Genomic DNA, 144,179 nt, shown 5'->3' on the forward strand with positions numbered 1-144,179 from the left:
CACACATATGTAAACGAGCATGTCAAAATGGAATAGAGATACTTAGTTTTGGTTTGTTTTAATGTGGTTATTTTTCTTTGAGCCTTCTTCGTATATTTTGTATTGTGAACTTGAGCTTGCATGCTCATTTTGGGCATTCTCAATACTATTCAAGCTTAGCCCACCTAGATCTCCTAGATTTCTACCAAGAGGCATCTATGCAAGGGGTGAGCACTTCAATTGGTTCTCCCTTTGTGTGTATCATCAAAGGAACGAGTGCCTTTAAAGGTTCTCACTTAGTGCATGCATGTTCTCAAGGAGTTTAGATTTTTCATTGGGGGAAAGAGTTACCTTTCCTTGCAAGCCTAGTTGCATAAACAACTGGTGTAAAAAAGACCATGATGTAAACCCAAATATTCAACTAGCTATATAAAGAGCAAGAAGATTGGATTATCACACATTGAACAAGCCTACTCTTCCAAATCTTTTTTCTCTACCTTACCTACCCATGAGAATGGATGATGTGGTAGAGCATGAGATATGGTCATATCCTACATGGATTCAATGGATATATCCAAGTTTGGATGGTTCCAATATGTCAACCCCAAACAACATATAGGGGAGTTTGCCTTTATACAACAATGCAATTTGGTTCCTTCTTTGTTTGAATATGACATCTAAGAAACCTTTGCCTATATTTGACTAACTTCATGTGAGTATTGCTTGATGATTTTATCATTTTTGGAACTTTTTCTTATATTTGCAACACCTTACTTTGTGTTTACTATAAGTATCCCAAAGCGTAGCTTGGTCTCAACCCAAATGAAGAATGTGTTTGGAGTGTGGGGTGGCATAGACAATCATGCAAACCCATATCTCTGAGTCCTTGAAGATTCAGGGCAAGTGCAATGGCATAGTTCCTATTTGAGATTCCTAGCTTATATCTCAATTCCACTAAATAAGGCATCTCATTTGGTGATGTATTCGATATGGCCATCGGGAATGTATTAATGCAAGAGGCAACAACTAGTTGCTAGTGGCCCATTTTTTGTGCCAAATAGCAATCTGTATTTCATTGAAATAAATGATTCAAATGAAAAGAGAATGCCTTGGCACGATCTATTCAACTAAGCAAATTTTCCACCATTTATTGGGGAAGGACTTGTTTTCCATATGGATCATTCAACTCGCTTGTGCCTAGTTAAACAAAATAATATTGTCTAAATGTTGATAACATGGACCTTATTGCTCCAAGAGCATGACCCATCCACCAAGTGCTTCACATATTGCAATCAATTTTTGTCCAAATTAGATGCTTGAGGCTTACTTGTGAAGCCTCGAGAAATCTTAGTGGGAATCATGGATGACCTTCTAGATGCACCTTTTGCTATTGAGTCATTGGCCTCAAATGATGAGTTGATACTTGACATACTATGGACTTGGTATGAGGAAACAGTGGAATTCCTAAAGGTAGGAAGAATGCTAGCCCACTTGAAATTGAGCAACAAATTTGTATGGCTCATCAAAGACAACAATTTGAAGTTATCATCAAATCATTGTACTGTTCAAGTCTTCAAGCAATAAGTACTCCTGCCAATGGAACCAGAGGTAGCATTCCCTAAACTGTACATTGGTTGTGTTGGTGGTCATGTTTCTAGCTCAACTAGAACTAAGAAGATTCTTTAGGTGAGATGGTGATGGCTTAACTTGTAGGTAAGTGGTAACAAATATGTGAGAAATTGAAATGCGTGCTAATGGTCAGGCTATGACATAGCAGTAGCAAATGCACGCCATGGAATCGGTTTTATCCTCAAAGCACTTCCATAAATGGGACTTGAACAAATAAAGATAGCAACCTCTTGGAATGGGAATATCTGTATATTGACGACTATGAATTACTATAATAAATGGGTGGTATCTTGGTATCTCTTGGATAACATTGCTTGTACATAGGTACATCATTATTTGATATGGGTTCCCAATGGTGATTGTTAGTGACCAAGGCGATCCTTTTGTGAATGAGTTCATTTGTAGTACTAATTTTTAGTTTATCATGCATGAGAAGTTTTCATCTTATTACCCCAATGGATTCGCAAAATGAACCAACAAGACCTTTTGTAAGATTCTTACTAAACTAGTGGTTTTTCATCAAAAGTATTGGGTTACCAAATTGCCTTTGGACTTTTAGACCTATCAAATAACTTTAAAGGTAGCTACATGTCTCACTCCCTTTAAGTTAGCACTTAGTTTGGAAGCAAGTACTCCTTTAGAACTTATGGTGCCTAGTTTGCAAATTGGGCTTGCATTGTCACCTTCACATGATGGTATGGTCTTATTCAATACAAGCTATGGAAGCATTGGACGAGTCTCAACACTTTTTTAGCATGTTATTCATTGGTAGAAGAAGCAAGTGAGGAGTTCCCAAAATACAATATCTTAAAACATGGTCTTTTGACTCTAAGATTGAACACACCAAGCAAGTTAAAGTTCTTATGGAGTTGGTTTTTTAGGCTCTTCCACTAGTGGATCTCTAATGCTTCTATTTCATCGATGTGTATGGCTAGCTACACTTATGTGTTGTCGTGGCATTTCAACTTTGAACATACAAAAGGACTAGCTCCAATATTTCTCTCTACTTAGCAATGGTACATGATCGTGTCAAAGGATTGGCCCTTACTATGTAGGTGTCCATGTGTCAATTTCACATCCTATGCAAAGTGACAAAATTCTAAGCCCACATTAACTCTTTTCAGGAAGGCTTGCCACATTTGGTAGTAAGGTCTTTCAACATCACTCTCATGCGTGGAGATGGGGAGGGGGTTAAAGTTCTTGCATGCATATATATTCACAACGATGGTTGTTCCTCTCCTTTATATGCCTTTATTCAAGTGCTTTGGGATATCTTATCCTCTTGCATATGGCTAGTCTCATCACTCTCTATCATGATAGTCTTTCAACATATTCCCTTGAAGCCTTCACAAACTAGTCATGCTTATTACCTTTAGACCACTCACCTAACAAAGCTCTCAACACTATTGTGCGAGTGATGCTAGTGCATCCTAGGTGTGACCACTTTGTACATCAATCGGTGAAGGGCCCTCATGTTTGTCTTAATGGCATCAAGTTGAAGCTCTTAGTGGCTCTTGCATAGTTGAATGGACATGGTTCCCAAATGATATTCTCTTTTACTATCATGCATGTTGTGGTTCGGCAAAAGAAATGAGCTATCTTTTAGGCCAAGGCAGGAGGAGAATACCACCTTAGCGGTGTCCAAGACAATGAGCAATTAGAGTGATATACATATGGTTCACAAAAGAGCAATTGAATCCACACCAAGGTATACAAATTTTTTAGTGTAAGTGAAGTTGTTAAGAGAAGCTACATTTGCCATGAGGCTTGGGCTAAGGTTATATAGCGGTATATTATAGATGAATCCATCCCTTTATCAATGGTGATAAGACCACTTACCTAACATGGTTCTCAACACTAGTGTGGGGATGATGTTAGTGCATCCCAAGTGTAACCACTTAGTACATCAATTAAATGGCACAAATAATGCAACCACAAAAGCTTGTACATACAAAGCAAGAGATATAATTTTTTAAACATGCTTGTTATGCATTTAGAGACAACCGCATACACAGGGGATATGTGTGTGTGTGCACATGTGTGTATGTGATGGTTTGCTAAATCAATCAATGAATAGGATGTCACACATGACATTGATAAATCAACATCACTTATTCACAAAGCCAGCATATGCTAGTGACCATAGATCTAATGAAAGGGAGCGACGAATCGAAGGTTGGACTCGAGAGCTATGGCGGGAGAGCAAGAGCAAGAAAGGGAGAGACTAGAAATGGGAACTCCAACAGTCACAATGTGTGACCAAGCCTTCCTTTATTCAAATTGTCACTAAAGAATAAAGAATAAAGTGACGGTGACGGGCGCCCGCCACCTGCAGTGTGCAGTGGTGGTGATTGTTAGTGTAGTAATACACGGGCGGCTAGGCGGAGGCGCCTTTACCTCCAACAACCTCCCACTTAAAGGCGAATCTGCCCTAATGAGGAGTGAGAAGAAAAAGAAAAAAGACAGTACAACATGTACACATGTACAACAAGATGAGGAAAGACATCATCTCATCCCACGCCCATCAACCTCCCGAGGAAGGCAAAGTGCTCTGTAGAGAGGCTTTTCGTGAGTAGATCTGCAGGATTCTGCTTAGTCGAGATCTTGACAATATCAACAGACTTGTCCTCAATGACCCCACGTATGACGTGATATATGAAGTGATACCTCACTTCAATGTGTTTCGTCTTCGCATGGAAGACCGGATTCTTGGCTAACTGAATAGCACTCATAGAATCCAAATTGAATGTAGAGATAGCATCAATACCAAGGTCAGCAAACCAAACAACCCAATCAAATGGCCTCCTTGCAAGCCTCAGTGGTGGCTGCAATATACTTGGCCTCTGTAGTAGAAAGGGTCGTGCATTTCTGCACCCTGGACATCCAAGAAACAGCACCTCCAACATAGGTGAATACATAGCCGGAAGTGGACTTCCTACTATCTGCATGTCCTGCATAATCAGAGTCAGTGTACCCCACGATCCTGTATCCTGGCTGCCATAGCATATGCACATATCTGACATGCCCTTCACGTACCTCATGATACCCTTCACGGCATCCCAATGCTTCTTGCCAGGTGTAGCCATATAGCGTGCCACAATACCAACTGCAAAGGCAATATCTGAACGAGTGGCTATCATGGCATACATAAGATTGCCCACTGCGGATGCATAGGGAATCTTGGCCATCTCGGCCCTCTGCTCATCTGTTTGCGAACAATCAGCTTGTGATACCTTCACATAAGAAGGCAATGGATAACCAATAGGCTTTACGTCCTGAATGCGGAAGCGCTCAAGGACTTTATGAATGTACTCCCTTTGTGATAAGTAGAGGAGTCCCTGATGCCTATAATGTCTAATGCACATACCAAGTATGTGAGCGGCCTATCCAAGATCTTTCATCTCAAAGCTCTTCTTGAGCTGAGCCTTAAGAGCATCTAGCTCATCATGAGTTTTCCCAGCTATCAGCATATCATCCACATAGAGTACCAAAATCAATAAAGAACCATCACGTGCTTTCTTCGTGTAAACATACGGATCCATAGCAATCTAGCTGTAGCCCTGTGACTGCATAAAGGCATCAAACTTATGATACCACTCCCTAGGTGCCTGTTTCAAGCCATATAGACTTTTCTTCAATTTGCACACTAGGTGTTGCCTGCCAGATTCTACAAAGCCCTTAGGTTGCTCCATATAAATCTCATCATGCAAGTCCCCATGTAAAAAAGCCGTCTTGACATCCATCTTTGGTATAAATCCAAGTCAAGCTGAGCAACCAAAGCCAAGACTAAGCGTAGGGTGGTCATCTTAACCACAGGCAAAAAGACCTCGTCAAAGTCCACACCATGCTCCTGCTTAAAACCCTTTGCTACCAATCTAGCCTTGTATGCCTGCTTGGGGTGTCCAGGGGTACTTTTTAGCTTGTACACCCACTTGCATAGCAAAGCCTTCTTGCCCGTAGGCAAGGAAACCAAATCCCAAGTGTCATTCATATGCAGGGAGTCTATCTCAGAGTGCATAGCCCTCTCCCAGGAGTAATTGTCACCCTTGCGCATAGCCTCATCATAGGTGAAAGGCTCTCCTACATCTGTAACCAAGACATAATGCATCGAGGGCTGAAATTTATCAGGTGGATGTCTGTCTCTAGTAGACCCCCCTCACGGTAGGTTCTACTGCATGCCCAACTGCTTGTCCAACACCCTGACCATGAGCATTTGCTGTAGCTGTAGGCTGTCCAACTGGTTGTGTGGGAGCTCTCAGCTCCTCCTAAAATATGACCTTGCGAATCTCAACAACTCTCTCAAGCTGCCTATGCATTTTGTCTTCATGGAAGACTACATCATGATGGCGGATGACTTTCTACGCCTACGGATCCCAGAGACGATAACCCATCTCGCCTGCATCCCCATAACCAAGAAAAATGCATTTGACACTCTTGGGATCCAGCTTACTTCTCTTGTCCCTGGGCACATGGCAAAATGCCTCACATCCAAAGACACGGAGATGCGCATAAGAGGGAGGTTTTCTAGTCCATACCTCCTCTGCAACCTGGAAATCCAAACCACTAGAGGGTGATCTGTTTATGACATGCACAGTTGTACTGACTACCTCAACCCAAAAGCTCTGTGGCAGGTATGCATGGCTAAGCATACTGCGTACACGCTCCTGGATGGTTCTATTCATCCGCTCAGCCAAACCATTCTAGGGGGACATAACTACTCAAAAGCACGTGAGACATACTCACCCCCATTATCTGTCCTTAGGCATTTTAGCCTATACCCAGACTGGTTCTCAACCAACACAAGCAATTTGTGAAACACAGCCAAGACATCGGATTTCAACTTAATTGGATAAGCCCAAATTTTTCGTGAAAAATCATCTATGAATGTAAAAAAATACTTTGCACCACCCATAGACTGACAAGGCATGGGCCCACATACATCCGAATGTACCAATGCCAAGGGCTCACTCATGCGTGGCCTACCAGACTTCTTATGCGTAGACCTAGTCTGCCTGCCATAAAGACAATGCTCACATGAATCAAAACATGCATAATCAAGGGGCGGCAAGTACTGCAAACCAGAAAGCATTTTCATTCCCATATGGCCCAAATGGGCATGCCAAAGAGATACATGTGGGATAGAACCCACATACAAAACATGATCAAGGGAAGAAGCTGATACAATCAAGGGGTAGAGACTGCCAGCCTTGGCACCTCTCACAATCACAAGTCTGCCACGAGTGATCTTCCATGCAGAGTCTCAAAAGCATACATGATATCCTGCATCATCAAGCTGTCCAACTGACATGAGACTGCGTGTCAAAGCAGGTACATGAGACTGCATGTCAAAGCAGCTTAACATCACTAATGCCCATAATATCAAGAGAGCTGTCATCACCCGAGCACATAAAACCCGAAACAGTACGGCATGAATGAAACCACTCTCGGCAAGGTGTCACATGACAGGACGCACTTGAGTCCAAGAGCCAACACTGTGCATACATAGAGTGTATCTTTGTCATCTGTGAAGCACTGAAGAAGTTGCTAGGATATAATCATCATCATCAACTTTCTCAGGCTGCATAACATTGATCTCTTCAATTTTAACACTGGACTTTGCAGGTAATATGCTGTGATCAGAAGACTTATCCTGCACTTTGTCTTGCCCCTTATCTTTGCGCCTTTCATTGCGCAATTCATGGCATTGTGGCCTAATATGGCCCTTTTTTCCACAATGGTGACAAGTAACATCTACATTCCTGCTATGGGATTTGCTACGTGACTTCCCACGAGACTTGGACCGAGATTTTTGAGAATCCCATCCACAGCCATTACCACTGCCATGCTTTCCATATCCATCATTCTTGCCTCTAACTATCATAGCATGCGACACACGAGAGGCATCCGAATTCTTACGGTTAACCTCTTCTTGCAAAGAGCACTCTCAACATTATATAATTTCAAGGTAGTAGCAGAGGCACTGTTGAGAATATCAAATGATGTATGCCCATAGAGGCTGAATGTGTGCCCAATAGAGGCTTTCCCATAAGTGGCTTTGTATGAGAGATATGACAAAGATGTATGCTCTAGAAGCTCTAACAAGAGATGTCCAAAATCCCATATGCACAGTGAGGTACAGTGGTACTATCCAAAAAGCTATAAAGGCATGTACTTGACACTCATTTCAATGTAACGGCACTATCAATTTGATTCACTCAAGATTGTGTTTATGAGTCCAAGCTAATCTATCCTGGAACCTAATTCACTTGAGTTACAATCTCTCATTTTGATAATGTATCGTGTGTTTGATTTGCGTCCACCATAGCTAACTAGCTCTAGATCCGTGTTTCTTAACAGGCACATAATGCAGTGCAGAATACATCCCATGACTCATTAAGAGTACCAAGCAAGAAAAGAGGAGTGATACCCTCTGCAAAAGTGATGTCCTGCGAAGTCAAGTTCTTGAGTATAGCATGGAACTGGCTCAAGTGAGCAGACATAGTCACATTCTCCTTCATGCGGAGATCCATAAGTTGCTTTAGCCAATACATCTGACTCGCTGGACTTTTTCTTGTCATAAAGATTTTTTATCTTTTCCCACAACTGTCATGCACTTTGTTCTTCCTCAAAGACATTATAGTGAACCTATACTATGAGAGACAATACAATACTGGACTTGCATAACTCATCAAGCTCAAGCCATTCCTCATCTGGCATAGTTGCAGGCGGATGCTCACTTAACCTCAAAGGTTTGATCTGTGATTTTTGCACCAACACCTGCCAAATCTGGCTCTTCCAATAAGAGTAATTCGTACCATCAAGCTTAGTGATGTTGAAAATAGCATGATCAATGGACGAACTCACCATAATGCAGGCTGGAAGACTATAGACAGTTCAAAACTGCTTGTTGTTTACTGCAGAAAATGACAAAAAAAATCACCAAAATCGAGGAAAAATGGCGAAGAAAGTGGAACCAAAGTTGCTACCCACCAAGTACTAGTGAAAGTACATCATTTCAGAGTGTTTCAGCATGAAAAATCTATGTCAGTCCATACATATATGCTTGCTGTAATAAATTTCAGATTTCAGTAAAAGAGAGCTAACATTGCCAAAATCGGATCCCAAGGTAATCAGATACTGCCAAGACCAAAGTCGGCATCATGCGGGCAGAGCATAAGCATATGACGGTCGATAAGCATGAATCCAATACCCAAGTATGTCATACAAATATTTGCTAGTGAGTAGGCACACCCCCTAGGCAACAGGGCAAAGTGTTCCTGCCACTACCAAAACTTGACACAAGTAGGTGTCAATTCACAAAGATACGGATCCAAAACTGAGACTTAGCTCATAAGCATACAGTGAACCAAGACATATGATGTATCATCCCAAAAGGTAAGAAGTCCCAAAGTCTCAAGTGTCTATAACTGCTTAATAGCATGTAACGGCTCAATGCATAAAAGTACCACCTGCTCAATGTCTGATAAGCATTCAAGAATGCTCCCATTGGCACAAAAGCCGTATGTACGAGCTCAAGGGCTCAAGCCAAAGCAAGACACAGTGCCAATGACATAAGTCCAAGACAATACATCAATAGTACATCCCGAACATGTAGGCGGTAGAGCATCCGTATGGAGCATCCATAAGCATGTAAGATATCAAATACATCCCAAGATACAACTCTGGCAAGCCAATAAATAGCTCAAGTAAGCTTCGAGAATCCAAGGTCAAGCCAAGACCGAGCTCCAGTAGCAATAGGCTCCAAACAATGTAACTAGCATGTAGTAATGACATAGGCTAAGCATGTCAAGATTGGTCAGACATAAGCAACATACATGCCACAAGTACATCCAAGACGGAGCATCCAAATGCTTTACAAAGCGAGCTCAAGCTCAACCAATGATCCCGAATCAAAACCAAGCTCTATGTCGAGCCCCAAGTGTCAATACATCACCATATATGTCCGAAACATAGCCCGAAAAGCATAGGCATAAGTATACATGAGTAAAATGACTTCAGCCCAACTCTGTACAGTAGTGATTTACTGTTCAAAATTGAGAATTTCAGCACCAAAATCAGCTCCAAATGGTTGCCAAACAATAGGCATACATTCCCCTAACATCCGGGCATCAAACGGGACCAACCGGGCATCAAATGACAATGCCAAACAAGCTGTAGCATCAAATGTCAGTGTAACACTGTCAAAACTGCCTGTGGACTATTATGACAATCCCAAAACAGTGTTAAATTAGTCCAAATGCTATGCCAACACATCAACCATCAAAACCAAGCATAAAAGCATGTTCATATGCCTGAAATGAAGCCTTTCCAAGTGCCAATGGAGGGGGAGAGCTGTTGTTGTGACTGTCAATGTTGAAGACGCATATGGGAGGACTGGTGATTTCACCAACTGTAAATGCTGGTCCTTGGCCTGCAAAAAATGGTGGCCAAGCTTCGGAGGGGTCCGATTAAAGCCAAGTAAGGCTTCAAACAAGCTCTAGCAAGTCTTGTTCAAAGGCAAGTGAGATATGAAGCAAGGGAGCTTCAATGGTGGCTGCCCCAATCTTGTTTACAACTTGCTGAAAGGTGAGAAGGATCGAAGCTTGCACGCGAGCTATGGTGGGAGAGCAAGAGCAAGAAAGAGAGAGACAAAAAATGGGAACTCCAATGGTCACAATGTGTGACCGGGCCTTCCTTTATTTACTAGTCACTAAAATGAATGTAAAGAATAAAGTGATGTGATGGGCACCCGCCACCTGCAGTGTGCAGTGGCGGGTACTATCAGTGTAGTAATACACGGGGCGGCACGACGGAGGCGCCTTTACCCCCAACAACCTCCCACTTAAAGGCGAATCTGCCCTAGTGAGAGAGAAAAGAAAAAAGAAAAGACAGTACAAATGTACATAGGTACAAGGGATGAGGAAAGGCAACATCTCATCTAATGCCCATCAATCTCCTGAGGAAGGCAAAGCGCTCAGTAGTGAGGCTTTTCGTGAACAGATCTGCAGGATTCTCGTCAGTGGAGATCTTGACAAGGTCAATAGACTTGTCCTCCACAACACCACGTATGAAGTGATACCTCACCTCAATGTGTTTTGTCTTCGCATGGAAGACCGGATTCTTAGCCAACTGAATGGCACTCATAGAATCCGAATGCAGTGTAAGTATAGCATCAATTCCAAGGTCAGAAACTAGACGGCCTAGCCACATGGCCTCCTTGCAAGCCTCAATTGGATGCAACATACTCGGCCTCAGTGGTAGACAAAGTCGTACACTTCTGAACCCTGGACATCCAAGAGACAGCCCCTCCAGCATAGGTGAATACATAGCCAGAAGTGGACTTCCTACTATCTGCATGTCCTGCATAATTGGAGTCAGTGTACCCCACGATCCCTGTATCCTGGCTGCCATAGCAAATACACATATCTACTATGCCCTTCAGGTACCTCATGATACCCTTCACGACATCCCAATGTTTGCTGCCAGGTGTAGCCATATAGCGTGCCACAACACCAACTGCATGTGCAATATCTGGACGAGTGGCTATCATGGCATACATCAAACTGCCCACGGCTGAAGCATAAGGGATCTTGGCCATCTCGGCCCTCTGCTCATCTGTCTACGGACAATCGGCCTATGATACCTTCACATAAGAATGTAATGGACAGCCAATAGGCTTTACGTCCTGCATGCGGAAGCGCTCAAGGACTTTATGAATGTACTCCCGCTGTGAGAGATACAAAAGCCCCTGATGCCTATCGCGCTTAATGCGCATCCCAAGTATATGTGAGGCCTGTCCCAAATCCTTCATCTCAAAGCTCTTCTTCAACTGAGATTTAAGAGCATCTAGCTCATCATGAGCTTTCCCTGCTATCATCATATCATCAACATAGAGTACCAAGATAAGCAAACTGCCATCACGGGATTTCTTCGTGTAAAGACACGGATCCATAGCACTCCTGTTGTAGCCCTGTGACTGCATAAAGGCATCAAACTTATGATACCATTCCCTAGGTGCCGTCTTGACATCCATCTGATATAGATCTAAGTCAAGCTGTGCAACCAAAGCCAAGACTAAGTGTAGGGTGGTCATCTTAATCATAGTAGAGAATATCTCATCAAAGTCCACACCATGTTCCTACTTAAAACCCTTTGCTACCAATCTAGCCTTGTATGCCGACTTGGGGTGTCCAAGGGTACTTTTCAGCTTGTACACCCACTTGCATGGCAAAGCCTTCTTGCCCTTAGGCAAGGCAACCAAATCCCAAGTCTCATTCTTATGCAGGGAGTCTATCTCGGATTGCATAGCCCACTCCCAGGAGTGACTGTCACCCCTGCGCATAGCCTCATCGTAAGTGAAAGGCTCTCCTGCATCTGTAACCATAACATAATGCATAGAGGGCTGAAATCTGTCAGGTGGACGTCTGTCTCTAACAGACCGTCTCACCACAGGCTCTATTGCCTGTCTAACTGCCTGTCCAACACCCTGGCCCTGTGGAGGAACTGCTGCAGGCTGTACTATTGGCTGTGCTGGAGCTCTAGGCTCCTCCTGAAAGATCACTATGCGGATCTCAACCATCTTCTCAGGCTGCCTGTGCATCTTGTCTTCATGGAAGACGACATCATGGCTGTATACTATTTTCCGTGCCTGCGGATCCCATAGGCGATAGCCCATCTCTCCTGACTCACCATAGCCAAGGAATATGCATTTAATGCTCTTTGGATCCAATTTACTCCTCTTGTCCTTGGGCACATGGCAGAATGCCTCACATCCAAAGACACGGAGATGCGCATAAGAGGGTGGCTTACCAGCCCAAACTTCCTTTGCAACCTGGAAATCCAATCCACTAGAAGGCGATCGATTTATGACATGCACTGCCATACTAACTGCCTCAGCCCAAAAACTCTGGGGTAGACCTACATGGCTAAGCATAAAGCGCACACGCTCCTGAATAGTCCTGTTCATGCACTCAGCCAAACCATTCTGGGGTGGGGTGTAAGGGGCAGTCAACTGACGCTTAATACCCCTGTCATTACAAAACTGCTCAAAAGCATGCGAGACATATTCTCCCCCATTATCTGTCCTAAGGCATTTCAGCCTATACCCAGTCTGGTTCTCAACAAGAGCAAGCCATCTCTGAAAAACTGCCAAGACATCGGACTTCTGCTTTATGGGATAAGCCCACACTTTCCTAGAAAAATCATTAATGAAGGTAACAAAATACTTGGCACCACCCATAGACATGCAAGGCATAGGCCCACAAACATCGGAATGCACCAATGCCAAGGGCTCACTTATGCGTGACCTACCCGATTTCTTATGCGTAGACCTATTCTACTTACCATAAAGACAATGATCACACGAGTCAAAACATGCATAATCCAAAGGCGGAAGATACTGCAAACCAGATAACATTTTCATTCCCTTCAAAGACATGTGCCCTAAACGAGCATGCCAAAGTGATACATGTGGGATAGAACCCACTGCCAAAACACGGTCAACTGAGGACCCAGATACAACAAGAGGATAGAGGCTGCCAGCCTTGGCGCCTCTAGCAAGCACAAGTCTGCCACGAGTAATCTTCCAGGCAGAATCCCCAAAACATACATGAAATCATGCATCATCCAGCTATCCTGCAGACATAAAATTGCGTGTAAGCGCATGTACATGATGTACATCCCTAAGAAAAAATGAACTGCCAGTGGAAAACTACAACTGAATATCACCACAGCCCACAATATCAAGAGACCTGTCATCTCCAAGTCTGACTGATCCAGATAGAGTATGGTAAGAGTGAAACCACTCACGGTAAGGCGTGACATGGAAGGACGCACCTGAATCCAATAACCAACACTGTGCATACATACTAGGCATCTCAGTCAAGTGTGAAGCATAAGAAGAACTAACTGCAAGTATAAACTCATCCCCACCATCGGACTCCTCAGTCTGCGTGGCATTAATTTCCTCAATCTTGACGCTGGACTTCGCAGGTACTATGCTGCGATCAGAGGACTTCTCCTGCACTTTATCTTTCCCCTTATCCTTGCGCTTCTCATTGCGCAACTCATGACACTGTGGAATATGGCCCTTTTTCCCACAATGATGGCAAGTGACATTTGCATTGCGCCCACGCGACTTACTATGCGACTTGCCACGAGATTTAGACCGACCCTTCTGCGAGTCACGGCCTCGGCCATTACCATGGTCATACCTATCATTCCTGCCTCTAACTGTCAAAGCATGACTACCACGAGAGGCATCCAAGTTTTTGCGATTCACCTCTTCCTGAAGAAGAGCACTCTCAACATCTACCAATTTTAGAGTAGCACTAGAGGCACAAAGAGCAGTGTAGAATACATCCCATGACTCATTCAGAGTCCCAAGCAAGAAAAGAGGAGTTACTTCCTCTCCAAAGGTGATATCCTGCGAAGTCAGGTTCTTCAGTATAGCATGGAACTGGCTCAAGTGAGCAGACATAGTCGCATTATCCTTCATGCGCAGATCCATAAGTTGCTTCGACCAGTACATCTGACTCGCCAGACTTTTCTTATCATAAAGATTCTTGATCTTATTCCATAGATCCCATGCACTCTGTGCTTCCTCAAATACATTATAATGTACCTATTCAGTGAGAGACAATACAATCGTAGACTTGCATAGCTTATCAAGTTCAAGCCAGTCGTCATTGTCTATAGTTTCAGGCTGCTCCCCACTCAACCGAAGTGGCTTAATCTGAGATTTCTGCACCAAGACCTGCCAAATTTGACTCTTCCAATAAGAGTAGTTGGTATCATCCAACTTTGTGATGTTAAATATGGCATTATCAGTCGAAGAGGACGCCATAATGCAAGTTGGAAATGCACAGACGATGTAAAACTGCTGGCTGTTTTACTGCAGAAAATGCCCAAAAAATGACCAAAACGGGGTCCAAAGGGCGAGCAAAGTGTGCCAAAAGTTGCTGCCCACTTAGTACTAGGTGCGGTACACCAAATTAGGATATTTCAGCATGAAAAGTACACCTCAGTCCACCAATAACTGCTTGTTGTAATAAATTGCAGGTATGCAGTCTAGAGAGCAAACTGTCCCAAAATAGGATCCAATGTCAAGCAAACAATGCTAGGTCCAAAGCCAGCATGAAACAGACATAAGCAAAGCCAATGACAGTGAAAAGAACATGAGCTCAACACCGAAGCATGTCAAAATAACATCTGCCAGTGAAAGGCACACCCCCAGACACTCTAGGCAAAGTGTTCCTGTAACTGCCAAAACCTGACACAAATAGGTGTCTGCTCAAAGAGAGATCCAAATATGAGACTCAGCTCATAAGCATCCTGTGAACCAAGAGTACATCAATGCATATCCATAAAGATCGGAGTATGATCCCAAAGTCTCAATGCGTATGTAGCTGCTCAAGACATAAACTGCTCCAAATACATGTAAGTACTCCAATAGCATGCAACTGTCAAAGGTCAAGCAAGCATGTAAAATGCTCCCACTGGCACAAAAGGCATACAAAGCGAGCTCAGAAGCTCAAACAACCCAAGAGAAAGCACCAGTGATAAGTGACCCTGTCAATGCATCAAGCGCATCCAAGAGAGCATGACATACATGAAGCACCGGTCGTATTAACCATGAAGCAATACATAAGCCCAAATAAGCTCTCGGTCAACTCAATGACATCCAAATAGCAACCAAGATCAGTGATCAAGTAAGCCGGGAATGCTCAAATACATCCAAATCCAAGCTTCAAATGTCGGTATGGCATACATGAACCAAATAGCATATGTCACGAACCAAAGCATGTAATGCAAAAGCCTAACTGTCAAGCAGAGACATGAGGCATAGGCGGTCCACGAGCATACCAAGTCGGTCCAAATGCCAGTGAAGACGGAGCTAATGCGAAGCTCAAAAGCATCCCATAATCTTATACATATGCTCCAAGTCATCCCCAAATGTCAGAGACAACATGCCAAAGCTCAAAGCATACATCCGGTATCGGTAGGTAAGTGCCAAAGCATGTAAAGTACCTTCAGCCCACTGTTATTCCAGCATATATTTACTGTTCTAAACAATAGATTTCAGCCCCGAATTCAAGCCAAAATCATGGTCAAACCAAATGCATACATCCCCAATACATCCGGGTAGAAAGTAGACCGCATACGGGCATCAAATAGCTCCAATGGAATGAGACATAAGCAACAAATGTCAGTGTCAGGGGTGCTGCCCTGTTTCCAGCACTGTTATGCAGTGAATGACAGTTTCAAATCTGAGAATGATCAGCTCCCAACCTCAATGTCAAGCCAAAGCATCAAAATGACATCCAAAAAGGCTCAAATGCCCTCCAAATAGGCCAATGATGAGTGCTCCATGAGCAACAAAGCATTCAGCTGTAAAACGTGGAGGTCAAAGTCTGAAAATGGGCGCCATATTCAGCGTGTTGAGGCCTGGAGTGCTGCTGCCAATCACGTGGAGTTAGGATGGTTGGGGGGGGGCTCAATGATGGCCCAAGGTAGGCACATACCAAGCCATGAAGGCCCAATGCAAAGGGGAGGGAAGATATGAGCTATGGAGCTCAAGAAGAGTGGCTGCCCTTTGTTCCTGCCTTGTTTCAAACTGAGAATACACTCAAATGCCTGCAAATGCTGAAGCAATACCTCAAGGGCAAGGGCCTGATGAAGCTCAAGAAGGCCGGGATGGAGCTCGGGAAGCCGGGGAGAGTTGGGAGCTCAAGAGGTCGGCTATGGCTGCCGGGATGGAGACCCAATGCGTGAAGCGAGTCGATGCGAAGGTCGGGAAGCACCAAGTCGAGCTCGAGCAAGAGAATGCCAAGCTCTGATACCAGTTGAAAGGTGAGAAGGATCGAAGCTTGCATGCGAGCTATGGCGGGAGAGCAAGAGCAAGAAAGAGAGAGACAAGAAATGGGAACTCCAACGGTCACAATGTGTGACCGGGCCTTCCTTTATTTACTAGTCACTAAAATGAATGTAAAGAATAAAGTGACGTGACGGGCGCCCGCCACCTGCAGTGTGCAGTGGCGGGTACTATCAGTGTAGTAATACACGGGGTGGCACGGCGGAGGCGCCTTTACCCCCAACACCTGCGAGACCTAAACTGAAGTAAACCCTGAAGAAATGATCAAATATCTCTGATGTAATGCCTTGAAGGTTCCCAACAATGCCGGAAGGTGCTCGGGAAGCCGGGCATTGACGGGAGCTCGAAGGAGTCGAATATGGTTGCCGGGAAGGAGACCCAATGCAAGTAGGGAGTCGATGGGATGCTGAGAATGCCACGAACCAAGCTCAAGAGTCGGAAAGCAAAGCTCTGATACCAGTTGAAAGGGAGCGACGGATCGAATGTTGGACTCGAGAGCTATGGCGAGAGAGCAAGAGCAAGAAAGGGAGAGACTAGAAATGGGAACTCCAACAGTCACAATGTGTGATCGGGCATTTCTTTATTAAAATTGTCACTAAAAGAATAAAGAATAAAGTGATGGTGACGGACACTCGCCACCTGCAGTGTGCAGTGGCGGTGACTGTCAGTGTAGTAATACACGGGCGGCTAGGCGGAGGCGCCTTTACCCCCAACATCTAACTCACTTAAAAAGGCACCTATTTTCATACTATGGTTCTAATAGATATGTCATCTTGACTGACATACCATATTATTAGCCTTTGGTAATTGGGTGGGGAATATTCCCGCTATCCTTGGGTTGGGGACCTTACCTTGAATCCTTGCTAGTGGCCCCTATGGCATCCTTGAACTAGTAGCCACCTCTACTATGGTGCCATTCTTGTTACCCACCAAAGTAAGGGCTCTTGATAACTCCCACAACTCCACAACTCCATGTAGCATGCCTTGAGTCCTTACCAACTTAATTGATACGACCAACCCTTAGGCCGGATCCACATAGGTCACCTTTTTACCATTCAGTAACTCGTAGGCTGGAACCACATAGGTTAACTTTTTACCATTCCGTCACATAGACCTATTGCTTTTGTTCATTATGGAGGGCTTATAACTTCGAGCATCATGGAATATTGGTGGCACCTTACTAGGGTGGCGCATTGAGCATCTCCAACCAAAATTCCAAAGTTGTATTGGCCTAGTGGTAGCAGTGGGGCCTTGCCTTCATAAGATGTGTAGCTCAAGTAGCTTTGTTGACAAATAAGACAAATATTTTTTTTTTGAAATGGGCACTATGTTACAAGTTGGGGGTGGTGGAAAATGAAGCTAAGCACACACTTTTCTAGCATGTATAACTACCCTAAGACTTATTGATAATGAAAATGCGTGGTTTATCTATACTACTATAGTATTTTCGATGTAGGTTCACGAACCCCTAAACCTCTGGAGGGCTTGCCAAACCTACCCCTTCTCGCTTTCTCTTCTCTTTCCCTTCCTCCTTTTCAATCACAAGTGTAATCTCTCCCTCTCTTCCCCCTCTCCTTTTTAGTTAAACCCCCCTCTTTCTCACATATAATCTCTATTTGTCTCTTCTATCTCCCTTTTCTAATTAAATCAAAAAAAATTTAAACATCTATTTCTCCCCCTTTTTAAATCAAAAGTTTCTCCCTCTCTCTTCTCCCCCTATTTTAATTAGAAGAAAATAAAAAAGAGGAGAGAGAAAAGAAGAGAGAGAGAGAGAGTGTGTAAAATAGAGAGAGGAAAAAGAAAAAAAGAGAAGGGGAAAGAAGGAAAAAAGAGGAGAGAGAAAGGTAGCGATGAAAGAGAGAAGAGAAAAGAGGAGAGGGAAACCAAAAGGGGAGAGAGAGAGAGAGAGAGAGAGAGAGGAGGAAAAGAGAAGATTAAAAACAATAGGAGAGAAAAAAAAGTAAAGAGCAAGAGAGAAAATAAAAGAAAAAAGAGGAGAGAGAAGGAAAAAGGGGGGAGAGAGGAGAAGAGGAAATAGAAGATGAGAGAGAGAGTGAGAAGGAATAAAATGGAGAGAGGAAAAATAAAAAAAGGAGGGGGAGAAAAAGAAAAGAGGAAAGAAGAAAAAAGAGGAGAGAGAGAGAGAGAGAGAGAGAGAGAGAGAGAGAGAGAGAGAGAGAGAGAAAAGAAGTAGGCAGAGAGGGGGGAGAGAAGAAGACAGAGAGAGAACAAAAAAGAGGAGAGAGAAGCAAAGAGAGGGAGAGAGAAAGGCAATGATGAAAGGGGAGAGAAGAAAAGAGAGGAGAGAGACAAGCAAAGAGAGAGGAAAAAGAGGAGAGAGAGAGAGAGAGAAGCACACGACAACTTTGCTTCCCTCATATCCACTCCATCACTCCATAGTAGCAAAGTTGTTGCGAAAGAGAATAGCATTCTTTGTGTGCAAAGGTAACGCTAGTTGGTAACAAAAATGTGTGATTGATACTGACACTAAAACCTCTCAAGGACTGGGCAAAGCCAACCAATTCACAACTAGAAAACTGGCCGGTGTGTATTTCTTTTACTCTAATCTAAATTTGTAAGATGTATGCGTCAATAGGTTGGCGATTAGGTATAAATAATAAATCATTACTCGAATGGTGCCAACTGATTTGATTTGGGTTAAAGCCAAGGATTGTTGGTGAGATTGTTGTGTGACGGGGGAGCTTTTATAGGAGCCCACTGCTTCTCCATACGCAGCCACTTTTTTAATCTTATTCTGGCCGGTTTGACGAGGCAGCGGAAGGGATCTAGGTTACTACCGTGGTCGCAGATCTCCAGCCATGATATCATAAACAGTTGCGCGTGCAGATTTCAGATGATGGACGTACTGTGAAGAATGACAGCGATGAGGAAGGAGCACCAGGTCCGTGCTGCTGTGCTGATTCTGTGCCTCCTGCAACAAGCCAGCGCGTCCCGCACGCTCGACCCCGGGTCCGAGCACGATGCCGCCGCGGACCTGGATGCCAACACTTTCAATTCAACCCTGAGATCTGCGCCGGCGCGCTGGGCCATCGTTGAGTTTTATGCTCACTGGTAAGGCGGCTTATTTTACTTGCCATTTTAACTGATGGCTTTGCTTTTGGCGTCCATGCCAGAAATGTGAGAGTAGTATTGTTCACTGAAGTTATATCACAAGCTCCTCGACAGCTTTTCATTCTGGTGTCCTGTGCTACTCGTTTTGCTTGCCTTTGAACCGAGGGCCTGATTTTGGCATCCATGTTGCAATTACGAGAGTATCATCAAACCGACACAATTTTGTATTTGAAGACTAATTACTAAGCTACTCGAGAGCTTTTCACTCAGGAATGCGGGAAAATGTGCTCTCTTTTTTTTTATAGATGGGGGCTGTCAACTTGTGCTATTTTACTATCAGATCAAATTATGGCACAGGTGCCTTTCTGGGTTAAGTTATTGTAAGAAGCTATAATAACTTATTGCATGTAGAGAAACTTTGTACCTCTACTGAGTTTACTACATTGTAATATTTAAGACCTAGATGTAGAAGACTTGGATCTGCCTTGTTTCACTTGACAAGGTCAACAAGTCTCTAGCCATTCCAAAATAATTATTGAGTGCATATCATGTTTCAAGCACCTCAAGGCATCTCAAAGCGGCACACACTGTTCCATGCAATAATTCAGCCTGATGAAGTGTTTGATGCTCACAATCTTTTCCTTACACTTGTGTTTACCTTTCAAGATATTTACACATCCATTGCTTTACAAGGGACAAAGCATAAGGGAAGAAATGTTTTTAGTGAATTAGATGTGACCCCTCTACTAAAAACTAGATTTTGAGAGAGACGATGGTAACACTTGGGTTGATGTAGGGTGCTTCAAGGCATATGAAAATTTTAGCCTTCATTTAGAGGTTGGATTTATTCAACATCATGAACCAAGTGAGGGTTAGGTGTGCTATCTTGACTTGGGATATATAGTGCAATGCTTTGTAAATTGGCCATAATGAACTTCTTCAATGTACTTGCTACTCCTTTGTTGACAAGGTCAAGGAGATCCTAGCTTACCACAATGTGATGAAGAAACTAGGAATCCCTTTGTCGGAGGCAAAACTAACTTATGCATAGTATTCACAACACTTGGCCCTTCAATCCTTGTACAATGGATGGTCAATTATATAAATACCTTTACATGGCATCAAAATGGGTGCAACCATAGTACACATCCATCTGCTAGCATGAATTGCACCTTGCAAGAATTCTTTGTAGATAGTCTATCCCAAATTCCAATAGTTAATACATTCAATAACTTAGCTCTCAATTGTGAATTTGTTGGTTTAACTTCTCAATATGCTTCCACATGAATTTCAACAGTATACCAATGCACTTATTGGCTAGGTTGGCACCTCTTTTGAACAAATAAAGAGAAAATTCACACAAGTTCAGTCAAAGTAAAATGATGTGCCACAATCTAGTCTCAAAAGGAGGGAATATAATTTTGAGTAGGAGTTGTTCGAAGCAAAGGAATTGTTAGAAGTGTGGTGGGCTATGGAGAGGTTGGGAGAGAAAGAGAGTGTTTACGCTTAGAAATTGCAAGACCATATACTTAGCTAGTGACAAGGTAGGGCAAAACATTAAAAAAAGTAATGAGGACAATGGGAAAGCAAGGCGAAGATTGTGAGCTATCCAAAGTGTACCCCCAAGTGTAAAGAAATGCTTGTCTATGGAGTACAAAACACAATTGTATGAAATTCACAGATTGATATAGAAACACAATTAGTGTCACAAGACTGTGACAACTATTACCTTTTTTGTTGATTTTTTTATTACATATTTTATTTGGTTTTTCTTTTTGGAAGGATCCCTCTTGAAATCTTAACGCCGGAGTTACATGGCCAATATGTGAAACCGATAGGAATGTCTAGTGAGTCAAGACTAGACAGTTAAGGTCCGGTACAAGTCTGGAAGAGACTGATGGCACTGTAGATTGACAAGCCTAGAAGAGACTTGTGAAAGTGTTTATGGACAAGTGTGTTGAAGAACTAGCCTGGAAGAGACTAGTTCAAAGTGAAGATGGACAAGTCTTCAAGAGATTAGTCCATGTGGGGTCATCAGTGGAAATTCACTTTCAGTTGAGCTACATTACAAATTTGGGTGTAGCTATAGTTTGCAAAGATGGTCAGAAGACTAGTGGGGATGCAATGGAAGCAACTCCTAAAATTTAGGGAGTTACTATTTTTGGACCCCAGAATCTGTTCGCGTCATTATCTTCGTTTTTGTACGAGGATTAATCCAGTGGTCTGTGCCGAGGATAAATTCTGCACCGAGGATGGAGAATTTTAGACCGAAAGGTTTAAACAGGGAAATTGCTACATGTATGCCATGTTTCACAATTTGGGGAAAAATTTCCAAAAGAGAGAGAGAGAGCAGCACAAAAACGAGTTTCAATGCATGAGGGGCATAAAGGGGGCTCATTTGAGATGGACAGCTGCAGATGGAGAGCTCTTGAGAGCTGGTCTACCTTGTCTATGATGCATAGAGGGCTAAGCTTGCTTCCTACTCTCTCTTTCTCTTCCTGAAAGTATGGTTATGCTGCAGAATCAAGGGCCTTTCTTTTGATTCAGGTGCAACTGTGTGGAATATGCTGTTTTTGTATGATGCAAGAGCCTCCTTTCTCCAGGAACAGGAGCAGTTGTATGCTGTCCCAGCAGGGACAGGTGAGGGTGGCAATCTCACCAAGTAAGTGTCTGAAACAGCACTGAATCAGTACTGTTTTTGGACTCTTCAGAGGCTATTTCAGAGCCCAATTGATGCCAGAATCAAGGGGCATTTGGCCCAGATGATGCAGGATAGTGCAGGGAGCAGTATGAACTGAAAACAGGTTTCAGAACAGGTCTGAATCAGTAATTACAGTGGGCTGAACAGTACAGGGAACAGTATGAGTTGTAAACAGGTGTCAGAATAGGTCTGAACCAGTAAATACAGCAGGCTGAAATGGTCAATTCTGCACTCCAACCAGAAGATTCAGACTTGGGCAGAGTTTCCCCTCTTGGTCAACTTGATTTGGGTCAGTAATTGTATTGTTATGCTGTCAAATTTCACCCAGAATAGGTGAAAGACAGCCCATTGTACTTTCTCTCTTTAAAAATAAAGAAATACCACAAGGGGCGCCTAACTTAGGGGCCAACAAGGTGTCTGTGTGGCAACAGGAGCATTCTAGCTTCTTGTATTTCTTCTTGTTTCTGTGTCTTTAAGTTCAGGTAAAGTGGGCGACTGTTAAATTGGGTGAAAGCATTTATTTATTTTGGTTGTACACTACCGCCCTTCCTAGTTGTTAACCCTTAAATGAACGAAGGTGGAAAATCCGGAAAAGCTAAAGCAGAAGACAAAGACAAAGGCCAAGGCAAAGAGAAATGGAAGACAAAGACGCACAAGGAGAAGAGCCCTAAATAAGGGAGAAAGGTGCACAAGGAAAAGCGCAAGTCAAAACTTTTGTAAAAGAGCGCAAGCGCATCATGGTTTAATTCAAGGAGCGTCGGGCTCTCACCTGTGCAATTTGTAAATGTAAACGGGCGGTGGAAAGGAAGCTAGGAAGATAGAAGAACAATGGGAAAAAGGGCCTAGGCTACGGCCGGCCATATAAAAAAGGGAAAAGGGGATGACCACCCAAAAGGGATTTAGGATTTTGTATATAAAGTTGAAAAGTGAATGAGAAGCTCGTTCTTGTGTGTGGCCAAAAGTAGCTCTCCTCCTCTTCTTCTTTTTCTTGTTCTTGCTTGCTTGAGCTTGTTCTTGAGAGAGGGAGTGTGAGAGTGTGAGGGAGTGAGTGTGTGAGGGGTGAGGGACCGTGGGGTAGAGAAGCTCTCCATCTTCTCCTCTCTTCTTCTCTTCTCTTCTATTCTCTTGTCTTGCTCGCGGCAATGGAGCTTGGAGCTTGGAGTGGGAGGATCGAGCTTGCTTGAAGCTTGCACTTGGATCGTGGAGCTATCGGAGTGCGCGGGAGAGGAGGTAACTCGAACGGCACGGGGGTAAGCTCACTACATCCGTAGATATGGATGGCGCGTCGGTTATGTGAGAGGTAGCCATTAGTGCTCGGCTTGGAACGCTTGAAACAATAAGCGGTCCGTGGATCTTGGTGGTTGAGTGAAAGCTCCCACATTTTGGTTCCATTGTCGGGACCAATGGATTCAAGCCTTGAGTGCTTGCGTGCTTCGAATCGAGTATCAAAGTAAGGGTTTCCCCGAACTGGTGCTTGAGATAAGTAGGAAGGGAGGGGGTTGAAGATGGTATTCGATCTCCTTGGCAAGTAGATTTTTTGCTTTTTTGAGATTTATGTTATGAGATGGAGTAGTGTAGGTATTTACTTTGTGATTTGTATGCATTTAGGATAGGAAAAAACAAAGAAAAAGAAGCAAACAATAGGGTTTTCTGTTGCTGTATAATAGGCTAAAACAGGAAAATAGGGGCATAGATCCTTGGAGTGCCGTTTGATTCGAGCACCATAGTGATTCCAGGCATGTCTGGCATTCCCTTGTAGTGTCTTGCACCTATCTGAAAGGCGCTAGACAATTCGGTGTAGCAGACGTTAGCCTAGAGGCATCGCGTGCAACTTGTGGGCCGTCCGCCGCATAGTTGGACCAGCTCGTCCGAGTCCCAGAATCGGACCCTTCCATAATCGGACCAGTCCATAATCGGATGCTCGGACAACCGTCCGATTGGACCATCCTGTCCGATCAGACCACTCGGACCAACCCGCCCGATTTTGGAAATCGGACCACTCTGACACTCGGACTCGGGCTAGCTAGAATCGGACTAGTCGAGAATTGGACCATCCTGTTCGATCCGATTCCCAGAATTGGACGTGACCAAAATCGGATCAGGCCGTCCGAGTCCCAGAATTAGACCAGTCAGAATCGGACCTCGGACTAGTCCAAAATCGGACCTCGGATCAGTCCAGAATCGGACCAGCTAAAATCGGACCAGTCCAGAATCGGACCAACCTAGAATCGGGCCACTCTGCCCGATCCGATTCCCAGAATCGGACGTGACCAAAATCGGACCACTGGGTCGATCGGACCAATCCAAAATCGGATGTCCGATTCTGATAATCAGACTCTTGAAAATCGGACGTTTGAGAATCGGACAGGTATCTAGAACACAAATTTTGACACATCTAAACCCCGAAATTGACCCCAAAGGCTACGTAGAGCCAAAGGCACATCACAGGTCCATCACTGGGCTGAAACTTAGAGCAAGTAGTACAAAATTTGGCTATAAACGGTCCTCCAAATCTTGCATGGTGTTTACCGTAATGGCCTTGCGGGCCGGAGGGGACCCCCCCCCCCCCCCCCCCCACCCAACCACCACCACCTGGGATCCTCGTAGAGGTTTGCCCCCTCCGCACCTCCCCCAAGTAGGTTGGAGAGAAAACACGCGCCGTGACAGGTCCTCCAAATTGAACCCTAGTGTAGTAATGGCTCTACACGAGCATGGATCCTCACTTGCAAAAGAGCAACCAAAAGCCCATACCCGAACAGAGAGAAATAGAGACCGTAGAACATCAATGGGCCAAACCAGCCATCAAGGGCAAAAAGGCCACACCATGAGAACACAAAGACATTGTGTTCAGACCGTGTCTAGTCAGAGCAAAATGCAACTTCAGCAAGCTATAAATGAGAAGATGACTAGATATGACACTCTCGATGAGAGATGTACCTTGAATAGCACTGCACTGACGATCCAAGACATCAGTGGAGAATCCACATCTGGTCGTGCAGTTGAGGACTCAAGGGCATCTATCAGAAGGCTTAAATTTACAAGCCGAGACCCGGAAGATGAAGACATAGTACCACCTGCTTATCTTAGGGTCAAACTCACCGCGAAAAGAGAGCATACTATCGATGCTCTGATTGATGGAGGAGTAGATTGTCAGAGTGTAGCGGTGCGGAAGCGTAGGACTGAGAGAGAGAGAACGCAGAGAGAGAAGGGAGAGAAAGAGACAGTGTACACTGAAGATCTGCTGTATAAAGAATGCTGAATACAAAGATATACACGGGCGCAGTGCGCTGGACTGCGTGTCTCCACCTCGACGATGCGACTTGCTGTCCACCTCGAAGTCTGCTGCAGTCTGCACTGTCTGCTGTCTGAAATCTGCGAACAGAGACAGAGATCTGCACGACACCGGTCTGTAATCTGCGACAGAGAATGATCGCCAAACTGCTGAAAACGTCAGCAATAAATAGGCGAAAATCTGCCTGGAATGGGGCGCCAAAATAGGGCGCAGCCTGATAAAAATCAGCTGCAGGCAGTCGGACTGCCACGTGGCAGTCCGACTGCACAGTCCGACTGTGCAGCTGGACTGTGCAGCTGCTGCCTGAAAACAGGCTATGATCTCTGACACCCCCTCTCAGAGCCTGGACAGGGCAGAAGCCTGAGGGATCTGGAATGTTGCCGAAGTAGAGCCTGAGGAAGCGCCTTCGTAAACAAATCCGCAAGATTATCCTCCGTCTTGCAATACTCCACAGTGATGGTCTCATCCAGAAGCTTTTCTCGGATGAAGTGGTACTGGATCTCAATGTGCTTCGTCCGGGCATGAAAAACAGGGTTCCTTGCCAAGGCAATGCAACTCTCATTGTCACATCGCAGCAATGTAGGACGAGTCTGGGGGCACCCAAGCTCCTCCAACAGTCTCCGAAGCCACACAATCTCGCATGTGGTGGAAGACGCGGCCCGATACTCCGCCTCAGTAGACGAAAGGGCTACCGTGGGCTGCTTCTTGCTACTCCAAGTAATAACACCTGCACCCAAAGTAAAGCAGTAACCTGTTGTAGACCGCCTGTGGTCCACGTCACCGGCCCAATCCGAGTCGCTCCAACCGGCAAGTACAAGATCTGACCCATCTGTCCCTGCGGGGTAATGAATCCCCAAATCAGACGTCCCCCTCAGATACCGAAGTATCCTCTGAGCAGCCTGCCAATGCACCGTCTTCGGTTCACTCATGAACCCTGCCAAGAGCCCAACAGCAAAACATAGATCAACCCTCGTGTTGAGAAGCCAAATCAAAGACCCGATCAACTGTCGATAGCGGGAAGCATCCGCCAAAGGAGAAGCTGAGTGGGAAGTGGCCTTCCAGTTCGGATCCATAGGAGTAGAGAGGGCCCGACAATCTTCCATCTCAAAAGACCCCAAGAGCTCCTGTACATATCTCTGTTGGGAGAGAAAGATCCCCCTCTGAGACTGAAAAATCTCATGTCCTAAAAAGAAATGGAGTAGCCCCAAATCCGTCATCTCGAACGTCCGATGTAAAGCTGACTTTGTCTCCTGGACCTGCTGTGCATCATCACCTGTGACAATCAAATCATCAACATATAATACAAACAGCACACAACCATCCTCGGAAGTGTGAACATACAGCTGCGGATCGGCCTTGGACCGCCGATATCCCAACTGAGATTGGAGGAACGAATCAATCTTCTCGTTCCAAGCTCGCGGGGCGTGCTTGAGACCATACAGGGCCTTCTTCAACCTGTAGACTTTCCCATCTGAAGAACCAAAGCCAGGAGGCTGCTCAACGTAGATCTCCTCCTTCAAATCACCATTCAGGAAGGCCGACTTCACATCCAGCTGATAAACAGGCCATCTCCTATGGCCAGCCAAAGCAAGAACAGCTCTAATGGTTGCCATACGAGCTGTAGGGGCAAAGGTGTCATGACAGTCAATCCCTGGGCGCTGGGCAAAACCCTTAGCAACAAGGCGAGCCTTGTGCTTATCCAAAGTACCATCACTGAGATATTTGGTCTTGAAGACCCACTTGACTCCAATCACCTTCTTCTTCGGGGGGCGTGGCACAAGTGACCAAGTGCCATTCCTCTCAATAGCCTCCAACTCAGCTTGCATAGCTTTCTTCCATGGGGCGGACTGTAAAGCCTCCTTCACGGAGGTGGGCTCTCGATCCTGCATAACTCGGGACATCAAACAATAATTGGAGCAAACAAGCTCCGAAGAATGCGCCTGGTGCCTCCGTGACCGCCGCGGACCATCCTGCGGTCCCCACTCCTCAGGAACCCCCTCGATCCCTGAATCACGGAGTGTGTCACGGGCCCAGCGAGGAGGAGGCCGAACCTCCCCTCGTCGTTCTCCATCAGTAGAAGACTCTGGAATGTCCACCAGTGGTAACTCCTCAGAAGGATCCGGTGGAACAGTAGACTCTGTGTCAGAAACAGAATCATAATCAAACGGCACAGGCTCCAGTGGAACTGTAGAAGGAGCCAAACTCTCCCCTGGATCTCCAAGAACGGGATGCTCCTCACCCGTTGAAGAAGCCGGAACCTCCACAAACCGCACATCACGGCTAGTATATACATCCCGCTTGACGGGATCATAGAGTCGGTAGCCTTGGGACTGGGAGCTGTAGCCAACAAATACCTGTTTGCGGGAAGCCGCTTCGAATTTGTCACGGTGAGCTTTGGGAATGTGAACATAGGCATCACACCCAAAGACCCGAAAGTAAGAAACATCTGGCTTCGACCCAAAATACGCCTCAAATGGAGTCATCCCTTCCACGGCCGAAGTAGGAGATCGATTAAGAATGTGGACTGCAGTAGCCACAGCCTCGGCCCACAGAACCTGGGGGGTCTGTCGGTGCTCCATCATGGTGCGCGCCATCTCGATCACACTGCGGTTCTTCCGTTCGAGAATACCATTTTCTTGTGGAGTATTCGTATTGGCAAACTCCTGGTGAATTCCTCTATCTGCACAAAACCGAGCAAATTCATTAGACACAAATTCACCTCCCTTGTCGGATCGCAAGGTCTTCAACTTCCGGCCTGATCGGTTCTCCTCAAAGAGAAGCCAATCCTTGAAGTGCGAGAAAGCTTCTAATTTTAGTGCCAAAAAATAGGCCCATGTCATCCTGCTATAGTCATCCACGATCAGCATGAAGTACGAGCTCCCATGCAGGGACTCATTCCTCATAGGGCCACATAGATCCGTAGATACTAACTCCATCGGTGAAGTAGACCGCCGCGAAGCGGTGTGGGGAATGGCATCCCTATGCTGCTTCCCCCTTATGCAGGAGACACATGGCTGCTGGCTCACCACTATATCCGGCAACCCTCGAACAAGCTGTCCCCGTGACGCCTTCCGAAGATAGTCATAGTTCAGGTGACCAAACCTAGCATGCCATAATTCAGACTGTGACTGTGAGATAAAAAGAAGAGAAGAGAGGGCAGTGGAAGACTTCAGTTTGTAAATGCCGTTCTCCTCATATCCAGATGATAGAACCTTTCTCGATGCACGATCAAGGACTCGCACTGTAGAACTGTCAAACTCCACCAGAAGACCAAGGGAACAAATCTTATGGACTGAAAGGAGATGGTACCCCAATCCTGGTACATGCAAAACCTCTGAAGTATGGGTGCCACCTCGTCCATCCGGAATAAGCTGCATCTTACCCCGACCTGCAATAGAAACTGAAGAGCTGTCTCCAATGAGAACCTGCCCACGCGAAGGGCGCAGCTGGGCAGCACCATCTGATGAAGGAGTCATGTGCCGTGAGGCACCACTATCAATAATCCACTCTCGAGATTGGGAAGCCGCCATCGCAACATCAGAAGCATTCGGTGAAGCGTCCTCAATGACAACTAGATGTAGAAATGCAGCTGATGAGGATGCAGCCACCGCTCCAGAATCCTTGGTTTCCTTCTTCTTGGTGTCCTTCGAGTCTTTGTCAGGGCAATCCTTCTTCCAATGGCCAGTCTTTCCACAAATATGGCATGTGGAGTCTTTGTCCTTGTCCTTCTCCTTGTCCTTCTTGGACTTGTTATCCCCCTTCTTCTTCTTTTGGTCCTTCCCCTTCTTCTGAGAGGCTTGACCTGTCAACGCCTCCGTCTTGGAAGCATTCTGTCCCTTTAACTGTTCCTCTTGGTCCAAGACCATAGGAACCAACTCCTCCCACCGAAGAGTAGACTCTCGCCCCGAAGCAATAAGGGCAGAGTAAAATGTACCGAATCGTGGCGGCAACTGGGACAAGAGTGTAATCGCCATGTCTTCGGAGGAGATCGGCTTCCCCGCATTTTGAACCTGCATCTGTAGCTGCCTTAGCTTGTTAATGTGTTCCCTTAGCGAAGAAGACTTATTGACGGACAAGGTCCGCATCTGTACCTCCAAAGAAACCCTCTTCATCAGGGTCATCCGATTGTACATTTGATCAAGCTCCAGCCATATCTCACGAGCCACCGTCAAGTGCTCGATGTGAGCGATCACGGCTGTAGTGCATGATAGAAAGAGAAAGGATCGAATCCTGGCATTCAGTTTGTCCCAATGAGACTGGGCCCTGGCCAACTCCGCACGAGCATCGGAAGAGAGTTTGGACTCATCTCTTACCGAAGGCCGGTCAATATCTTCCTGTACCAACTCCGCCAAATCATAGGACTCCAGAATGGCCAACATCATAACGCGCCAAATGCGGTAGTTGTCGCCGTCGAGCTTCTGATCTGTAGGAAGAGCCGGTAGGACAGGCACCTTCCGGTCCATAATCGCCTGGAACTCCAGGTCCATCTCTGTAGACATCTTCACCTGCAATGCCTTCTCAAACGCAAAAGCAGCCCCCTCTGACTGAGTAGACTCAGCCGGCTAAGGCTCTTCAGCGTCCCGAAGCTTCTTCACCCGCCGGAGGCGATGAAAAAGCAAAACCTGCACTTTTAGGTTGAAAACTCAAACTTTCTCCGCGTCAAACAGCAGTAAACAGCAGCAAATCCACCACCTGTACTCCTTTCCTGTGCGCCCACACTCGTTTCAGCCTTGTTCCAAGGCGCAGCCCTCCTGTCTGCCCTTAAAACGCAAAAAACGCAAATTTGTGTCGCGATGGAAACTCCTCTTCAGGTTGATTCTGCGCTCAGTCAGCCCTCAAACACTGCTCTGATACCATGTCAGAGTGCAGCGGTGCGGAAGCGTAGGACTGAGAGAGAGAGAACGCAGAGAGAGAAGGGAGAGAAAGAGACAGTGTACACTGAAGATTTGCTGTATAAAGAATGCTGAATACAAAGATATACACGGGCGTAGTGCGCTGGACTGCGTGTCTCCACCTCGACGATGCGACCTGCTGTCCACCTCGAAGTCTGCTGCAGTCTGCACTGTCTGCTGTCTGAAATCTGCGAACAGAGACAGAGATCTGCACGGCACCGGTCTGTAATCTGCGACAGAGAATGATCGCCAAACTGCTGAAAACGTCAGCAATAAATAGGCGAAAATCTGTCTGGAATGGGGCGCCAAAATAGGGCGCAGCCTGATAAAAATCAGCTGCAGGCAGTCGGACTGCCACGTGGCAGTCCGACTGCACAGTCCGACTATGCAGCTGGACTGTGCAGCTGCTGCCTGAAAACAGGCTATGATCTCTGACATAGATTTTAACATCTTGACCTATGAATCATGGACCTACTAGGCCAACCAGAGCTGGCACCGACTAATGCAACTCTTAGCCCTTAGGGGGGACCTTCACAAGCACTCATAGGGAAGTGCAATATCCTTGCAATAGTTGAAAGTGAAAGCTTACCTATCCTATTTCATGTTCCTCCAAAAAGTGCTAGTTGCGGGAAAGAAACCCTCCTAGGAAGACCCTTCAAAAGGGCGACCGAGTGTGAGGCTGACTATGTAGCACAAAGGATACACCTGACACTACCGGGTGTGAGGATTGTCACTACCTTTAGCAAGGGTGACCTCATCAAACCTCGAGGGAAAGGCAAGGAAGGTGATGACATAAGAGTCAAGCCTACAAACGAGGCCAAGGACTTGTTGGAAGAGTTTGTTGGGATGTAAAGGTCCTTTATTCACCTCTGTGTATTTTACACATGTATTGTTATGTTGTACATGTGAATGCACCCTTACGGGCCCTAAGTATAAATACATTTTATTCTTTGTGTACCAACACATTGTTGGTACACCCAAATCTGTTCATCACTCTTACTCTCACTCTCACTCACCTGTTCACCTCCTCTGCTGCAAATCTTTACGCTTCCGCTACCCGCATGCTCCAACAACTGGTATCAGAGCCAGGTTAAGGTGCTCGCGCTCCTTGAAGTCTGTGTGAGACAACACCAGCTCTTCGCTTGCGAGAAATCAGTAAGTCGTTACTCATACAGGTCAGGTCGTCACTGTTTCCAGGCACGTGTATGTGCTGGACAGTTAGGCGACAGTGTTGCAGGTCATGTTTTGTGCAAGCGACAGCCTGATAGACAGGCGACAGGTTTTAAAATTTTTTCTAAGGTTTATTGCAAGCAACCTCTTTGCCACTGACGGGAGTTCACGCGCGCAAGCACAGTTCTGAGATTTGGTCAAATTTAAACCTGGAAATTTGGGGCTTTTCCTAGATTTGATGCTGTTTATGCTTGAGAGTGACATCTATGTCAGAAATTGCAGACATTGTGCGCATTGACCTCAATTAATTTGGGGATTTTTCAAAATTTGTTGGAATTTTGCTCAGCTGAGTCAGTTTGGCTGACATTTGCGCACATTTGGACCTGAAATTTGGGATTTTGTGCAGAATTTGATAAATTTCTGCATTATTTGCCTGTGCAGTGGCTGGTTTATGTCAAAACAGCAGAGGATTATTGCTGGTTATGCAAGAACAGCAGTGTGTTTGCTGATTTAGCTTGTGCTCTTGCAGTTCAGTGCTTTTACACTTGTACTTGTGAAAAAAATGGTTGCAACCTCTTCCAGTTCTGACATTAAAAGTTTGATGGAAATCAAGCGATTTGATGGTCAGGGCTTTGATCTTTGGAAAGATTGTATGCAGGGCATATTGTTCTTAAAGGATTGTGAGGATGCTTTGCAAATGGATAAACCCGCACAAATGTCTGAGGCGGATTGGGCCAAAGTCAATAAAAGGGCTGTGGCTTATATGAAGATGGGTGTCACTGATGACATTTTGACAGACATTAAGGGTTTAGACACTGGTCATGTAATATGGGAGAAGTTGAAGACTACCTATGAGATCACCACACCTGTTAATCAGGTGCATTTAATGCGTAAGTTGGTGAATATGCGGCTAGATGAGTCCAAGCCTGCAGCTGAGCACTTGAGTGCATTTGCTGGCATTTTAAATTAGCTCAAGGATGCAAGTTTGGATTTTGATGATAAGTTGAGGGCGATCTTTTTGATCATGACATTGCCTGACTCTTGGGAGACTTTGGTTGTTTCTCTCGGCAATAACCCCAATCTCACATATGATGGTGTGAGGGGTTCGATCTTGAATGAAGAAATTAGACGTAAGTCTAGTGGAGAAGGCAACAACTCAGCTTATAATGTTAGAGGCAGGGCTGAAAAAAAAAATGCAAATGCTGGACAGAGAAGCAGGAGCAAGAGCAAAGGAAAAGAAAAGAGTGATGTTACATGCTATCAGTGTGGTCGGAAGGGCCACAAGAAGCCTGATTGTAGGTATTACAAGAAGGAGCAAGAAAGAAAGAAGAATGCAGGAGACAAAAAGAAGAAAGAGGAAAAGACAGATGCATTTGAGGCAGGTAAAGGCAAGGAAAAGGCCAATGTGGCCTCTAGTGTTGTCATAGAGGAGCTCTCAGATGCAGAGGCTGATGTATTATGTGCAGTGGATTATGATGCCCTTGTATGTCACATGCAGGATATGCAGATCACCAAGGCTGATGTGATTGATGCACTTTTGTCAGTTGATGATTGTGTCACTTAGACTTGGATTGTAGACTCTGGTGCCTCTTTCCATGTGACTCCATACTTGGAGTGTTTTGCTACTTTTGATGCAGGCTGTTATGGCAAGGTTTACCTTGGAAATAATCATGCTTGCAGCATTGATGGGATTGGCACCATACACTTGTCTTTGGATAATGGGCAAGAACTTGTGTTTAAAGATGTCAGATATGTGCCTGGCATCAAGAAGAGTTTACTATCTGTTGGACAGCTTGACTTGCATGGTTACACCACACTGTTTGGTGGTGGTTTATGGAAATTAAAAAGGGGTTCCATGCTGATTGCTAAAGGAACCAAGAAGGGCACTTTGTATTGTCTGCACTGTAAAGCTTTGAATGGCAAGTTTCTTGCAGTTGCTGAAATTGGCTGTCATTTGGAGTTATGGCATAAGAGATTAGGCCATATACGCCAGAAAGGACTTGATGTTCTTACCTCTTTGAAGAGGGTTGATGGAAAAGGCTCTAAACTTGATTTTTGTAATGACTGTCAGTTTGGAAAGCAAATGAAAAATTCCTTTTACTCTGGTGTCTCCCGCAAGTAAAATGTATTGGACTTAGTGCATTCTGATGTATGTAGCATGCCTTTGAAATCGTTCTGGGTGGTGCTGCATACTTTACCTCTTTTATTGATGACTGTTCCAGGAAGATTTGGGTTTATTTGTTGAAAAAGAAAAGTGAAGTGTTTGCTGTTTTTAAAACTTTTCATGCATTCGTGACCACTCAGACAGGTAGAAAGTTGAAATGCTTGAGAACTGATAATGGGGGTGAGTTCACGTCTAATGAATTTAAGTCCTTTTGTGACTTGCATGGGATCAAAAGGAAGCGTACAGCCCCTTACAGCCCTTCTTCAAATGGTGTGGCTGAAAGATACAATAGGACTCTATGTGAGAGAGTGTGGTGCATGCTGTCCACTGCTAATCTCCCTCATGAATTTTGGGGAGAGGCACTTAAAACCGCGGTTCACATTTGCAACCGCTCTCCAAACAGGTCCCTAAATAATGGCATTCTTGAGGAGGTTTGGTCTGGCAAACCGGCCTCATATGACCATTTACGAATATTTGGCTGTGATGCTTTTGTGCATGTTAGAAATGAGCTGAGGAATAAACTTGACCCGAAATCCACCAAAGGCATTTTCATGGGCTATGGTGATGAGGGTGAATTTGGCTATAGGGTGTGGCTACCTCAGTCCAAGAAAATTGCTCGCAGCCGTAATGTTGTGTTTAATGAGGCAAAGTTGTTGAAAAGTACTTTAGCCTCTGATGAAGACATGAAAAAGGTCAAATTTCAGAATTTGCAGCCACCTATTACTTCAAATGATGAGCCTCATGGTGCTGTACCACAGGCTGAAACTGATCATCAGCCGGTTATCTTTGAGCCAGATGATGATGGACAGCAAATAGAAGCACAGGGAGGTCATGGACAGCAAGATAGACTTGCTGATTATGAAAATGCAGGTGCTGGAAATGAAAATGAAGGTGCTGTACAGCATGAATAGCATGCTGAAAATGGCTTACAGCAGCCAATAAATGCTGAAAATAACATGCCTCCAGATGTAGATCCGATTCCTGAGAATGTAGATCATTGGGTACGCAGGTCTACACGCCTAAGAAGGCAGCCACATAGGTATGACCCCTCTTTGCATTATGTGATGCTTACTGATGAGGGTGAGCCTCTGACATATAAAGAGGCTAAGTCATGCAAATTCAGCAATAAGTGGGAGCTAGCTATGCAGGAAGAGATTAAATCTCTGTATGCTAATGATACTTGGGATCTTGTGTCGTTGCCCAAAGGAAGAAAGCCTCTTCCAAACGAATGGGTTTACAAAGTAAAGACAGTTGATGGGAAACCCAAGTACAAGGCAAGATTGGTTGCCAAAGGGTATGCACAAAAGGAAGGGATTGACTTCCAGGAGGTCTTTTCACCGGTTGTGAAGATGACCACACTACGTGTGCTTTTTGCTCTCACTGCTGTATTGGATTTAGAGCTGTACCAAATGGATGTGAAAACAACTTTTCTGCATGGTGACATTGATGAGGAGATTTACATGAAATAGCCCGAGGGTTTTGTAGTTCCTGGAAAAGAGCAGTTGGTGTGTAAACTAAAACGTAGCTTATATGGGCTGAAACAAGCACCACGGCAGTGGTACAAAAAGTTTGACACTTTTATGCTCTCTCATGGGTTTACGCACAGCCATGCAGATCATTGTTTGTATATGAAAAAGGATACGGATGGCAGCCCTATCGTACTTGTTTTGTATGTGGATGATATGTTGCTAGCTGGGAAGAGAAAGACTAGCTTGGATGCTCTCAAAGATAAGCTAAAATCAGCTTTTTCCATGAAAGATTTGGGGAATGCAGAGCATATATTGGGCATGAGGATTCGTAGGGATAGAACTTAGAAATTGTTGTTCTTATCTCAAGAAAAGTACATTGAAAAGGTACTGGACAGATTTAACATGGCTGAAGCTAAGCCTCTCGGAGTACCCATACCTCCATACCTTAAGCTTAGTAAAGCCAACAGCCCAAAAGATGACATGGAAGCCAATGCTATGAAGGGAGTCCCTTATGCATCAGCTTCTGGCTCTCTTATGTATGCTATGGTGGCTACTCGTCCAGACATTGCTCATGCAGTGGGAGTTGTTAGCAGGTTTATGTCAAATCCTGGCAAACCACATTGGGAGGTTGTCGAGTATTCTTAGATACTTGAAGGGTACACAAAGAAAGTGTATTTGCTATGGGCATGGTGCACTTAATTTGCAGGGTTATTGTGATGCAGACATAGCAGGTGACTTAGACACTCGCAGGTCCACTAGCGGGTATGTCTTTACAGTTGCTGGAGGGGCCGTCTCTTGGTGCTTCAGGTTGCAGAACATCGTAGCACTGAGTACTACTGAAGCTGAATACATATCAGCTACTGAAGCTTCTAAGGAAGCTATATGGTTGAGCAGACTCGCAGAGGATCTCGGCATGTCTATGAGTACTCCAGTGTTGTGATGTGATAGCTAGAGTGCTGTGTATCTGGCTAAAAATACCATGTATCATTCACGCACAAAGCATATTGATGTGCGATATCACTTTATCAGACAGATTTTGGAGGATAGTCTAATCACATTGACCAAGATTAAAACATAGGACAACCTTGTAGATGTTCTCACTAAAAGTCTAGGCAAGGCTCAGCATGAGCATTGCATACGACTAGTGGGAGTTGGTTAAAGGTTCACTCCGGACCTTTAAGTGGGAGGTTGTTGGGATGTAAAGGTTCTTTATTCACCTCCGTGTATTTTACACGTGTATTGTTATGTTGTACATGTGAATGTATCCTTACGGGCCCTAAGTATAAATACATTTTATTCTTTGTGTACCAACACATTGTTGGTACACCCAAATCTGTTCGTCACTCTTACTCTCACTCTCACTCACCTGTTCACTTCCTCTGTTGCAAATCTTCACGCTTCCGCTACCCGCGCACTCCAACAGAGTTGATACAAGCACAGGTCGAACAATGAGAACCAGTGAGTGAGGCCATGCCTGAAACAAGAAGGTCAAGAGACAATGCCAAGGACGGGCTTTGGACTTACAAATATCGTAGAAGACCCCAAAAGAAGCCCAAGCCTTATAGACGAAGGCATCGATGGAAGCTCAGCACAACGCCACGATGGGTGTCCAAAGTGTTGCTATGTGCTCAAGGGTATTATGCAGGTAACCAATGGATTTGGGTACCAAAACCCCTTGTTAAACCTTCTTTGTCGACTGAAGGCCAGATCATATCAAGAGCAAAGAAGTGTAGGAGGAGATCTAAACGAAAAACCAAGGCTCAAGTAAAAAAACAGTAGAGTGATCGAGCCCCTCATGGTCGAAATCAAGAAACCCAACGGGACCAATTGGAGGGTAGATCCTCAGCCTGGCGTGCTTGACAAGTAGTCATCAAGTGTAATCGTTGAGGATATGCAAAAGTCACTAGTGCCCAAGGAGCCTTTGATTCCCCAAGAGGATAGCAGGCATCATAGGCACAACATTGCTCATGGCAAGGGTAAATGCTCGACAGAGCAAATAGCAAAATCATCTAACAGCCACGAGCAAATCATTCAGCCAGTGCCAAGTCCACCCAAGAGTCCTAGATCTTCTACATCCTCTTTTTCCAAACGGACACAGGAAGCACAACAGCGGTTGTCAATGGCGGCTGCCCACTCCCAATCTCTATCTCCATTGAGGCTTTCAAATATCCAAGAGGGGGGACATGACACTAGCTGTAGCTCTCGGCCCAAGGATATGCCTGCGCAACCCAATGTGACTAGATCAACTCATGCGCGATCTATACAGATGAATGCTTAAAGGGCAACAAAAGGCATGACCACTTCTGATTTGCCTAGGGACTTAACACCGCAGTCTACCAATGGTGACCAGTCCACTGAACTAGCTGCTACTACTTTCAATCAGGGATCACAACAGTCACAGCCCTTGGCCGTGACAATGCCCCTTGTGGAACGTGTCCTTAGTAGTTTACCGGTGGAGGAGGTGTCGCAACCAAATCCCTCGACAACTCCATCACTTTCAAAGTGCCTAAAGCCTAGGCTGGAGGAGTTAAACGCAAGGGAGTTGGCTGAAGAGTTAGACTCCCCGAAAAGGGAGGCAGTTGTGCCCTCACAGCCTGGTAAGGCTATTCAGCAGGCCACAGCTATGTCCCATAGGGATACACTAGAGAGAGAGAATGCTGAGGCCCAACCAAGCACGTCAACGGTTGACCTAGTCCAGGGTCCTGAGTCGTTGAGAGAGGCACCTTCACTGACCAAGAAAAAGAGGAGAAAGCAGAGAAAACAATAGTTGCAGGTGGTTGTGGACCCCAAGAACATTGAGACGAAGGGCGTTGGAGAGCTGATGAATAAAGCATCGAGTCCATCCACCAATGAGCCTACTGATGCCTCTCCTAGTAGCGGTGAAACCTCAGACACATCCGTGTGCTCTGAAAAATCAAAGCAGTCGTTGCCATCAACGGCTTCTTTCAACACTCAATCCACCGACAATAAAACTCACATTGACCAATCAAGAGTGGATATAACATTGTCACAACAGGGTGACAAATCTATACCAGTCGCATATGAGAAGAACCATGATAAAATAGTAGCAAAACCTCAAGAAAAACGCACAATCCCTAAGAGCATAACCAATCCTAGCGTTGACCAATCTTGCTCATCTAGGCCTGACCCCTAGCTATGCTAAAGCCTAAGGAAACTTCTAGAACCTTGCATGAGATAGCAACCGAGCAAGCCCTCGTTGAACATAGAAGTATCGCAGAATGCCTAGCTGAGATGGATGCTAAGCTCAAGGTGTTTGCACGAGTCTACGTCCTTGCGGACGTGGGCACAATCCCAATGGAGCAGCTTGGAGATTACTTGCCCTTTCCTCTATCCTGGGAAGAGCAAGAACATCTTAACGAGCACTATGACAGGCTCTTGCATGAACGCATGCGACTCATCTCTGACGAGGAAGCCGACGAAATGCGCTTAACTCTCATGTTCAATGATGTGCTCTGCTAACCAAATCTCTTAGAGATAGAGCAACTAAAGCGACTAACAGAGGGCCGAAGTCAATTTGAACAGCATTGGTGTGAGAACCGCGTTGCAATGGCCAAACTAGGGGCTCAGATCATGACAGTCTCTGAGGAGCAATTGGCCAAATGGCGATCTCAAAGAGACCCAACCTATGTGGCACCAACTTCCCTTCGAGTGCTGACTGCCATTCGGGGCAAGGACTTGGCCGAACCAGGCCAAGAAAACCCTCTGTTTGATAAAGTTCTTGCTGAGGAGGAGTTACATGTTGCCAGTAAACTCGGACAAGGTTCCATACTGCTCGATGTGGCAAAATGTCTATTGGTACTGAGTAAGCTGCCACGAGTGCTGGATGTGTGTGCCACACTCTAGTACAATTCCGAGTTCTACAATTGGTTTCTATCCTCGTGAGGTGACATGGATTCGTTTAAAAAAAATAAAAAATAAAAAAAATATATATATACATACAATGATTTTTGTATGACCTTGTATAGACAATATCAACACACACAAGCAATGATAGTCAAGCGCAGGGAGAAGAGTTGGGTTTGACAAGCTAAGCTCCTCAAGTCCTCCTCTCATCATACATTTAAAAGCCGTATGACCATTCCCACCTCAAAGTGAAGGGCATGCAACCCTCATTACCGCCATAGGAAGCCTTGACCAACAACTCTGATGGTGTAGACGGAGTACCGTCCCTTTCTATACACCTTTCTCCCTTTTTGGTCTATCCTTCCGAGGATGTGCCTTGTTCCACTCCATGACAACCGGTCCACACAACTTAGCATAAGCCAATATCTGCTAATGGCTGGAGGCAAAACAAACATCATCATGGGGACCATCCCTCTACAACAAACACTACATGGCTCACCCCTCCCCTTCTTGTCATATGCGCTTGATAAACCACACTAAAATCCCTTCCATGCAAACAGTTGTATCCTGTATCAAGGCCTAACCCTTGGTTCGCACCTTGCAGGTCCCCTTACGAGGAAAACATGGAGAGCCGAGGGCAGCTGGCTTGTAAAGACGCTCTCCGTTGTCGAGGGGAACATGCAGCACACGCCTCTCCGTCGGTGCGCTTACGTGCCCACCCTCAAACGGTATGCGAAGAAATGAGGGCCTAAGCGACACCGTTTCGGACGTAGGCCGAAGAATCCCCGGGCCAGGGGAGTAGAAGCTCAAAGCAGCACGCAAGAAGTGGCAACATCAGTTGCGCAAACACCCAACGGACGCTCGGGCACCAGGTGCTCAAAGGCAGAAAGGGCAGCTCGAGACAGGGAAGAATTTAATGATTTGTTCAAAAGCATTTTGGAAACGGTGGCGGCCAGGGATTACACTATTCATGTCTCGGCCAACATGTTCCCTGCGCAACCCCACGGGAGCCCCGCACCAGCAGAGCCCCAATCGCCCGACCACCCAGACTCGCCCTGCCTTGTACAAATAGAGTAGCCCCATTTTGTATAAAGTCTTATTAAAAGCTACCTGGTCAGGACTCTTTGTCTTCAAATGGTTAAGTGTTGACATGTTCCCCAATTGTACGAACTTTTCATATCTGCGTTTAATATATTTCACGTCTTTAGCAAAAAAAAAAGCTAATCAAGCGCAGGTGATAAATATCTAAATCAACACCATAGAATTCAAATAAGTGATGTCTCCTTGCGTTGCATTGGTTTATTATAGTTGCGGCATATACTATGCATGTACTCTCATGAAGTGACAAGTGGATGCAGGATGATACAGGTCTGTGTGAAAGTGTTCAATGCTCGATCACCGCAAGACCATCGACCCCACAAAGAGCCGCGGCAAAGCCATGCTGCCGAAAGCAAAAATCACCCTTGCCGACCGCCCACATCGCATGGCCTAAAGCATATTCATGGGCTACGGTCTTTCTGGGTCAAGCTCTATAGTTGGCTCACGGCGGTCGTTACCTCAATTGTACCAACATCGCGTGTGTCGCAAGGAGGTTTGCAATATCTCAAGTGCATCTCCCTATCTCAACAACTGCTTCTCTAACAACGAGGCTAGGGCACAATCATCACTGTAATATCCATTTTCTGAGCCTTTGAAGCTTGATATTTTCCAACCCATTGAAAGGCTGATAGCCTCAACATATTGTAATGGTTGTACTCAGGCAAGTCCCAAAAAAAAAAAAAGAGAAAAAAGAGAAGAAAAAAGAAGAAAAAGAACATAACAAAAGAGAGAAAGAAAGAAAATAGCACAAGAAAAAGAAACAAAAAAAAAGGAAAGAAAGAAAGAAAGATAGAAAGAAAGAAAGAAAAAGAATGAAAAGATAAGAAGCACCCACGATCATAGCACAACACTTAGGGATCCTTAAATTAGGTACGTCTAGTGACCTTGGTCGACTGGCTCCGTCCCTAGTCCCCTAGCCCTTTAGCATCACCCACAATTGTTCAGGGCACATCAAGGGCAGGACATACCTAGGGAGCTTGTCTCGCCTATGGTTAGATCTGTTACCCTGACCCACTTGCATAATTCTCTCTTGCGCTCTGCCTTAGTACCATTGCAATCAGTGGTGGTAAGCAGCGCACGAGTGGCCATGAAAAGCACACCGTCCTCATCAAGCAAGTCCAATAGCTTCTAGCTACTGAAAGTGCGGTGTTCCTGTATTCAATTATGCTACGTTGTGCAGTTACAATGCAAAGGATGTATCATATACCTTCATGTGTACTTCTTCTTAATATGGACAACTTTGATTCATCCACACATTGTTACGAGAAACTAGCCCACGGTTTTCTAATTATGTAATATCTAGTTATGCACGAGCACTTACATAGTATCTGCACCGAAGTATATACAGAGTTTGGGTCCTCAAGTGCAGGACAATACTCTCAGCTTGCTTAGAGTTCGACCTGTCTTCCAAACTAATCAAAATGTCTTGTGCACGATAAGAAGACTAGTACTATCCTTTAGGGAGAGACCACACAAGAGGTTTTCAAATTGCAGGTATTGAACCCTCCAACGATATTTCAATCGTTCTTTAGTGACCCCCAACTCTGAATGCTTATCCCTTACCATCCGACAAGCCCGCAAAGAATCGTCACGTGCAGAATCCCCAACAGACCTACACTTGTGCTGGCCATCAATGCAATCCCCAACACAAAACAGCCCTACCACCAACTCCAACAACCCTTCCACCTGCCACCTTGGCCACCAACAGGTCCCTAGGACCTTCTTTCATACCACCACCAACACTCCTCCACGGAAACCATAGGCATCCTTGTCACCCACATCTTCGGTGCATGCTACAGCCTGCTACCTACGACGGTGAGTGCCATGGGACTGGCACTCGTCTAGGAGGGAGGTAATGTTAATCCTCAAACAAACGAAGGTGGAAAATCCGGAAAAGCTAAAGCAGAAGACAAAGACAACGGCCAAGGCAAAGAGAAATGGAAGACAAAGACGCACAAGAAGAAGAGCCCTAAATAAGGGAGAAAGGCGCACAAGGAAAAGCGCAAGTCAAAACTTTTGTAAAAGAGCGCAAGCGCATCATGGTTTAATTCAAGGAGCGCCGGGCTCTCACCCGTGCAATTTGTAAATGTAAACGGGCGGTGGAAAGGAAGCTAGGAAGATAGAATGACAATGGGAAAAAGGGCCTAGGCTACGGCCGGCCATGTAAAAAAGGGAAAAAGGGGACGACCGCCCAAAATGGATTTAGGGTTTTGTATATAAAGTTGAAAAGTGAATGAGAAGCTCATTCTTGTGTGTGGCCAAAAGTAGCTCTCCTCTTCTTCTTCTTCTTCTTGTTCTTACTTGCTTGAGCTTGTGCTTGAGAGAGGGAGTGTGAGTGTGAGGGAGTGAGTGTGTGAGGGTGAGGGACCGTGGGGTGGAGAAGCTCTCCATCTTCTCCCCTCTTCTTCTCTTCTCTTCTATTCTCTTGTCTTGCTCGCGGCAATGGAGCTCGGAGCTCGGAGCTCGGAGCTCGGAGCGGGAGGATCGAGCTTGCTTGAAGCTTGCACTTGGATCGTGGAGCTATCGGAGTGCGCAGGAGAGGAGGTAACTCGAACGGTACGGAGGTAAGCTCACTATAGCCATTAGTGCTCGACTTGCAACGCTTGAAACAATAAGCGGTCCGTGGGTCTTGGCGGTTGAGTGGAAGCTCCCACATTTTCTCCACCCCATGGTCCCTCACCCTCACACACTCACTCCCTCACACTCTCACACTCCCTCTCTCAAGCATAAGCTCAAGCAAGCAAGAAGAAGAAGAAGAAGAAGAAGAGGAGAGCTACTTTTGGCCACACACAAGAATGAGCTTCTCATTCACTTTTCAACTTTATATACAAGATCCTAAATCCCTTTTGGGTGGTCGTCCCCTTTTCCCCTTTAGCCTAGGCCATTTTTCCCATTATCCTTCTATCTTCCTAGCTTCCTTTCCACCGCCCGTTTACATTTACAAATTGCACGGGTGAGAGCCCGGCGCTCCTTGAATTAAACCATGATGCGCTTGCGCTCTTTACAAAAGTTTTGATTTGCGCTTTTCCTTGTGCGCCTTTCTCCCTTATTTAGGGCTCTTCTCCTTGTGCGTCCTTGTCTTCCATTTCTCTTTGCCTTGGCCGTTGTCTTTGTCTTCTGCTTTAGCTTTTCCGGATTTTCCACCTTCGTTCGTTTGAGGGTTAACACCAGTGAACAGGCCGGTTACAATTAGGGTTAGGGTTAACATAGAGACAATGAACACAAAAGATAATGAAACTGAATAATGAATAAATAGATACAATGCTCAATGCAAAAACACTATGCAAGGTGAAAACTGATCCCTGAACTCCCGTGTCTTGAGGACCGAGGCAGAGAATATGAGCAAGAGAGTGGATTGTATTTTTACAGATCGTGAAATGTAGCAGGCAGCATGCAAAGGTGTCTGGCAGTAGCAGTCAAGGCAGCAGCATTCAACAACAGTTTGGGGCTGCATCTTCAGCAATATGGCAGCAGACAGGTACAAATACAGCATAAATGCTGATGTCAGCACGGTGACAGCAGGGACAGCTATACGGCAGCTCTAGGGGGTGAGATGCTAGTAAACATAGGCTGGTACAGTAGTCGCCAACAGCAGTAGAAGGGTGGGCAGTAGGGGCCAGATGGTAGGCAGCAATGGTCGACGGCTCTGGTTGGGATATCCTCCGTGAATGGGGTGTGGACAGTAGTGAGAAGGTACCTGCAAGGTGTGAAAGCGAGATAGAGGCTGGATGGAGTGCACCAAACACTTTTCTTTTTAATAAAGAGATTTAATTCATTAATTAAGAATGTTTTGGGGCTGTTTTAAAGAAGCTAAGTATTTTCAACTCTACAAGTCCACACGCAACAAGCTGGAGATGACTCATGAGCGAAGCACCAAGCACCTTTCTATTGTCTATAAGTGATGAGAGAATAAATTGGGGTTTGGAGAAAGCTTGGACAACTTGGAGGCCAGCTTTTGGACGAAGAGGATGTGTATATAGGAGACCAAGTGTAACAGACAAGTGAATTGTGTTTGGAAACTCAGCAACTACAAGGGTTGGCAATAGCTCTCCAAAGAGGAGGACAGGACAGTGGCAACCAAAAAGGCGAGAGATGTTGTTAGAGATTTAGTCATCCCTTGGACTGGAGTAGGTAGAGTAGAGGCACTCTTGAGCAGATTTACGCATTTATGGATCAGGTTGGATAGATTCTTGCAGTCACCAGCTGATTGTAGCAGTTTTAGGGTAGTCTATCAACCAAGTAGGTGCCACGTGGCATACAAGCAGCAGTTGCAGTTTTTAATTGCTTTATTATTTATTTATTTATTTACAAGTAGACTGTTTTGGCTGCAGCCAGCCAGTTTTTACTGGCTGACGTGCATTATTTTGTTGTTTTTCCTTTAGCCTATTTATGGTCTGGCTACCCAAGGTCACACATCAGTTCATACTTGGTGTGTGTAGGTGAGACAAATTTAGTGCATACGTTTGACAGCCCATTATACAGTTCTGCTTCCTTTTTCAGCATTTCGTTGTAGATTTCTGCATTCTACTATCTCTTTCTCTCTCCCCTTTCTCTCTGTGCTCATTTTCTTTCAGTTTGGTCATACGCTTCTACATTTGCTACACTCTGACATGGTATCAAAGCATAGAAGAAGGGCTGATTGATCATAGACAGATCTGAAGAGGAGATTTTAGTGTGGCAAAAGGTTGTGTTTTTCAATATTTGAGGGCAAGCGAGAGGGCTATCATTGACACAAGGTTGAGACAAGTGGTGAAGTATGGGAAAGGAGCAAAGTTGTTGATTTTTTGCAAGTTTTCGTTGTTTGTGAAGGAGAAAAGGTAGTGTTTTCAGCCTTCTTGTCATAGTTTTTGCGTTTTCATTGCCTCTAGTGGTGGAAACAAGTTTGGGACGAGCGGAGAAAGCCCTAGTAGGTTGCGTTTTCGGAGTCAAAGGGGGTTGCCCTTGTTTCTGTGTAGGTCATTTAGGTGAGAATGTCTTCCGAGCTTGACATGGAGTTTCAGGCTATCATAAACAGCAAGATCTTTGTGTTACTAGCTCTTCCTCAAGATTAGAAGCTTGATGGGGAGAATCATCATATCTGGCGGGTAATGATTCTTGCCATTTTGGAGTCCTATGATTTGGCGGAGCTTGTGATTGATGTTGTAGACCTTCCCATGATTTATCCAAGTTATTTTTTGATGAGAAAGCTGAGTTGGCCAAGGTACAGGCATGTAGGGACAAATTGAATGTCTGCATGTGATTGTTCCTTTCTCTCTTGCACTTCAGCCATGATTAGGATTGGATCAGTTGCACAATTGGACGATTGTGATGAAGTGGGCATTTCTGGAGGTACAGATGTGGACGTTAAACTTGTCCAAGTTTGCTTCCATAAAAAAAAAAAAGCTTTGGCAATTGCAGATGTAGATCTAGAGTGCAGGGAAGGTGATTACCTCAGAGGACATGATGGTAACTCTTCTCTCGTAGTTATTACCCCAATTTAGTGTATTTTACTCCGCCTTGATTGCTTTAGGGTGGACATACATCCTTAAGTGGAAGGAGCTAGTTCCGATGGTCTTGGATATGTTAGAAGTGGATGCAGCAACAACATAAGCACTAACAAGTACTGAAATAAACAGCTGAAAACAAGATAAAAGAGAAAGAAAGAGAGAACATAGAAGAACACCACAAAAGAAGTGATATGCTCAAGAAATGGAATCCATATACCAAACACGAGATAGTTGCGTATAAGAGTGAGTCATTGGTTGTGTGGGCATTGGCACCGGCTCCTCTCTCCACCAAGGTATGCATTGGATTTGCAAAGTGATGAATGAGAGACTGTGGAGGAGGAGCTTGAATAAATAGGCCAAAAGAATCCCATAAATGGCTCTAGACTGGCCAACATTTAATTTTGGTTGGCTAGCAATAAGTGCCCAAATATGCATCATACGTGCCATAATAAAATGCTTAAGATAGCTAGTAATACTAGGCATGTCCTAGACTCACTCATGAGCTCACAATATTGCTAATATCCTCTCTTAGATCATGGGTGATTTGATACGATACAATGATATAATGACAATGACTCATCATAGTTTATACAACCTAAAACCTTGAGAATAGAACCATGGATACCCAAGCAATGGGTGATCAAGGTACCACCAAGGTGCCTTGGAGAGAACTTGATGTTGATGTCGATCGTACCAGCTCCTGAAAATAGAGAAGAACCATAGCATGTCTCTATGTTTGTCATCAATATCTCGTAATAGCATACAAGACGATCCTGTCAAAAATGCCTTTGAACGTGTGTGGCCATGGATTCCTTGCCTTTGGTCAGACCGCTAAAGTGTCCCCTCACGTGAGCTTAGACTAGGAGCCAATCCCGCTCTTTGTCAAATACTAACCCATCACGAATGTGGATGTTAATCCTAGCTCTAGGGTTTGAACCTACCAGACTTTGGTCGATACACCAAGGATGTCCCTTTGTGGAACTTGTGCACATGTATACCTGTATAGATGAGGCGCAGTTCCCCCATCTCACTACCTTCTCACACTCCCTCTTTGACACTAGAGTGTTGTGAGGGATGACCGCATTACTTGCGCCAGAAAGCAGTAGAGGAAGGAGTGACCAAGCCCTTCCCTTGATTTGAAGAAGTGGGTCTCTTCGAGGCCTTGAACTTCTCCTTGGTTGGAGGATCGGAGTTGGAGTTGGAGGAAGGGGATGACTCATTAGAGGAGTTTGTGTCCCGCTTATTCTTCTTCTCCTTCTTTTGTGAAGTTGCTAACTCCTTGCAGTCCTTCCGCAATTGTTCCTTCTTACCATAGTGTTAACATTAGGCCTTCAACTTTTTCTTCTTGTTGCCCCTCTTTGAAGCTACAAGAGCCTCATTAGAACCTCCATAATGACACAGAAGCCTCCCTTGTAGACGGTCCTTCTTACCATAGTGTTAACATTAGGCCTTCAACTTCTTCTTCTTGTCACCCCTCTTTGAAGTTGCAAGAGCCTCATTAGAACCTTCATAATGACACAGAAGCCTCCCCTGTAGATGCAAAGCTACCTCATGCTAAAGTAGCATCGAGGGGATATATGTGAAGCTCACAGGTGTAGATGATGTTTGCACCCTCAAAGCGTTCGCCACTCCATCTAACTCCGGGGGGAGCTTGTAGACTATCGTTCCATGAGATGTGCCTCTGGAAGGGTAGACTACATGTGTTGAAGTTGGTTTTGTACCTGTGTAACATGAAGCAAAAATGACTGAATGATGTCATTATGCTCAAACTTTGTTAGCTGAGGTTGTCCATAAAAGGTCATTGCAAGCATGGTGGGGGGTGCCTCGTACAACATCTGAAGCTTTGAACATACTTTTGGAGATGTCCTGCAAGAGCTAACCGTCGGTAGAACTTGTTTAGAAATACATTGAAGAAGGGTAGAATAGGCACGTGCATCATTCGTATCCCATGTAAGCACAACTTCCTCATGGTTGTCCTCATCAAAATCTTCAAGAATTAGAAAAGGGCACTAAGGATGTGGAATAGCTTCACACCATTCATTTGAGAGAGGATCTTGGATGAGACTATTGATGTGGTGTATTGCAAGATGGAGGATAACTTGGCAGACTTGTTCACAAAGGCTCTTCCTTAGGTCGTTCTTCAAAAGCACTCCGAATCCTTGAGCCTTATGTCTTGTCTAGGATCTAAGAGAGGGTGGTTAAAGATTTTGTCATCCCTTGGATGGGCATAGACCAAGTACAGTCACTCTCAAGGAAATTTGTGCATTTTTGGATCAGGTTGGAGCAGTTATGTGGCAGATTGGGCTGTCAGGTAGGTGCCATATGGTATGTAGGCAGCAATCAGGGTTCTTTATCGTTATTTTGTTTTTCATTTATTGCAGGTGGACTGTTCTGGTTGCAGTTAGTCAATTTTTATAGGCCGACTTGCATTATTTTATTGTTTTTTCTTTGGCCTATTTATAGGCTGGCTGCCCGAGGTCACACAATGGTTCATACTTGCTATGTGTAGGTGAGTGAGCTCCGGCAGATACATTCGAAAGCTTGCTGTAAGATCTGCTCCCTTTCTGAGCATTCATTCATTGCTTTTTTGTGTTCTATTGTCTCTCTCTCTCCCCTCCCTCTTCGTGTTCATTTTCTTTCAGTCTGTTCGTATGCTTCTGCATTTGTTACACTTTGACAGATGCAATAAAGCTGAGATAGGAGAGAGAATGTTGGCGATGAGTTTGCGGCAGCAATGAATGGTAGGATGACTAGTACTAAAGTGGTAGAATGAGGGATGAATGTGGTAATGATTCCTTTTATAGAGCTTTCTGAGCTAGTTATCCCACCATACTTGATACTTCTAGAGGATCGTTTTAGTCAAATTATTTCTTTTTTGGACCATTCTAAGTGCGAGAAAAATGTTAGATGTGAATTAAGTGGCAACTTGTGGGTTAGCTTAACACCTTCTCTCAACCCGAAATAAGATGATTTAAGAGAGAGGAGGAGGCCTAAGTCGTGTCATGTAGTATTGCCCAACTTCCAAGGACATACTTAGAGGTTGTGGGTATTTTCTTTCTCACCCAAGATGAAACCCTTGTGGAATCAAGATATAGGACCAAGGGTGCCAAGATGGGCTGCCCAGGGGCTTGTAATGATTGTAAAGGTGATGAACACTCCCATTGAGACTTAGATGTGTGTGTGTTTTTTCAATTGACTTGCACTTGCTAGCTCATATAAAAGAAAGTACAAATTCCAAAATGTAGAGTCATTTTCAATGTTTTTGATTTAGAAGTATGATGAGATAGATGATAGATGTTGCAAGAAATGTGATAGCTCTCAGATCACAAAGATGCATATTTTTAATGCTTAGCTTTGGTATTATTAAGTTGTGCATATGTGAGGTACAAATGTGAAATGCACGTCGGTCAAGTGACAGTGAGACCTTAATAACCCCTGGTGATCACTAGGTGACATTGGCAAAACTATTATAAGTTATGTTTGATAGGTACTAGGTGGTATTTGGTGTCAAAACTTGGCCTAGAACATTTAATTAGCCTTTAGTGTCAATGATGGCATTAGGGAATTGGCACCAATTAGTTAACTAATGCTAGTGTTGGGCTAATGAGTGCTGAAGATCACTTTGGTGATAAATTGGCCTAGCCAATGAAATTGTTGGCCAGCTAGATTATTTTTGAGCCATAGATAGATTTTAAATTAATTTTAAAAATTAATCTAATAAAGTTGGATAATGCTGAAAATTGTTTTGGAAGAGTACTACTTGGATAACGTGCCCATGCAAGTGGGAAAAACGTTTTTAACTCAGAGAGAGAGAGAGAGAGAGAGAGAGAGAGAGAGAGAGAGGGGCTGACCAAATGGGTGCAGCTTAGTTGGTTAAGTGGAATAGGGTGATGACCAGAAGGTCTTTTGTCCAACTCCTACATTTCACTAGTATAGATGTTACAAAAAAAGGAGAATTGAACTTGGGTAAGGGGTTAAATAAAACAAGTGTCTTACCACTAAGGTAGTGACTTGATTACAGAAAAAAAAAGAGAGAGCAAGAGGGTTTTCATTGCTGCTGCAACAGTTGGTAGGCTATTTCTATTGAGCAGGAGATCCTCTAGGAGTTGATGGCATATGTGAAAAAGACAACAACAATAGGTAATAGCAGTTTGAGGGTTGTTTTAGCCAAGCAATAACATATTCGGTGTGTTCCATTAGTGCAAACAACCTTCATGGTTGTCTAGATAGGATAATAGTTGATTTCTTCCATTTTCTCACAATGGAAATCTAAAGTTTTTATCTCCTCACATTCTCTCTCATCCTCTAGCCTATTCTCATCCTTTCTCAGTAATTTTCAGCAAAATCAGCCATTGGAGGTGGATATTTTGACTAATCTTTGTTGTAAACCCTAACTTATAACAAAAATTAGGGTTTTTAATAGCCACCTTGGGAAGTGTATTTAGAAATTGAAGGCCTAGAGACTTGAATTTCGGTCATTGAAATTGGTGCAATTTCAGGAGATTCAAGTGGCTATTCAGTCAACAAATATTTGGGGCTGAAATTGTTACCCGAGAAACATAATTGAAGGCGAGTCCTTGAGCAAATGAAGGGGCAAATTAGTTTGACGGCTTACTGATCATTTATGACAGCAAGAGTTGGAGAGTAAAAGAGATTTAGGGAATTTCATTGTACTCCATTGAGATTGCAATTCAAGATAAAGAAATAGTGCAGGGGGCATTAGTTTTGGGTCCAATAGGTTGTCCATTGTCCAAGAATAAGTGATAACATTTGCATTTTCAGTTTATGTGGAATTTATGCTTGTTGTAATTGTTGATTAACTAGGTCATTACCACCCTCTTCGAGAAGGAAGGCTGGTTGCTTGGCTTCATTGTTGGGATTTTCAAAAGTGGATACAGTGATGGAAGTGTGGAAAGCTGCTGAATACAAGAGACAAAGGAAAGAGAGAGAAACATTGCAAAAGAAAAGAATACTGCACAAGGAACTCATAAGCGAAAAAATACTTGTGAAATGAAATCCATATACCAAGATATGAGACAATATAGAACTAATGTGAGTCATTGGCTGCGCTCCTCTTTCTCCACTGGAAGGAGTCAGGTGATGAATGATGATAATAATGAATGTGGAGGAGAAGCCCATATAAATAGGCAAAAATAATGCCATAAATCATGTCAGGTTGGCCAGCAATAAATGATAAAATGACCATCATAAAATACCTAAATAATCAAGATAATATCTTGGTGTCCTAGCCCATTGAATCACATGTACAAACTCAGCCACATGAACTAATATATCTACTAACACTCTCTCTCAAATCATGGGTGATCTGATACAATACAATATACAATGATAATGTCCCATCATAGTACATACAACAAGGACTACTTGAGTAGAACCATGGATACTCAAGTAGTGGATGCGCAAGCCACCACCAAGATGCCTCGGAGAGAATCGAATGTCGATATTGATCGTACCAGCTCTTGAAAGTAAAAAAGAATCATAGTAACTCTCAATATCTGTCAATGATGTCTTGCAGTAGCATATAAGACTAGCTTGTCAAAAATGGCCTCGAAACATATGTGACCATGGATTTTCCACCTTTGGCCAAATTGCCAAAGTGTCCCCTCATGTGAGCTTAGACTAGGAGCCAATCCCGCTCTTTGTCAAATAACTAGCTCATCATGAACCTGGATGTCAATCCCAACTCCAGGATTTGAACTTGCTAGACTTCGTATGATGTATTAGGGAAACTCCTCTCTAGAATATGTGTACTTGTATAATGTGTATAAATGAGGTTCACCTACCCTAGCTCACCACCCTCTCACACTCCCTCTCTGGCATTGGAGAGTTGTGAAGGATGACCCATCACCTGTACTAGTAGCTTGGAAGGGAGGCCCTTGCAATTAGTGCAGGGGCCACATAGATGGGTCCTAAACCTGGACCTAGAGAAGAGGAAGACTTGCCGAGAAGGCAATCCCCCATTGTCACTGTCTGCGCTTGTTGGTGTTGTAAAGCTGCTAATGCTGGTTTGCTTTTGTTGAGAACCAATCTGGGTATAGGTTGAAATGTGTACGATCTGATAATAGGAGAGAGTATGTATCTAAATCCTTTGTGCAATTTTGTGATGAAAGAGGTATTAAGTGTTAGTTGATCGCCCCATACACTCACACTAGAATGATATGGTCGAGCACATGAATAGGGCGATTCAGGAGCGAGTTCGTAGTGTGTATAGCTAGATAGACTTACCACCTCACTTTTGGGTTGAGGTAGTTGGTACTGTGGTACATTTGATTAATCGTTCTCCATGTACTGCTCTTGACTATTAGGTTGTAGAGGTGGTATGGTTTGGAAAACCTTCATCATATGCTCATTTGTGTGTCTTTGGTTGTAAGGCTTTTTGCCATGTTCCACGAACAAGTGTAATAAGCTGAATCCTAAGTTTACGAGATGAGTTTTTCTTGGTGATGGGGATGTGGTGAGATGGGCTATCGCTTATGAGATCCATAGGCTCAGAAAATCATCTATAGCCATGATGCTGTTTTTCATGAGAAAAAAATGCATAAGCAGCTTGAATAGGTACTTGAGGTATACATAGCGATATTTTAGAAGCCTCTAGGAGCCTCTTGTCACTGTACAACTAGCTAGATAGCCTATAGCAGTTGATGTTCCTATAGCAGTTGATGTTCCAGTGGGCTAGGACCAAGATGTTAGACATGAGGTACAAGCCCCACAATCTATTTTGCATCGGTTTACTAGAGATATATATCAACCTGATCGGTTTGTGTTCTCTATGGATTATGTTATGGTGACAGATGGTGGTGAGTCTTTTATCTATAATGAGGCCATGTGCAAAGGTGATAGTCACTCTTGGGAGAGGGCCATGCATTCAAAGTATGTCTTAGTGCAGAAAAATCATACATGGAATTGTGTTCCTTTGACTAGTGGAAAACGTGCTTTGCCATGCAAGTGAGTGTATAAGTTGAAGAGTATCCTTGGATGGCCCAAGCCAGCATATGAGGCCAAATTAGATACTAAATTAAGCAGGAGCATGGTGTTGACTTTGATGAAGCCTTCTCTTTTGTCATTGAGATAACTACTCTACGCTTGGTTTTGGCTTTGGTTGCACAGCTCGATTTGGACCTCTATTAGATGGATGCGAAGATAGCTTTCTTGCATGGGGACTTACATGATGAGATTTATATGTAGCAATCTAAGGGCTTTGAGGAGAAAGGCAATGAATACCTAGTGTGTAAGTTGAGAAAGAGACTTTATGGCTTCAAGCAAACTCCTAAGAAATGGTACCACAAGTTTGATGCTTTCATGCATTCACAGGGATATACCCGTAGTGATATGGATCCGTGTTTATATAGGAAGAAAGCCCATGATGGTAGCCTTATGATTTTGGTGCTGTATGTGGATGATGTGTTGATTGCTGGGAGTGCTCATAATGAGTTGGATACCTTGAAAGGTCAGCTCAAGAAGAGCTTTGAGATAAATAACATGGGACAGATCTCACATATTTTTGGGATGTGCATCACGCACGATCGCTCTAAGGGGCTCCTTTACTTGTTGTAGAAGGAGTATATTTCAAAAGGTGTTAAGTGGTTTCATATGCAAGATGTTAAGCTTATTGGCTGTCCTTTATCTTCCCATGTGAAGGTTAGTCAGGCCAATTGTCTGTAGTTTGATGAGCAAAAGGCCGAGGTGGCCAAGATCCCTTGTTAAGCTTATTGGCTGTCCTTTATCTTCTCATGTGAAGGTTAGTTAGGCTGATTGATTATAGTTTGATGAGCAGAATGCCGAGGTGGCTAAGATCCCTTATGCATCTGCATTGGGTAGTTTGATGTATGCCATAATAGTCACTGGTCCTGACATAGCATTTGCAGTGGGAGTTATGGACCGCTATATGGCTATACTTGGTAGGGAGCGTTGGGATGTTGTGAATGGTATCTTGAGGTATCTTAAGGGCACTGTAGATATGTGTATATGTTATGGTGCCTAGGGTATAGGAGTCGTGGGGTACATTGACTGTGATTATGTGGGACATGAAAAGAGTAGAAAGTCCATCTCTGGCTGTATCTTCACATTTGTTGGAGGTGTTGTTTCTTGGATGTCTAGGGTGCAGAAATGCAGTGCCTCTATCTACTATAGAGGCAGAGTATGTTGCAACCAGTGAGGCTTGCAACGAGGCTCTCTAGTTAGGCCGACCTTGGGATTATTGATGTGGTCCTTGCACTTGCATTCAGTTTCTATGAGTGCTATTCAGTCGGCCAAGAATCCGGTCTTTCATGCGAAGATAGAGCATATTGAGGTGCGTTACAACTTTATCTGAGAGGTTGTCGAGGACAAGTCTATTGAGTTTGTCAAGATCTCAACTGACCAAAATCTTGTAGATTTGCTCACTAAAAGTCTCTCAGTGGAGTGTTTTGCCTTCCTTAGAAAGCTGATGGGTGTCAGATGAGATGAGGCTTTTTCTCATTCTATTGTACTTTATGGACAATTATTCATTGTCACTTTTTTCTTGTTCTCTCCTCACTAGGGGCACATTTACCTTTTAGTGGGAGGTTGCTGGGGATAAAGGTGTCTATGCCTAACCGCTTATGTATTTATTACATTGACAGTATCTGCATACTTGTATAGTGCAGGTAGCGGGCGTCCATCACTGTCATTTCATTCTTTATTCTTTTAGTGATATTTGAATAAGGGAAGGCTGGTCACACATTGTGATTGTTGGAGCTTCCACATATGGTGTCTCTCTCTCTTGCTCTCTTGTTCCATCTGCCATAGCTCTTGCTTCCGCTTGTGTGCTTCCACTTAGGCTCTATCTTGCATTGGGATGCCTTGCTGCGAGTAACTTCTTATCGTCTAGTTACTCTTTATGAGTAAGTGGAAAAGTATGTATGTGGGCTGCCTAAGGGAATCATGGATTTTTGTATTGAATCCACCTTGTTTATCATGTCTTAGCTTATAGAGACTACTGCTACAACTGATGCATTGTTGTATTAGAAAGATTTAGGTTTCCAAGAAACTGGGGAGAAGTTGAATTAGAACTTGTCAAAGGTTGAGAAAAGAGGCAGATTTGAAAATCAACTTTAAAAGAGGTCAAAATAGAAATAAAAGGAGTGAAAATTGGCTGCACAACGTAGGGAATTAAGGGCTGCAAATAAATACTTCATTTGTGAAGAATAGCGTCACATGGCTTAGAATTGTCTTAGTAGGAAGCAAGCTGGAAAATCAGAAAATCAAGGAGACCCCAAGGGTAAGAAGCCCAAAATATCAGTTGGATTAATATCGGATGTTGTTAGTGATCAACCCAATGATAATGCTATTGAGTTATGCAAAGCGTGGGGAAAAATTAGAGATCATGATGCTTTGATTTTCCTTGACAATGGAGCATGAGGCAATTTTATCTCTACAGACATGGCAGTCCGTCTTGGCATCAGAGAGGATGAGATAGAACCCATGGGAGAAGTGAGTATGGCATGCAGAGCCTGTCACACCACTCATTGGAAGGCTCCATGTCCACATTCTACGTGGATAACGAAGAGTTCTTTATTGCTTCACTTGAGGGTTGTGATGTCTTTCTTGGTATGCCTTGGTGCCAAAGTGTGTAGGCAGTATTGATTCACCCGCTAAAGTGATCACTTTTCAGTACAAGGGCAAGACCTATACTTTGGATGTAAAGTTAAAAGGGGAATCTATCCTTGTATCGGCTATTGCCATTCCCAAAGTAATGAAAGATCACAGGATACTTGGTTTTTACTAATAATAAGGTTGATAATGAAAATGCTGAGGACATGTTAAAGTTAGAGAAGAATTACATTTTATTTTTGAGAATGTATGTTGATTGCTTCTCTTAGTCACTTTTGAGGCAATTACTGCTTGAAAGGCTAGAAGATCATGATATAGATCTTATTCTTGGAAGTAGCTCGCATAATAAGTCACCCTATAGGGTAAGTGCAACCTAGTAGAAGGAGATAATGAGTCAGATGAATGAATTGTTGGAAAAAAGGGATAATTGATCCTAGTTTATCTTTTGTTTTTTAGTGCTTTGGGTGCAAAAAAAGAATGGTTCATTGTGTATGTGCATTGATTATTGTGCTTTGAATAAAATCACGATAAAGAATTGGTTTCCAATCCCTCAGATTGATGATGTTATGGATAGATTGTGGGGGAAAGCTATATTTAGTTGTACAGATTTGAAAAGTGGGTATCATGAAATTCACATTAGACTGGAGGATGTGTTTAAGACGGCTTTCAAAACATCTTTTGGATTGTATGAGTTTCTTGTCATACTTTTGGACTTAAGAATGCTCTAGCTACTTTTAATTGGATGATGGCTGTATCTTTAGGCCATACAAGAGATTTATGGGCACGTTTTTTGATGACACGATTGTCTACTCAAAGAATGAGGCAGAACATAGAAAGCATTTGGACATTGTCTTCAATGAGTTGTATAAGCTTATTCTAGTCATTAATGACAAGAAGAGGGAATTTTTCTTTCATGAGATCCACTTTTTGGGCTTATACTATCAGCTAATGATATTCGTATGGAAGGTTGAGGTAATACATTCACGGCTACCTTTGAGAAATGTATATGAGATTCATAGTTTTTTGGGCCTATGCTCCTATTATAGGAAGTATGTATGATATTTTATTGAAATTGCATATCCATTGCATGCTTTGCAAAAGAAAGGTGTACCTTTTAAGTGGACAACAATGGAAATTTCAGCGTTTGAAAAGTTAAAGGAAAAGATGACTTGAGATCGTGCGCTCATGTTGCTTGATCTAAGAAAGTCATTTGTCATTTAGTGTAATGTATGTGGAAACAGCGTAGGGGCTGTTTTAATACAAGATGATTGAGTTGTGGCATATGAGAGTCGTGTTCTCCATGGTGTAGAAAGGAATTTGTAGGTCTATGAGAAAGAATTGCTTGCTGTAATTCATGCACTTTCGACATGGAAACACTATCTTTGAGGGACTAATTTCGTAGTATAGACAGATCATTACGCATTGCGCTATTTCTTGACAAGTCTAAGTTGTTTGAGAAGCAAAAGAGATGGGCTAACTTCTTATCTATGTTTCACTTTCATATTATGCGCACAGATGGAAAAAAGAATGTGGTGGTTGATCGATTGTCATGTAAGTCTCAAATTTTGGTTGTTACTATAGTATATCTCATTGAGTTGGATACTGTGAAAGATCAATATGCTGCTAGTTTAGACTTTGCAAATGTATATGATTAGCTTTGCAATGGCTAGAGGCATGAGCACTATATACTCAGAGATGGGTTTCTGATGATGTATGGGCGATTGTGTGTCACAAAGCAATTGAGGTCTAAAGTGATCACTAAGAGTGTTAATACTGTCCCAAGGACATGAAATTTTATTGCTTTGCTTAGCGTTTGATTAAAAGTTACCAAAATGTGCAAAAATGACTTGTACATATGAGATGCACGTCCATTATTTCATAGTGCGGGAAGTAGGATCCCAAGATATCAATTGGTGCCAAAGGCAAAAGTTGTAATAAGGTATGCTTGAGTGGTACTAGATGGTATGGAGTATCAAAACTTGGTCTAGAACATTTAATTAGCCATTAGTGTCAGTGGTGACACTAGGGAATTGGTATTAATGATTAAGTAATGCCAATTTAGAGCTAATGACTACTCAAGATTACTTGGATGATAAATTGGCCTAGCCAATTTAATTGTTGGTTAGTTAGATTATTTTTTTGGGTATAGAAATTCATTTGGTGCGAAGGAGACGATTGCTGGCTAGGGCAAAGATTGCTTGGAATGTCATCATATAGCCTAGATCAAGGAGAGGGTTCGATATCATAGGGCTAGATAGCCAGAGCAAAGCCTTGATGGATAAGCTCATTGTTAGGGCCCAGGGATTTCCTTCCAAGTGAGGAGGCTTGGAAGAAACTTTTGATAGGGAGGCTAGAGGCTATGATACTTGCACTATGGAGAACCATGGCAACCCAACATTCATTGGATTTTTTTGGAGATTAAGGCTAGGGACTTAGGGAGGACTTTGAGGTTAGATTCACAATTGCTATTATCACAGCCTGGAGATTTGTACTACCAGGGCTTCACTAGATTTCCTTGACTTAAGTCGAAGAAAAGGAAGGCAGCCGCTCCTCTTTAATTACCTTTTGACATTAGACCTCGGCCATGCTCTTGGATAGAGAACATACTTATCATGGGGGACATTCTCTTTACAGGTGGTTTGGCGGGAGACTGGTTTGCATTCCACGAGCTTTTGAAAGAGGCTCAGAGACAGAGGCTAGAGGGGCTCAGGGCTCAGGGCTCAGGGGAGCTAGAGTTATGATTGAGGTTGTGACGGAGGAAGTTCCACCTGATTGGGGGATAGATACAAGCACCTCTCAGACTTGGATTTGTCTCTTCTCCAGAGGGGAGATGCTTCTAGCAATCTTTGCAAGTAGTAGAGAGACCACATTTATTTTCATGGTTGGGAATGATGGTAGTCTCCAGTAAGAGGACCTCGACCAGACAACATTCATCGGATGCTCTAGATAGAGGATTGGAGTAGTGGCTCACTTTGAGAGGAAGTGGCACATTGATCCAAACCCAACAGCTTGTTTGGTTGATGGATGAAAATATTGGGCTTACCAAAGGAGATTTCTATAGAGATTATAGTGGGATCGAGAAGAGTGGGTGTGGAGAGATCCGTTCACCGTGATAGACCTTGTGATGTGTCCTCTTTGTCAGATGTGGTGTAGCAATGGAAGCATAGACAAGTGCTGAAATAAATTGGTAAACACAAGATAGAAGAGAAAGAAAACAAAAGAACAAAAGAACATTGCAAAGTAAGAGAACTGAGAGATGTGCTCGGGAAACGGAATCCAAATGTCAAACATGAGAATGATGTGTACAATAGTGAGGCATTGGCTGCGCGGGTATCGGCACTGGCTCTTCTCTCCAACAGGAAGACCACTTGAAGAATGATGATGATTGAATGAGAGGAGGAGCCATTGAATAAATAGGCCCAAAATATTCCAAATATGGAAGCTGGTCAGCCAACAATAAATGCCTAGATAATCAGAAAAATGACCACTATAAAATGCCTGAATTACTGAGTAAGATCTAGCATATCGTAACTCACACACGAGCTGATTAGACTAGTAACACCCTCTCTCGGATCACGGGTGGATCCGATACAATACAATGATACAATGATAATCATATACGACAAAGTACCACTAGAGTAGAACCATGGATACCCATGTAGTGTGTAATCAAGCCACCACTAAGGTGCCTCGGAGAGAACCTGAGATCAAATGTTGATCGTACCAGTTCTTGAAAATAGAGAAGAGTCATAACAAATCTTCGTGTGTCAACAATGTCTCGGAGTAGCATATAAGACTATCCTGTTAAAACATGCCTCTGAACATATGTGACCATGGATTTTCCGCCTTTGGCCAAGACCCGCAAAGTGTCCCCTCATGCGAGCTCAAGACTAGGAGTCAAGCCCGCTCTTTGTCAAAGAAAACAACTCAGCAGGAACCTTGGATGTCAATCCCAGCTCTAGGATTTGAACTTGCTAGACTGCGGTTGACGCATTAGGAATGTTCCTCTCTGGAATCTGTGCACTTGTATACGTGTATAGATGAGGCTTGGCTGCTCCATCTCACCACCCTCTCAAACTCCCTCCTTGGCACCCCGAAGGGTTGTGAGGGCTGACCGCATCACTTGAACTAGAAAGTAGCGAAGGAAGGGGTAATCAAGCCCTATCCGCGGTCTTAAGAAGTGGATTCCTTCCACGCTGTGGATTTCGCTTGGGTCAGAGGATCGGAATCGGAGTCGGAGGAAAAGGACGACGCATCGAAGGAGTCTGCATCCCGCTTCTTCTTCTTCCGTGAGGCTACGAACTCCTTGCAGTCCTTCCGCAAGTGGCCCTTCTTACCATAGTGATAACAGTGGGTCTTCAACTTCTTCTTCTTGTCACTTGTCTTTGAAGTTATAAAGTTCTCATTGGAACCGCCATAATGAGATGAGAGCCTTGCCTCCCTTGTAAATGCAAAGATATCTAATGCTCAAGCAACATCGAGGACGTATGTGTAAAGCTAGATAGTGCTCTGGTATAGGGATTGCTCACTAGTCGAAATGGCTTTTTATATTGTAAGAGTGAAATTTATGAAGGGCAAACACAATAGGGAATGGATATCGATGCCGAAGACAAACAAGTTGAAATGTGAATATACAAAGTGGGTAACGCAACCCCTTCTTAAGCCATGGATTCCGATGCTGAAGGACAAAGGAGCTCAAGTTGATGCAAAAGATGTAAAAAAAGATGAAGAAGCGCTTTGATTGGAAGAGCTGTATTGGAGAAAGAAACTGCTATGGTAGCTTCAAGAAATGCTTGGAGCTTGCGGTAGGAGGGAAGCCTCCATGTTAGTTGAAGTATGGTTCAACCGTGGGAGAATATGGAGCCACCAAGGGAAGGCTGAAAAAAATTATCTAGCCTAATTAGGACCAGTTGATTCCTGCAATGTTAGACCTTAACAGAAGCAAGCCTAGCATGTAAATGTTAGCATTTTATATATCATGGATTTGTACATTTGTTCTACGGGCTTATGATAGTCAGCTTAGTGTGTAACTCACACATGGATTGACTAATCTGTCAACAAGTCATACCCTTAGTTGTGAAAGGTGCTGATTGAGGGGCTGTCCATAAACCACATTTCTTGGCGGTTGCCATTGGGTTGTGTGGGCAGCAAGGAGGGGAGGGATGGGAGAAGTTGTGGAGGTAGGACCCCTTCTCAGCTTTTTAGGGGTGTGAGATTGTCCCCCATGGGTGTGCGTGAGGTTTGATGAGAGTTTGGAGAAAATGTAGGAGTATTACATTGGGCCTTGGAATGGATGTTGGTGATGAGTGGAGTGTTTATTTTCTTTGGCAGCATCTTGCCGAGTTGTTAAGAAGTTTTGGTTTTTGTCCAATAAGAGTTACACTCTGTGATTGTTTCTTCAAAGAAGTGGAAATTAGAGTCCCTTTGAAAATAGTTGATATTCGAAATCATACAATATTGGCAAAGCGGGCAACAATATGATTTGGTTCATGAAATTGAAATACGATTGGGGGCAGCTTCTGAGAAATGAAAGCATGTGATCGTTGTGAGCCAAAAGTGGTGTACTAACAAGTAGACACCTATATTCAGCCATTTTACTTGACATTCATATCATCCCCTTTCTTAAATGGAGAACTTTCAAAGATCATGCTTGAGATTTGATATATTGGGTACAGTCTCTTGCTGCATAATTGTTGATGGGATGGCTCCGATGACCAAATTTGAGGGCAAAGTGCTGTAATTGAGGATGGAACTCAAGTAAGAGCCCTTGCTCAAATGCACGAGGGTTAGAACGGCATAGCATAGTGTTGGGCAGCCTTGGTAGCAGCTTGTCGGGTGAAGAGACGTGCCTATAAATAGGCAAAAGATGTGCCAATAATGATGATTAGTTGGCCAACTCTATATGCACCCAAAAATATGGGTTGGCTAGTAAAAAATGTGATGGGCATACAATGCTAGAGTGCATCTTAATTCACAAACTCTCACCCATGTGATGTACACTTTGCTAACACCCTCTCTTAAATCATGGGTGATTGGTACAATAAAATATATAATGATTAAGAATCATAGTATATACAACAATAACCATTTGATAGAACCATGGATACCCAAGTAGTGGGTGATTGAGCCACCACTGAGGTCTGTTGAAAAGACGTTGATGCCAATGTCAATTGTACCAATCCTTGTTGCACAAAGTAATTTGGGGCTTGATGTAACTGGTCATTGGAAACTTGCATGCAAGTGTTGTTGACCCAATTTGTGCCCCAATGCACATGATGTCAGGGGGGGAATCGAACTTGGTGGTTGCTAGCTATAGAGGATAGCTTATTATTCCAAATGTTATCGGAGAATTGTCTTGGTCAATTCTTAGTGGTGCAATAGGTATTTTGGAATTAATATTAAAAAAAATACCACAAGGGGCACCAACATTTTGGGGCCAACCGGGCATTGACATTCATTTGTTGTAAATATCTTTGCTCATGGCTCTTGTCGTAGTCTAGCTGTCAAGGGTAGCTTCCGCGCGCTACTTTGAATCTCCAAGTTGGTGTCTTCTTTCTTCAGTGGCAACTGAGAGCGGCTCGGCACCAAGACTCTGTAACTTTGTGAACACCTAAAAATGGTTGCACAATACATTATGTGCTTCCCTTCTCAATTAATTTGTTTGATTTTTGTGGCTCAAGTCAATTTTGCATCTTAACTTGAACTTTGTTCAATGTTATGTACCTATGAACCTTCAGCCTTATGAGCTAATAATGTGCAAAATTATACGTAAATATGAGTCAAGAACACAATTATTTTTCACCATAAGAATTTGCCCAGACTACAACGCAGAGTTGTTAACCATTTAGATGGCATAGTAACCATTTTGGGCCTTCACGACCTTTGCTAGGCAAGGTAAAAAGATTAGATTTATCAGAAATTATTATTCTGCTTGATGGATGAAAGGAAGAAGAGAAAGAAGAAGGGGAACAAGAGGAAGAAGCGGGGAAGCTTCTCCCAAGCTCTCACACTTAAGTTTTCTCTCTCACCCTTACTCTCAACCTCTCTCACACAAGCAACGGTAGGAGGAGAAGAGGATAGGAAGCTTGAGTCTCAAAAGTATGCACTCACAAAAATAGGCGATACATCATATATATAGGGTTTCCTTTTGGGTTGGCACCCTCAACTCTTTGGTCCCTCTCTTGTCCTTTTGCAATGCCCAGTCTTTAGCCTAGGCCTTCACAGCTTGTTTGCATGATATAAATATGTATGCACGGGATGCACCATTTAGCATGGGGGATTAAGCAATGCACACATTAAAATGTATGCATGGGATGCACTGTTTAGCATGTGGGATTAAGTAATGCACACATGATTTGTGGGACATTTAGTTTTTACTTGCGTCTTAAAACAATTTGCATGAGAGTGAGCGTAGCCTCAGATTTTACAGTAAACATTCTCCATGTGCTGCACATTTTACGAGGTTGATTATAAATTATAGTGTAAAAGTTACGGAAATAAAATTTCAAGAGATATATAATTTTAGGAGACTTTGGGGCCTTAAATATATTTTAAAGTTAGTTTGCTGATTTTCAAGCTCTGGCCTTGGTTTCTTTTGGAATTACTGGCTGTTGGCCTTCACTAGCTATTTTTGACACGCTGCTCCTATTTTTGGTAACTGCTATTTTTAGTGTCTGTTGTCTTTTTTTTCTCCGTTTGCTTCGCAGCTTTACTCTGCAGCTTCCATTTTAGCCTTGATGGCACTGTTTTCACATCTTTCACCATTTGGTGATTAGTCCTTTTAAATCTACCATTTGGTGATCAGCGTAGAAGAAGATGAGCCACATTTGGGACTTCCAATACACCTCTATTTGTAATCTGTTTTCTTGTCTTTTCCATCATCTACCAATGATAATGACTCTTCTTTAGTCAATATATTTTGAATGCTGCAACATTGAAAGATAGTATCCTCGCGAACAGAAAGTTAGAAATGATGACCATCAAGGTTTCTTCCACGTTTTAATAACCTAAAGATAGAGATACTTGTAGGTTTGTAAGTTACTTTACTTTATTTATCTTGAGGTATTGTAAGTTAGTTTTAACATCTTGATTGTTTTGTTTTGTGGAACAGGTGTCCAGCATGCAGAAATTACAAAGTAAACACTTCACTAATTTATGTGGATTTCTGGATTAGTGAATGCAATGATTTCTTTTAGAACTGCTTTCATACAGCCAGTTTATCTATTGGTTACTGTTCCTGGTGGCTTCTTTACAGCCACATTATGAGCGAGTAGCAAGGGTTTTCAATGGCCAAGATGCTGCACATCCTGGCATTATCTTCTTGGCAAAGGTTGATTGTGCTCTAAAGGTGATTTCCATTCCCCTTCTGCAACATTTACATTTGTCTCCTATCTTGTTGGCTAAAATTTTTGGAGGTGCTTTCTTTGATTTCAAGCTTCACTACTGGAGGTTCATTGTTGCCTCTTGTTATCTGAGCCTTGCTGTGTATGGTTCTCAACTTCTTGTGTTTACTTGTGGGCAGTGCAGTTAAATACTCCTCTTTGCGATCAGTTTGGGATTGGACATTATCCTACTCTATTGTGGGGTCCTGTTTCAAGTTTTACACAGGCTCAAGATGGCCATGCAAACTGGGAAGCTATTGAAAATGCTCGCAAGCCAGAATTATTACTACAATTTATCAACAACAAGATTGGCAAGTATGGTAGAATTTCGAGCTGAACATAGTTTTTGACTAGGATTGCTGTTTAACAATTTGGTGGATAATCAAAGTGGGGACCTTGAAAAATTGTCTTTTGCAGAGCATACTCTTTGGATGATGGACCTTCCCTTGAGACTCAACTAGTACATGGTGATGACCTTGACTATGGACAGGTGTGCCCCTTAAGCTGATGCCCTCTTCTACTGGTGTGATGCAATGAAGGGAAGCTCTAATGGAAGCTAGCATTTATTTCCATGGTTTTTCCTTTCAGCTCTTCACTTTTTAACTTGATTCTTGTTAGCGAAGGTTGCAATCTCCAACTATGACATTGAGGAAGCAACTGCAACAGCAATGGATATCATATTGACATCAAAGGTTGGTGTTCTTTAGGCACTGACAACAGTTCATGTATATATTCATTACAACAGTTTGCAGACTTCTTGCTGTTTTGTGTTGATCTGATATAAGAAATGTGTGGCAGATTTCGGACTAGGTAAAATTATTCCAGTTTTGGGTCTCAAATAAAGTGGATTTGACCAATCTGGACAATATTTGATCAGTGTTCATGAAAAGTAGTTTTTGTAACAGTTAAAGAATCTTCAACTTAAACTTTTTGACAGATTTTCTGCTTAAATCACATGTATTACCATTGTTTCAACTAAAATTGTTGTAAAACCTAAGGTTTCAAACATGCTCCTTGTCCTCCATCCAATCTTGAAGTTTTTCTAAAAAAAGTTGCAATTCATTTTACATAAAACGTTGGTATCTGGTGAATAGTGTTTTTGACTTGCCATGCATGTTGATAATGGTTTCTTGTCTGTTACTTCCTAAGGTTTTGGTCTGGCATATTATTCTCCCTCAATCCACTCTCAATTGTGGAAGTCCTTTCCAAATGACTTTCAATCCACTCTCAATGGCATATTATGCTCCCTCAATCCACTCTCAATTGTGGAAGTCCTTATAGGCACTCGGTCTGGTGTGAGCGTTGGTATTGCTCTCCCTAAATGGACTCTCAATCACTGTGATCCTTTTCTAACAAATTTCCTAGTTGGCACTTGATCTAGTGTGAGATTCAGGGGCAAATGCCTTGCAATCGACTGTCAGTTTGTGGATATTTGTTGTAATGACTGGGAGTTCCCTTAGCATCTCCTGGTTGAGGGATAATCCAAAGGATTGTCTTAACTGGTTATTAGTTGGGCATTCCTACAAGATGGACACTAAAGTTTTGGAGCATCTCCCAGGTTGAGTATAAACTCGAAGGATTGTCTTAACTGGTTATGAGTTTGGTATGCCTACACGATGGGCAGTAAAATTTTGTAGGAGAGGGATTATTTCTCATGATGATGATCCGAATTGAGTGTTAGTTGATGGGCATTGTTTGCACGCTAATATGTCTCATATGAGCATGTGAAGCCAAAAACTGTTTGGCTCTCACAGGATTTAATCATTCTTAAAACTTTCTTCCTCCTGGATACAGCAATTATAACGTTTTTAAACTGTAAGTTTAGATGTTATTTTTCCAAGGTTTTTTGTTTGAAGGTAATTGCATGATTCTGATATTTTAAACAGATTGAGGCCTATTCATTGTAAATTTCCAGGCCATAGATAGCTAGAGCTGGACTTGTCTGCAGAATGAAGCTTCTACTTCCTTTAATGTTTGGATTAACTTGCTAATTGCTTGTGTACAGCTTCTAAATCAGAAAACTCGTTCAGTATTTATTCAATTCTTGCAACTCTTGGTTGTGCACCACCCATCAAGAAAGTGAGTGTCGTATTACTGGTTGACAGATGTGTCTTCACAATGCAGATGTTTCCCACTTTCTAAAATTTTTTCATTTTCATTTTACGTGACAGTTGTCGAAAAGGTATTGCAGAACTGTTAATCAACATGGAAGAATTGTGGCCAGCACTTCCAAGGAAACCTGAAGCTCTGGAGACTGTCGACAGTGGTTCTGGTGTTGAAGAGCTGGATTATAGAATGTTGGAACAGTTTCACATTTGTGGAGATCATGTTCCACGTGGATACTGGGTCTGCCTCTCTGAAGTGGTTTCTTCCAGTTGTTTGTTCAACATAGTTGGCTAGTCTTAATCAGCTTTGAATATCTGTCCCCCACCCACCCACATTACCACACCCCTGGAAAAAAAAGGGATGGAGGAGTTTTTTTTTTGGGTGGTCTGGACCCTTAATAAATAAATCCAGGCTTTGAATATATAATCCCGCCCACCCAAAAAGAAAAAAAGAGGAAAGACAAAAAACATGTACATGCACATGTTACTTTTGGTGAAACCACTGTCCATTAGCTCAAGAATTGACAGCACACACCCGTCTTTTTCAAAACTCTATTGTAACAGTGGTAACTTAGTTGCTGGAAACCCACAACCCATTGTTGCAAGTCATAATGAAGATTAGTCTCAATGTGAAGAGAATCTTAAACTCAAGGGGATCAAGAGCAATGAAAAAACAGACCTAGTTTAGACCGATCTATTTGTCGAATCCTACAATATGTTAGCAGATTAGTCAGTTCATGTGTGAGTATGTGCATGTATTTGTAGGCTGGGCATTTTACTTTCCAGTTGTGATGTAGTCCCCTGATTTATTGGAGCTAGATTGTGGCTGACTATCATTTTTATGACTGGCTGACTTTATTTTTTGGGGGACTCCAGATCTGGCCAACTTTTTCATGATGTTGGGCTATTTACTGCCAGGGCTTCCTGCTCCTCAAACACATCTTCAGCATACTCCATTACTTGCAGGTCCTGTTGGAGAGAGGGAGCCAATGCTAGTGTCTACTCAGTTGACTAGCGACTCACTATTGTATTTGTATTGTCTCTTGTCTTGGTATATGGATTCCATTTCCTAAGCATTCTTCTTTTGAGTTTCTTTGTAGTGTTCATCTCTCTTTGCAGTGTCTCACTTCTCTCTTGTGCTGTGTAGTCTATTACAGCAATATTACAGCAAATTCTCATGCTTCCATCACTGCACCCACGTCTGATATGGTATCAAAAGTCAATCTTCAAGATCTTGGTGCTGTTTTCTGTTGCTGCAAGTTTGCCCTCACATTGTTCTCTTGATGATCAGTCTTTTCCTGTTTGCTGCAGCTTGGGTGACCATTCTCTGCTCAAAATTGGCCTGTTTCCAGCCTTTTGCCATCTGCATTTTGTGAACAGCAGCCTGTGTTTTGATTTTCTGATATATGCAGGACTGTACAGCTGCATTTAAAGCATTTCCTGCCTGCATTTTTATGGCAGTTGTCTGTGCTTTCTGCATTTAATGCTCCTTCAGGCTGGACAACAGTATTTTCAGATCTTTGTTGGTGTCTGTTGGCTGCAATCTCCGTGATAAATCCTTTTCGGCCGCAAGGCAGCAACAGTTTTTTAGGGTGTCTCATGATGAAACTCTGAAATTTCTTTCTCTATAGCATTCTCTCTCATTCCCCAACCATCTCTCAAGTTATCTCAACATTTTCGAGCAGTTTGAGCCATCAAAGAAAGAGATTTCGGTTAATCTCTGTTGTAAACCCTAATTTATAGTAAAAGTTAGGGTTTGACAGTGAGCCACCTTGGGATGTGTGCTCAAAATTGAGGGCTTAGGACTTGAATTCCAATAGCTGAAAATAGAGGAGTTTTAGATTGATTAAAGAGGTTAGCCACCAACCAATATGAGATTTGGGGCTGAATTTGTCTTTCAAGGAGCAGGGTGAAGGCCAATCCTCAAGCAAACCAAGGGGCAATTTGGTTTGGAGGCTTGCTGGTTAGTGTTGATAGCACGAGGCACTTGGATTAGCAGAGGAGATGAGAGGATCTTAGTTATACTTCTTCCATGTGCAATATAAAATAAAGAAATACCGTAAGGGGTGCTTGTCTTGGGGCCAACAGACTGTCCAATGTTTAAGATCAAAGTGGTGAACTATGCATTTTCAGTTTACATGAATTTCATGCTTGCTGTAATTAAGTGCTTAATTAGGTTATTTGAGGAGAAAGGTTGGTCTCACTGGCTGCCCAAGAAATGTAGAAGGATTGAAACGAGTGTGCACATTTGCCAAACTCCCTAAACAAGAAATGGATACAGTAAATATGGGCTGAAACAGTTGGAGCTCCCATGTCTCCATCAGACTCTGACGGAGCCCACATCCAGGAGATGACATAGTGATGAAATATAGGCAAATTCTCCTTATTCAAACTTGGGAGTGTTTGAAGATCTAAAGACTTCATGTGATGATGCATAAAAGCTTGAGATGAGGGCTTCGTAAAGAGGTCCGTTGCATCCGATTTATCCATTTTATGATATGATGCACAGCCACCTTTGACAAATAGGGAAGGTCCATATTCCGTATAGATGTTTTTCATGTGAGAACAACAAAGGTTGCAAAGTTTCAGTTTGATTAAGTTTGATCAATATGAGCTTTAGTGTCATTATCCAGTTGCTATTGAATATGCAAATTCATAGGCTCTTACTCTAGCTGATGCAGAACACTAACAATTGGAAATGGATGATCCATAATGGAGTTGTCAAATTTTGGTGAAGTTTTTTGTGTAATCTAAAGAAAAGTTTGAAAGCCTGTAAGGCTACTTTATCTCTATAAATAAGTTTGGTGGCCAGAGCCATTCTAAAACCTAGTGCAAGTATTAGTGTCTTTAGGGGCTTTTATTTGTCAAGTTTTGAAAGTTCTTATAAAAGAGGGAGTGATCTACATGCAAAACTGATTTTATTCAAAACATTTACCATATGTCTCTAGCTTGGTTACCTTTTGGCTGTGGGAGGTATTGAACTCATCGTTATGATCTTTGTAGACTTGGAATAAACACTTCGGCTATTTTTGGAGCCTCACAATATATTGGACCCTGAGTGTATATATCTTATAGGAGAGGGCTTCAAAGTTTGTCATTGTGATTGTTACACTTTTAGAATAGTCCCATTTATTGGTGCATAGAAATATAAACTTTATTGTATGTTCATGGCAAATGGAGAGATAGGACAAATTCTTTACTTTCACAGTTTTGAAAAGAGGAAAGTGGAACTGTTAAGGCTTGCATTTGTCCTGCTTTCAGGTTGTGCTCAGACATAAATTAGGAGAAACTGGTTTTCTAGGAGGTGTTTGTCTAGACTCTTTTTCCATCAAAATTTAGATTTCAGTTCGTGTAATCTATGCTTATTTATGTTAACAAGTTGTGTGATGTGGGGTAAATGATCTGTACTGCCTGATTTTCTTTATTTTAGCCTGTCAATTAGAGAGTTCAGTTGGCTTCATTTTTTTGGGTTTTTTAAAAACTTTGTTTCCCTGCTTTGATATGTTTATTATCTCTAACCACCATTAGCACAAGCTTTTTGATACGTTGTTATGCTCTCTACTAATATTGGCTGAATAGAGTTAGCATTGTAGTTCGACGTCATAGTCTTTAGATAATGCTTGACAGTGATAACAAATTGTTATTATTGCAACAAATGAGTTTATTAGGAAATTTGTTTTGGATTGTTGGAAATGTAGTTTTGATTTTATAGTGATGATGTGGCAGCAGCAGCTGCTGTGGTTGTCGCTGCAAGCCTTGATGAGTTTGAGTTCTTTCTGCAGATGTTTTGCCGAGGCAGCCGAAATGAAACACGTGGGTATAGGTAATTATTGACTTCTGTCAAGATTTTGAGACTTCATTTTGTCTTGCTTGATTCTGGTGCTTGTTCAGATGTTCTTGTGTAAGATCGCTATTATGATTGTTTTAACATGTATAGTGAAAGGCTTACTGTTGATTCGTTCGTAAAATAGCTAGGATTATGAGGGGAACTTGTATAAAGAAAGATCTACCATTGAGAGCTTTTAGTCTAAGAAAGCAATTGTTTCTAGCAAGAAGAGACTTACCTTTTCTGAGAGTGCCTACTGTTTGGACCTACATTCAGCATTAGTAGACAGTAAATAGCATTTACATATATGCTATAGGTTGCAAATTTTGTTATTGACTCCTGAGTCCCATTTTAGTTATGGACTTTGAGATTGCATACAGTTTTATCTTTAAGTAGAAAAGGCTGTTAAGTATGAAAATTCTCAGAGCACATTCTACGCAGAATATGGAGTTCTTTACTACATAGGGGTACTGTGCTATTCACATTTTTGGTTAGTTGCTACATTTCCCTTTAAAAGGAAAAGTCTGTGAAGTATGGCTATCCCCAGAGCACATCTTATGTAGAATATGGAGTTCTTAACCTAATAGGGGTACTGTGCTATTCACATTTCGGATATGCTTTATCTTTAAAAGGAAAAGGCTGTTAAATCTGAAACTTCCCAGAGCAGAGTCTATATTGAATATGGAGTTCTCAACCAAATAAGGGTATTATGCTGCCAAAATATCCCCTTCATGAATTCAAGAGAATCAGTCTAAAAAAGGAGTGTGTGTTTTTTTTCTTCTGAGTCATATGACAAGAGTAGAAATACCAGGCCTTTGGATTAGTATTTAGCTTTTAGAAAATATTAGCTAGTCAATCTCTAGCTAATTTTCACCATTAAAAGAAATGGGGGGTTGTCTTCTTGCAACCAAAAAAAAGGCTAGGTACTGGGCCCTGCGGAGCTATCCTATTGGCCAAGAAGTATTCATTTACACCAATGAGGATGAATGGAATTCTGAATTATCATAGCTTTTATCAATTGTATTTTTGCCATGCAAATGTCTTTTAGAACCAAGGAATGTTTGCCTCAAATGTACTTGACTCTCTTAGGATACTAAAGAAGGTTGTGCCTCCTTAAATGGAGACATGTACCTAGACTTTAAGCCTAGGCAATATAAATGTTGATGTATGAAATGGAAGTTTTAGTTTCAGCTGCATTGCTTATGCTGGCTAGGTATTTATTTCTAGAACTTTCGAATGGTGCCTATTGGATATGAGGCAATGTATGCTTAGTACTAGACAGCCAAACATTCTTGAAACATACTTCCATACTTGTGCATGTTTTCTTCCCATATGCTTAACACTATTCTGAAATTGCTATTCTGCTGCTTCCTCCTTTGGGACCTTGTATGGGACATCTCAGATTGAGGAATATCCCACTCCAAAGATGTGATGCATTTGGCCCCTTTGAATAGTGCATGCATTTTGAGGGCACATGTTTTGATTTGCTCATCTAGTGTAAAAATAGTACTTTATTGCTTGTCAGCCTCATTTCGAAATGTCAAGTGTTGATGAGCATAATTGTCTTGAGATAATTATATGGCTGTACCAGGCAGAGGGAGGAGTTAAGTGAACTCTTATCTGACAGAACACACACACTTTGTTTCATGAGTTCACTTTTACGCTTTATTGGGTACTCACTGAAGTTTGTGCTTAGGAAAGTCATATTGGGCTCCTGGTAATAAAATCCTTACCAAATGTCCAAATGACTTCATCGTGCACTTCATGTTTTAGTCCATCCTTACATGTAGGGACACTGATATCTTAACTGGCAAGTCAAGCTCATGTTTGAGGGACTGTGTAATCCTGTGAGGTTGAACTTTTTGTCTTTGTCTTTAGTTGTCAAATGGATTCTCCATCAGAGCACCATAGAGGTGATGGGCAAACATGGCTTGGTTCACCACCAGTGTCTAGCAACGTTATCCATCTTCTAGAACTTCAGTGGAGGTGTTCCTTCTATTTGAGTGGCTTTGATAGAAGGAATCTTGAAAATGGCTTTTAAAACATTTTTTACGTAGAGACAGGTACCAGGTACCATTTGAACATGGTATTTGAAGCTTGAATGGAAAAAAAGTTTGTTTCATCCATGAAAGATTCAAAGGCAAGGGATTTTAAATAGGCTGTTAATGTGCATGGTACAGAGAGTTTACACACAGGAAACCTATGAGAAAAAAATAGGGGCTATTGTTTGAGTTCAGTGGTGGTCAACCTGGCAGCCAAGGTGATGTGTGTGCACTCTTCATTCATCCAAATTTTGTTTCAACATTGGGTCCAAATCAGGCTCAGCGCTGATTGAAAACCAACAGATTTTGCTAGTCGATCGACTTTACAAAAGACTTGTAAAGAAGCATGTCTTCTAGGCAGACTGCTATGTTACATCAACCAGCTGTGACTTTCAGCAATTTCTGTTATTCCTGAATGGTGCTGAATTTTAATTGTAGGAGAGTTAAGGGGTAGTGATTGTCGTGCCCGAATCTGCTTTTTCGAGAAGAACACTGAAGATGGAAAAAAGCGAGGAAAACTATTTTATCATGACATCGAAGAATTGAGACATAATGACGACTAGAATTGAAGAATTGTTAACAGGCTATGTGAAGTTACCATTTGTGAATATGTGAAATTTGAAAGTTTATTTTCAAGATAGAAATTTCAAAGAATGACAAACTTATTTTGTCTAGAGAAAAGCAGAATGTTTCTGATTGTAAGCCAAGGGAAGCTTATGTAAAGACCCTAGAGGTTTTAAGAGAGAGAGAGAGAGAGAGAGAGAGAGAGAGAGAGAGAGAGAGAGAGAGTGATGAGGTGGGGGAATGGGCTTGTTGGAGTGTACAGAAGCAGAAGGGGGAATGAAGGAATGGATGGATGCATGAAGCCATGGGACTGATAGGTACCAAAGTAAGCTCTCTATGATTGAGACTGCAGGGAGATGGATCTTGCAATGATGATTTAGAAGAACAACACCACTGCTGGTTAAGGAGAACAACAATGTTAGCAGAGATATTCAAATACGTAGTAAGACCTGGAAAAAATCATACAGGAGAGAGGAAGAGAACTAAGTGCCTGGTAAGCTACGACTTGGGCTGCATGTTTTTGACCAGTGAGGGGCTTTTACCAATGAGGAGAACTTGCATAAATCCAGCCAGTTGTATTGTCCATTTAGCTTCTAGAGGAACCAGTTTCCACTTTTGTGTCACATTGTTTGGTCTTGCACATCTGGCGTGTTCTACTGAAGGGTGCTCTTGCACATCTGGCGTGTTCTACTGAAGGGTGCTCTTGCACATTGTCACTGATGCTTGCATGCTTTCTGCTTGGGAATCAGATCAGAATGCTATGCCAAAGCTGGCCTGGTCTTTCAAGGGAGGGTCTGCTGATGGGTGAACTGTCCTGAGAAGATTGCTGCTAATTTATTGGTCTAATGGATGGTCTTTGTCAAATTTCTGTACTCTTTTAATTATGCTTCTTCTGAAAGTTGCTCAGAGGTACTTTTCTGCTTTGGATCACCTGAACATCTCAAATTCACCCGATCTTCATTTCAGGTGCATTTACCAGTATCATCAAGTCACTTTCTTTGAATTAATAGTTCAAGCCCCACCCACTAATTGGGTTTGAATATCACTCATGGCTGCATGTGTATGTAGTATGGACTGATCCGTACAGTACAAATGTATGATTTCATACAAAAAATAGGGCCTTTTTGGCCACACCACCACTCTTTCACACACACACACACACACACTCTCTCTCTCTCTCTCTCTCTCTAGCCTCTCACACGCTCTTTCTCTCAAGCCTTTCTCTCTCTCTCTCTCTCTCTGTGTGTCTCTCTCAAGCCTCTCCCCCTTTCTCAAGCCTGCACTTCTCTTATTAGTTTGATCATCATTCATGTAGTGCATGTGGCATATGCCATAGAGGTTTTGGCGTGTTACCCTTATGTATTCATCTTGTATACTCCAATACCATTGCTATCAATACTATTAACATTTGTTCTATCATCCTTAGTCGAAAATAATCAAGTTAATTTTTTTTTTCTGTATCAATATTGCACCATACCTTTTAAAATCTTAAGGTACCATGCAGTACCATATTTTATTACCATATTTTATTGTTCCGTATGGTGTCGCACCTTTTGTACCTGTCAACTATGATATCGCTTCACTCTGATTTTACACTTACCTCTCATTACCTGGAAGCACTGTTGGCGGTCTGTCTACATCAGTCAGTCATGGGGAAGTGTGAAGGAAGATCATGAATTCAGAGATTTTTCCCAAAGGGCTTCAAAATGTTCGATGAGATTTTGACACTTGTAATGATTTTATTCTAGACTTCAATAGGTGACTAAAGGGAACAAGATGACACTGAATTGTGTAAATCAAAGGTCCTGCCCTTCTTTGTTTGGGGGTATGGTTCTTTTCTAGTGCTCTATATGGATAGCCTCATGGTTGGGAAATTGCAAGGAAGGTCTTGAATTTAGATAAGCCTCTGAAGGTCTCAGAAATGTTTAATGCAAACTGAAAAAGGATGAGGGTTTGTCCATAAGATTTATTCTATGCCAAATTCGAGCATCTAGAATGAGCATGTGCTGAAATCTGTGTTTGGTGGATTAGGCAGAAGCACATATTCATACTGCTCAAAAAGCACTCTTTTCTCAGTAATGTTTTTTAATTGGCATTGTGATGGTCTAATTTACTGCATAAATACAGAGAGTCATGATGCACTTCTATACATGGGAAGTGGTTTCAAAAATGTGAGTCACAGGCGGCGATTCTATCTTTGGGACATTAAGAGTCAAAATGTTTATTGATCCTTCTAGTCAAACTGCTTGTACTCGTGTGTACTTTGCTAGTACAGAGGAAGGAGCTGAGTCAAAAGCTCTCTCTGTGGCTTTGCAGCTGCGGTCTTTGGCTTCTAATGCATGCAGTCTCTGTACGTGTGGAGGATAGATTGGCATCTACTGCTTATAGGACGATCTGCAGTTTTATTTCCAACTTTTTCAACTGTAAGGAATGCCGGGAACACTTTATGGAGTTTTGTTCCAGGTACAGTGGGATCTGTATGTGCATTGCGTCTTTATATTCACAATCAAACTTGTGCTAACAAGATGGGGCTGGTCGCATACGACCATTTCCATCTGCCTTTTGCTGGTGTTTAAAGTGCGAAGGCAAAGGTTACCTCACGTCGTCAATTGGTCATGTGGTTATGGAACTCTCATAATGAGGTGACCTAATTTCTGATTGTACGCAGCTTAAATATATGTGAGAAAAGGTGATGCGTGAAGTTAGGTGACTAACATTTGTTGTTCACTTTGGTCACAATGCAAGGTAAATGATAGGGTGGGCAAAGAAGAGGCTAATAGCCTGGGCTCTGGTGACCCAAAATTTCGTAAGGTTGCTTGGCCTCCTGTAAGTTTGTGCAAGGAATGTTGGAAACATCGCAACGATGTAGATGCCAGTTCAGTCGAAAACACATTCTCGTACTCCGAAGTATACAGATTCTTGTTGAAGTTTTATGGCCTTGCTCTTTCCCCTTCAAATGCTAGTGTGTCGGGTACAAGAGAAAAGGTGATACCAGAAGTCAGAGAATCCACCAGGAGTGCTGTAACTGTCCCAGTTGGTGCTGCTCTAGCTATAGCTTTTGCCAGTTGCGGGTTTGGAGCTGTGGCTTGTTTTTGGCGAACAAGGCAAAAAATGAGAAAGTAGGTCTTTAAGAATCTGCAACTACAGTTTTTTTCTTTCACAGAGAACAGAAATCTATTAATGAACACTATAAAAAAACTTTCCCAAGGTAAAAATACAGATACAAAGTGGCCCTGGTTTAAGGATTCCAATGATATTACAGTCTTAAAATCATCGAAGATACTAACCAACTTCATGGCAGGCAGATACGGAGGCGTGCTTAATAAATCCTAATTCTAGGGAGACTTGGTTACAAGTCTATGATGAAAGCCATCTTCCAAGGGGATGCAAAGACAAAGCAAGGATTAGGCTTTGCTTTCATGGCAGGCACGATTAAAAGGTGCCTGTTTGAGCCTACATCTCACACTTTCCTCATTTGGACGGATCCTGTTTGGGATGATCAAGGTAAAGCTCGAAGGGTCACTTGATCCTAGACCTTCACTCTTTCGCAGCTACATTTATGGACACGACACAGATCAATTGATCTTGTTGGGGATTGTCAACCATGAACGGAGAACATTGCTTTCCCAACTATCCTCTGTGTGAGGAGAGATTTGATGCTGAAACTAGGGAGCTAGAAAGTTCTTCAACCCTGTTAATCACTCATTGTCTGCCATCAGAATCTGTTGGCTACTATCGCATCATTAGTCAAATATATTTGAATACAAATCTGTACTTTTACTTTGTCTCAGGAGAGTATGAACTTGCTGTATGTGCTTGTGCAGTTGATAATTGCTCAAATAGTAAAGGAAAAGTTCAATTGGATTGGTACACGAACAAGTCAGTCCTGTTAAGTGCACTTCAATCTTTGGTACTATGTGAAATGGAAGTCTATCATCTCAAATTAGAACTCTAAAGTCTGTGAGCTGCAAGTCTATGAATCACCACAATCTCTGTATGCAAATTCACCTCCACTCATCTCAAAAACATGGTTCAGTTCAGAGGTCATGTGTGCACAACTGGCTCAGCAGTGAGAATCTTGCGAATGATGTGCTCAATCGTGAAGGGTGAGGGAGGGGTGGATAAGAATAGTATAGTGACAGGAAATTGTAAGAAGCTCGTGTACAAGCGAATATGTTGCTGTTTACGAATTCAACCTGAATGATCCAATCAACAATAATGGGTCACAAAAAACAACCAACTACGAGTATTAATAGCCTACACTAATATATTACTCATAGGGTAATAATGAGAGGTTAGAATTAATGTATCTAAACTATAGTCTATGAGTAGAATATTACCATAACAGAAACCATTAATAGGTATTGACTAGTAGGCTAGGTACTAGTGTGATTTCATAAGTAGTACTAGCTATGCTCATGTTTGAAAATGTTGAAAACTCAATATTAATTGTATTGAAAATCAACTCAATGCATAGGAGTTGTTGCGTTATATTTCAACTCGTGATTAGTCCATAGAAACCAAGACACAATGGACATGCAACTAATAATTATTTGTGTGTTAATGCGACATAACGACACCCAAAAGAACTTGGCCATTCAAGTAACATTTTCAATAATAGGTTGACATGATGGAGACTTATGGTGGGAGGAAGGTGGAGGTGTAGCAACTTCATCCATTACGTCCATTCATGAATGAATGTATTCGTGTGCATGTTGTGTGTGTATGCATTTAGCTCATTTATTAAGGTTGAGATAGGAAGAAGATGATTTTAAATCCACATGCCATGTTCCATCAATTTTGTGGTGGCAACTCTAACCCCCACCTTTGCATGATTGAATAGCCTTACGTGTAGTTGGGATTTCACTTAAAACAAGATCAATTGGAATACCAATGTTTAGGGCAACTATTTTTGTCCACCCACATTTGAACAACCAACTCCAACCTTCATGTCATTGGTGTTTCACTTGAAAGGGCATTAACAAAACACTTTCATAAGATTCAAAGGTGTTTCAACAATAGCAAAGCGAACAGCGCGGTGAATCTAACATCTCAAAATTGAAGCAATCAATCTCATATAATACAAGAAAGTTATTGAACAAATTGAGAAAACATAGAGAAAAAATTCCGATCAGGCCCAAACATGATAGAATTGCAAATTACACAATTATTCAATCATGTATGAGGCTTTATACATATAGAGAGATGAAAACAAATCAACTATCATTTTGTTGCAGTTATTGTTAAATTGTGGTGTGCATAATCATGATATTTTGATGTCATTGTTGCATTGAAAATGCTTCAAAATACCCAAGGTGATTCTTGAAGCTTCGAATATCGATAAAGAATGAGTGAGAAACAACTAATTTTGTCTTTTTTCTTTATTTAGCAATTTCACACATGATCTCCTTGGCTTTATACAGAAAACTAGTCAAGGTTTCTTAAAAATAAGCCATATAATGAAAATAACAAAGATTTTGATGAAGGAAAACCATATTTTAATTTCAAAGAAAATATTATTATAAACTTATTACTTTACTCGGGGTTCATATTGAAGATCTAGTCAAATAGATTAACATTTAGAAAATATTAAACTTATGATGAGTTTGGCTATTCTTATATTTATTTGAAATAGCTTTATGCTTCTACAATTTTGTAACATTAACTTTGCATTTGGAAAGTAATCGAGCTCAATTGCTACATGATATAAACATGATATCTTGCATATTAATATGACAGGGAACAACACATGTTTAAATATTACAATATCAAGTATACATAAATTCAAACATACCTTTAAAAAAGCACAAATACAATAGCATAACATGCTTATTTAGAGTTAGGATTATTACTCTTCAACCAATAAGAGGTGATACACATCACAAATGCAAGATATGTCAAAATATTGACTTGCCCAATCTCAAATTGGATCACAATCCAATGCTGAGATCTCCTATTCCCAACAATTAGAACATTTAACTTATTAGGTAAATAAAATAATAAACACAATGAATAAAACCACTAGAAAGAGTAACACTTACTACTCCTTACCCATTTGACAAATTACTCTTATTGTTGCTTGGATAACATTTACTACTACATACTCCAAGGAGTGAATTACCCAAGCTAGGTAACACTAATCACTACATACTTAAAAGAGTAGATTCGACAGAATGAAATATAGAGAACAATTGCTACTTGCAACCTTTGAGTAATGCTAATTGCCACATTGCATTATTGCAATCTACTTGATAAGCTACATCAAATTGAGCCTTAATGAGCACTACATAAAAACAAACTAAGGAAGCACTCTCTTTTAAAGCTCAAGTTTAAGGTGTAGTTTGTAGAAATCTCATAAAGGTTGTGAGCTACTATATATTGTAAATTGCACATGGTAGGGCTTGAAGTTAGATTAGGTTTTGAAGAGAATGTAGGGTTCTCATGGCATAGGCTAGCTAATTGAATTTTAGAGTGATGAGTTAAATTTGGGCAAAACTAGCTAGGTCCAAACATGTGAAAGCAATATTTCATCGAGTGCAATAAGGCTAATGTAATAAGGAAAGAAGTTTCACAATTAATAAAAAACAAATAAAATATTTTCCTTAGGGTTAACAAGTCAAACAACCAAATAAGAATCAAAGTACTACATTTCTACCTTTTGAAAAGAAAGTGCTAGAATAACAGGTTTGATGGGAAAAAAAACAACATACAAATAACAAGATGATGAAGATCAAAATATACAACACAAAGAATGATTCTCAGAATCTTAATGAATTAATTATCCTAGTTAGATGGACTAAAATGAGAAGGTGTATGAAATCATTGCAATCATTTCAAGTTTAGGTTTTGTATGCAATCGTTGCAGTCATCTCAAGTTTAGGTTCTAAAGCTAAAGCTGCAATTTACCATTTCATAATAATACTATCGATCATTGGCTTAGGTCAACTATTAGTAGGAAGATAAGCCAAGAAATAGTTTCCAATCGAAATGAGTGATCATGGGTAAGCTTTTATAAGAAAATTTGGACATGTATTATATACTTATGTTATTTTATTAGCTACTAAATTGAAATGTTTATTAGCTACTAAATTGAAATGAAAAGTGTGTAACGCTCCATTATACCAATTCAGGCATAACAATTAGGGTAATTCGAAAAAAACCCAACTAATCATAAAGTGTGCTTATATTTAAAATAGCGTAGATTGTAAAACTTTAGCCATATAAAACCATTCAAAGGGCTGATTAGAAGTTGAAATGGTTTCTATCTTTTCACTTCACGGTTGGGTTTGAGATAAGACTACAAAGTTGAAGATCTTACCATGCTTTACAAAAGTATATCTCATTTACAAATGTGATTAAAGTTGTCTACAAAAGTTTCTAGCAAGTTAAAATTTTCTAGACTCTATTGATAAAAGTGAGTCAAGAGATACATTGGCATAAATATATGTTAGAAATGGTTAAAAAGTAGAAAATATTATCTACTAAAATATTTAATACTTTAAGAATCCAAAATGATATCGAAAATTCTAAAATAAATGTAATACCAAGTTAGAGAGGCTAAACTTGACTATGATATACTTAAATAGCTACTACAATGCATTAAGTCAAATGTTTGGTTGAGGCTAGAATGTCTCAGTAGTAGCAGCCACAAATTATTTGAAAAAATGACTCAAATAGAAGTTGTAAAATTCTCAATTTTCTAGAGATATTATGTTTTTACAACTTAAAATCCTTGAGGTTTAGAAAATAACTTACTAAAAACATGGTCTTGAACACATTTTACGTTTTGATATCGAGGTCACATTAAGTGACAGCTTCCATTGATCATTGACACAATCGTTTTCCTCATCTTGTTCTACCATTAAACATTACTTTCTTTTGAACATAAGTAAAAAAAAAAAAAAAAACCCCAAAAACATGATATTAATCATCTATTCATTATAAGGTACTTTTTTCGTGTTTATCAGCTTCAAGTTTTCTGCTCTCCTCTTATTTAAGTATGAGCTTATAACACCCCGACCCTTTAAGAGACTTATTTGGGGGGAAATGCGTTTAAGGTTTATAACATTAAGGATAGTAAAAATACAAGAAAATGAAGCAAACTGGACAGAATCGGCGTTGTTAGAGGAATCCACGTACACGATGAAAAGGAAGGTCTTCTCGCGATAGACCCACAGAGACGGTATTTTGGAGCGAGCACCAATACGATCCCAAACACGGTCGACACGCCTTCACACAGGTTCCTTCGTAAATTAACTTTCCTTTTATACGTGACTAGAAACATAAAATAAAGAAGTTTCGAAATCTCATAAAGAAATTATAGTTTCGCACCAACAAAAAAAAAAAAAAAAACACAAAATCCAATGGAAAAAAATGTCGAACCGAGTAGGAACTATTAAATTAGAGTTCTAAAAATTCAAATGTTAGGATGTTATTGCATAACATTGCATCTCATTAAATAAACTATCTTAATTTGCTTATAAACAATAACTTGTATCAATAATAAATTCCTTAGTATTTATAAATTATGCAAATATGGAAAAATATAAAAAAATCGAATTAATAATATTTTTATATTTATAAATTATATAAATATTAGGACAAGTGAAAGTTAAATTAAAAATACTTCTTTTAGCATTTACAAATTATGAAAATATTAAAAAAAAGAAAGAAACTTATATTAAAAATAATTCTTTTAGCATTTACAGATTATGTGAACGTAGGAAAAGGTAAAAATTGTATCAAAGGATTTTTTAATATTTACAAAATTCTTAAATATCAAAGAATATTCCTCTAATATTTATAAATATAAAAAATAATTTTTATTAGTATTTAAAATTAATTAAAAGTGAATTAGGACAATTAATGCACATGATAAAAAATTGTTGATTAGGAGTACTTTTCTTTAAGGAAGGAAACTCCATTATTATTGACTAAATTAAAAATTATAGTATACACAAATCTTTGAAAATTATTAAATTGAACATGTAGTTGGTTCTAAATCTAGGATATTCCAACCAATTCTCCTTGCTAACATGACAAAGTGAAATACAAATCCTAGATTATGAGATAACAAAAACGGATGATATAATTTTCCTTGGAAAGAATAAAAGGCTAAGAATTCCTAAGAGAAATACTTGCTTTGTTGACTCATGTAATCTCGAAGAAGAAGATGTGATTCCAAGATCCAATTAATCCCCACAAATTAGGATAAATTCTAGATTCATAATGAGGTTAAGCGACCGATCTTTGACAAAAGTTACAAGTGAAAATTAGAAACAAAGACTAAAAGCAACCAAGGAAAGACCTAATGAAGAAAAGTTAATCAAAGTTTAACTTTCAAAAAGGGAAACTTAAAAAAGACAAATCCAAACACTACAAGGATATAGGAGTATAGTGACGGCCATTTCTGACGAAAATTAGCGGCGTCGATGCATTTTGTGACGCAAATAGCGACAATACTTACTTAGATGGAAAAAAGCAGGCCGAAGCCCGAGCGTGGCATATTGCGCGAAAGAGCGAAAGAGGGAGCGAATTGCGTCTTGCGTTCGAGAGGGAGAGGGAGAGAAAGAGAGAAAGAGGGAGAAGGAGAGCTTCTCACCGCCACCACCCCCGCCACTGCCGTTTGCGAAGAAGAGGAGGAAGTGCACGGAGGGCAAAGAGGAGTCACCGAATCCATCCTTGGGCCTTTGTGGTGAGTGTATTGTTCCCTCTTGGTTTGCTTTTGTTTTTTCTCATTTTCTTTTACTTGTTTTTGTTAAAAATGATGTGTACTGAGAGAGAAAGAGAGGAAATGAGAGAGGGAGAGGAAGAGAGAAAAAGAAAGAAGGAATGAGAGAGAGGAAAAAAACATGAAACATAATAAAAAAAGAGAGAAAGAGAGAGAGAGAGGAGAATGAATGGATAAAAAACAAAGAGAGAGTAAGATCTTGTTCTTTAATTTCTAGTAGTTATTTAATTTCTTCTTTTCTTGTTTATAGTGGTAGTAGTAGTAGTGGTGGTGGTGGTAGTAGTTGTGGGAGCTCACGCTCAACCGCCAAGACCCACGGATCACTTATTGTTTCAAGCGTTCCAAGCTGAGCACTAATGGCTATCTCTCACATAGCCGACGCGCCATCCATATCTACGGGTGTAGTGACCTTACCTCCATGCCGATCGAGTTACCTCCTCTCCCGTGCACTCCGGTAGCTCCATGATCCAAGTGCAAGCTTTAAGCAATCTCCATCCTTAAGCTCCACACTCCAAGCTCCATAGTTGCGAGCAAGGCAAGAGAAGAGAAGAAGAGAGAAGAAGATAGAGAGCTTCTCCTCCCCGGTCCCTCGCCCTCACACACTCACTCCCTCACACTCTCACACACTCTCTCTCAAGCACAAGCTCAAGCAAGCAAAAAGAAGAAGAAGAAGAAGAAGAAGAAGAGATGAGCCACTTTTGGCCACACACAAGAATGAGCTTCTCATTCACTTTTCAACTTTATATACAAAACCTTAAATCCCTTTTGGGCGATCATCCCCTTATCCCTTTTTTTACATGGCCGGCCGTGGCCTAGGCCATTTTTCCCATTGTCTTTCTATCTTCCTAGCTTCCTTTCCACCGCCCGTCTACATTTACAAATTGCACGGGACGCTCCTTAAATTAAATCACGATGCACTTGCGCTCTTTTACAAAAGTATTGACTTGCTCTTTTTCTTGTGCACCTTTTCCCCTTATTTAGGAATTTTTTGCGCTTCATTATTTTTAGATTTTTCTTGGCGCGCCTTTGTCTTCCATTTAACTTTGCCTTGGCCTTTGTCTTTTGCTTTAGCTTTTCCAGATTTTTCACATTGTTCATCTGACGGTTAGCATTACCCCCCTCCTAGACGAGTGCCAGTCCCATGGCACTCACCGCCATAGGTAGCAGGCTTTGGCCTGCACTGAAGACGTGGATGGAAGGGACATCGGTGGTTGCCATGGAGGAGTGTTGGTAGTGGTGTGGAGGAAGGTCGTTGAGGGCACGTTGGTGGCCTAGGTGGCTGGTGGTAGGGTTGTTGGAGTTGGTGGTAGGGTTGTTCTTTGTTGGGGATTGCACTGATGGCCAGCACAAGTGTTGGTTTGTTGGGGATTCTGCACATGACGATTCTTGGTGGGTTTGCAGGATGATAAAGGATAAGAATTCAGAGTTGGGTGTTGATGAAGAGTGAGCAACACTTTCGTTGGAGTCTTCAATACATGCAATTGAAAACCTCTCATAGGTGGTCTCTCCCTAAGGGTAGTGCGAGTCTTCTCTATCGTGCACAATACATAGTTCAATTAGTTTGGGAGATAGGTCGAACTCTAAGCAAGCTAAGAGTATTGTCCTACACTTGAGGACCCAAATTGTGTATATATTTCGGTGCAGATATTATATGAGTGCTTGTGCATACTTAGATATTACGTAGTTAGAAGACCGCGGGCTGGTTTCTTATAACGATGTGTGGATGAAGCAAAGTTGTCCATGTTGAGAAGAAGTACACGTGAAGGTGTATGAGACATAGCTGGGAGCTATTGGACTTGCTTGATGAGGACGGTGTACTTTTCATGGCCATTCGTGTGGTGCTTAGGACAATTGATTGCAATGGTATTAAGGCAAGCGGAGTGTGACATCTTTCCTTTGATGAGCATTGAGAGGTGAGGTTAAGGATTTAAATAATCAAGAAATTTTATTTGCATTATGTATGACACATGAGCACATCTAAATAGGCTAGGCACATTTTCTTCAATGTATACATTATTTTTGTGTATAGCATCAATTGATTGGTTGCATATTGCGATCCAACATTGCATATTTTCTCAAATCATGAATGATTGGGCACGGAGTTCATTTCAAAAAACCATATTCCTACTAGGAAACACTGCATTAAAAAAAAGGTTCATATCAAGAGAATGTTTATTTTGAAGACTCAAGGATTAAAGGAAAAGATTGTAAGTTTTACATCGTCAACAAGTATTTCTTGAAGAAAAAGAGAACATGTGTGCTGAAAGTGTGTGCAATTACAAGAACGATAGGCCAAGGAAGGGAATAAGTCGTCCAAGATAAAAGATGGAAAAAATGATGCGATTTACGAAAATCAATATTTTTACCCATTTTTTTGGATTTTTGCAAATTTTCCCATGCTAGATTGTCGACCAGTTGTGTTTCGATCGTTTTGAGTACCCAAATGACTATATTCGAAGTTTTTATGACGAAGTTATGATCCAAATAAGTTGCAAACATGCATAGGGCAGAAAAAACGAAAATAGTGAAAAGCAAAAGCCAAAAGCTAAAAGCAAAGAGCCTAATGTATGTGAGAGAACTTGTGAAAACTATATAAGGATGAGGAAGAGAATAGCAAAGGGCCTTCCCCCTCAAATTCAATTGTATCATGTGAGAGGAGAGTGGAGGGTCGCATGGGAGAGAGCAAACTCTTGACGTGCTAATTTGTGAAGTCGGAAAACTTGGAAGTTCAAGTGTTGAGTGTCAGCCAAAGGTTGTCAAGGTATGAGAATATGTTTCACTTGGTTTTGTCTTCGAATTGTTTGTGTTTTTGAAATTGTTGAAAGGTTGTGTTATGCTCTACTCGGATTTGGATTTTTAGTTGTTTGAGCTATAAGAGGCATATTGTGCGTTGTTTGGTTTTGTGTGTGGCTTGTGGTATTTGTCAAAACATTTAAATTATTTGCGATGTGTTTTGCATCCGACGAAGTTAATTACTCCAACCGGCATTCCTTAACATCTCATTATTCGGTTGTGAGTGAGACTTGTTCTTGATCACCGCTCGAGTAACATCTCTTTTTTGGTGCCCCCGCTAAGGAGTGCTAAAAAAATTGACTTTGTGCATGATTTGTGGATTGATTTATTGTTTGTGATGGCTAGTTATTTTCTTGAATTTTAAGGAAAGAAGGGAGAGGATCCTCAGCGATTCCTTAAAAAACTAGAGCTTGGATGTATTATACAGTGAATAAATGACTCAACCTTGAAACTCTAAATTCTAAAATTTCAAGTGTTGGATGAAGGTCGCAATTGGTTTGAAGATTATGAAAAGACCCTTAGATTGAGAAATCCTCGTGTTCCTATGGAATATGAACCAACTAAGCAGTCGTTCCTTGACACCTTTAAGGAAACTGAGACTTCCAAGGACCTTTGAAGAAAAAAAGAAACTTACCAGAAGAGAGAAGACCATACCACATAATTTTTTGCCATGGAGTACACTAGACTTTGCAATCATTGGAATGCAACTTTAGGCCCTGGAGAGAGAGAGAGAGCTCTGGAAGTACTGAAAATCAAACATTTCATTGAAAAATTGTAGGGAGAGGTGAGGATAAAGTTGGAAATTAAGGAACCTAGTACTTTTGAAGAAGCTGTGATGATTGCCGTAGAAAAGGAGAGAAAAATTGAGAAGATTAAAAAAAGAGAATCATTTAGAACACTTGTTGAAAATAGAGACCAATACTGGCAAGGAAAAAACTTTCAAATGTTAACGAAACAAAATGCCCAATTAGCACCAGAGGTAAAGGATCAATTGTCAGGCCAATTATAAAATATGAGATTAGGAGCCATGAGAGGGACCTATAGGACAGACCAATCAAGAAAATTTAGGAAGTGGGAGAGGAGCAAATGGTAGAGGATATTTTCGTAGACCAATGGTGACTTGTTTTTCCTGTGGAGAGTTAGGTCATGTGAGTACAAATTGCCCTTATTCGCATAGAGTAGGAGGGGATATGTATTCCTTACCTCAAAATTTGCCTAACAGATAGAATGATTTTGGGATAGAAATAAAAAATGATTCTACTTCTCAAGAATCTAGGTTGATTGAAGAAGAGAAAGGAAAAAGTGCTATAAATTGTATTCTTTTAGAAAATCAAAAATAGAAAAAATAAAACTGTTGATGCAATGCTTGCAATTAAAAGGAGAAGAGATGCTAAGAGAGATGAACTTGAAACTAGTAAGGATGGTGAGGAAAGAGGAAGTAAAACAAAGAGAGGAGATAAGAAAGAGAAGAGAGAGGAAAATAAATCGAGAGCGCCTAGGAAACATTATCATGCTGCTGACATTCCTTCGGGGGAAGGAGAGAGTGATTATGACCTAAAAAAGGATATGATGGGTAAGAAAGATGATATATCTTTTGCCCAATTGATGGAGTTGTGCCCTAAGATGAGAGGAAAGTGGAAGAAATTAGTGAATCTGAAATATAAGAAAAAAAAGAAAGGAACAGTGAGAGTTTTGAGTGTTGAAGAATTGCCTGATATTTGTCCTATTGTTGATGCTTGGCATAAGAATCAAAACATAGAAGAAGCATATATTGATGGAGGAGCGTAGATTAGTGTGATTACTCACGCTTGTGTTGAGCAGTTTGGACTTCGAATCATCGAAGGGTCTAAATTTCAAATCATGCTTGCTAATCATGCTAAAGTGAGGTGCTTAGGTATGATTCAGAATTTAGAAGTGAAGATTTATGGAGTCTTTATGAAAATTAATTGTGATGTTATGCCAGCAGGGTTGGGAGCTCTTCCGCTCATATTGGGTAGACCTTGGCTTAGGAAAGCAAGAGCAATTCAAGATTGGGGGAAAGGGATAATAACAATTTATGATCGAAGGGGAGTACCAAAGAGCTTTGACATGTCTTCAAGAAAGGAACTTGTGAATGAAGAAGATTCTGAAGAAGAAAATGAGGAAGAAAGTGATAGCTCTTATGAGGAAGATGATAGTGAGGATGAGAGTTCAGAGAGTGATTTTGATAGGGAGGTGTCATCTGTTGCAATTGAGTTAGTGAGTTTTGAGAGAGAGGAAGAGAGAATAGAGGATGAATTTTTGAGTCTTTTGGAAGACCATGAGGGGGAGGGCTTAGAAACTGCTAGTTTTCAAGATGAAGTTAAGGGTTTGATTTTGTTGCATGATGAGTCTATTGAGATTTGTTGTGAGTTTGTTGATCAAGAAAGTATTGTGGTTTTGGGTTATGAATCTTGTGGTGATTTTGGTGTTAGTGTTGTTGACTCTGATGAGTCTTGTGAGTTGGTTGTTGATGGTTTGAGTAGCCCTAGAGAGGCTTCTGTTTGTGGTGATGCTGATGTTGTTTTGGGTAGACCTAACCTCATGCTTCTTGATAATTGTGTGGATAATTTTTTGGTAGGTTTAGGCAATAATGTCGAAGAGAAAACTTCATTTGAAAGTCTTGTGGTTTCCTTGAGTTCTCCTGAAGTTTGTGATAATGTTTGTGATGATTCTGATTGGCGTTTTGATGACCCTAAGAGTGGCAGCGATGAGGATGAGAGAGGAAATCTGGATAAATCTCTGTAAAGGATTAAAAAATTGAGAGAAGAGAGATCTAATACTAATGGTAAAGAGTGTGAAGAAAATTGTGAGATTGCAGTTGAAGAAAATTTGACAATCAGGTGTTTGGATGAGGATAATGATCTTAATATATTGCCTAAGGTGCATGTATGTGACTTTTGTGGAAAGTCTCATCACACTGTTTGTGAGAATGATGCGAGAAATATTGTTTGTTGTGTTTGTTTTTTTTGAAGAGATGAAGTCTCGTTGTTTGGATGCATGTCTTGAGGAGGTTTTGTTTGATGTGGATCATGGTGTCTTTGGATATTTTGTGATGATTTTGGCAACATAGAAAGAGTTTAAACCTCGGTTCAAATCCCTAGCTTTGTCATGTTTTTCTTATGGGAGGATGGGAGGGATATGTGGATTGTCATTGTGGGTGATGAGATGTTTTGCTTTGACAATGTGAGTTGTTTTGAGAATTTTGGATTTGAAAATTTTGAGGATTTTAAAGAGAGATTTATGGAAGACTTTTGTAAGTTAATCAAGAAGTTGTCTGAGAATGGTTTGTCATGGATTTTTTTGATTTATGAGTTTGAAGAACTCAAAAATGGAGAGTGGGATTCGATTTTTATTTGGCTCATAAATGTTGCATCATTTTATGAGAACAACTGCTGCACATGAATGTTGGTAGCCTAGGGGGAGGGCTAAATATGTCAAGTGTTTTTTTGAAAACTGAAAACCCCTAGTCAAACTATAGTTAGGTTTGATTTTTGTTAGCTTAGTTGTTTGTGTGACAGTCTGTTTTGTCGTTTCGTAATTGGATTTCTTGTGTTTGTTTAGCTTAGGGTTTGTTTTTATTATTTTGTTTAGTTTGTTGAGTGTGAAACTTGATAGCCTTGGTTGAGCTTGGTTTTTTTTTTTTGGACAGGTTGAAGCTGGAGTTTGCTAGAAGCTCCCAAACATTGTGGAACAAGGTTTGTTTTCTTGCTGAGACTATTGCACATCACGAGGATTATGGGTTCACGAGCACTTCACGTTACACCTGTTGATTGCATTCCACTTGGGAGTAATCTCTTGAATTGTTCAAATACTTCCATGCCATGGGTTGGGATTATGCACATTCTCCATAATCATTAGCACTTGCATGACATGAGACGTTCATGAGCACTTAACGTCGCACCTGTTGATTGCATTACACTCGGGGTCGTCTCCTAAATTGTTCAAATACTTCCATGCCATGGGTTGGGATTATGCACATTTTACACCATCATTAAGCACTTGCATGACATGAGGCCCGATGCAGCAATATGTAGTAAATCTTAGGTGCACACGCACATGAGAGAGCACCTGTCGTTGAGCATGCACATTTCTTGCACACACGATATTTGGGATATTTATCACCAAAGTTAGGAACCTCCGGTTGAGTGTGTAAGGTGGTTGGGTAAGTTAGAGGGTCGTGAAGGATGCCGCCAATTGTGAGATGGGTTGTTCTTATTTGGTTAACATTTTGAGGACCATCATTTTCTAGAGTGATTGGTGAGAATTTCGGTAGAGAGGAGTATGACATCTTTCCTTTGATGAGCGTTGAGAGGTGAGGTTAAGGATTTAAATAATCAAGAAATTTTGTTTGCATTATGCATGACGCATGAGCAAATCTAAATAGGCTAGGCACATTTTCTTCAATGTATATATTATTTTTGTGTATAGCATCGATTGATTGGTTGCATATCACGATCCAACATTGCATATTTTTTCAAATTATGAATGATTGGGCATGGAGTTCATTTCAAAAAACCATATTTCTGCTAGGACACACTATATAAAAAAACAGGTTCATATCAAGAGAATGTTTATTTTGAAGACTCAAGGATTAAAGAAAAAGATCGTAAGTTTTACATTGTCAGCGAGAATTTATTGAAGAAAAAGAGGACATGTGTGCTGAAAGTATGTGTAATTACAAGAACAATAGACCAAGGAAGGGAATAAATCACCCAAGATAAAATATGGAGAAAAATGATGCGATTTACAAAAATCAATATTTTTACTATTTTTTTTGGAATTTTTGTAATTCTGCTCGTGTGGGCTTGTTGACTAGATGTATTCCGATCATTTTGAGTTCCCAAATGACTACATTCAAAGTTTGTATGATGAAGTTATGATCCAAATAAGTTGTAAACTGGCATAGGGCAGAATAAACAAAAATAGTGAAAAGAAGTAGAAAAGTAAAAGCCAAAAGCTAAAAGCAAAAAGCCTAATGTATATGAGAGAACTTGTGAAAACTATATAAGGATGAGGAAGAGAATAGCAAAGGTCCTTCCCCCTCAAATACAATTGTATCATGTGAGAGGAGAGTGGAGGGTCGAATGCGAGAGAGCAAACTCTTGACGTGCTAATTTGTGAAGTTGGAGAACTTGGAAGTTGAAGTGCCGAGTGTCGGCCAAAGGTTATCAAGGTATGAGAATATGTTTCACTTGGTTTTGTCTTCAAATTGTTGGTATTTTTGAAGTTGTTGAAAGGCTGTGTGATGCTCTACCCAGATTTGGATTTTTAGTTGTTTGAGCTATAAGAGGCATATTGTGTGTTGTTTGGTTTTGTGTGTGGCTTGTGGTGTTTGTCAAAAAAGTTAAATTTTTTGTGATGTGTTTTGCATTTGAAAAAGTCAATTATCCCAACCGGCACTCCTTAACATCTCGTTATCGGGTTGTGAGTGAGACTTGTTCTTGATCGCCGCTTGCATAACAACGCTATGAGATAGCAAACCAGTTGGGACCATCGGCCAAGAAATGTAGAGTTAGGAGAGAGGCAAGTAACTAATGACCTCCTCACCATGCTAATGACCACCCCAATGAGTTTAAGCCTAGGGGACTTGCTTAGGTAGCATCCGATGTTATGGCAAGAGCTGGAGCAGTGGGTTGAAGGACCAATGGAGCAAGGGGTAGCTGATCTACATGATCATGACACAATAACTCAGATACCTAGTCTGACGCTGCACTTGGTGCCCAAGTCCTTGCATGTCAATGTTTTTTGGGAAGGCACCGAAAGGCATGTAGTCTTATAGGTCCTAGCTCTAGGTGACACCACGAGAAAGGGAATTGTAGATACGGGAGCATGAGTTAGTGTGATGAGCCATGCAGTACTCCAGAAATGGGGCAACCCGCTTATTGAGAATGCTAGGTTCAATGTCACCCTAGCCAATGGAATGAAAGTGTGACCATTTGGAGTATTAAAGAATTGGCCCTTGAAGATTGCAAGAATTGAATTCTCTGTTGACTTTATAGCCATGAAGGGAGTAGACTATGACATCCTGTTAGTCTGGCCCTGGATACGCAATACACGGGCCATAGAGGACTGGGGTAATGGTCTAATCTCCTTAGGAAATAGAACAGAAGCAGTGATAGTAGAGATGGAAACTTGGAAGACAACATCAGTTGACCTAGATGCCACCTCAGCCATGCTGAAGGGTGACACCCAGATTAGAAAATCTTATGGCCCGTTGACTAAGTATATACCTTGTCGAGAAGATGAGTGAGATTAGATGCATGTGCTAGCCACTATTGATCTGCCATTCTTAGAAGGTGAGGAGTATGAGCATGCTACTAAGGCAGTCAGTAAGCCCAGAGATGAACCTTCAATGCCAGTTTGCATGATGACTAAAAGCTCAAACGAACGACCAAACCTTGTCAAATTCCATATCCCCAGCAACAAGCGAGAACTCCTTGAGATTGTAGAGCATCTGACAAACAAGCTAGCAAGCGACCCAATTGCTAACCTTAAACATCTCCAAGATCTCTTGGATGAACCTAAGTGGTGATGGACCAAAGTGCACAACTTAAACTTAATGTACAATTGGACCTTATTCTCACCGATGAAAAGGAGAAGTTGTATCAAGACTTAGGAGATGACAAGCAGTTGGATGAAGATAGCTCTAACGATGAATATGAGGACTGTTATTCCTTTAGTGACCAAAGCGAAGGAGAGATGGATACCATAGAATACGACACCAAGGGCCAAATGATAAAATAGATACAAGAAAACTCCAAACCAAGCAAGAATAATGTTTTTAGGATCGAGAAAGGAGTCATGCACATGGATTGCGACCGCACATGGTTGTAGCACATAGGAGCGATAGATTACGAGCAAGCAGGCCTAGTCCAACCAAATGCCTTACCATTATTCATCACAACAACAGATTCACTCTCAGGCTACGACCTCCAGGAGAGACTACCTCTTCTAGCGAAGATGGAGATTTTGACTTTGAGTTAGAAGTAAAGCTCAAATAGTGATCCTGAAATTCCTCAACCTCCTAAGACTAGATGCACCAAGGGGACCTACTCATTCACCTAAGGTACTGAAGGCTAAAGGAGGAAAGGAGGAAGTAGCCTAAGGAACCACAAGCTAATGAGCAAAGAAAGCCGCAAGACCTACCAAAGAGATTCACGAAGTTCAAAAAAGGTGATAGGGTGGTGATCTTGCTGGGAGACAAATGCCAGGGGCAAGCTAGCAAACCAATAGAAGGACCAGCCAAGGTCAAGGAGGTTAATTTAGCCAAGGGGAGGCACCTTGACCTACCTTTTAGCCAATGACTTGATTGAGGACGAGGAAGCAAGTCTCATTGTTCTCTTGTGAGAGTATATAGACGTGTTTTCTTGGTTCCTCGATGAGCTAAAAGGGGTAGAATCAAGTGCAGTGACTCACAACATATCCATGATACCCAATGCAATGCCGGTCAAAGCAGCCAACTGTATCCAATGAATCCCAAGCATACTCATAAAGTGAAAGAGGAAATTGATAAGAAATTGAGAGCAGGATTCATTTATGAGATTGAGCACATAGATTGGGTCTCATCCATAGTGATCATGCTGAAAAAGAACAGAAAGACCAGAGTGTGTGTCAACTACAAGAAGGTAAACGCTGCTACTACGAAGAGAGACAATTATCCATTGCCATACATTGAGTACATGCTCGAGAGAGTGGCTAGTAAAGAAGCCTACAGTTTTCTAGACAGCTTCTTGGGATACAATCAGGTGTAAATGCATCCTGATGATAGGCATAAGACTGCATGTGCCACTAAGTGGGGTGTCTTTGCCTACATAGTCATGCCCTTTGGATTGACTAATGCACCAGCTACCTTCTAGAGGCTCATGTGTGCCATCTTTAAAGACATGCTTAGGAAAGAGTTAGAGGTTTTCATAGATGATTTGTGTGTTCACTCTACATGGAAGGAACACTTAGATAAGCTCCGAGCGGTCTTTGAATGATGTCAGTTATATCGCCTCTCGTTGAACCCCTTGAAGTGCTAGTTCTAGGTAAAGCACGGATGTATTATAGAGCACATGGTATTGAAGAAGGGCATTGCCATGGATTTCTCAAAAGTTAGGGTTGTTGTCAATCTTCCACCACCATCCAATTACAAGGGAGTTCAATGCTTCCTAGGCCACATTAGATACTATCAGTGCTTTGTGTTGAACTATGCATTGTTGCCGTGTTTCCCACAATACAGAGGAGCGAAAAATGAAAAAAAGGAAATAGCAAAAAAGGCGCAGGATAAAAGCAGAAAAAGGCGCCTTGACTGGTAACCAGACCCTGAAAAATTTAAATGTTCGGGCACGACCCTCAGAAAGTCTCAGTGTCGCCCCAGGACAACAAAAGAGTAAAAGGCACACCATTAAAATGTGAAAGCGCTCCCAAATCCTTGTAAAAGAGCACCAGGCTCGCTCCTGTGCAAAGTGTATGCATTAGTTGGGAATAAGATAAATTAGAATGGTGGGAAGGCCTAGGCTATGGCCGTCCATGTAAAAAAGGGAAAAGGGGATAACCGCCCAAAAGGGATTTAGGGCTTTGTATATAAAGTTGAAAAGTGAATGAGAAGCTCATTCTTATGTGTAGCCAAAAGTAGCTCTTCTCTTCTTTTTCTTCTTCTTGTTCTTGCTTGCTTGAGCTTGTGCTTGTTGAGAGAGGGAGTGTGAGAGTGTGAGGGAGTGAGTGTGTGAGGGTGAGGGACTGGGGAGGAGAAGCTCTCCATCTTCTCCTCTCTTCTTCTCTTCTCTTCTCTTCTCTTATCTTGCTCACCGCAATGGAGCTTGGAGCGTAGATCTTGGGGATGGAGCTTGCTTGAAGCTTGCACTTGGATTGTGGATCTACCGAAGTGCGCGAGAGAGGAGGTAACTCAATCGGCATGGAGGTAAGCTCACTACACCCATAGATATGGATGGCGCGTCGGCTATGTGAGAGGTAGCCATTAGTGCTCGGCTTGGAATGCTTGAGCAATAAGCGGTCCGTGGGTCTTGGCAGTTGAGCGAAAGCTCCCACATTTTGGTTTCGTTGCCGGGACCAATGGATTCAAGCTTGAGCACTTGCGCGCCTCATATCGAGCATCGAAGTAGGGGATTCATCCCCGAAATGGAGCTTGAGATAGGTAGGAAGTTTGGGTGTTTTTGATCTTCAAAACAAGTAAGTATTTTGAGATATTTTGGTTGTTTGATGATTGGAAAACATAGAGAAATTAGTTCAGTTTTTTGCTTTTGATTTTTGTTGTGTTTAGAGTAAGCTAACATTAGGAAATCGCACCCGAGAGGCATAGGGTTGTTGCTGTAAAACAGGGAGAAAATCGGGGAAAATAGGTGGAAAATGGAGGAAATGCTCATTTGAATGTGTAGGAATTGCAAGGAGAGTGATCGATAACATCAGGGTAATGTCGAGTAGGGATATGAGTTCTTGGAGGGCAAGGGAATCCTCATTTGCAACCAGTTGAGGGGGAGAGAGAGAGAGAGAGAGAGAGAGAGAGAGAGAGAGAGAGAGAGAGAGAGAGAGAGAGAGCTTGGGTGACCCGTTCGATCGATCAGTGTGAGGAGTGACATTGCTATCGATGATCCCCAGGTATATAGATCTCTCTACCATCACTCCAGCATCATTCCTGTTGAATCTTGTAGCCTATAATAATCAATATCTTAAGATTTTGTACGATTTTATGCTCGAAAGTGCATTCAGGTTGGCGGAATCGAACACCCGATTCAGTGTCCGATTTTGAGAATCGGATGTTCGGACAACCATCCGATTGGACCAGCCCATCTGATTTTGGGAATCGGACCACTTGGACCACTTGGACCACCCGGACCACTCGGACTTGGACCACTCGGACACTCGGACACTCGGACCAACCTCGTCCGATCGTCCGATCGAGGAAATCAGACTCACGAACTAGGACACGTCAGTAATCGGACCACACACGTGGTTCTATCGGACCACTTGTCCGATTTTCAAAAATCGAACACCTAGCCCCCGTCCGATTCTGAGAATCAGATAGCTCAAACTCGGACCCACTTGGTCTGACTCCTAGAATTGGACCATTGGTAAATCGGATGTTCGATTCTCAGAATCGGACACACCCTTAGGCAGAGAAGAAAAAGAAAACATAAAAAATTGACCCCCACGACCGACTGGAAGCGCAACCCGCTCTAGGACAACATAGCGAGCGCCTCCTAGGCAGTTCCCGATGTAGGAGTCACTACCAAGGGACAGGGGGATGGTGCTGGAGCACTCCCTAGTGACCAGACGAGTTGTGAATGGAAATCCAATTCTAGGACCTGTGATCGACTCCCTAGTGAACAGAAGAAGTAGCGCAGACCCCAGAATCAACTAGAACGGCCAGGACTTGAGCAACGAAGCTTATCAGGCCCAAGACGAGACAAGAGGGCGTAAGCATATAGAGATTGTTGCTGCACTCACATTGAGTTCTGCACTTGAAGTACACATAAGGAAGCTGAAAGCCTGATTGACCACAAGTGCACGAGAAATGACACACACTGAGTGAACAATAATTGAGGACTGTATTCAATAAGTCAAGGAACTCACCCAGATAAAACCACTCAAGGAACCCACCAGCAGGAGAGAACCCAGACATAGACAAACCATCAAAGCGCAGAATAGGACCAAGCAAGGAGCGCCAACAATGAGGATCTGTCAAGTCTATTCAACCTGATCGACAACATAGCGGAGTGCAAGAACTCGACCATGACAGAAGAGAGCTTTGATCATCGGTCTAGTGAGGAGCTCAATTTGAACATATTTCCAGATGCTATTCAGCAAAGCTGGTGAGCAGTTACGATGCGCATGCTCGGTACGAGCACCGAGGCAGGACAATAGACGCAATCATTGCAGATCTAGAAGCTGAGAGAAGGCTAGCCCGCAAAGCATTGCAGGACATAGTCGAGTATAATATGGATCAGCAGGCTAGGAGCCAAAGGCAAAGCATGGAGCTACATGAGGTGCAGCGAGTGCTGAACTTGGCTAGCCAAAACCGAACGGACCATGAGAGAGCACTAGAGGGAGACTTGATGTTGAGCGAGCTTCTCATGAAACGGATGCTCGATAATACAGCAATAGAGCGGAGTGCTACCGCGCTAGCGACATCACTGCTCGCAGGATTAGGGGCGAACCAAGGCTCAAAAAGCCAGGCCAAAATACCGGTTGTTGCCAAGCAACTCAATAAGTACCAACGTCATGACGACCCATAGAGCTTTGTTGAGCAGTTTGAGCAAAACTCAATGCTCGCAAGCATTCGGGCATTGCCTAGGCGACAAGGGTAGGATGTGGTATACGAGCCTAGATGCCGTAGAGCGAGCCAACTTCAATGATCTCAAGGATCTCTTCGTCAAGAGATTCGCCGATTCTGGATACTTCGATAACCTGCTAGTACGCTTGATGAACATCAAGCAAAAAGAGAAGGAGAACATCCACGACTACGTGACCCATGTGAGGAGTCTCTTTAAGAGAATCCCTCTGGGTGAGCGACTGACTGAAAGAGCAGTTTTGACTGTATTCATCAGCGGAATTCGAGATGAGGAGCTATATAAGGCTTTGGCAGGCAATTCAAGCTTGTAGCGGGACGCAGTGGCTAGAGTGTTTGAGGAGGCCATCAGAGTCAATGATCAGTTGAAAGAGCGGAGATCCAGGAGCTCAAATTTAGAGGAGACCAACTCGCGAAGCTCAGAAAGAATGTCAGCCTCTAGTGAGCGGTCAATCCCATCATCCCAAGATAAGGGGAAGGCCATCGAGATAGACCAAGGCTTGGCTGAGGTCAAGATGGAATTAGCCAAGTTGCAAGACATGTTGAGATGACCAACGTGCCCGCATGTCCAATGCATGTACTGTGGCGGAAACCACTTGCCGCCGAGTGTCAAGACCCTAGGTCAAGACCTTGTGCTAGCTGCGGTAGGTTCGGCCATGATGTCGCGCATTGTAGATTACCAAGAAGACTTTCCTACTCGCAACCCTACGGCCAGCCTTACCTAGCGAACAGGCCGCAGCCATTCTTCGGAAGGGGAGCTCCATTGGCTCTTTCCACTCCTAACGATATGTAACTAGCCGTCCCTAGAATGGACATCAACCCTACCGGCATTCCTAGACCGCTTGGTCCTTACGTGACCCACCCACCGAGCGATGCTCCAGTACACTATGTGGAGGAGCCGAATGATGAAGAGACCTACATATACCATTACATCTCGCACGACGACGAGGGCAACACGGTCCTCATGGATTATCGACCCATATCGGTGATGGCGTTAGGACGAGGATGAGGTAGAGGCCTAGAAGGGCATCTGCAGGATCTAGTCACTTGTTGGACTTGTGGTCACCCCGGTCATGTCTCATCACGTTGCTCTGAAAGAGAGCAGCAAAACAGAGACAAGGCTGACCAAAGGTGCGTAGAGTACGGAATCACCCATCTTTTCATAGATTGCCAAAAGTGAAAGCCATCCCCTAGCTTTGCCAACTTGCCATATGTCGCATTGGGGCTGTTTGGTGTCGAAAACCCCCATGGGGAGGCCACACTTATTCCATTGCAGATCATGACCCGAGCCCAAACGAAGCAGGCCGGCATCTCTCTGCCAGGACCTAGCAATCTTGACGCAACCTCTATAGGGAAGAAAAGCCGCAGGCGGAGAAAGAAGGGATCGAAAGCTAAGGTCGTACTAAAGACCGAGAGTGCTACGACTCTGCCTGTTAGAAAGAAGGTTTCAGACACAGAGGTAGAGACTTCAGCCCCTAAGACAGCCAAAAAGGGAGGCGCTAAGGTAGGGGAATACCCGCATCCGAAGCAACAGTTAGAGGCCATAGAAAAGGTGAAGAAATGGGTGAAGGAGGCTCAAGAGCACCTCAAAGACGCTGAGCCCATCGTGGAGGACGAGATCGATGACCTCTCCAGCATAAGCACGCCAATATCATCGCCTCAACCTAAGTCGGCAGAAGCAACCGCGCCACAAGCAGTGCCGTTAAGACCAAGCCTTGACGCGATAGAGCCGCAGATCAGCCGCAGCCATTGGACCGGACAATCTAGGTTAGGGGAAGGACGAGTGTCCAATGATCTCCTGACCACGCTAGTGACCACCCCTGCAACACTTAGCCTGGGAGATCTGCTTAAGCAGCATCCTACCCTATGGCAAGATCTTAAGTAGTGGGTCGAAGGGTCACAAGAGCAGGTCATGGGGCAGACCCTCAAGACCATGATGTAGAAATGCAATTATCGAGTTTGACGCTGCATCTCAATGCCTTTTGGGAAGGCTCTGAGATGCACGTGGTCTTACCGGTCCTAGCCCTAGGTGACACAACAAGAAAGGGAATCGTAGACACGGGAGCTGGGGTTAGTGTGCTTAGCCATGCAGTGTTTCAGACTTGGGGAAACCCGCCTGTCGAAGCTACTAGGTTTAATGTCACACTAGTAAATGGTATGAGAGTGAAGCCATTCGGGATACTGAAGAATTGGCCAGTGAAGGTCACAGGTGTCCAGTTCTCTGTTGACTTTATAGTCATGAAGGGAGTGGACTATGATGTCCTATTAGGCCGACCCTGGATGCGCAATGCTAGAGTCATTGAAGATTGGGGTAATGGCTTGATCTTCCTTGGCAATAGAACGGACGCCGTGAGAATAGAGATGGACACTTGGAAGACCTCATCAGTCAACCTAGATGCCATCTCTGCTATGCTCAAGGGGAACACTTAGGTCAAGAATCCCTATGGGCCCTTGACCAAGTATATCCCATGCCTAGAGGATGAGCGGGATTGGATGCACATTCTCGCTACAATTGACCTGCCATTCTCAGACCATGAGGCATACGAGCAAGCCATGAAAATGATCGACAAGTCCAACGAAGCACTCTCGACACCAGTCTGCATGATGGCAGGAAGCCGTCGGGGAAAGCATGAGCCTGTCGCCTTCCAAGTACCATCCAACAAAAGGAAACTCCAGGGGATACTGGAATACCTAACGGACCAGCTAGCCAGCAATCCAGCTGCAAATTTCAAACCACTCTAGGATCTCTTAGATGAATCCAAGTGGCAATGGACCAGGGTGCACGATTTAAACCTCATGTATAACTGGGCCTTAGTTCCTGACCAACGGCATGAGACATACCAAACCCTAGGAGACGACGAGTAGTCGGATGACAAAGATTTTAGTGATGACGAATACAAAGATTGCCAATCCTTCAGTGATGAGAGTGAGGGTGAAGTAGATACCATAGAATACAACACTGAAGGATGAGAAATTGAGTAGATACGAGCAGACGCCAAGCCGCAGAAAAGGCAAACCCTTAGAGTAGAGCGAGGAGTCATGCGCATGGAATGTGATCGTGCTTGGTTGGAACGCATAGGAGCCATAGACCTTGAGCAAGCAAGCCTAGCCCAGCCAGGAATGACATCCATATTGAGGACCGAATCGCCATCTGAACTGCGGCCATAAGGGGAGACCACCTCTTCTAGCGAAGATGGAGGGTTTGACTCTAAATCAAAGTTAGTTCGGATAGTGATCCAGAGATCCCTAGGCCGCCCACGACCAGACATACCAAGGGGGACCTACCCATCCACCTGAGGTGCAGACGGTTAAGGCAGGAAAAGGCAAAGCAATCCACGGATACACAATCAGAAGAATAGTGAAAGCCGCAGGACCTCCCTAAACGCTTCATAAAATTCAAAAAAGGGGATAGCGTTGTAGTTCTGTTAGGTGCCAAACGTCAAGGGCAGACAAGCAAACCAATCGAGGGACCAGCCAAAGTCAAGGAGGTAGACTTAGCCCAGGAAGGGGAAACACCCCGACCAGTGTTCATTGTCAATGACTTGATGGGCAAAGAAGAAATGAGCCTTGTTGCTCTCTTGCGAGAGTATATAGACGTGTTTGCCTGGTCCTTAGAAGAGCTACAGGGGGTAGATTCGAGTGTTGTGACTCACAACATACCCATGACGTCGGACGCAATGCCGGTCAAGTAGCGACCGTACCCTATGAATCCAAAATACGCTCATGCTGTCAAAGAGGAAATTGACAAGCTGATGAGAGCTGGATTCATGTACGAAATTGAGCACATAGACTGGGTATCACCCATAGTCATTGTGATGAAGAAGAACTGAAAAATTCGAGTGTGCGTTAATTACAAGAAGGTGAACGCTACTACGAAGAGAGACAACTATCGACTGCCGTACACCGAGCACATGCTTGAGAGGGTGGCAGGCAAGGAAGCCTATAGTTTTTTGGACGGCTTCTCAGGGTACAACCAGGTGCAAGTGCATCTTGCGGACATGCACAAGATTGCCTTTGCCACTGAGTGGCGCGTCTTTGCATACATAGTCATGCCCTTCGGGTTGACCAATGCCCCCGCTACTTTTCAACATCTCATGTGCACCATCTTTAAGGACATGCTTTGCAAGGAGTTAGAGGTCTTTGTCGATTACCTGTGTGTCCATTTGACTTGGATCGAACACTTAGACAAACTCCGTGTAGTCTTTGAACGGTGTCGCTTATATTGTCTCTCCTTGAACCCCTTGAAGTGCCAGTTTTGGGTAAAGCATGGATGCATCTTAGGACACATGGTGTCGAAGAACGGCATTGCCACTGACTTCTCGAAGGTCAGGGTTATTGTTGACCTTCCACCCCCAATTAATTACAAGGGAGTTCAATGCTTCTTAGGCCATACATGATACTATCGACGATTTGTACTGAACTATGCGCGCTCATCGCCAGACCATTGTACAAGCTATTGATTGTCTTCGAGTGGACAGAGGCATGCCAACGAGTATACGAAGAATTGAAAAAGGCTCTAACAACGGCACCAATTCTACGAGCCCCAGATTGGACCATTACCTTCCACGTGCACATCGATGCTTCTAAGTTTGCCGTGGGGGCAGTGTTGTGCCAACCTGGTGAGAACAACTTAGATTATCCAGTGAGCTTTGCTAGCAGACAACTCACTGAGACGGAGATGAACTACTCGACAACAGAAAGGGAGGGATTAGCCATGGTGTTCATTGTGAAGAAATTTTGGCATTATCTATTGGCCACACCCTTCATCTTTTTCGTGGACCATCAAGCCCTGCTCTATTTAGTAAACAAACCTTGTGCTATAGGGCGCATAGCTCGATGGCTTCTCCTACTTCTAGAGTTTGATTTCTTCGTGGTAGTACGAAAGGGAAAACAACATTATATGGCCGATCACATGTCACGCATTCCCATAGGAGAAGCCACTGGACAAGGCATCGTTGACGAGTTACCGGACGCCCACCTATTCCACCTGTCTAGTGAGAGAGACTTATTTAAGGCTGATCTAATGCCATATTGGGCGAATGACATAGTCCAAGTGCTCGAGCACGGACTACTTGAGCGACCAATAGAAAAAGGCCGACTTAGGCGCTTGATCCTGAAAATCCAGCCCTACCAGCTGATTGCAGGCCAACTCTATAGGCTGGGGAAAGATGGACTGCTGCGTAGATGCATATGTGAGCATGAGATGCACAATGTGCTCTTAGAGGCGCACAGCGGCATCGCGGGAGGACACTTTAGTGGAGACACGATAGCACGGAAGGTGCTGCAGTCTGAACTATGGTGGTCCACACTTTTCTGCGACGCCAAGCGATTCGTCAAGCATTGTGACGAGTGCCAACGAACAAAAGTCCCGATTCGTAAAGATCAAATGGAGCTGACCCCAATTATTGCTTGCCAACCCTTCGAAAAATGGAGAATCGACGTCATAGGGCCCATCAGTCCTGCGGCGCAATACTCACAAGCCAAGTACATCGTGGTGGCCATGGATTACCTTATAAAATGGGCAGAGGCAAGAGCCACCCGAAAAAACGATGCTAGGACGACTACCAAGTTCTTATCGGAGCAAGTGATCTCGCGCCTCGGTTGCCCCATCGAACTGGTTAGTGACCAAGGCACACACTTCATCAACAAAGTGATAGCACATCTCCTGTCCACCTTTCTCATTATCCATTGCAAATCCTCACCATACTACCCTCAAGCGAATGGCCATGCAGAATCAACTAACAAGATTCTTATCAATGTCCTGACTAAAGTAGTCTCAGTCTCACGCAACGACTGGGACAACAAGCTAATGGCAGCCTTGTGGGCCTATCGCACAACTTATAAAACGGCTATCGACCAAATCCCCTTTAGGCTGACCTATGGAAGTGAGGCAATTCTACCATTAGAATTTTTCATTCCTAGCTTGAGAATAGCACTTCAAGAACAATGGGAAGGGAAGGAGGCATGGATGCAATGCCTGGTTGAGCTAGAACGCCTATCAGAAACTCGTCTTCTAGCCACCCATGCACTGATTTGCGAGAAAGCCCAATGCAAAAACTGGTTTGACAAGCATGTCAAGCAGTGCAAATTCGAACAGGGTGACTTAGTGATCCTTTACTCAATTAAGGGGAATAAGCAAAAAATTAAATTTAGAGGTCTCGCACCCTTCAAGGTTCGTGCAATTAGCCGAATCGGCAATGTCGAGCTTGAGACACTAGATGGTGAGGGAATAGGCTTCTTCAATGGCAGTCGTGTCAAGAAGTACTATCCTCCCATGCATCCTTGGCATGAGCCACCATTGTTAGAACCGCTGGTCAAAGTACGGGTAGCTACAATCACCGATATCAACGAAGAGGATGAGGAAGCCATAGAACCCGCTTACCTCGGTGTCATGGTCACTGCCAAGCAAACATGCGCTTTCAATGCCTTGATCAACGAGGGAGCATACTTCAATGTCTTAACCCACAATCATTGGATCCAACTTGGCAAACCACTACTTCAACCCACAACTGCCAAATCAAACCCATATGGGGCCCAATCATACGCACTTCTTGGCAAGTGCAGAGTCGCCGTTTCTATCGAGTCTGAGACTGTTCCAATGCTTTTTTACATATTGCCAAGTGCTACAGATGCAGGTACGGAGCCACTGCAGGGGCGAACCTTCAAAAAGCAGACTCACTGCAATGTTGATTATGAGTCACAGTGCATCCACCTAGCAATAGGTAACGTGCGCATTGTCACAGCTTTCAGCAAGGGCTGCACGACACCATCACCGTTCGCAAAGCCACCGGTAGAAACATCCATAGGCAAGACTAAGGAGGGGAGTAGTGTGCGGTTGCCACTCCCCAACTTCCATAAACCGCAACCCGCAGCAGCCAAAGCTAAGGCCCAACAGCCTCACTTTCAATGGGTGCCTAAATAGCCACAACAACCGCCTAGGAGTTGATGCTCCTATCCTCAAAAGACCCAGAACTCTAAACCTGGGAGGCCAAGACACAATCACAGGAAGCGCCGCATGATCAAGCAAAGATGGGTCCCTAAAGCCCTCTTGCATGCGCAAGGCTACTACGAGGGAAATACCTGGTTGTGGATCCCTAAGGCCCCCATGGCCAGAGGCACTATTCATACGCCACCCTCAAGCTTGATCAGCCCACATCCCCTAACACCTCAAAACCATAAGTTGCAGTGCTCTCCAGAGCCCCAGCCATCCGACTCATCTACGCTTCAGCCCAAGAGAGTCGCACAGGTCTATCGGCCCAAGCAATAGCCACCGTCACAGGAGGCATTATCCGACCACGTCAATCCGACTCCCCAAAGGAAATCTGAATGCAGCAGTCCATCTGTTGTGGCTGACCCTAATCCACCCATATTCCAAACAGCCCAACTGCAGGCTTAAGGAAACTCCCAACCGCAACTCTGTATTGTCAAGGCCTCTAGTTCTAGCAAACCTTGACCACCCGTCAGCCTTACTTCCTCCTATGAACGAAAATCCTTTCTAGCACTAGCCGCTGACCTTGTTGAGGACACCGCGGATGACGTGGTGGAATGCATTAAAAGACTCGATGCCACTTTCATGTTGCTAGCCCTCAGCTATGACCGCTTGGACTTAGGTCTACTAGAAGAACCAAGGAAGTGCGCAATATGCCTTGCTCTCGGGAGACTTTTGAATTCGCATTTGCTAAAGCTTCTCGCTCTGCCTGCTGAGTTGCTCAACAGCGAGATCTCCAAGGAGCAAGACATTAGACAATGTCTCATCACATCCTACGATCAACGAACCACTTCTGCTATCACTGATCAGGAAATTACCGAGTTATCCAAGCTTGCTAATACTGACTCCACGTTTTTGAAGCATTGGTACACTCTTAGGCTGCAATGGGAAGTTGAGAAGTGCCACATAATGACCAACGCTGAGCAGCGCCGTGCAATCAAAACAACAGAGTATGACACCACCTACGTCGCGCCAACCTCGTATCGAGTATTAACCACTCTTTGTGGCCGACCCATAGAAGAGTACATCAAGGAGCATCCCTACCTTGACCACCTCTTAACAGAGGAAGAGCTCCACATTGCAAGTCGGGTCGATTCTGGCGATCTCTTAACCGATGTTCTAACATACATCACGCACGTGGGTATCTGTCCATTCGAATTAGACCGTGAAGCTCAGCTAGAGTACAACCCCAACTTCTATGCTTGGCTCCTGCGCAAATAGACCGACACTCTTTATGCTGAACGGCCTTGTTCTCTCAATCTCCAATCCTGGGATGGATTCTTCTTGTTCCAAAGGGGGAGGGGGTAAGGTGGAATTTAAAAAGTAAACCAAGTATGAAATGTCAATAAAATTTGAAATGCAATGGTAAGATGTAATGGTAAAAGTCCAAAAAGAAAAGTTAAGGCTATACTCAAAATATTCCAGATCAATAAAATTTGCTACGCTTTTCTTCTTTCAGCAAGTTATTTGTCAAAAAGCACTAATAGTGGAAATGGTTGAACTTGCAGGCATTGATCATGGCAAGCCAGGACAAAGTGGGCAAGCTCCCCTTATCGGAGGAGGAGCAAGCGAAGTACGGCCTCACGGTGGAGACGAGAGCCTTCAACTAGTTGAAGTTCCGTCACATCTTCAACCTTGAAGACATGATCATCGAAGCAGTGCGCCAGATCATAGACCAGTGCCATCTGCAGACATACCTAGATGCAGTGGGCCAAAGGGTGGACTACACCCAGTGTGCTGACTTTTTGTGTACCTTTAATAGAAACAAAGGCACCATCACGGTGCACAAGAATGAAGCCACCAGGCACGTACAGATCGAGCTGACCCCGGAGTTGGTGGAAAGGGCATTGGGGCTGCTGAATAAGGTGGAAAGGAAGTCGAAGAGGGACGTCTATGCCATGTTGGGAATGGACAAGGTGAAGGTCTATACCAACGATGGGATTAGCTTGGTAGACATCCCAAACCCAGAAATCCAGCTGCAAGCAAAAATGGTGCATGCTTTGTTCTCGAGCCAGAGGTACAACAGCTCGACAGCATTGCGGCACAATCACTGGACGAGGTAAACCTGAATGGGTTTGTGAGGAGAACCATAGAGGCTTCGGCTAAGGCCCTAGCAACAGGAGGAAGAGCCATTGGAGGAGAATCCCCATCGTCCCGATCAACACGCAAGGCATCATCCTCCAAAGCCACAACCATAGGGTTTGGAGGCGTCCTTACTGCCATAATCCAAGAAGCACTAGGGCAAGGACGGGAAGAAGAAGATAATAAGGGAGGCGAAGAAGGAAGTGATGAGTCACCGTCACAATCCCCACCTCACACAGAAGAGCAACGTAGGTATTCAGATGAAATGGAGACTGACGGAGACGAAGAGGGAGAGTCCCAAGGCAGCCCACAGAGGCACGCAGAACAAAGAACGAAAGCCTTGCATGGAAAGAGGGAAGAGGAGCGCAAGAAAAAAGAAAAGGAAGATCTGGAGAGGGCTCGAAGGGAGTCAGTCAGGGATGAGGAGGAGAGAAAAAAGAAGACTGAAGAGGAGTTGAGAAGAAAGGAAGAGGAAGAAATAGCACTGGCTATCCGTCGCTCCATTGAGGAGCAGCACAAAAGAGACGAGAAAGGCGCAAAGAGCCCACACTGAACAGAAGCACATGGTTCCAGCACCAGTGTGCCGGAAATCACAACCCCACCCCCAGTAGAAGGAAAAGGCAAGGAACCAATGACGCCAACTCCCCCCTTCTTCGTACCTTCCACGCCAGCCACTCTCATCATGACAACGCCCACTGCCACCGCCACCCAAGGCTCCACTCCAAAAGTCAATGAGAGCAACATGGTCACTTGACTGCAATTCCTGGTGGAAAGGGAGTTGGCAAGAGAAGCGGGCGTGGCCACCCTAGCATCAGGAGTGAAGAGGGCAGCCACGGCTGATATGGAGCCAAGGACAGAGCTAAAAAGATAGAAAACAAAAGTCGTTGTCACCACCGCCACCATGTCCCATCCCCCACCTCCAGCAGGCCAATACGATGAATACGTTAAGGAGCTGCTCTCGCAGCTAGAAAAGGCCAAGGAAGAAAAGAGAACAGCCATGGAGGAGCTAGCAACAGAGCGAGAATCATGAGCCACTCTCCAACTGGAGAAAACAAAGCAGATAGCAGAATACGAAAGGGAGATTGTTGTGCTAAAGGAAGAAGCCAACAATAAGGATGTAGAAGAATCAAAAGCCCTGAAGGAACGTGACACTGCTTGGGAGGAAAGAAGAAAAATCTTAATGGATCGCCTCAATGGAGAGAGAGAGACCAATGCTCACCTATGGTGCAAGAACGACCAGCTCTTTGTAGTCAACGTGGAAGCATAAAACCAACTTGAGAAGATCAGACAGGAGGCTACAGAGCTGGATCAGCTAAGAGGAGAGCAGGTGCGAAGGATGCATGTGAAGCTGGACCAGCTCAACTCACAGATCGCCAATGAACACCAGGAGCAGTCCCGCCTACACTGCGAGCTCGAGGACCAGCATCAACAACTCATGGCTATGACTCTCCATCAGGGGGAGAGCCTGGAAGATATGGAAAAGAGAGCGAAAGAATGGGTTGACCACAATGAGAGGAGAATACGAGACCTGGCACGGTGGCTGGCCAAAGCAGAAGGAGATAGAGTGTTGGCTGAGAATCAAGCAGAGGCAGCCCACCTCTCCATGATAGCCCAGTAGCACACCTTCCTCAACACACTGCTCCACTCCACCAAACCGGAAGAAAACAAAGCCAATGATCAACTAAGAAGAAGTTAGCCATTGCACACAGAGCCCTAACAGCATGCCTGCATGTACCACTACAGCTATAAGGCCCGCCGCAGAGCCTAGAGGAGCAAAGAAGATATCTTGCACAGGTAGGCCTAATGGTGCAGGAAATCGATGAACTTGGCTTCACAGAGGCGAAGGCACAAGAAGACGTGCAAGCAGAAGGGGGTGAACCAGAGTTTGATCTGGGACGTCAGGAGGAGGACTACGTCCCACACCCCCTCCTCCACAACAAGATGAAGTGCAACTCCATGACACATCTACTAAGAGGAAAGCAGCCCTGGCTAAGCGCATGAGAGAAATGGTAGAGAAGGCAAGGAAAAAGCTGAACGTTAGACCTGTTCCAAGACAACCTGCCCCTCTCCCATCGTGCCCCGAGAATCTCCCCGTTGAATTCCATGCAGAGTTGATTATCTGGGAATAGCAAGAATGTGCCCGCGATCCCTTCGACTTGAGCTTTGAGCTTCCCGCTACACTAAACAGAGTAATGCCCATTAAACTTGTAAATGACGTAATCGATATGTGTGCAAGGCTCAAGGACAAGTGGCTAGCAGAGCGAGAGGCCAATCCAACAGCTTGGGGAGCCGAGGACTGCGAATTTTGGTAGGATAAAGTCCTCCAGGTGCCTAGATCGGTGGAAGGCTATAATTGCCAACCCACCTAGAGAAGACACATTTTTTATATCAACCTTGACGCTTAGATGGCTTTTTGTAACACCCTCCCTTCTGAGAGGAACGACCCCATTTTCATGCCGTATCCTCGAAGGGTAGGAGTGGATTTTAATCCGTCCATCCATGGCAGGTTCGACTTCCCCATCATCTATAACGCCAATAGCACCTCCTATAAGGATGCCCTTGTATTTACCGTCCCTGATTTGTACATTTCTATAGATAGATTCCTTAGTGAGTTCACCTCTTGCCCTGACCCCGCCTTCATAGCAACTTGTAATTACCTCAGACTAATTAGGGTCCTAGTCCACCAAGAGCCTGCCCCTCAAGAACGTCACCTCCCACCCCTTTTCTTTGGCCCCAACGCCATAGACAGCAGCACCATGACTCGTCTCATGATGCGCGCTACTCTTTTGCCATCCTTTTGTGTTGCATTGCTTGAGGATATGAGCGATAGAAAATTCACACAGTGCAACCACCCCTTCCTTTCCACCACCACTCTCAAAACCTGCCTCAATCTCAAGGGCTACTTGCTGAGTCGTAGATTCCTTAACAAGGCCCCCCGCCCTCCACAATCCCCTACCCGCCATTCGGATGACAAGGATTAAACTCCTGTCATTCCCTTGTATCACATGCATCTATGTATAAGCCTCTTTATTAAAAAAAAAAAAGCCACAAGGCAACAAAAGAAAAGGGTAAACTGGAAAGAAGAGACAATAGCAAAGCATAGCAAAGCCAAGGGATGCATCTACTATTAAGTGAAGATAAGAGAGAGAGAGACCTTCGCAAGATTTGCTTGCAACTCCCCTTCGCCTCATCGTGCACCATAGTCACTGCACCTAGGGTTCTCCCTAGCCCCTTCCCCACTTCATGCTTAGGGCACATCAAGGGTAGGACTTTCAGACCGGTCACCCTAAGACTTGCACCACACCTCCAACGATACAAGAATTGGGTCCTCAAGTGTGGACATTACCAAGGGCTTAGACCCATCTCCCAGTTCCACTCCCACGGGCACCATGCACTACACGGAGAGGCAGACACACCCCTTAGGGAGTGCACAACTTTTCTTGTAGGTTATGTTCGAGTTTCAACAACTGGCTACTCAGCTAAAGAAGATCACCCACGGCATCCTTGAATGACCAAAATCTGTTCCATATGCCGGATATGACACCATTGCTGCTGTTTCAGGAGCTTTTCTGCATTGGAGTGGACGGACTAGCGTGCTTCATGCCGCCAACCATCTATTTGCTGATGGCTACTATGATTGAACCAAATCAACCAAAAGGAGTACTCAGTAATAGACCTGCCATTGGCATAGATCTTGGAACCTCATCTTCCAAAGATGCATGCCCAACACCTCAAGACCTACGGATCGCTTATTAATTCCACAAGCGTAAAGAATTTCAATGCAAGGTTGAAGATCTTCAACGCAGCATTGAAGACCTTCAACTCAAAGACAAAGATCTTCAAATCAAAGACACAGATTTTCAATGCGAAGACAAACCATGTCATTGTCAAGGCAGAGTTCAGGGGAAGCTTCTCCAGGATAAATCCCTCCAATATCAACCTCTTAAGGGATTGCTTATTGCTTCAAGCGTTTTTGATGCTCTAGGGACGACCGGCTCCATAATGGACGCCACAATTGTGTGAAAGATGCTGAGCATCTTCATGAAGCCTAAAGCATGCCGGAATCTCTCCTGATCATCGTCATTAAACTCCATCACCTCTCATTCACACAACCACCTTGGAAGCAGTGTCATCCACCTACCAGTTCGGCCTAGCAGAGCAGACCTAACTAGCCACTACTTCCCACCGTAGTGCCATGGGAGTGGCACTTGGCTAGGAGGGGGTAATGTTACCGTGTTTCCCACAGCACAGAGGAGTGGAAAATGGAAAAAAGGAAATAGCAAAAAAGGCACAGGATAAAGGTAGAAAAATGCGCCTTGACCAGTAACCAGACCCTGAAAAATTTAAATGTTTGGGCACGACCCTCAAAAAGTCTCAGTGTCGCCCCGAGACAACAAAAGAGTAAAAGGCGCACCATTAAAATGTGGAAGCGCTCCCAAATCCTTGTAAAAGAGCGCCAGGCTCGCACCTGTGCAAAGTGTATGCATTAGTTGGGAATAGGATAAATTAGAATGGTAGGAAATGGGAAAAAGGGCCTAGGCTACGGCCGGCCGTGTAAAAAAGGGAAAAGGGGATGACCGCCCAAAAAGGATTTAGGGCTTTGTATATAAAGTTGAAAAGTGAATGAGAAGCTCATTCTTGTGTGTGGCCAAAAGTAGCTCTCCTCTTCTTCTTCTTCTTCTTCTTCTTCTTCTTCTTGTTCTTGCTTGCTTGAGCTTGTGCTTGAGAGAGGGAGTGTGAGAGTATGAGGGAGTGAGTGTGTGAGGGTGAGGGACTAGGGAGGAGAAGCTCTCCATCTTCTCCTCTCTTCTTCTCTTCTCTTCTCTTCTCTTCTCTTGATCGCGCGGAAATGGAGCTTGGAGCGTGGAGCTTGGAGATGGAGCTTGCTTGAAGCTTGCACTTGGATCATGGAGCTACCGGAGTGCGCGAGAGAGGAGGTAACTCAATTGGCATGGAGGTAAGCTCACTACACCCGTAGATATGGATGGCGTGTCGGCTATGTGAGAGGTAGCCATTAGTACTTATCTTGGAACGCTTGAGCAATAAGCGATCCGTGGGTCTTGGCGGTTGAGCAAAAGCTCCCACATGCATTGATTGCTAGACCTCTATACAAGTTGTTGATTATATTCAGTGGACAAAGGAATGCCAACACGCATATGAGAAATTGAAAAAGGCTCTAACCACTACACCAATTCTATGAGCCCTAGACTGGACAATCACCTTCCATGTTCATACGACGCTTTGAAATTCACTGTGGAAGCTATGTTGTGCCAACTTGGTGAACACGATCTAGACTATCCAGTGAGCTTTGCTAGCAGAAAACTCATGGATACAGAAATGAATTACTCAACAATGGAGAGAGAGGGCTTAGCCATGGTATTTGCTATAAAGAAATTTCGGCATTATCTTTTGGCCACACCTTTTACCTTCTTTGTTGACCATCAGGCATTGCTTTATCTTGTTAATAAACCTTGGACTATAAGATGCATTGCTTGATGGTTACTTCTGCTTTTAGAATTTGACTTCTTTGGTGGTGGTACGCAAGGGAAAGCAACATTATGTTAAAAACACAAATCTAGAGCTAGTAGCTATGGTGGACGCAAATCAAACACACGATACATTATGAGAATGAGAGATTGTAACTCAAGTGAATTAGGTTCTTAGATATATTAACTTGGACTCATAAACACAATCTTGAGTAACTCAATCTGATAGTTCCAATACCCTTTTTTTAAGTGTCAACCAAGTTCATGCCTTTATAGCTTTTTGGATAGTACCATTCTACTCACTGTGCATATGGGATTTTGGACATCTCTTCCTAGAGCTTCTAGAGCATATATCTTTGTCATATCTCTCATACAAAGCCTCTTATGGGTAGCCTTTTTTAGGCATACATCCAGCCTTTATAGGCGTACATGCAAGCATCATTTGCTATTCTCAACACCCCCCCCTCAAATGATGAATTTCTACCCTTGCTAGCTTTTGCCCCCCCCCTTCATGATGACATGGCTCGAGAGACTAGCTCTTTGGCAGCCTAGTCAAGTTAAGGATTGAAACTTTAGATTTTTGGTAGGGTTTGTTACATCCACTATGGGAAGCAGATCCATTTAGGGAATTCAAGATCCTCTATGGGAAATTTTTGCAAAACATATTGTTGGTTTGTAGCGGTAGAAAATATTTTCTTCATGATTTTTGTTTTGTTGCTTCTTTGATAACCTTTGATCTTCTTCTTGGTCTTCTTGGACTTATTTATCTTTATGCTCCTTGGCTTGACAGATTCTCTTTGGATAACTCTTAACTAACATGATTTGATAGCTCATTACATTTTCCTTGGACACATGGAATTTGCAACTTGGGTTGAATTTCATGATTTTCTTTTAACATTTTTTAAGAGTTTCAATCATGGATTTCATGGAGAGGTCTTACCATGAGCTTGCAATTGCTCGGGCAGTATCTAACTCCTTACAATGAGATTGAGATTTTTCAAGGATTTAATCAATTGTGTATACAAACACTAGCTTGTTACAAGGATATAAATCACTATTAAGCTCAAAAAGCAATTATCTCAACTTATGAAGAAGAGGATAATGTGAATGAGGTCAAAGCTGAACTAGTAGATGTGAACATGACTTTATTATAAAGGAGTTAAAACCTTAATAATTTAGGTCAATAAGAAAAAATAAATGAAGATTCCAGAGTTGATTGCGCTGATGATTGCGATGTTGACTTCATCATGAACCAACTCCAATCGAGTTTGCGCCTAGAAGGTTCAACAGCCAGAGTTCCAATCCCTGCATGATCATGTTGCATTTGTTGTAAATGCTGCCTTCCTCTCGGCTGGCTACTCCCTCATAATAGACGACTCACGCACATCTTCTCCCCCTCTAAAAGGTGGAGAGAGTCAAGAGGACGTAGGTATTGATAGCTGGAATGATATGCTAGGCATATGCTATTCGATACTCTGGTTCTGGCCAACAAGGCCTCTGCAAGTGTGTAATGGTCAAAGCTATTCATGTAGATAATATGCTGATGGTGGATGTAGCTTCCCTTGATGATGGCAGCAATAAGGAGCCTCTCCACCTGGATATTCGGGTCTCAATTTATGTTACCAGCTTAGAGGGGCGTAATTATGGTAAACTCTATAAGAATCTCAATGATTTGGTTGAAGAAATCAAGGTTACAAGCTTCCAAGGCCCCTGTCTCTCTGTCTCTCATCTTCCTTTCTCTCTTTTCTCCCAAATGACAACTTGAGGATATGGCAATGACAATGGACCTCAAAGCCTCCAATGTGAACTCCAAACAGATCTTCTTGAGTAGCACTACTATACTTCCTTAAGCTTCTTCACCTCCTACATAGTAGTGAATATTGAATGGTTTGTACAAGAAGAAAAAAAATGAGAAGGAAATGTTGAAAGACTATGCCCACTAGCTACCTAGCTCAGCCATAGCTTTGATACCATGTTAAAGACACGGATCTAGAGCTAGTTAGTTATGGTGGATGCAAATCAAACTCACGATACATTATCAGAATGAGAGATTGTAACTCAAGTGAATTAGGTTCCAAGATAGATTAACTTGGACTCATAAACACAATCTTGAGTAACTCAAACTAATAGTTCCATTACCCTTTTTTTGAGTGTCAACCAAATACATGCCTTTATAGCTTTTTGGATAGTACCATTGTACTCACTATGCATATGGGATTTTGGACATCTCTTTCTAGAGCTTCTAGAGCATACATCTTTGTCTTATCTCTCATACAAAGCCTCTTATGGACAGCCCTTTTTAGGCATACATCCAGCCTTTATAGGCGTACATGCAAGCACCATTTTCTATTCTTAACACCCCCCCCCCCCCCCCCTCAAATGATGAATTTCTACCCTTGCTGGCTTTTGCCCCCCCCCTTCATGATGACATGGCTCGAGAGACTAGCTCTTTGGCAGCCTAGTCAAGTTAAGGATTGAAACTTTAGATTTTTGGTAGGGTTTGTTACATCCACTATGGGAAGCAGATCCATTTAGGGAATTCAAGATCCTCTATGGGAAATTTTTGCAAAACATATTGTTGGTTTGTAGTGGTAGAAAATATTTTCTTCATGATTTTTGTTTTGTTGCTTCTTTGATAACCTTTGATCTTCTTCTTGGTCTTCTTGGACTTCTTTATCTTTATGCTCCTTGGCTTGACAGATTCTCTTTGGATAACTCTTGACCAACATGACTTGATAGCTCATTACATTTTCCTTGGATACATGGGATTTGCAACTTGGGTTGAATTTCATGATTTTCTTTTAACATTTTTTAAGAGTTTCAATCATGGATTTCATGGAGAGGTCTTAACATGAGCTTGCAATTGCTCGAGGAGCATCTAACTCCTTACAATGAGATTGAGATTTTTCAAGGATTTAATCAATTGTGTATACAAACATTGGCTTGTTACAAGGATATGAATCACTATTAAGCTCAAAAATCAATTACCTCAACTTATGAAGAAGAGAATAATGTGAATGAGGCCAAAGCTGAGCTTGTAGGTGTGAACATGGCTTTATTATAAAGGAGTTAAAGCCTTAATAATTCAGCTCAATAAGAAAAAATAAATGAAGATTCCAGAGTTGATTGCGCTGATGATTGCGCTATTGACTTCGTCATGAACTAGCTCTAGTTGAGTTTGCACCTAGAAGGTTCAACGGCCAGAGTTCCGATCCCCGCACGATCACGCTGCATTTGCTGTGAATGTGCTGCCTTCCTCTTGAGTGGCTACTCCCTCACAATAGCCGGTTCACGCGCATCTTTTGCCCCTCTAGAAGGTGGAGAGAGTTAGGAGGATGTAGGTATTCATGGCTGGAATGATATGCCAAGGGCATATGCTCTTCGATACTATGGTTTTGGCCAACAAGGCCTCTGCAAATGTGTATTGGTCAAAGCTATTCATGTAGACAATATGTTGATGGTGGATGTAGCTCCCCTTGATGATGTTAGCAATAAGGATCCTCTCCACCTGGATATCCGGGTCTCAATTTATGTTACCATCTCAAAGGGGCGTAATTATGGTCAACTCTACAAGAATCTCATGAGTTGGTTGAAGGAATCAACGCTACAAGCTTCCAAGGCCCTTGTCTCTCTCTCTCTCATCTTCCTTTCTCTCTTTTCTCCCAAATGACAACTTGAGGATATGGCAATGACAATGGACCTCAAAGCCTCCAATGTGAACTCCAAACAGATCTTCTTGAACATCACTACAACACTTCCTTAAGCTTCTTCACCTCCTACAGAGTAGTGAATGTTGAATGGTTTCTACAAGGAGAAAAAAAATGAGAAGGAAATGTTGAAAGACTATGCCCACTAGCTACCTAGCTCAGCCATAGCTTTGATACCATGTTAAAGACACAGATCTAGAGTTAATTAGCTATGGTGGATGCAAATCAAACTCACGATACGTTTGTAACGTGTCCGTTCGTCCACTTATGGGACACTTCTTAGCAGCCCATCGGGAAGAGAGTCTAGAAAGTGCCGCCTGGCACTCACAAGGAATGTCACAGGGTTTGCGATCTAGGTCTTCCTGAGTCTGCCCTGAGTGGAAGTGTCCGGCCGTTCCCACTTAGGATCGTCCTGAAGTCAGGGTTCCTTTCCTATCAACAAAGTCTCTAGGAAGTAGCTAGCGTCGAGCTCCAGATGAACCACTTGGCGTAGGAACAACAGAGTCAAAGCGGATTTATGCTGCACTTGATTCATGGAGAATGGGAAACGAGAGGGATGCAAAGCTCAACCTCTCTGCCCATAAGGTATAGTCCCATTCCATTCCCCTAAAACAATATAAATCGGGACTCGAAATCTACTGTTGCTAGGTCTTTATAGTCTCTTTATCGCGTTTTTTTGAGAAAAGTTCCCAGCTAATCGGGACTACCCTTCCATAGGATGGACCCAAGTCACGTCCACTGCACTTTCCTCGGTTTGCTTAGTTATCTAATTACCTACCACATCATGTTTGACATGCAAAAGCAACTTCCTTAATTAATCAATTTAAACAACGGTTCCTTCACGTAACTTAGGCACTGACACAAAAACAATGTCAAGCAAGTTCCTTTTAAAAAAATCTAATCTTTATTTATCATAGTCTCGGAATACATCAAGTATCATGCCCGAAGGCTATCCCAGCAAACAATAGGATTGCTGCTCCAAGTTTTGCCCATAGACTAGTACACGGGCCTTGAGATCCCATCTCGAGTCACGTCGGCCTCTTGTGCGGGATCTGGAGGCAAGGAACTTACAACCAGAGCCTCCCCTGGCACCCAAGCATCCTCCCGCTCCAAGCAGCACCCACGGAGAGACCTCTCGCGGTAGGTTAGGTCCCTATACCCGGCGTGGCTAACAACCCCCTTAGATAGGGCCAGGCAGACAGTCAGAGGTAACTAAACTTGCCTCTCCCTCCAAGCTTTTAACTTGAAGCATTAAGTGTTTAGCCTTGAATTAGTTCCTTGATCAAAGAAGTTCAAACAATGTATGTAAGTGTACAATCACGATCATTTCAGAGGTTGTTTGTATGACCAACTGCTAAGGTGTGATTCCTTCTTTCCTAATGCTCCTAGCATTCAATCCTGGATCGTTCGCGACTTGGCGAGACTCTAAGGGCTTGGCAAGTTAGGTTGCTTGTTTCCCCTTTTCCTTCGGGTTAAGGTTTGTACCCTACCGACCCTAATTATCCTTACCTTAGATCTCCTTGCAAGATAGATCATGGACAACCCCATTGCCCTTGGTTGGTCAACTTGATGGTTATCTCCTAGATCCCTTGTGGTACCTATGTACCTTTATCTTTGATCTTAATTGATCAAGATTGTCTATCCCCTTGACCGTGGTTGGTCAAGATGTTTCTGTTTAGAACAGTCCTACTCCGTGAGGGAGTGAGTGTGTGAGGGTGAGGGACCGGGAAGGAAAAGCTCTCCATCTTCCCCTCTCTTCTTCTCTTCTCTTCTCTTCTCTTCTCTTGCTCGCGGCAATGGAGCTTGGAGTATGGAGCTTGAGGATGGAACTTGCTTGAATCTTGCACTTGGATTGTGGAGCTACCGGAGTGTGTGGGAGAGGAGGTAACTAGATCGGCATGGAGGTAAGCTCACTACACCCGTAGATATGGATGGCGCGTCGGCTATGTGAGAGGTAGCCATTAGTGCTCGGCTTGGAACACTTGAAGCAATAAGCGGTCCGTGGGTCTTGGCAGTTGAGCGAAAGCTCCCACATCGACTACATGTATTTTTTGCTTTCTCTTTGTCCACATTTTCTTTTGTGCATTCCAAACCCAATACATTGGAAAGTCCTTGTATAGAACAATATTAGCATTAGGATGTAGATGATTGCAAGGAAATCATTCTATGAGAGTTGGTTTTTTAGCATTCTCATTTTGAAACATGTCACAAATGTTATCCGATTTGCATAAGGAAATGGTATTATCTCAAGTAAGTGTATTTGCAATCCTTAAAATATCAGGTTTTTCATCATGTAGTTTAAAATTGAATATTCGCCAACATGCTTCAAAATCATAAATATATCATGCATCTAAGTAGCTCTCAATCTCATCCACATTTTATATACCAATTTTTTTTCATTGATATTAGTGGATGCAAAAGCATGAGTAGTTGTAAATCAGATGGTTGCAGAATCAGGCCCTTATATACATACTTATATAAATATATGATTGTTGAAATCGTCAAGCATACCTCAATATTTATATGTGCATTATACTTGAAACTCAAGTAAGGATTGTATATCCATTCATTATCCAATTTGTTACCATTAGCATTATGTTTTCTTCCACATCTTGACATCTGTACAAAGGATGACTAGTTTTATCAACTGCAGTTGTATGCATAAACTTTTTTGGATATCCATTTGTACATCGTCCATTCATCATACAAGGACTTCTTGGATTGAACTCACTACACCATGTATGTTGCATTGTATGTTGCATCTAGTGACAATTTGATAAAGAGTTGAAAACTTGTCCTTATCAAATAGCTCAACACACACCAGTCTATCATAATGATGTGGTTCTAGTGACTTAAAGCATGGCTCCAATGTCAAAAGAGTGTGTAAATGAGGTAAGTGTTTCTTTTGAAACTCTATGATAGATACAAATCTAGCAACTTTGCCAAACAATTCATTTTTAACTATCGAGTACATTATGTCCTTTTGTTTCAAATGAAAAACTCTAGCAGTCAAACTCTAGCCCAAGCAACAAAGCATCCACAATTTCAAATCGTTTGGGATTACATGTCGTTGTCATAAGCATATCAGGTTTCCCTTTGCTTTGCGCGATTGCCATAGGATCTTGGTATAATTGATACATGGTCTGCTTATGAAATTAGAGGATAATACAATTCTCATGCCCACATAGTCCAATAATATTGTTATCAAATGTATTTGAACCACTAACCATATCAACTGATCCTCTATACATTTCAACTCACAAAGTTGCTTGATTACGATGACACCAAGCTAATCTACATTGCTCAATTCTACAATAAGCATTCACAATGTATTGTTACATCCACCACACAAAAGACATGCCTTGTTATCCACGAAATTGAAGTTTGAAAGCATAATACTGCATTTGAGAGATATAATCTTTGTTCATAAGATTGTTGGCATTGATATGACAATCCATAGATGCATATGGAACTTTAGTATGCCAACCCTCCTCACCATTTGAAAAGAGAAGAACGTACACTCGTACATATGCCTTGTGCAAGTTAGAAACAAAAATTAGGTGGCCTTATTCAATAACTCGTGCTCGATATCATAAATGTAAAGTTGCACAAACTTTAGTATTTGCTATCCATTCCTCACTTGGGAGTAGGGAACCTATCTTGTGAGATATTGATCCATGGACTCAAAAGGTATATCTTTTCTTATTTTGAGGTAAAAGCTCATCAAATTTTGCACCCATCGAAACAAAAGCCAATGTGCTATTGTAAGCATGTATCTTTTTTTTGAACTTTTTTCTTTATGGATGTGAACCATCTAGTAAATTACACAAAGGTTGTGGTGGTTGCTAAAGAGGTGGTGATATCACTTTTCCTTGTCTACAACAATGCTTACCGATAGAAATTGAATGCATAGTTTTTGTTTTAGACTACCATATATTACCCATGCAATGCTCACAAACCTATTGGAGGTAAAGGCACCTCCTCCTAGCCTCCTGTGTATTACTATACTAACAGCACCCACACTTGCACACTATAGGTGGTGGGCACCCATCATTGTCACTTCATTCTTTATTCTTTCAGTGACATTTGAATAAAAGGAAGGCCAGTCACATATTGTGATGGTTGGAGTTCCCACATTTGGAGTCTCTTTCTTTCTTGCTCTTGCTCCATCCGCCCTAGCTCACCCTTCATGCTCTCTTACTCGATCCTTCTCACCTTTCAACTGGTATTAGAGCTTGGCTCTTCAAGGTCTTGAATGTGGTTGGGCACTCCTTTAGCATTCATTCGAATACCTACACTCTTGTCTTCACTCTTGGCAGCCATAGCCACACCTTTTGAGCTTCCAATCGCTCTCATCCTTCTCAAGCCATCATTGGGCCTTCTTGGGCAACCTCAAGGAATTCATCTATAGGCATTAGAGCTCTCATTCCACTCTTTATTTCAGTCCAAAGGGTTTGAAGAACAGGGTAGCTATGGCTTAGCCCATGAAGGTTTGGAACTGAGCTCTTTCTCTCTTCTATGCCTATTGAGGCCTCTTGGGAAGCTTCTTTGGGAGCCATAGAAGCTCCCTAACCATCAAGTAGTGCCTAGCTCCCTTAGTGACATAAAAAACGTGATTTCAATAGGTTGCCCCATTTTCTCAGCCTGTCAAAAACGTGGCCTTCATCTTTATCACCTCTTCAGGCCATTGGCACTACACAAAGGTCTCATTTGAGGCATAGGAGCATGCTTCAACCATGGCATTGAAGGATTGATCTTGGCATTGACATTTGGGTCTAATATAGTTCAGTTCAGGACTATCATAATAGTCCAGAGGCAGCCCCAAATAGTGCTACATTAGCATTTGATGTTTATGCTTGCTTTGTACTAGTTATTGATGCCATTTGGTACCCAAATCATGCCCAGACATTATGGGAAGCTATGCATATGATATAACATTGATTTGGTGCTATATTTGGCCCTATTTATGCTCAATTTGATAGTGAATTTATTGCTGTAATAGAGTAGGGATGAAGCTATTTAACTCGGGTTATGTTATGCCTATTGGTCGCGGGTGCTTCCCAAATGCTTGTTATGACTATTCAAATAGAGGTTGACAAATGTATTGGATGGTTCCAGAATGTATTTTAAGCCTCTTTGAGCTTTGTATTGGTTGGCACTTAGTTGACATTGGTCTACACATGCATGCTTTATGACAGAGGTTATACATATGGTCTATACATGACCCGTTGGTACATCCTTTGAAGCATATGTCAATAATGCAAGCTTCCTACATTGCTTGAGCTTCTTTGCCACTTGGAGCTTCAATTGGGCTTGTACTTGGATACCTTGGAACCTCTTTTGGATGTTTCTTGGTTTGTCAGAGATTGACTTGGATTTGTACATGATACTATTAGATGCTTGACCACTTACATTCTCTTGGTGCTCTCGTGATGTATGGTATTGGCTATGAGATGTCTTATGCATTTACATGCTATCTTTGAGCTTGGTTGCTCATTTTCCATCGAATTTTGTGCCAGTGGGAGCTGTATGCTTATAGTCTTGGATTTACCCAGAGCTTGTCGGTTATGCATTTGACCTATTACTTGAGATTTGAGACTGGGATCTCTTACACATCCTTGACTATGATATTTGGTTGGTAGATGCTTCCATGTCTACTCTTGGATGCTTATGAGCTGATTTGATCCGTCTTCATTGAGCATACACCGACCTTTGTCAAGTCTTGCCAGTGGTGTGTACATCTTTCTTATTACTCAAGGGATGTATCGGTTGTATTGACGGACTCTCTTGACACATTTGGGTGTTTGGCTCATGTTCAATGGCTATCATAGTGCCTCTGTTATGCTCGCTTGATGTAGGATTGGACTTGGCAGTCAATGTTGTCATTGGATCTCTATTAGCTCATTGTTTGCTCTCATTTACTCACTACTGTCATTTATTATAGCAAGTTGTTTTATGTGGAATGTGATGTATTTTGTTGAGCTTTATCATGTCCTTTTGATGTACTTTTGGTACTATTGTTGAGATATCGAGCTCCACTCGTTGTCCATTTATGTCACCGACTTGTCAGTTGCAGATGTGGTTGGTACACTGCCCATGAATAATAGCTAGATGACAGCTATCCTTATCTACTCTAGTTCATGGCTCAGTTAGTATGCCACCTTAGTTAATTGAGTTTGGTTTGAGACCCATATATAGGGTTCTTCTATTTCTATGTACTTGAGTTCTTTTGGCTTACACAACTAAGAAGAGGAAAATTGTTTTCAGCCTCCATCTTTGTGTGTATTCCCCCATTGTGCAAGCAAGAAAGCTACAAGTGAGACTCCTTCCTTCTCTCCCACAATCTTGACATGGTATCAGAGCCTTGTTCGTGGTAAGGAGCTCAAGAAAGCAAGCCAAGTTCGCAGTGTTCTGGTAAGAGGACCAGTGTTGCTTTCATTTTTCTGTTTTGGGAGCAAGTCTCTATAGCACAACCGGAAAGTCCAAGAGTGCATTGTCTCAGATTGAGACGCCCTTCGTGGTGTAGCAAGAGGGCAGTATATGTTACGGGAAGGGGCTTTAGCCCTTGGTTGCTCTATTTTTTTGATTTGAGGCCATTTCGGGGCCTATTTTGGAGGCGAAAGTTTTCTACACGCACTTAGGAAAAGGCCCTATTTTATGCTGTGCGACCACTGTTCTACAGGTCGGTGAAAAGTTACTGTAAAAATTGCATTGTATGCTTGTGCGCAGAGACATTGGGAGTTACAGAATCATCCTTGTTGCCTGTTGATGCAAAATCGTCACTAGGAAGTGATTGTGTGGTCAAATACCACTTTCGTCAGTTTTGCAGATTTACCCTTGTGAGGCTGAAGCTGTGTTCTTTGCAGTGATAGAATTTTTTGCAATGTTCTGTAATGGCATCTAATTCTCTTTCATAGATTGTCACTGAAAAGCTTGACAAGAACAACTTCCAAGCATGGAAGTTCAGAATGACGAATTTCCTTATGGGAAAAGGATATTGGGAATTCGTTGCAGGAAATGAAGAAGAACCAGTTCTTCCTGATGTTCCCAATCAACAGCAAATGCAGGCATTTAAATCATGGCATGAGAGAGCCAGAAAAGTTATGTACTGGGTGTCTACTAGCATTTCAGACTCTATGATTGTGCATATTCAGGATGCAAGTACGCCAAAGGAGGCATGGGATACTCTGTCAAAAATGTATAGCACAAATACTCAAGCCAGGAAAATGCAGCTCAAGCAAGAGTTGCACAATGTGCAAAGAGAAAGTATGAGCATCAATGACTACCACATGAAGGTGAAGAAGATTGCAGATGCACTTGCTTCCATTGGATGGCCAGTGGAAGATGATGATTTAGTTTCTATGACCTTGAATGGTCTAGGAAAGGATTATGCACAGTTTCGAACATCGATTTCCGTCCCTGAAAGATTTTCTGATTTTGAGGAGTTGATTGCTCTTCTAATTTTTGAGGAGCAGAGAAATGGTGGTGCATCTTCTTCAGGAGGAACTTCAAAAGAAGCTGTCTTCTACTCAAATGCTGGAAGAGGTAGAGGTAGAGGTAGAGGAGGCTGATCTGGAGGCCGTGGCAGAAATCAGAATATGCAGCAAACTCAAGAAAACCAGTCCTATGGAGGAGGACGTGGTAGCTCTAGAGGCAAGGGGAGCCAAAGAGGTCGTGGTGGATGGCAAAGAGACCAAAATGCAAATATCAACGTTGAATGCTACTACTGTGGTAAAATGGGTCATATGGCTAAAGACTGCTATAAAAAGTAGAATGATATCATGAAAATGGGATTGAGCTCGAGGGGGAGTGTTGAGATATCGAGCTCCACTCATGATATGCCAGGATGACCATTGTGCATTTATGTCACCGACTTGTAAATTGCTTGCAGATGCGGTTGGTACACCGCCCATGAATAATAGCTAGATGATAGCTATCCTTATCTACTCTAGTTCGTGGCTTAGTTAGTATGCCACCTTAGTTAGTTGAGTTTGGTTTGAGACCCATATATAGGGTTCTTCTATTTCTATGTACTTGAGTTCTTTTGGCTTACACAACTAAGAAGAGGAAAACTGTTTTTAGCCCCCATCTTTGTGTGTATTCCCCCATTGTGCTAGCAAGAAAGCTACAAGTGAGACTCCTTCCTTCTCTCCCACAATCTTGACAATTATTTGGTGGATAGCTGGTCGTTCTAGGAGTTTCTCTTATTTTCAGCTTGTCTTGGCAGTGGTTTTGGCTTGTTTATTGCTAATTACATCAGGTTGTTTTTTGCATAGTCTACCTCTCTTTGAGTTATTATGGTTGGTCATCTCAAAGATACGGCTTTGTTTAACATTGCTAAGTTGGATGGCACCAACTATGGCTTTTGAGAATCTCAAATATTGTAGGTTTTGGTACAGAAATTGCAGATTGAGATACTAAAAAACAAAGGTATTAAACTCGAGAATATGGACAATGATGATTGGGCTAATTTATATGGACTATGCAAGTCCACTATCATTTTATCACTCTTTGAAGAGGTCCATAATAATGTTGTTGAAGATGAAGATTAGACTGCATGGAATCTATGGGAAAATATTCAAGAACTTTATGCAAAGCAAAGTGCATGGAATCTATAGGAAAAAATTCAAGACCTTTATGCAAATCAGAGCCCTACTTCACAGATGTATTGGCTTAAACAGTTGATGGATCTCCGCATGAAGGAGGGGACCCCATTGTCTGCTCACTTTGGCCAATTTCATTCTATAATGAAGAAGCTGCTTCAACATGGCATTGAGTTCCGGGATAATCTGCATCCTTTGTTTTCTACTTGGTACTTTACCTAAGTCTTGGGATGTATTTCACAATGCGATCTATACCAACAAATTCGATGGGATGAAATTGCAAGATGTAGAGAGTGCTCTTTTTGACTAAAGAAATTAATATGAAAAACAATGATGCTTCCCGTAGTTCACATGCTTTAGAAGTGGCAAGAAAGATAATGATCGTCATGGGAAGGATTCTTAGAAGTTTCGATCTAAGTCATGTGGATGTAGCAAGTCCTATTGACATAAGTCTATCTTACATTTCATTATTGTGGGAAAGCAGGACACATGCGACCGCAGAGCCATAAGATGCATGATGACAAGTGCAAAGAAAATGGGAAAGAAAAAGTGCAGGAGAAATCTAATGATCGCAGCATTATACTTGCAAAGTCCAGCGGAAAGCAGGACACATATGGCCGCAGTGCCATAAGATGCGCGATAACAAGTGCAAAGAAAATGGAAAAGAAAAAGTGCAGGAGAAATCTAATGATCATAATGATCATCATGGGAAGGACTCTTAGAAGTCCCAATCTAAGTCACGTGGATGTAGCAAGTCCTGTTGACGTAAGTCTAATCTTACATGCCATTATTGTGGGAAAGCAGGACACATACGTCCGCAGTGCTATAAGATGCGTGATGACAAGCACAAGGAAAATGGAAAAAAAAAGTGCATGAGAAATCTAATGATCACAGCATTATATCTGCAAAGTCCAGCATAAAGATTGAGGAGATAAATGTCATGCAGCTTGAGGAGTCCAATGGTGACTACATCTTAGCAACCTCTTCATGTGATGCCTCTCATCTGACCGAGGCTCAGTCTATTCATGCACCATGTTGGCTCTTGGATTCGAGTGCATCTTTCCATGTGAACCCCTACTGTGAATGGTTTCATACCTATCACAGTGTATTTGATACTATGCGCTTAGGTGACTATGTCTCTTGCTATTGTTGGCATTGGTGTCACTCTATAGTTTCCCTCTCGTAGCACATTTATTCTACATAATGTACGTCATGTTCCCGCACTAACTAAAAGCCTTATGTCTGCTGGGTATCTTGATGATGCAGGTTATCATATATGCTTTGATGATTCTATATGGAAGATAACTCGTGGCAGGCTTATTCTTACAAGAGGTGCCAAGTCTAGCAACCTCTACCCCTTGGTTATATCTAGTACTATTGACCATGTTTTGTCACTGGGTTCTATCACACATGTATCTCTTTGGCATGCTCATCTTGGGCATATGTCACTTAAGGGAATGAAAGTGCTTAGTTCTTTGTAGTATCTTCTGTCTTTTGACTACTCGCATTTTAAGTCATACGATCATTGTTTATATAGTAGGCAGACTAAGAATTCACATAAAAAGACTAGTATTCTACGCATAGGTAATCCTTGGGCTCTTGTATATTCAGATGTATGTGGACCCATGTCTGATTAGGGGGTGCAAAGTACTTTGCCACATTTATTGACAATTATTCACGTAAATTTTGGGCTTATCCCATAAAGCAAAAATTTGATGTCTTGGCCGTCTTTCAATGTTGGCTAGAATCAGTTTAGGCATAGGTTGAAATGCGTAAGGACCGATAATAGGGGTGAGTACGTCTGGCATGCCTTTGGCTAGTTTTGTAACGAGCGGGGTAGTAAGCATCAGCTGACTGGCCCTTACACCCCTCTCTAGAATGGTATGGCGAAGCATATGAATAGCTCTATCTAGGAGAGGGTCCACAGTATGCTTAGCCAGGCAGGTTTACCACAACATTTTTGGGTAGAGGCAGTCTCTACTACCATGCATCTCATTAATAGGTCACCTTGCAGTGGTATTGACTTCCAGGTTGCAGAGGAGATATGGATAAGAAAGCCTCCCTCATATATGCTCATTTGCGTGTCTTTGGATGTGAGGCCTTTTGACATGTGCCCAAGGATAAAATGCAATAAGCTGGATCCTAAAAGTGTGAAATGCATTCTCCTTGGCTATGGAGATGCAGGTGAGATGGGATATCGTCTTTGGGATTCGTAGACGCGGAAAATGATCTGCAGCCATGATGTGTTCCATGAGGACAAAATGCATATGCATCCCGAGAAAGTTGTTGAGATACTCAATGTTATCTTTCAAGAGGGGCCCCCTACTCTTGCACAGCTAGCTAGACAACTTACACCAACTAATCCTCATGGCCAAAATGTTACACATGATGTTACACATGATATTGGACAGCAGGCAGCAGCACAACCTCCATTAAGGCATTCTACTAGAGATAGACAACCTCCTGAGTGCTATGAGCCCTCCATAAATTATGCCTTGGTTATAGATGTAGGAGAGCCTCTCACCTATGATGAGGCTATGTACAGGGGTGACAGTCACTCCCAGGAGACGGCTATGTAGTTTGAGATTAACTCATTGCATAAGAATCATATGTGGGATTTGGTTTCCTCGCCTAGTGGCAACAGGGCTTTGCCTTGCAAGTGGGTGTACAAGTTGAAAAGTATCCCTGGACATCCTAGGCTGGCATACAAGGCCAGATGGTAGCAATGGATTTTAAGCAGGAGCATGGTGTTGACTTTGATGAGGTCTTCTCTCCCGTGGTTAAGATGACCACCCTATGCTTAGTCTTGGAATTGGCTGCACAGCTTGACTTGCACTTGCATTAGTTGGATGTCAAGACGACTTTCTTATATGGGGACTTTCATGATGAGATTTACATGGAGTAGCCTAAGGGCTTTGCAGAGCTTGGCAGGGAACACCTAGTATGCCAATTGAGGAAAAGTCTTTATGGCTTGAAGTAGGCACCTAAGGAATGGTATCATAAGTTTGATGCATTTATGCAGTCACATGGCTATAGTTGTAGTGCTATGGATCCGTGCTTGTATATGAAGAAAGCCCCTGATGGATCTTTATTGATTTTGATACTCTATGTGGATAACATGCTTTTGGCAAGGAAAGCTCATGCGCATTATGCATGATAGGCATCAAGGACTACTCTATCTATCACAAAGAGAGTACATTCATAAAGTCCTTGAGCACTTTCGTATGCAGGTTGTAAAGCCTATTGGCTATCCATTGCCTTCTGGGGTGAAGGCATCACATGCCTATTGTCTGCAGATAGATGAGCAGAGGGCTGAGATGGCCAAGATTCCCTATGCATCCACAGTGGGCAGTCTTATATATGCCATGATAGCCACCCGTCCAGATATTGCTTTTGTCATTGGTGTTGTGGCACGTTATATAGCTACACGTGGCAAGAGGCATTGGGATGCTATAAAGGGTATCATGAGGTACCTAAAGGGCACTGCTGATATGTGCATATGTTATGGTAGCCAAGATACATGAGTCGTGGGATACACTGACTTTGACTATGTAGGACATGCAAATAGTAGGAAGTCCACCTCTAGCTATGTGTTCACTTTTGTTGGAGGTGTTGTTTCATAGATGTACAGGGTGCAAAAATGCATGGCCCTTTCTACTACAGAGACCGAGTATGTTGCAACCCACTAAGGCTTGCAAGGAGGCCATTTGGTTGGGTTGTTTGGTTGTTGACCTTGGTATTGCATATCCTATCCCTACACTACATTTAGATTCTATGAGTGCTATCCAGTTAGCTAAGAATCTGGACTTCTATGATGCGAATACAAAACACATCGAGGTGAGGTATCCCTTCATTTGTGGGGTCGTTGAGGACAAGTCTGTTGACCTTGTCAAGATCTCAATTGACCAGAATTGTGCAGACTTACTCACGAAAAGCCTCTCTACAAAGCGCTTTGCCTTTCTTAGGAAGTTGATGGGTGTTGGATGAGATGATATCTTTCCTCATCCTCTTGTATCTATGTACATGTTGTACTGTCTTTTTTCTTTTTTCTTCTCACTCCTCAGTGAGGCAAATTCGTCTTTAAGTGGGAGGTTGTTGGGGGTAAAGGTGCCTCCACCTAGTCATCCGTGTATTACTACACTGACAGTACCCGCATCTGCACACTGCAGGTGGTAGGCGCCCATCACTATCACTTCATTCTTTATTCTTTTAGTGACATTTGAATAAAGGGAAGGCCGGTCACACATTGTGACTGTTGGAGTTCGCAGATTTGGAGTCTCTCTTTTTCTTACTCTTGCTCCATTTGCCATAGCTCTCACCTCCGTGCTCTCTTGCTTGATCCTTCTCACCTTTCAAAAACCTTGCAAAGTGCACCACATGTATGCAAATCTTGTTTTTTGAGGAGCAAAATCTTCTAGTAACATCAAGCATTTGCATATGCACACTAAATCCACCATTTGGATTATTTATGATTTGATTGTGTTGTCAATTCGTGGTAGGCATATACACTTGGAAGGCTAGCAACTCATGAGCAGAAGAGCAAGACTCAATGTTAAATTGATTGGTTTGGCATAGTGCATCTAGCATTTGAGCATCTATATTCAATCCATGAGTATCATGTTCTACATGCATATCTCTTGCGTGGTGATGAACATGTAATGTAGCCCTAACTCTTGTGGCTTGCCTACACTTATCTCTAGTAATTTTGAGTGTCTGCATAAATGTAATACACGACGTTTAGGCATTGAATGTGTTGGGAGGACCATTGTCGATGACAACCTAAGATGGAAAGGAATAGAAAAGAGTAATGTGATATTAGTTTTTACATATGTGAAGTTTTTTGAAATGTCTTTTAAATATTATTATACATTTGAACACATAAAATTCAAATATTATAATCTTACATAGGCAATAATACAAAATGAAAAGGATATTGCATCTTTGTCATGAGAGATACATAAGTCCAAATCATTTAAAATTTCTCAAACCTAACAATAGAATGAACATTTCTACTCGAGGATTTCTTTTTTTTTTTAAGAAATTAGATATGATGAATAAGCTATGCATTTGATGATGAAGCCATGCAACGATTTATTTGGGTTAACATTGTAGAGAACCTATTGAGGCAAACATTCAAAGATGTTACTTGAACATCAAGGCAAATAGCATACTCTCTCTAAGCTAGTAACTCAAACACTCCATCCTTTATACAACTATAGATTGTAGCAATGTCTTGTAGCTTATCTTCATGACTTACCAAAGCCATCCATGTTACCTGATATTAACAAATGAACTCACAGATTTCTCCTATGTAGCCCTTCATTTCATCTATTACCTCCATTAAATTTACCCCATTAGCTAGACCTCCTTTGTATCTTTATTTCAATATTTTTTTTGATCATTTATACACAATCACCAGAGTCCATGTGCGTGCGAGAAGTAAGCTTTTGAGAGAGCTTCTCTGGGCAACCTCCATTTCTTATTCCACATAGTCCACTTATTCCACCCCTTGATTTTTTTGACCTCCACCACCACTACTACAACAACTTCCTCCACCACCACTTCCACAGCCGTTGCCACTACCGTCACTGCTACCACCACCACCACGCTACCTCCACCACCACTACCACCATCTCTACGGTGGCTGCCGCCAATATTGTTGCCATCTCCACCACCACTACCATTATTCCTATCGTCTCCACGATTGCCAACACTACCTTCACTCACTCACATACCACACACACACACACTCTCTCTCTCTCTCTCTCTCTCTCTCTCTCTCTCTCTCTCTCTCTCTCTCTCTCTCTCTCTCTCTATGTGTATAATCTCTTTTTCTCTTTCTAGCACACTCAATCAAATAGCACTCAATCTCATGTAAATGATTTCTCTCTCTCTAGCACATAACTTGGATTCATTCATGCGATCATCTCAGAAGAATGGAACACCATGCCTCACATCTCTCTCTCTCTCTCTCTCTCTCTCTCTCTCTCTCTCTCTCTCTCTCTCTCTCTTTCATGAATTACTCCATGTCCTTTCTTAGTTTAGGGTTGTACATGCAATTTCTCCCTCACTCTATATTCTCTCTCTCACCCTCTCACCTACACACACACACACACATACGTACATATATGTACACATATAAATCTTAATCACTCACTCACTCTCCGTGTTTATCTCCCTCCCTCTCTCACTTTCTCTCTCTCATGCATGCGATTAGTCCACATTGTATCATAATGCCTCACATCAAATTATGGCATGTGTTGTAACAAACGCTTCTCTTAAATCCTAAACACGACTCTCTCTCTCTCTCTCTCTCTCTCTCTCTCTCTCTCTCTCTCTCTCTCTCTCTCTCTCATAATATGAATGCTTGGGTAGCCACTTGGTGTTTTTAGAACTTTAATTTCAATGCATTGATAGCTCCCTCCCCTTGTTAGATATGATCAATGCCCCACCCTCATTAGGTGCTACCAATGATCCATGGTGCTCAAAGTTGTAAGGCCCCCATTATGAGGAGAAGCCAAATGTGATCCCGAACATTGGTTGAGTCCTGACTTGTATATCAGATGAGGTCTATGTGACCAGATGGCAAAAAGGTGATCGTTGTAGATCTAATCTTTGGGATAGACGGAATGGTTAAGCTGGTAGCAACTCGAGGCGCATTGCATCGAGTTGCGGGGTAAGGGAGTTAAAAGGGGCCCCTATTGTGGGGTCCAGGGGCCACGGAAGCGGCCCCTGGGCTGGGGGGTCCCGAGGGGGCCAGCGGCCCCCTTGGCAGGGGTCTGGGGGTAGCGCCCCCGGGCCCGATGGTAAAGGGAATATTCCCTGGAATATTCCCTGGCTGACTAGTGGAGACTTATATGGTAGGTCGATCAGGCCAACCTCATGGCCTTTGCAGGCTATAAAAGCTAAACCCCTTCATAACCATCGATCACTCATCTTTCACCCAGTCAGAGTTGTTGTTCCAGCTAGCCTTAAGCTCTTCACCTATCTTCTGTCTAGATCGCCATCTAAGCTTCACACAGTGGAAGTGCAGGGGTGGATAGAGCCATCTTTGTATCAGTTGTTTGGAGTCAAAGAATTTACTTATTCTCCTCTTATATGTTGTGTACTCTCTATCTCTTTCTCAGATTCTGTTCGTTGTGCTATGTAATATTTTACATGGTATCAGAGCCCAGGGGGCTCTAGAGATCGGAGAGCATGCAAGAGCCAAAGGCTTCAATAGCAAAGAGAAACTATGTCAACTTCCAGAAGCGGTTCTGGCACATCAGGAAGCGGTGCAGGAGGTGGTGTTGCTGTACCGGCTATTCAAACACTGAGGATTCGTCCACTAACCTTCAGCGAAGGCAAGTTAGATGGTACAAACTACACCTTGTGGAAGTTCAAAATTACAACTATCCTTGATTCTTATGAGCTTCTGGAGACTATGCTAGGGACTAACGCAGAACCACAGCCTACCCCCTACCCATCAAATCCTAGTGTGATGATTCCTCCAAATGCAGATCTTCTACGAGCTTGGAAACGAAGGAATGCAGATGCATTGTGTGCCTTAGTTACAAGCTGTTCTGACTTTGATTCAGCATACAACCAAGCGTCAGAGGCTTGGAATGTACTAAGGAGTCAGTATGAAACACGAAACCAAACGAGGATTCAAAACTTGGAGAATCAACTAGTAGTGGAGAAGTTTGCTGAAGGAGAGACGGTTGAAGCATTCATCACTTGGATTAAGAATCTGCGCGACCAGATGGCTGGCGTTGGGATACAAAAGACTAGCGAAGAGCTAGCTCGGAGGTGTCTTCGGATTTGTCCACAAAATTTTGATGGACTAGTAACTGCCCTTAATACTCATGTGAGACCTCAAGCTTTGACTTTTGAGGAGTTTTGTGCATTATTAATGGAGGAGGAATTGAGGCTGAAAGCCCGAGAAGGAAGCAACAATGGAGATGCTGCATTCTCTGCCAATGCAAAAGGTAAAGGTGGTTCCTTCACCAAAAATGATGGTGACAAAAAGAAGAAGGGCGGAAAGAAGAAGTTTCAAGCAGAGTGTTTCTACTGCAAGAAGAAAGGACATGCAATTGCAGATTGTCATGTCAAGAAGGCAGATGAAAAGAATGGTACCCTTAAAAGTAAAGGGAAAGAGACAGCCGATACGGCTGAAGCAGAGCTGGAATTATTCATGGCGACCATTGAGGAAGTGTGCTCCTCAGCGCAAGAAGAATCTACCACTGACTCATGGGTGTTGGATAGTGGGGCCTCCCGTCACATGACCAACAAGAAAGGTCTATACAGTTCTATGCAGCCTCTACAAGAATCCATCACAGTGACGGTTGGAAATGATGCTAAATACCCTGCTGCGGGCACATGTACTATTTCTTTTGTTGCTGCAAATGGTGAAGTAAAAAAGCTTTAAAATGTGTTGTATGTTCCTGAAATCAGGAGAACTCTATTATCAGTTTGCTACCATAACTGATCTTGGTCATGAAGTGAGGTTCAAGAAGACAGGTGCAGAAATTATTGATAGTGCTGGCACAATTGTTGGCAAAGGAGAAAGAAGGAACAACCTGTATGAGCTAAGTGATCTTACAGCCACCGCTGGAGTGGGCACAAGTAAGCTTTGGCATGAAAGATTTGGACACATCGGATTTGCAGTATTGAAGGAGATGCAAAAGCAAGGTATGGTTGCTCACCTACCTACAATAACTGAATTGAAGGAACCATGTGAAGCTTGTATGATGGGCAAGCAACAGAGAAAGGCATTTCCACAAGAAAGCAAGAATAGAGCACAGGCTCCTCTAGAGTTGGTGCATGCTGACTTGTGTGGTAAGATGCCTACACAGGCCTTGGGGGGATCTTCTTATTTTATGTTGATTGCCGATGACTACAGTAGGAAGATGTGGGTGTACTTCCTTCGTGATAAGGCTCAAGCTTTTGGTAAGTTTAAAGAATGGCTAATACTTGTTGAGAATGAAACAGGGAAAAGTGTGAAGAAATTTAGAACAGATGGTGGTGGTGAGTTCAACTCAAAGGAGTTTGAAGGCTTTTACAAGAGCAAAGGGATCAAGCGTTAATTGACGACGCCTCACACACCTCAGCAGAACGGTGTTGTGGAACACAGGAATCACACCATTGTGGAGATGGGAAGATGCATGCTAAAGGGCAAGGGATTGCCTAACCATTTTTGGGCTGAAGCTGTTAATACTGCAGTCTACATTCTAAATCGGAGCTATACAAAAGCTCTCAAGGGAAAAACACCTCATGAGGCTTACACTGGTAAGAAACCATCTGTCTCACATTTCAGAATTTTTGGATGTGAATGTTATGCACATGTTCCAGATGAGAAGAGAAACAAGTTACAACCAAAAAGCAGAAAATGTATCTTCTTGGGTTATAGTGATGAGCAGAAGGCTTACAAATTATATGACCAAGAGGCAAAGAAGATCATCGCGAGCAGTGATGTGGTGTTCAAGGAGGAGCTGCATACAATGGAGGAGGAGAAGGTAAGTTCTTCCACTTTATCATCAAGCGAAGAAGTAGTCCACTATGAACCTGTCCCGAGAGCTATCCCTATCCTTAAGGAGGAGGAAGCATCATCTTCAGATGATGAGGAAAAAGTTCACCAACTTGACATCACCCCACCGGAAAAGCCATTGCCGTGTTGGGTGAAGCAGCTCTATGACCACAATAATCCTATGCCTGCATCTGTTGAGGAAAAGGCAAAGGACCAAGGAGGTGTCAGAGAATAGAGGAGCAAAGGAGGGCTTCTGCTTACATAGTCAATATGGCCTTGATGGTTGAGATTATGAGAGAAGTAAAGGAGCCAACTAACTTAGAAGAAGCACTGGCAGATCCATCATGGAAGGCTGCTATGCAGGTGGAGTATGACAGCATAATGAAGAATGACACTTGGGAGCTAGTGGATCGACCAGCAAAGCGGAAGTTTATTGGCACCAAGTGGATCTGGAAGGTAAAGTACAAGGTTGATGGTACCTTAGAAAAGTACAAAGCTAGACTGGTTGCCCAAGGATTTTCACAAAATGAAGGGTTTGATTTTCAAGAGTCATTTGCCCCAACTGCCAGAATGACCACTATTCGCACGGTACTTACAGTGGCTGCCCACAAGAAGTGGCCAGTGTACCAAATGGATGTTAAGTCAACCTTCTTAAATGGTGACCTCAAGGAGGAGGTGTACATGGCTCAACCACCAGGGTTTGAGGCCCCCCATTCTGAGAACAAAGTGTGTAAACTAAAGAGGGCATAGTATGGGCTGAAACAAGCCCCCAAAGCATGGTACCAGCGGATAGATAGGTTCTTTTTAAACCTAAACTTCAAAAGATGTGCCTCAGATGCTAACTTGTATGTTTACAGGGATGATAAAAAGTCTATAGTGATTGTTCTATATGTGGATGACCTTCTTATTACAGGTGACTATGAAGATATGATCAACCAAACTCGAAAGGCTTTGAGTTCTGAGTTTGAAATGACAGACTTAGGCTTGCTGCACTATTGTTTGGGGATTGAAGTCTGGCAAGAGCCAGGAAAGATCTTCATCTCTTAGAAGAAGTATGCATGGGAGATCTTGAAGGCATTTGGCATGACTGAGTGCAAGGAGATAGCTACACCTATGGAGGTGAATGCAAAGTCATTCGTCGAGGATACATCAGCACTAACAGACATTGGGAGGTATAGGAGACTAATCTACTTGTGTAACACCAGACCAGATATCAGTTTTGTTGTTGGTGTTTTGAGCACGTTCTGAAACAAACCTCATGAGAGTCATTGGAAGGCTGGGATGCGGGTGCTTAGATACTTGAAGGAAACTCTTGACTATGGTATCACATACAGTTTCGGAACTTCTCTTGTGGGGAACTGTGACTCAGATTAGGCAGGAGACATTGATTCCAGGAAGTTAGTTTCTGGTTATTGTTTCTCTTTGGGTTCAGGAATTTTCTCTTGGATTAGTAAGAAGCAACCAACAGTGGCATTGTCTTCTACCGAAGCAGAGTACAAGGCAGCTTGTTTTGTTGCATGTGAAGCCGTATGGTTGAGAAGGATTCTATGGCATATGGGAGTGCAGGATGAAGAACCGACTGTGCTAAGATGTGACAATCAGAGTTGCATCGCCATTGCCAAAAATCCAGTGTTTCATGCATGCACCAAACACATAGAGATCCAGTATCTCTATGTGCATGATTTGATGGAGGATGGGATAGTGGAACGGGTCTACTGTCCAACAGAGGAGAATGGAGCAGATATCTTCACCAAAGCACTTACGAAGGATCTACTTCAAATTCATCTTCAGAGACTCGGCATTGGGCCGAGGAGATAGTTCACCTATGGGTGGACATTGAGGGGGGGTGTTAGATATGATCAATGCCCTAGCCTCATTAGGTGCTACCAATGATCCATGGTGCTCAAAGTTGTAAGGCCCCCATTATGAGGAGAAGCCAAATGTGAGCTCGGACATTGGTTGAGTCCTGACTTGTATATCAGATGAGGTCTATGTGACCGGATGGCAAAAAGGTGATCGTTGTGGGTCTAATCTTTGGGATAGACGGAGTGGTTAAGCTGGTAGCAACTCGAGGCGCATTGCATCGAGTTGCGGGGTAAGGGAGTTAAAAGGGGCCCTTATTGTGGGGTCTGGGGGCCGCGGAAGTGGCCCCTAGTTGGGAGGTCTCGAGGGGGCCAGCGGCCCCCTTGGCGGGGGTCCGGGGGCAGTGTCCCCGGCCCGATGGTAAAGGGAATATTCCCTGGATTATTCCATGGCCGACTAGTGGAGGCTATAAAAGCTAAACCCCTTCACAACCATCGATCACTCATCTTTCACCCAGTCAGAGTTGTTGTTCCAGCTAGCCTTAAGCTCTTCACCTATCTTCTGTCTAGATCGCCATCTAAGCTTCACACAGTGGAAGTGCACGGGTGGACAGAGCCATCTTTGTATCAGTTATTTGGAGTTAAAGAATTTACTTATTCTCCTCTTATCTGTTGTGTACTCTCTATCTCTTTCTCCGATTCTATTCGTTGCGCCGTGTAATATTTTACATCCCTCGCCTCTCTCTCCCAATATGATACAAGACAATTCATACAAGCAATCCAAATGTACATTTATATTGTGTTAACTCTAGGAAACATGCTTTTCTTGTCAAATTAAGAGAGACAAGTTCACCAAAGGCTTGCCACATCCAAAGGGATTCTATAACGGTGAATTCTCAACAAAATAAAATGTGGTTGTGCTAAGAGGTAGTGTTGGCATTGCATTGCTGATCACTATATAGGTGGTGTTGGAAAAGTTCTTCTACTTCCAAATACAATGTGCAAGTTTTCTTCAGTGAGTGTGGGTTGGTGTATAAACATGTTGGCATTTGCATCCATCCCAAACACTCGGAGGTACACATACTATAGGTGCTTGCATGCCAAATATGCTTTTTCTTCTGCGGCATGGTCCATGAAATCCCGACAGTTACATGTTAGATTCTTTGCATGTGCACATCATAACACTCATGCATGACACTTGAATTAGTTGTCTCTAGTTTGAAAAACCCATGCTTCAAGGCCTTCACCACTGTGTGGCCCGTCACAGTTGCATCTAGAGCCAACACTGAGTCTATCCTTTTCCCTCTTGCTTGTGAAACGCCTCTTCAATATATACACAAGCCCTCATTAACATCTACCTCTTGTGCTGCCTTTTGTAAAACAAACCCACCACTCTCCAACATGTGGATTTCTTCTATGGTCAGATTAGTGCCTCGTGCCATTAGCCACACTTGTGGAACGTTGGGCAGTGCATGTTGAATGGAAGAACAAATGTTCCATGTATGGTCCACACTATCATTATAAAACCACATGAACTGGTGCCACATTCCATGTTGATTGCTAGCTTCTCCTCTTGAGCTAGACCACTCCATGATGCCCCAAAATGAAGGTGCATGCACCCCATGTGACGTATTTTTTATAGGTTTTTTGCATTTTCCCTCTCTCCCAATTATCCTTGACATTGTACACGGCTGCGAGTTGCTGGCTGGAATCCTTCTTATAGCCCAAATGGTGTCATGAAGGACTGTCTCCCACCACCATTTCCTCTGAACAATTTGGTGATACTGCCCTTGATTGGTTGGAAGGCAAAGGGTTCTCAAAGTTTAGTTTTCTTGTATCCTTTCTTTTGGGTATATTTTTAGTCACATACTCAGGCCTATGAGAGGCGTTGGCTTCTCGGACCCCACTTTCCCATCAACCTTGCATTTTCTTACTACAAACACATTATCCCCTCAAAAATCGGGACATTTATGCAATTCAATTTCTCTTGCCACCTCCTCAACCATCCTTACCGTTGCTCGAGGTGTGGGGCTGATTCCTTGTTGTAGTCGACTCAAAATCTTCTCTGCACTGGGTCCTGCACCATGGAACTTTCCACCAATGAATGCATGTCATTGTGTGCTCTGTAGTAGAGTGTTGGCCAAATAACTGGACACATACATCGTACAAGTTGATAGATCCCTTGAATCCCTCCCTTTCCAACCAACTTGCATACATTGGCTCTGCCAAGTTTGAGAAAACGAATGCACCACACGTCACATTCTACTATTACAAACTAGTCTTACCCCGATAAAGTGTGGCCTCCAATGTGGATATTTGATATGCCACCAACTAAGCCAACAATCCATTGCTGGTATATTGCAATCCGCAACTTTCCCTGAGGCCCACCAAGCCCGAATGAATCGATATTGCATCATTGCATCATCTTCCGTGATTGCACACCTCCACATGTGGCACAAGCGCTTATGCTCATCTTGAAAACTCTTGTGCACATACTGTGATGTGTATATTTGGAGACTTTGTTCCCAATGAAATAAGAAAGATCTCTCCCTTTCTTGCATTAGTTGTCTGGACCACCATTGAACACTGTGTAGATGGCCCTCCAATTGGCAGTTGCCTCGTCTACCATGAATCCTCGAAAATCAATGCTTGGGTGTCCACACTTATCCATCACCTCATTCATCTTTGTCCAAAAAAGAGCTTGTGCATCTATATCCGCTTCTTTCATCTCACATATTGCTAGAGTCATCAACTCTTGTGCACTACAGAAACACGCAAAAGGAATGGAAGAGTAAGGAAAACTATGTTGCTCAAGTTTGTGTTGTGATAGTAGAATTAGGTAAGAGAAACTGTCTTGGGTCATACACATGTGCTGCCATGATGGTCCAATCATTAATGCAATGCATGTGGTCAAAGCATACCCAACTATTGCATAGGTTCCCAGTGCCATTCCTTTGCATATGATTCACTAAGTCAACCCCTGAGGTTGGCCTAGTTGTTGACATTTTGAATATAAAGCACCTACTATCATTGTCAACGGCTTGCCTAGGAAATAGACTACCATGGAAAAATCTATATGCACAATGTTGCTTTAACTTTAGAATATGAGATTCAATTCCCTAATCACTCTCAGTGCGTGCTGCACGGACTATTGTTTGAACCTGCATGCACAAAATATTGATCTTCATATGCATGGCCTTTTAAAGATATTTTGAAATGTGTTGTGAATGGAATAATATGTTACATGTTCCTCTAAATGACTGGTTGGAGTTCCTCAAGCATCGTTGAGAGTTCAGGGTTGGACATGGGGACACCTTGCTCATGAACCAAGGCACCCATCACTAGCCTTCTAGCCACATTCATTTGTAGGTATTGAGGTCCAACTGCACTAAAATCTCTTACCATTTTCTCTATGGACTTTTGCACCTCTTTAACATTAGCTCTACATGTGCCTCTTTACACCTCATGGTTATGTGTGCCTTGATGAATAATCTTGGCATTGGCCTTGCTGACATCACATAATACACTACACACTCGCACTTGGAGAGCATGATGGGGGGATTCTTACAATAGAAGAATCCAAGGCTTCCAAGACCAACAGCTGACATTCCAACAGTCGATATGGTGGTACTGAGTTTACCTGCATGGCATGCATCTGGACTTGATTAGTGTGATTTACTTGCAATAGGGTACTAGAACTATGTCATGCGACTTTGCAATCACTTTAATGATAATGGGGTGAATGAAGAATCTTGCACCTATCCATGCCACCTTGTTTGGGGAGCTAAAATTTGACTTGCCAGTACAATCTCTATTGGGACCCTCTAGCTCTTCGATACATTTGCTTCGGCAAATAGTATCGAGGAATGCCATTGATGTTGACGTGGGCTTTGTCCAACAATGGCCATCGTACTTTTTCTCCATACCCTCGATTGGACACATATTGTCTGCTACTACTAGTGGAAGCTCGTATGCCACATTGCCATCATAGAAAAATGGGATCTCCTCCACTCTCTCTATAGTGCTCGTATTCTAAAGCAAATGACATAAGACTCAGTGTCAGCCTCTCGAAGACATTATGTACTCAACCACATTACAGCATAAGAGGATTATCGCATCTCCTCCTCTTCCACATCAAGTGTGATAGGGATGGTTTTTTTTTTCTCAATGTCCAAGGGGGATGGTGAGGCTTCCACGGTGATTGTTGTTTTCTCAATGCTACAAGGCCTCTGGGTGAGGTCTATGGTGGGGAAAGGCTGCAATGTAGGCCCATTTCCTTGTTTGACAAGATAGTCTTGTGAGACCAAGGTATCTAGAACATATACCTAGATAGCCCCATGGTCATTGTTACAATGTGTTGGGGGTAAAGGCACCTCCGCCGTGCCGCCCCGTGTATTACTACACTGACAGTACCTGCCACTGCACACTGCAGGTGGCGGGTGCCCGCCACGTCACTTTATTCTTTATTCTTTTAGTGACAGTTTGAATAAAGGAAGGCCCGGTCACACATTGTGACTGTTGGAGTTCCCATTTCTTGTCTCTCTTTTTTCTTGCTCTTGCTCTCCCGCCATAGCTCGCATGCAAGCTTCGATCCTTCTCACCTTTCAACTGGTATCAGAGCTTGGCATTCTCTTACTCGAGCTCGACTCGGTGCTTCCCGACCTTCGCATCGACTCGCTTCACGCATTGGGTCTCCATCCCGGCAACCATATCCGATCTCCCCGAGCTCCCGTCACTCCCCGGCTTCCCGAGCACCTTCCCAGCCTATTGAGGCACCTTCAAGGCATTGATACTGAGGTATTTGATCATTCTTTCACGGTTTTATTTCAGTCTACAGGTTGCAAACAGCAAGGGCAGCCATGGCTTCAAACTCTTGAAGCTTATTCCCCTCATATTGTGCCTTACACCTATCAAGGCTCAAAGAGGCTTGTCATAGGCCTTTGATAGGCCCTTCTTGAGCCCCCCATTACCCCCTTTTTCAGCCCATGTGGAGCAGCAGCAAGTTCAGCACCAACAGGGCAGATTGCATCATTTTTTTCCAGGCTGTGAGCACTCATCTACTTCAGCTCCACACTTGGCCATTGCTTCTTGCTCTCTACCTTGATCAAGAGGGCTATAGACTTCATGTTTGATGTCATTCAAGCTTTGGGCATTGGTCTTGATCATTCGGGGCTGATTTCTTCAGATTTGGGACTGTCATAAGCTGTCATAACAGGCTGAAAACAGGGCAGCACCATTGGCATTAGCATTTGTTGCTTATACTCCATTCCGGTTGTGCTATTTGATGCCCGTATGCGGTCTACATGATGCCTAGTGCCTTGGGAATGTATGCACATGATTATGCCATGATTTTGGCTTGAAATATTGGCTGATTTGGGACTGTTATTTACTGTTATACAGTGCTAGAAACAGGGCAGCCACACTTGGCATTGGCATTTGATGCTTATACCCTACTCCGGTTACCTTGTTTGATGCCCATATGCGGTCTATTTCCTACCCGGATGTATTGGGGATGTATGCATTTGGTTTGACCATGATTTTGGCTTGAATTCGGGGCTGAAATCTACTGTTTAGAACAGTAAATACATGCTGGAATAACAGTGGGCTGAAGGTACTTTACATGCTTTGGCACTTACCTACCGATACCGGATGTATGCTTTGAGCTTTGGCATGATGTCTCTGACATTTGGGGACGACTTGGAGCATATGTATGAGATTATGGGATGCTTTTGAGCTTCGCATTAGCTCCATCTTCACTGGCATTTGGACCGACTTGGCATGCTCATGGACCGCCTATGCCTCATGTCTCTGCTTGACAGTTAGGCTTTTGCATTACATGCTTTGGTTCGTGACATATGCTATTTGGTTCGTGTATGCCATACCGACATTTGGAGCTTGGATTTGGATGTATTTGAGCATTCCCGGCTTACTTGATCACTGATCTTGGTTGCTATTTGGATGTCATTGAGTTGACCAAGAGCTTATTTGGGCTTATGTATTGCTTCATGGTTAATACGACCGGTGCTTCATGTATGTCATGCTCTCTTGGATGCGCTTGATGCATTGACAGGGTCACTTATCACTGGTGCTTTCTCTTGGGTTGTCTGAGCTTCTAAGTTCGCTTTGTACGCCTTTTGTGCCAGTGGGAGCATTTTACATGCTTGCTTGACCTTTGACAGTTGCATGCTATTGGAGCACTTACATGTATTTGGAGCAGTTTATGTCTTGAGCAGCTACATACGCATTGAGACTTTGGGATCATACTCCGATCTTTATGGATATGCATTGATGTACTCTTGGTTCACAGGATGCTTATGAGCCGAGTCTCATATTTGGATCTTTCTCTTTGAGCAGACACCTATTTGTGTCAGATTTTGGCAGTTACAGGAACACTTTGCCTAGAGTGTCTGGGGGTGTGCCTTTCACTGGCAGATGTTATTTTGACATGCTTTGGTGTTGAGCTCATGTTCTTTTCACTGTCATTGACCTTGCTTATGTCTATTTCATGCCGGCTTTGGACCTAGCATTCTTTGCTTGACATTGGATCCTATTTTGGGACAGTTTGCTCTCTAGATTGCATACCTGCAATTTATTACAGCAAGCAGTTATTGGTGGACCGAGGTGTACTTTTCATGCTGAAATATCCTGATTTGGTATACCGCACCTAGTACTAAGTGGGCAGCAACTTTTGGCACACTTTGCTCGCCCTTTGGACCCCATTTTGGTCATTTTTGGGCAGTTTCTGCAGTAAAACAGCAAGCAGTTTTTGGACTGTTTGGGCATTTCCAGCCTGCATAATGGCGTCATCTTCGCATGATAGTGCCATCTTTAACATTACAAAGTTGGATGGTACCAACTACTCTTATTGGAAGAGTCAAATTTGGCAGGTCTTGGTGCAGAAATCTCAGATTAAGCCACTTCGGTTGAGTGGGGAGCAGCCTGAAACTATGGACAATGACGACTGGCTTGAACTTGATGAGCTATGCAAGTCCACGATTGTATTGTCTCTCACTGAACAGGTACATTATAATGTATTTGAGGAAGCACAGAGTGCATGGGATCTATGGAATAAGATCAAGAATCTTTATGATAAGAAAAGTCCGGCGAGTCAGATGTACTGGTTGAAGCAGCTTATGGATCTACACATGAAGGATAATGCGACTATGTCTGCTCACTTGAGCCAGTTCCATGCTATACTGAAGAACTTGACTTCGCAGGATATCACCTTTGGAGAGGAAGTAACTCCTCTTTTCTTGCTTGGGACTCTGAATGAGTCATGGGATGTATTCCGCACTGCCCTATGTGCCTCTAGTGCTACTCTAAAATTGGCAGATGTTGAGAGTGCTCTTCTTCAGGAAGAGGTGAATCGCAAAAACTTGGATGCCTCTCGTGGTAGTCATGCTTTGACAGTTAGAGGTAGGAATGACAGGTATGACCGTGGTAATGGCTGAGGCCGTGACTCGCAGAAGGGTCGGTCTAAATCTCGTGGTGGCAAGTCGCGTAGTAAGTCGCGTGGGCGCAATGCAAATGTCACTTGTCATCATTGTGGGAAAAAGGGCCATATTAGACCACAGTGTCATGAGTTGCGCAATGAGAAGCGCAAGGATAAGGGGAAAGATAAAGTGCAGGAGAAGTCCTCTGATCGCAGCATAGTACCTACGAAGTCCAGCGTCAAGATTGAGGAAATTAATGTCACGTAGACTGAGGAGTCCGATGGTGGTGATGAATTTATACTTGCAGCTAGTTCTTCTGATGCTTCACACTTGACTGAGACACCTAGTATGTATGCACAGTGCTGGTTATTGGATTCAGGTGCGTCCTTCCATGTGAGAGCCGTGTCTTTCAAATGACCAACCATACTGTCCCAAATCAAAGCAAAAAAGCAAAATTTCAGGTTATTGTAATTAGCAGAAAATGCACTAAAACCACTGTTAAAACTTGTTGAAAGAGTGAATATCACCAAGAGAACGACCTATCTACCAAATATGACCAAGATAACTTCAAACAGTAAGCATTACCCTCATACAAATGCTCGAAATCTATAGATTTCAACTTGCTGGAATAAATTACAGCAATATGTAAAACTGTCCCAAAGTGAAGCCATCACTGATACATATGGTAGTGCAACTACCAGGTAGAGAGAGGCATCCAATAGTGAGTGTCAAGGGGCAAGAAGGTACCAAGAACTGTCAAACCAATAACCTGTCAGGCAAGTTACATCTCATAGGTCTAGAAGTCATGCATGTAATGGGTCTCGGGGTAAGAGAAGAGAGCAAGCACAAGCATAACTGATAGAGCAAGAAGCTCAATGCATAACCATCCAAGATGCATACAAAATGGACAAACTTGTGATAGAGATAGGTGCCTGCCCCAATAGGCATATCAAATCAGCCCACTATAGACTAACTGTAGGCATAAAGCTCTCAAGAGAGCAAATGCATGTAACTGGCCCACAAGCTCAAGCTCAAGTGTAAGTAAAACTCTATGTACATCCGACTATGCCAAGAGGCTCCCACTCGAAGTAAAGTCAGATGCAAATAGAGCAAGCAACACTCAAATACATCAAGTACATAGCATCAGACATTCTAAATCCCAGTAGGGTACATCCGGAGCATAAATTTCAAGCTATCTCACACCTGTAAAGCATAATCCTGAAAGCGTTCAAATAGTATGTAACTGACAACCAAATGTAATGCCTAGTAGGTCTAAAATGCTCAAATACATCCAAAGACAAAGCTCCAAGTGACTGTTAAGCATGGGCAAGCCAAGTGGCATCCATATCTAATCAAAGCATAAATGCAAGAGGCTTAAATGTCAAGCAGTGACAATAGGCATAAACCGGTCCAAAGCATGCCATTCAATCCCAATGCCAGTGAATGACAACCATGATGTAGCCTAATCCAAGCTCAAAAGCATTCCGAAACCAAGAAGAAGCATTTGACAATCTCCAAATATATTGGTATGATCATTCAAATCTCCGATAAGCACCCCATATCCAAGAACCAATGCATACATCAAGTAAATGAGCTTCAGGCCACTGTATTATAGTAGCATATTCACTGTGAAATGAAGCTCAATTAGTGCCCAAATTTGCTTCAAATCAGTCTGAAATCATAGACATAGCATCCCATAACATCAGGGCATCACCGAGCATCAATAGGCATCAAACGGGCAATGCCAAGAAGCATCAAACATTAAATGTCAAGTGTTGCCATGTTTGTGATAGTCATGGGACTATGTATAGAGTAATGGTTGAAGGTGAAAGCACTCGTATCGATCTCCCGGAGCCAAGATCCAATGTGGGGGAGTCCAAAGATGATCACGAAGGTTGCAAACAGTGCATGCCGGGAAGTTGGGGAAGGAGTTGGAAATGCCAGGAGGAGATCAGCCCAGCCCCCTAAAAATGTGCCGCATTTTACACTGGTTGCCCTTGGGGGTTGGGGGGTCTTCAGCAGTGCTACGGAGCACTTGGCAAGGATTAGGGGGCTCCGATGCAGCCTTGCAAGGTGCCGAATGAAGGCCGGAAGATCAGGGAGGAGACAAGAGATCAAAACATACCTGCAAATGAAGGTGCCATGGCTATCATTGAAGCTCGAGTTGAAGCTCTTCAAATGCGGGCTGAAGAGAATGTCGAGCAAGCTCCAATGCCTTTGCTCTGATACCAGTTGAAAGGGAGGTAGAACCCAGGAGGAAGAAGCTTGGCGGTGAGAGCTATGGCGGATGGAGAGCAAGGGCAAGAGAGAGCAAGACTCAAAAGTGGGAACTCCAACAACCACAATGTGTGGCCGAGCCTTCCTTTATTGAAACTATCACTAAAAGAATAAAGAATAAGTGACTGTGACGGGCGCCCGCCACCTGCAGTGTACAGTGGTGGGTACTGTCATTCTAGTAATACACAAGAGGCTAGACGAAGGTGCCTTTACCCCCAACACCTGCCAGATTAAGAAAATAATCCACAACTTGAGGGAGGGGGAGGTG

The 144,179-nt window shown here is 42.9% G+C and overlaps 1 protein-coding gene across 2 annotated transcripts; it reads left to right on the forward strand.

The window, feature by feature from the left end:
* Positions 1-19,159: 19,159 nt before the first annotated feature.
* On the forward strand, positions 19,160-75,987 carry LOC148018601 (sulfhydryl oxidase 2-like). Of its 2 annotated transcripts, none has more exons than XM_087662279.1 (13): positions 19,160-19,552; positions 63,390-63,414; positions 63,534-63,626; positions 63,806-63,975; positions 64,078-64,150; positions 64,284-64,352; positions 65,666-65,739; positions 65,832-66,006; positions 69,548-69,588; positions 74,514-74,660; positions 74,776-74,839; positions 74,943-75,316; positions 75,499-75,987. In XM_087662279.1, exons 1-13 carry the CDS (start codon positions 19,356-19,358, stop codon positions 75,518-75,520), a joined length of 1,524 nt encoding a protein of 507 aa, XP_087518405.1. In that variant the 5' UTR covers positions 19,160-19,355; the 3' UTR covers positions 75,521-75,987. The 2 variants fall into 2 exon arrangements, with proteins under 2 accessions (XP_087518405.1, XP_087518404.1); XM_087662278.1 differs by having other exon boundaries at positions 19,161-19,552; positions 75,503-75,987.
* The last annotated feature ends 68,192 nt before the right edge of the window (positions 75,988-144,179 follow it).

Source organism: Lygodium microphyllum, chromosome 21 (genome assembly GCF_053477565.2).
Source record: "Lygodium microphyllum isolate KBCC chromosome 21, Lygodium_microphyllum_v1.1.10, whole genome shotgun sequence".
NCBI classification, from domain to species: domain Eukaryota; kingdom Viridiplantae; phylum Streptophyta; class Polypodiopsida; order Schizaeales; family Lygodiaceae; genus Lygodium; species Lygodium microphyllum.

Excerpts from the sequence above, each read along its gene's own strand:
- LOC148018601 (XM_087662278.1), top strand. The coding sequence starts at position 19,356 with ATGACAGCGATGAGGAAGGAGCACCAGGTCCGTGCTGCTGTGCTGATT. Across the intron at positions 63,627-63,805 it reads AGGTTGATTGTGCTCTAAAG|TTAAATACTCCTCTTTGCGA; the intron begins GTGATTTCCATT and ends TGGGCAGTGCAG. Across the intron at positions 64,353-65,665 it reads ATATCATATTGACATCAAAG|CTTCTAAATCAGAAAACTCG; the intron begins GTTGGTGTTCTT and ends GCTTGTGTACAG.